The sequence below is a fragment of the Phyllostomus hastatus genome, unplaced genomic scaffold, assembly GCF_019186645.2.
Source record: "Phyllostomus hastatus isolate PE091 unplaced genomic scaffold, TTU_PhHast_1.1 phas_scaffold_39, whole genome shotgun sequence".
NCBI lineage: Eukaryota > Metazoa > Chordata > Mammalia > Chiroptera > Phyllostomidae > Phyllostomus > Phyllostomus hastatus.
Genome location: NW_025334028.1, coordinates 25,811,320 through 25,955,498, shown reverse-complemented (window position 1 = coordinate 25,955,498; position 144,179 = coordinate 25,811,320). Strand labels below are relative to the sequence as shown.

The window sequence follows — 144,179 nt, the reverse complement described above, 5'->3', positions numbered from 1 at the left end:
CTAAAGCTGCGGGGGTCCCCACTCTGGCAAAGGCACGTGGTCCTCTCTCCCCAGGCCATGGGAGTCTCCACTCTGCCAGAGCCGCGTGGTTCTCCCTCTCAGGTTCGCGGGAGTCTTCAATCTGCTAAAGCTGTGTGGTTCTCTCTCCAATGGCTGCTGCATCTCCATTTAAATCCCCACGCCAATCTTCCTCTGCAGCCCCATTTCCAACTCCTCCCACACTCGGCTTCACATGCCAGAACTCATACCCTTCCAGCTTTGCTGGACTGCCATCATGAGTCTGGGCAGGTGTGGCCCCATGTCCTGGAGCCAATCTTCTCCAAGCTCCCATGCAGGCGCTGTAGCTCGGTGACCTGCCCCCAGTCACATCTTGGTGGGGAAGTTACTTCCATTCCCTGGCTCAGAGCAGCTATTTAACATATCTAAGTGACCAGCCAAAGGCTATAGATATGTTAAATGACCACACCAGAGGTTAGCTGCAAGGCTGTTGCTATGCAAAACAGCTCTCAATGGCCCTGATCCATTTGTCCCTTCCCCCAACCCACACCTGGGGAGTGGGAGTGAGGACATCCAAAAATCCCCTGGACACCTTGAGTTCTGGATCCCATTTTAAATGCCCATTTGGGGTCCCCCCCTTGGCTGCACCCTGTAATACACCCACATCCCACCCACCTTCACCCCCACTTTAGTTCATGGCCATGGGTCATATATGTAAGTTCTTTGACTTCTACATTTCCTATATTATTCTTAACCTCCCCCTGTCTATTTTCTACCTACCATTTATGCTACTTATTCTCTGTACCTTTTCCTCCTCTCTCCCCCTCCCACTCCTGTTACTAACTCTCCCTGTGATCTCCATTTCTGTGGTTCTCTTTCTGTTCTAGCTGTTTGCTTAGTTTGTTTTTGTTTTAGGTGTGGTTGTTAATAATTGTGAGTTTGCTGTCATTTTACTGTTTATCTTTTTATCTTTTTTTCTTAGATAAATCCCTTTAACATTTCATATAATAAGGGCTTAGTAATGATGAACTCTTTTAACTTGACCTTATCTGAGAAGCACTTTCTCTGCCCTTCCATTCTAAATGAAAGCTTTGCTGGATAGAGTAATCTTGGATGTAGGTTCTTGCCTTTCCTGACTTGAAATACTTCTTTCCAGCCCCTTCTTGCCTGCAAGGTCTCTTTTGAAAAATCAGCTGACAGTCTGATGGGAACTCCTTTATAGGTTACTGTCTCCTTATCCCTTGCTGTTTTTAAGATTCTCTCCTTATCTTTAATCTTGGCTAATGTAATTATTATGTGCCTTGGTGTGTTCCTCCTTGGGTCCAACTTCTTTGGGACTCTCTGAGCTTCCTGGACTTCCTAAAAGTCTCTTTCCTTTGCCAGATTGGGAAAGTTCTCCTTCATTATTTGTTCAAATAAGTTTTCAATTTCTTGCTCTTCCTCTTCTCCTTCTGGTACCCCTATGATTTGGATATTGGAATGTTTAAAGATGTCCTAGAGGTTCCTAAGCTTCTCCTCAACTTTTTGAATTCTTTTTTCTTCATTCTTTTCTGGTTGAATGTTCCTTTCTTCCTTCTGGTCTACACTGTTGATCTGAGTTCCAGTTTCCTTCCCATCACTAATGGTTCCCTGTGCATTTTCCTTCATTTCTCTTTCTTTTTTTCATTTTTTTTCATCTAATTTGTGACCAAATTCAACCAATTCTGTGAGCATCCTGATCACCAGTGCTTTGAACTGTGCATCTGATCAGTTGGCTATCTCTTCATTGCTTAGTTGTATTTGTTCTGGGGCTTTGATCTGTTCTTTCATTTGGGCCAATTTTTTTGTTGTTGTGTTTTGGCACACCTGAGCCATGAAAGGTTAAGTGCCTGAGGCTGGTTCTGCTGAAAGGACTGATGCACCCAAACTGACTCGGAACGTGCAGGTAAAAATGCTGAAGTAACTCATCCCAGTGTAAAAAGTCTACATGCATCCACACAACTGCAGTTCCTTAGAAGAAAGTACATTCTCGGTGGAAGGGATGGATCACAGCTCTTTCCTTTCCAAGTTTCCGCCTGCCACATTCCTTCCCCAAAACTTACCAAATTTAATGAAACTATAATCCTGCAGATCCAAGAAGCTTAATGAACTCGATTCACACACACACACACACACACCCCATGATAAAAATTCCAAGGCATACAGTAGTCATTTCTCAAAATCAAGGGTAAGGAAAAAAAGATTTCAAACAGCCAGGGGAAAAAACAGACATTATGTAAGGAGGAACAAAGATGAGGCAAGAGTAGAATTCACATAAAATATGTCTTAGGATAGAATATTTTGACAACATCTTTAAAGCACTGGAAAAAAAGTGCCGTTCCATGCATGGAAAGGTTGCTGGTTTAATAACAAGTCAGGGCTCATGCCTGGTTTGCAGATTTGGCTCCCAGTTGGGGTCTGTACAGGAGGCAACCAATTGAAGTTTCTCTCTTACATCAAGGTTTCTCTCTCTCTTTCTCTCTTTCTCTCTCCAAAAATCAATGGCAACATGTCTTCAGGTGAGGATTCAAGAAAGAAAGATAATTTATCTTAAGATCTGCATATTTATATTTTGTTTTTTCTCTTATTTTTTATTTTTGCACATCATATTTTTTAATTTAAAAAACCCTATGTTTACCTGTGTTTATAGACCCTTTTCTATGTCCAGTTTTAATTGCATGTGCTTCCTTTCTCTGTTTCTTTAATAAACTGGCTAGAGATGTGGGTATGCAGTTTCTGAATCCCTTTCTTTACTGTAGTGTTCCTTTTTTTTTCTTGTTGTCCAAGCACCGTTGTCTCCATTTTCCCACCACACTTTTCCTCTGCCCAGCCCACCCCCACCTCCCAGCCTCAACCCTTCCCCACTTTGGCTTTGTCCATGGGTCCTTTATACATGTTCCTTGGCAACCCTTCCCCTTCTTTCCCCCATTACTCCCCTCCCTATCCCCTTTGGTTATATTATTTCAATGCCTCTGGTTATATTTTGCTTACTTGTTTGTTTTGTTCATCAGGTTCCACTTATAGGTGAGATCGTATAGTATTTGTCTTTCACCACATGGCTTAATTCACTTAATATAATGCTCTCCTCCATCCATGCTGTTGCAGAGGGTAAAAGCTCCTTCTTTCTTTCTGCTGTACAAAATTCCATCGTGTAAATGTACAATAGTTTTTTGATCCACTCATTTAGTAATGGGCACTTAGGTTGCTTCCATCACTCGGCTATTGTGCATTGTGCTGCTATGAACATTGGGGTGCATAGGTTCTTTTGAACTGGTGTTTCAAAATTCTTAGGGTATAATCCCAGCAGTGGAATTGCCAGGACAAAAGGCAGTTCTATTTTTAGGGTTTTTTCCCCACATTTTTTATTATTGTTCAAGTACAGTTGTCTCTATTTTTCCCCCACCACTCCTCCCTAACTCCAGTCATTTGCACCTCCCACCCTTGATCCTACCCCCCTTTGGCTTTGTCCTTTATACATGTGCCTGACAACCCTTCTCCCTTTTCTTCCGATTATCCCCTCCCACTCCCCCTCTGGCTACTGTTAGTTTGTTCATTTCAATTTCTCTGGTTATATTTTGCTTCCTTGTTTGTTTTGTTGATTAGGTTCCACTTATAGGTGGGATCATATGGTATTTGTCTAAATTCCATACTGTTTTCCACTGTGGCTGCACCAGTCTACACATTCCCACCAACAATGCACTAGGGTTACACTTTCTCCTCAACCTCACCAGTACTTATTGTTTGTTGATTTGTTTATGATGGCCATGCTGATTGGTGTGAGATGGTATCTCATTGTGGTTCTAATTTGCATCTCTGTAATGGCTAATGATGCTGGGAATCCTTTCATATGTGTAAACTCAACCAGCAACTTACACCCTACACAAAAATAAACTGAAGGTGGATAAAACACTTAAATATAAGTTGTGATACCATAAAAGTCCTAGAGAAGAACATAGGCAGGAAAATCTCAAATATCCCAGATAGCAATAGTTTCACTGATATGTCTCCTAGAGCAAGGAATATAAAGGAAATAATAAACAAGTAAGACTTCATAAAATTAAAGAGCTTCTGCATAGCTAAGGAAAATATCAGCAAAATGAAAACGGAACCAACCCTAATGGGAACATATATTTGCCAATGATACTTCGGACAATGGTTTGATCTCCAAAATATATAAAGAACTCACACGACTCCACTCCAGGAAGACAAACAATCCAATTAAAAAAATGGGCAAAGGACCTGAACAGACACTTCTCCAAGGAGGACATATTAATATTTTGTATGGAAGTAATAAATATGTTTAATAGTCTAGTTCAGAGTATTACTATTATAAAAATTATTATAATGAATATTATTACATACTTGTTTTTATGAAATTTATGATAATTTCCAACTAACAAACTCATAATACTATAATTATTGTATTAATAAAAGTGCCATTTCAGGCTTTTTATATGATGCCCACATGAGCACTACCAGAGTCACAGCAAGAGTGCCAATGCTCACTTTTTATGACAAGAGCTTTTTTCTTTTCCCTACAATTGTGTAAATAGTAAATAATTGTCATCACTGTTTTACTTTACATTTACCAGATTATTAGTGATAATATTTTAACATAGAAGAAAAATTGACATTTGTTTAAATTGATTAAAATTTTTGCTTGCTCTTTCTATATACCAGATAGTTCATCTCACATAGGGCCCTTGTTGCATCCACAATTCTGTGTTCATGCTGAAAAGAACCAGTGATGAATCCCTAACTATAAGGTTTGTAGTCTCACTGTGAATCACAAACTCCTTATCATTTAATAAACAACCATTTCTAGGTACTATAATGGAATAATTTTATATGTATTCTTTCATTGAAATCTTATAGTAATTTTATGAAGTTATTCTGTGTTCTATAAATAACAAAATCAAGATTCACAAAGCTTAAAAGACTTGCACCATTTGGCTGATATGCACAGTACTGTGTCAGAGACAGAAAACACTTTTATGGGGTAAAATAAAAATAAACTTTGGTGTAATGTGAACTTATCACTGTTTCATAGTGTAGGGAACATAATACACTTGTGTTCAAGTTTATTTGATCAATATTTGATCTTTTCCTAACTCAATTTCATTGTTTAAGTCATCTTTTCTCCTAAGTCTCATTTTTTCCTTTTTTTAATAAAAGTGGGAATTAATAATACATTACAATTTGGCCTTGATTATATATTATGCACATAAATTTTTAAAACAGAGCTACTCCTTTATTCATACTCTGAACAATAAACTATAAGAGAGCAGGTGTTATGTTTATATTGCTGGAGATTTTATTCACTCTGCCTAGGATACTGCCTGTCAAAGTAGACACCCTGAATATCTGTTCCAATTTCCCTTGTTTTGGTTATTATTCAGCATTGGAATAGTATATCCACTATTATAAATATCCACTAAAGTCTACTTATGTATGTGCTTTTTATTTCATCCTTCATATGATTCTTAGTATTCCTAATAGACAGAAATATTTCCTAGCTTCAATGGTGAATCATAACTGAGAGAAACAAACTGTGGAATTTGTGTACTAATATGTGATTCATGGTGGCCCATGTTGCTTCCACATTTAAAAAATGTTTTTATTTATCTGCAATCCTCTGGAAAATATCATAAAGCTCTCTGGGTGTACTTACTTGACCTACTAATAATACAGATACATTTAAAATAATGAAAATAAATATGATTTGTGATAATAAATCATAAGTCAGCGAACATTTATTTTAGTTCATTTCCTTTCAGGTTTATTTGGCTGGAAATGTGGAGTGGTTGAACCAAAAAATACAGGGGGTGAGGAAAAAGTAAGTTTACAGTTGTGAACACACAGAGTTTATTTTTGTATTATTATTAATTAATTCTTCTATTATTTTCCATACAAACTACTGTAAAAATGCTTTGGCCTGACCCTGAGATATAAAACTCCTTAACCCTCTTTATCCTTCCCTGTCTCTTTTACCAGGTTAACAGAGCTAAAACTCATTTCTCAGTCTTTTTTCAAACTTAAGATTGTCTTTGCACAAGGAAAGATTCCAAAGAGAAGGCTATTACTTTCATGATAAAAATATACAGGCACTGCGGGAAATGCCCCTCATTTTGTTTTCTTTTCTTTCTTTCTTTCTTTCTCTTTCTTTCTTTCTTTCTTTCTTTCTTTCTTTCTTTCTTTCTTTTTCTTCCTTCCTTCCTTCCTTCCTTCTTTCCTTCTTTCCTTCTTTCTCTTTCTTCTTTTTTTCAGTGGTGGCACTTTTACTGCTTTTGATAAGAATAAGAAGTCCATAAGCTATAGCAATCACCTTGGCACTGAATAGAGATCATCAAGAGTGGCAGAGCGTAACAATGGAGATAATCAAGGTCTCCCCTGGAATTAATAAGCAGAGCAACTAAATTAGCAAATGTCCACCTCTAAATTCCTCTCATGTGAAAATGTAACAGGAACTATTGTTCAGGGTTTTCTGTTAGTTAAAGCTATATTCTTAACTTATAAACCTGACTTTCCTGACAAGCAAAGAGTACAACACTTACTGTTTATTTTTAGAGTTAACATAGTATTTAGAATTTTTAGATGCCGAGGTAGTATTGTGAATATAGAAAATGAAGCCAGAAATAGTTAATAGTCAGACAGAAACTGTCAAATGTAGAGAAGTTTGGATAAAGTTGGCTTAGTCCTTATCTTTAAACTCTTAAAGTAATATAACCTTATATTGATCTATTTCTCCAAGTAGGTGAAGTGTTTCATACATCAATATACCACCTCGTATAATTATTAAAAACTCCTGCTAGGGTAAATATTTTCATTTCATTTTTTAATAGAAAAGAAAATAATAGGGTTTTAAATTCAAGCTAATCATGTAAAGAAGAAAGTTTTCTTTTAGCTTTTCTGATTCCACAAACCTAAAATTACAAAAATGCAAGAAATAGACTTACCAAAAATGTTAAGATCAAATAACATTCCATAAAAACAATACTATAATGTTTCTTTTTTCTTAATTTTTGTTCAAATACAGTTGTTTCCATTTTCCCGTCACCACCACCCCCCCATCCCCAGCTATCCCCGCCTCCTGCCCTTGATCCTACCCACCTTTGGCTTTGCCCATGTGTCCTTTATACATGTTCCTTGATGACCCTTCCACTTTTCTCCCCATTATGTCCCTCCCAAGACATAACAAGAGTTACAAATAAATGTAGAGATTTCTTCTGTTTTTCTATGGACAAATTTGATATTTTATATATATTATTTCCTCCAAAAACAGTCTATGAATTCAAAGTAATCCCAAACAAAACCTGAAAGGATTCCTCATGAAATTTGAAAATTAACTCTAAGGTAATTTTAGGGAAAAAAATTTCAAGAAGAGCTAATTTAAAAATTAACAATAACAAGGCAGTAAAAGAACTAAGAGGTTATTAAAAATATATACATGTGGTTTTTATATAGAACTACAAACAATATTAATGATTCAGAATGATGAACACAGGACAAATTTTTGTTAATGAGAGAATTTAATATAAGAGAAATGGGGTATTTATTTTTAACGTGGATAAAAATTGACACTATTTCACAAATGATTATGAAACAATAGCTGTTCTCTTAGGAAAATAATATTAGATTTCTACCTTAAACTATCATATTTTAGACAGGCTACAAATGTACATTAAACACACACACACACACACAAGTATAAAAACATTCAAGAAAAAAGCCTTAAAGCAGAAATAGTTTTCCAAGGATAAAATTCAACATCATTATAATAAAGATTGTCAAATTTGGCTAACATTAAAACTGCCTTTTTAACAAATGCAGCACAAAGTTAATGGACAAATGAGTACTTGGGAAAATATTTGCAACATAAACTAATATTTATATTTTAGAAACTTTCATATGTATAAATTAAGTCATAAATGCCTAAATACATAAATTTATAAACATCTATAGATAAATGCATAAAGGTTGTGAACCAGGTAATTAATATTAGAAGACATACAAATGACTAATAAAAGATAAAAAGTTCGACCCTGGCTGGCATAGCTCAGTGGATTGAGTGCAGGCTGCGAACCAAAGTGTCGCAGGTTCGATTCCCAGCCAGGGTACATGCCTGGGTTGCAGGCCAGAACCTTCAGCAACCACACATTGATGTTTCTCTCTCTCTCTCTCCCTCTCTCTCTCTCCCTCCCTTCCCTCTCTAAAAATAAATAGATAAAATCTTTAGAAAAAGATTCTCTCTTTATAAAAAAAAAGATAAAAAGTTCAACTTCACCATTTATCAAGAAGATACAAATTTAAGACCACTACAAAGACAGAAAATTATAGGGAAATATGAAAGTATTTCCTGATGAAAGTAGATGCAAAGATTCTCAACAATTACTGGCAAACTGGTTCCAGCAATAAACTAATAAGATTATACACTATGATTAACTGTAATTTATTCCTGCGATGCAAGGTTGGTACAATATATACAAATAAATTAGCATGATACAAATGTAAACAAAATGAAGGATAAAAACCACACGATCATATCAACAGATGCAGAAAACACACTTGATAAAATCCAGCAGTCATTTATGATTTAAAAAATTCTCTGCAAAGTGGAAATAGAAGAAACATATCTCAATGTAATAAGGGCCATGTGTGACAAACCCATAGCTAACATTTTGCTCAATGGGGAAAAACAGGAAGAATTCCCCTTAATATCAGGAACAAGACAAGGATGTCCACCCTCACCATTCTTATTCAACATAGTACTGAAAGTCCTAGCGACAGCTATCAAAACAAAAGGAAGAAATAAGAGGCATCCAAATTGGAAAGAAAAAAAATTAAGCCTTCATTATTTGTAAATGACATAATACTGTATATAAAGAAGCCTGAGGACTTTGCCAAAACACTACTAGAACAAATAAACAAATTCGGTAAAGTAGCAGAATACAAAATTCATTTTCAGAAATTGGTGGCATTTTTATACACCAGTAATGAACTATCAAAAAGAGAAACTAAGAAAACAATCCCATTTGCAATAGCACCAAATAAATAAATAAATAAATAAGTAAAATTCCTAGGAATAAATTTAACCAAAGATGTAAAAGGCCTATTGTAAGAAAACTGTAAGGTACTAAAGACCTTAAAGAGGAATTAAAGAAGATGTAAATAAATGGGAGCATATACTGTGTTCATGGAGAGGAAGAATTAATATCACTATCATGCCCACACTTACCAAAGCAATTGCAGATTCAATAAAATTTTTGTCAAAATACCAATGGAAAATGTTTCAGAAGTAGAACTAATAATCCAAAAATTTATATGGAACCACCAAAAAAGTCTAAATAGCTTCAGCAATATTAAGAAAGAAGAACAAAGTTGAGGTAAAATGCTATCTGATACCAAACTATTCTGACAAGGCCATAGTAATCAAACGACATGGTAGTGGCATAAAAACACACACATAGATCAATGGAACAGAATAGAGAGCCCAGAAATAAACCCATGTCTACTTGGTCAGTTAATGTTTACAAATGAGGCAAGAACATACAAAACAGTAAAAACAGTCTATTCAACAGATGGTGCTGAGAAAATTAGACAGATACATTCAAAATAATAAAGCAAGACTTCTTTATACCCTATATAAGAAAAAAACTCAAAATGGATGAGACCTAGTGTAAAACTCAAAACCATAAAAATCCTAGAAGAAAACATAGGCAGCAAAATTTCTGACAATTCCCTTGGCAGTATTTTTTCTGATCTATCTCTTCAGGAAAGGAAACAAAAAAATATTTAAAAATGGTATCACATCAAACTAAATGTTTTTGTACAACAAAAGAAGTCATCCAAAAGACAAAGAGACAACCTACTACTACATGGGACAACAAATTCACTAGTGATACATTAGATAGGGGGTTAATATCCAAAATTTACAAAGAACTTATTTGTACCACTGAGCACCAAAAATAAATAAACAAACAATAAACAAAATTTAAAAATAGGTAGAAAACCTGAGTAGACAATTCTCCAAATATACAGATAACCAATAAACATATTAAAAGATGTTCAATGTCACTAATTGTCAGAGAAATGCAAATTAAAACCATAATGAGATATCACCTCAAACTTGTCAGAATGGTTATCATCAATAAATCCACAAACAACAAGCATTGGTGAGGAAGTGGAGGAAAAAGAAACCTTTGTGCACTGCTGGGAATGTAGATTTGTGCAACCACTATTGGAAATAGTATGAAGATTCCTCAAAAATTTAAAAGTGGACCTGCCATAAGACCTAGTGATTCCACTTTGGGGTCTGGGGATTTATTCAAAGAATCTCAAAACACTACAGTATTTTGCCATGTATATTGCTCAACCACATTTTTGGTCCAAACTTTTGGGGAAAAAACTCTCATTTTAATTTTTTAATTCACTTTTTTTACTTATTTATATTTAGACACTTGTTCTTTCTATTATAAAGGAATTTTTTTTAAGATTTTATTTATTTTATTTTTAGAGAGGGAAGGGAGGGAGATAGAGAGAAAGAGAGAAACATCAATGTGCGGTTGCTGGGGGTTCTGGCCTGCAACCCAGGAATGTACCCTGGCTGGGAATCGAACCTGGGACACTTTGGTTCCCAGCCCGCGCTCAATCCACTGAGCTACACCAGCCAGGGCTATTATAAAGGAATTTTAGCATTTATTTTAACATATTATGGTACAAGAAATTTTATGTGACAAATAATTACAAAACACAAGAAACAAGGTTTTACAAGTACTACTGATGTACGACACACATCCTTATTTTACCTTCAAAATTTTGGGCAAAAAAATGTGCATTTTGCATGGCAAAATATGGTAATTCAAAAGAATATACACACACCAATGTTCATTGCAGCATTATTCATAATAGCCAAGTTATGGAATCAACCCAAATGCTCATCAAGAGACAAGGGTTTAAAAAAACTGCGGTACATATATACAAGGGAATATTATTTGGTCATAAAAAGAATGAAATCCAAATATTTGTTACAGCATGGGTGGACCTAGAGTGTATTATGTTCAGTGAAATAAGTTTCAAAGAAATACAAATATCACATGATTTCACTTTTATGTGGAATTCTAAGAACAACATAAACAAAATCAATACAGTGTCTTGGAGACAGAGAGAGAACTGGTGGTTGCCAGAAGGGAGGGAGGGTTGGGGCATTGGGTAAACAAGGAGGAGGGACAATAAGAAGCACAAATTGGTAGTTACAAAATGGCCACAGGGAAGTAAGTAAAGCATAAGAAATATAGTCAACAATCTTGTGGTAACTATTTATGGTGCCACTTGGGGCACTGGAAATATCAAGAGGAACACAGTAAAGTATGTGATTGTCTAATCACTAAGCTGTGCACCCAAAACCAATATATGATAACAAAAATTGTTTAATTGCTGGCTCAAGGATATGTTTATTTAAAATCTTAATAGATACTTGATAAGCACTGTTTTCCTAAAAATTGTTCCCACTATGTTTCACCAAGTGTATATGAAAGTGCCTGTTTCTCATACCCTCATCACCACTAGATACTGTCAACTAAATTTTTAGTCACATCAGTAGACAAAAAAATATTTAAAAAACCATAAGGAGATAATACTATTAGCCCATCAGACTGGTGAAAAAAATGTTTAATAATATCCTAATGCTTGATTGGAAAATAGTTTCCCTAATACACTATTGTTGACAGCATAAAATGATAATAGCCTTTCAAGACAGAAATTTTACTTCACAAAGTCCTAAAAATCATGTATTAAATAAGGCCGAACAAATCCATGTCATATATATCTTCCCAAAAGTATTACTAACATAGGTCTATAGTTCAACATATAAGAGTGTGTATTTGTAATCATGGATAAGTGAATACAACTTAAGTATCTAGCCAAAAAAAAGTGGTTAAATTAATCAGAGTTCATCCACATTTTTGATGGAGTCTGATTATATAAGATGTATTCATCCATAAGAAATGCACACTCACAGTATATTAGAACTGAAGTGAATACCAGAAATCTTCTAAGGGGAAAAAATTGAGACCTTAAGAAACTTTTCTTTTTTGCCTAAAATTTACCTCAAGTTTTGGCCTGAGTTGAGATGAGAATGGGCAACTGCTGAATCCAGAGAGCTAGTGTATTTTCTACTACAAAACCACAAAGAGACATTTAACAAAAGCTATATTAACTCCTTATGCTACTATATTCTGTTTATTGGTATGTTAATTTGTCATTAAACATTTTCCACATTTAACTCTTTTTGATTTATTTATTAGAAATCCTCACCAAGATTTTTACCTACTGGTAGCAGTAAAATTTAAAGTTAATAAACTGACAGTTTTGTTTTTTAAAAGACCAAATGCCAGCTTAATTCAATATATATTAGAAGTATTATAAGTTTGATTTACCAATCACATTCACAATGACCCCCAATTTATTAGGTATGGAGATGGTAAAAGTATTACTATAAACTTACATGAATTTGTACTGCTTTCTACCATGTTCCTGACATATTTGCATAGAGGTCATAAAAATATTTGATACCTATAACCTACTAACAGTCTTATGAGGTCTTAGAGATAGAGTAGTGACTTATATTTAATGAAGTCTGTAGTTGAGAATGAAATGAAATAGGCATATTCACACTGGTGGGTAGATACCAAATTCTTGTAAGTTTTCTGAAAAGCAACTTAATAATATATATCAAGATCCTTAGAGGTGCTGAGAACTTTGACTCAAAATTCAGTGAAAAATAAAACTAAGGTAAAAACAGAAAAAAAGATAAAGGTCTATGTACAAATATGTTCATTTGTGTTTATTATGATCCATAATAACTGAAAATGTTTTAAATAGTTGCAAAACAAATTATTTTAGCTACATAAATTATGAAGAGAATAAAGCAAAGTAAGAGGACAAAGCTAGATAGCAACATGTGATATCTGTACATGTGTGTTGACACGTAAGAACATTACTGTAATTTGTGATGTTAACAAATTCTTGAAATAGAACAACCAAAGCAAATATTCAATGGAGAATTATTTCAGGACAAGGATCCTGGGAACTTCTTTTTAACAAAACTTGAATTATAATACATTATAAACATATGGTAGCTATTCATTTGAAATGTATTATAATTTGTTATGCCCCCAGTAAAACTACTGATGTTAGTTTTGTTTCCCTATTTTTGTCCATCATAGAGTCAATAGATTTAAATGTATTCTCTTGTGTTAACAACTTAGCAGGAGTGTGATTTCATCATGATGAACAATTTTATTTTATTATTTTATTTTTTAATTATTTTATTGTTGTTTAATTATAGTTGTCTGAATTTTCCCCCCACCACACCTCCCCCACCTGAGCCAAACTCACCTCTCTCCCTTGCTTCCTTGCACCCTCCCCCTTGGTTTTTTATTTTACTTTTGTTGTTTTTTTAAAGATTTTATTTATTTATTTTTAGAGAGAGGAGAAGGGAAGGAGAAAGAGAGGAAAAGAAATATCAACGTGTGGTTGCCTGTCACTCATCTCCCACTGGGAACTTGGCCTGCAACCCAGGCATGTGCCCTGACCGGGAATTGAACAGGCGACCCTTTAGTTCGCAGCCCACACTCAATCCACTAAGCTACACCAGCTAGGGCACGATGAACAATTAAAAAAAAAATAGCAAACTAAAATCCTAAGTTTCATGGTCTAGTGCTTGAAAATTTTGTGTGTTTAACTTATGTGATGAAATTATATAGTATATTTTTGTCAAATGTTTTAATATTTCTATTATAATGGTGTTTAATTTTCTGAATTTTAAAATGTTTTGTTAAAGCTCTGTTATTTAATTTAACTTAAAATATGAAAAGTCTGTTAAACACTGAACAAAACATTTTATTTTATAAACTGAGGGCAGAGTTGGCAGGGAGGTCTCAGTTTTTCATAAAGTATACAAAAATGTTAAAATAATATGGGAAGGATGTGTAGAAATGAAACTACGGCAGAATGTTATGAACTCTCACATCTATTTTGTTTTGTTGGCATTATTTTTAAATATTTCTGAAATCTTACAAGGTCTTAACAACTCTACCTCTACCACTATAGTCCAAGCCACCAATAATTTTGCCTAGATGGTGGTTATAGTTAGAGTCTCCTTATTCTCATTCATCTGATTCATCTGAATAGATTCCACAGAGGAATGTTCCAGCTTAACACAAATTTTGAGGCAGATACATTGCTCTATTCAATCAGTCATTTTGAATGTGATAGCCTCACAGTACACATGCTCACTCAAAGGCATCCACCACCCCCACTGAGTAGTACAGTGAAGTGGTCATTGTTAATGTATGAACATTCCAGTCCACTCTCCTTGACTGCCAGGTTATATCCATGTCACATAAACCATTCTCATTATATTAACAATGGTTGGACTTTTGCTGGACAGACCTTGTACATATCTGAGCTTCATCCAGAAAATGTCTATATATAAAATCTTGGAAGTCTTTACTTCTATCTTTACAATAAAAAAAAATAACATTGGACAAATTGAAAATCAATGACTTGGTTTAGACTCATCTGATAATTGAGGTCATAGGAAAATTGCCACACCAAAACTTGGAAAACAAGTTGCATCCAGAGAGATGCAGAAACCAAGATTTATTTGCCTGGAGTAGAAACATATAGAACCATAAAGCTGAAGAAGTATATGGTAATTCTGATGAATTTCTGGAAACTGAGAATGGAACAGCATGAGAATAGGGATATACCCCTAGAGGAACTCACACTTTCATGGGCTTCACCTCCAAGAACCCCACCAGGTACTTACTATGAAGACCAGGGAACATCCCCTTGTGGCTCTGTCAAGGTGAGAGGAAAAGTATACATTGTAAAACATTCCTAAAGCCTTTTTCAAACAAAAGCTGACTCTCCAGGGGAATGAGCCTTGCTTGAACACAATTCTGAAAGCCTATCTCAACCAGGTGAAAGGGATTCCTGCTCATTACAGACCCTCCTACCTTCCTGTATCAGTTACAGAGGAAAACTGAAGCAGACAGGGGTTTAAAGATGTAAACTAGAAATGCTGCAGACAAGGAAGGGAGAAGGGAACACAGGTAAAAAGGAAAGAGCTATAAACTGAACGAATGTCATGCACACTTGTAAAAGCCACAGCTTGAGGCAAAGTCCCACTAAAAAACTGAACGAAGAGTTAATCAAAAGATTATAGCCCTGGCTGGTGTAGTTCAGTGGACTGAGCACCAGCCTGTGAACCAAAGGCTCACCAGTTAGATTCCCAGTCAGGGCACGTGCCTGGATTGTGGGCCAGGTCCCCAGTAGAAGGTGCGTGGAAGGCAACCATGCATTGATATTTCTCTCCCTTTCTCCCTCTCTTCCTTTCTGTCTAAAAATAAATAAATAAACTCTTTAAAAACAAAAAAAAATTATAAAAGTTTTCCCTGTCCCAGTTTACCATCATAGCAAATGGGCTCCAGTATCATAATAGTGGTTACAACCGAAAAAGTTGCAAAGCACATGTTCTCTGGAACAATATGTACAGACACCTCTAGGACAAAGAAAAAGACATAAGCAAGGACAGTACAGGAATTTGAAGCCTCTAGTACTTAGATCTACAACAAACACTAGACACAGTCCAACTTCAATGCAGGTGAATATAAACCCTCACACTAAAAGCCAATTTATTTTATTTTCTATTACCCAATACAACATTTACAGCTCCCAACAAACAGTCACAAGGTATGCAAAAAGACAAAAATAAACAGGTGGAAAAGACAACAAAACTACCTGAACTAGATTCAGTACAACACACATGTTTGAGCTATCAAAAAGGAAATACCAAGCACTTTTGATTAGTATCACATGTTAAGGGCATGTGATAAAGTCTTGACCATCTTCAGGCCCCATGATTCACTAGAAGGACTCACAGGCCTCCGAAAAGCTGTTATACTTACAACTAAGATTTATTACAATGAAAGGACACATTGAATCAGCAGAAGAAAAGGTACATGAGGCCACGTTCAGGAGAAAGTACAAGCATGCTTGCAGGTGCTACCCTGGGGAGTCACACAGAAGTGATGTGCGATAGCACATGCCTGTGTTGCCAGCCAGAGAATCTCAGCTGAGATTCTCAGAGAGCCTCAACATCTCGGGCTTTTACTGGTGATCCATCACACAAGCTTGCTGTACGCACGTAACTTAGCTACTCAGATTCCAGATCCTCCTTCCCCAAATGAACCACTGCATATATATTAGAACAGCTACAATACAAAAAGTTCACAATACAAGTTTCTGGCAAGAATGAAGAACAACCAAAGTTTTCGTTCATTGCTGGTAGGAATGTAAAATGGATAGCCATTTTGAGAGACAGTTTGGCAATTTCTTACAAAGCTAAACATAGTAATACCATGATCCACCAATGGTCTTCTTAGCTACTTATGTAACTGATTTGAAAACTCATGTTCATATAAAACCAACACATAGAGGTTTATAGCAGCTTTATTCATAATCACCAAATACTGGAAGCAACCAACATGCCCTTTTATAAGAAAATGAAGAAACATGTCATGAGACATCCACATAATGGAATAATATTCAATGATAAAAAAGGAATGAGGTATCAAGCCCCACAAAAACATGGATGAATATAAATGCATATTTCTAAATGAAATAATTCAGTCTAAAACTGTCATGGAATTCCATTTCTATGATATTCTGAGAAACGTATATTATAACAGTGGTTAAAAGATCAGTGGTTGCCAGGGTTTTGTAGAAAGGGCTTATTTTTACAGTGTTTAAACTATGATATATGAACTACAATAGTGGATGCATTTGTCTAAACCTCTGGTAATTTACGACCATAGAGTAAGTCTTAATGTATGTAAATTTAAATTTAAAAATCATTTACAAGATTGGGAGGATACCAGAATGGAATACAAACTGTGACAAGAAGAAGTCTAACTATATTGAAAATATATTAAATAGCCTCATTTATGAGTGTAGAGAGAAAGTTCTGAGCTAAGTAACTTTGAAAATGATTGGAGACTATATGTTTAAAAGCAAAAGAAACTACAGATAAGCACTGTACTCTGATTGGTGCAGGCATTTTCTCATGGAGGTACAAGTTAACATTTCTGAAATCATTATACATGTATAATGGAATCAAACAGTTGAGTAAATTGATGGCTGACAGTGAGACCCAGTTTTATCACAGTTGGAATGGAACATTATAAACAAGCAAAGAGAAGATTAGAAAGATCTATGTAGTATTCCATTAGAGTTAAAGACATTAATACATGCTAAGCCTACTAGAGAGAAAGATAGGTACATATAAAAATATTTGCAGATGTGAGTGTGTACAACAGGCTAGTACATACATTTCCTTGCTCTTTTCTTTGAGAGGACTGAAAATAAGAACACCCCTACAGCAATGAACACACATAGAGCCCAAACTTTGGTTTCTAATATCATTCTCCAATCAAAGAAAACAAGGCTCCTTAGATAAATGTCTGATTCTCAAGCTGGGGCAGGGAATACACTAGATCAAACTACAATATCTTAGAGTGCTAGGAAATTTCATTTTAAATGCTAAAAATAATAACAGAAAAATGGCAATTTGTCAAAGGGACATAGCCAAAAGAACTCCCAAGGGCTGAAGCTAGAATAATTTGAACAAAAAAATAAAAATAAAGTAGTAGTAAATTATAATTCAGAGTACAAAATAAATATACATGAGTCTACATTGGTAAAAATAAATGAGTAACTTTAAAGTGGTTAAACTTGACAAACACTCCCTCGTCAAAGGACCAAGGTCAACATCTACAGTGGTAAGTCATATTAATAGCATGTATCCTTGAGATTACATGATGAGAATAACAGTTTATTTCTGTTGTCTTCTTAATATACAACTTTAAGTCTAATTATAACTGCACATACATAACTTCAGTCTAATTACTAGAAAAGTATCCAATAAACCCATAACTTCAAAATACATAAATACATAATAACATAACATAACTCCAAATACATAAGTCCAGTCTAATTATTAGAAAAGTATCAAAAAAAAAACCCATATTAAGAGGCATTCTAGAAAATAGCTCTCAAAACTGTCAAGGTCACTCAAAAAAAAAAGTTTGAGAAATTGTTCCAGCCTAGAGAAGCCTAAAAGATATAATGATTAAATGTATTATGGTAGCCTAGATGGCATTCTGGAACAAAAAAAATGACATTAGGTAAGAACTCAGGAAACATGAATAAAGTATACAGTTTAGAATAATATAGCAATATCACTTGATTAGTTTTGACAAGTGTATCATTCTCATATAAGATTTTAACAGTAGGGAGAATGGTTATGAGGTATATGTGAAATTTATATTATCTTTGCAACTTCCAGTTAATTTAAAACTATTCTAGGCAAAAATGTTTTTAAATAATTACAATACCCTTAGGGAAAATACAGGTAAATTATGAAGTTTTAAACAAAGGTATTTTTTCTCGAGAGTGTCCTAAGAATAATCAGTATTTACATTTCACGATCAGTAAATTCTTTGCCAAATGTACATTCTTTATCTCTCCCTGTGTTTACATATAGATGTAGATGAATTTATGTGCTAGAACTCCATCTTGCTTCAGTAATTCAGTTCATATCATTGATCCCATTACTAGCTCATTTTACCTTTGTTTATGATGAGTGGTAGTACATTCATACTCTACTCAGGTTGTATTTAAAACTAAGACAACTGCTATCATACCATGTGATATTACTTAAAATTGCATATACATACAGAAATTACATGAAATTAAAACTATATAAACTTATATTGACAATACTTAATTTGGTTAGAGAATACATTTCTGATGTACAAAAATATATTAATAGTCTTTAAAATTTTGGATTTCATATAAATTGATAGTAGCATCACCATTAAGAGAATGAATCCTCTAGATCCTTCAATCTGTCTTTCATGTCTTTTGAGCTAATCACTGCATTATAACAAGACAGTGAAAGAGAAGCTATACAAATTCATGAGAGGAAAATACAATAGATAAACAGATAGCAACCAATTGTTGAAAGAGAAAATGTACTGAAATCTAAGATTCAGTCTAGAGTAGATTGTTTTTTAAATTTTTTGACACTCTTTCTCCTTTCTTAGCCCATATTAAGTCAAGAATATACTAACAGTGAGCCCTAAATATATATCCAACATGAGATCTACAACATATAGTATTGCCTCTAACTCAACAACCTAAAAAGCAGTTAATACTAATAGCTCCTTTATACAAATTAAGAAATTGAAGCAAAAAGAGATTGAGTAATTTCCCCTGAATTATACAACTAATAAATAAGAATATCAAAATACAACTAAGTACAATTATATTGAAGACTTTGCACCTCTAAACAATTGTGGGAAAATTGTTACTGCTTGTTATCCCTTCTTCTCGATAGTTTTTTTTTAAATCTATTCCCTACACACTGTCTCCAACACTATCTATCCACTGCCATTTACTGAGCTAAGGACCCAGCACCTTCCATCCAGAATTATAGTAGCTTATCATCAGCCCTGCCCCACTCATCTCAGCCTCCATAAAATAAATAATTTGAATTTATAAATGATAAAAATACTTTCATGAATTATTTAATTTTTGATCTATTGAGTACAATGTCCCTCAAAACTTCTTTCATTGCAACAATAATGATTTAAAGAATAAACTATAGCTTTCAATTTTTTAATAACTTAATGATCAGTTAGCTTGGTTACTAGCTCACATATTAAATAGTGCACATGGTGTAAAAGGAACTCAAGGTAATTGACTAATGGCCACATTATTTATGTAAACATAACCATTTGTTCTACAAAATGTCTTAACTGTCGTTCTGCTTCATAAATTAAGTTCTGTCTGAAGCTGCTTCCTTTGGAAATAAAATGCAATAGAAGAGAATGTCATTGTCACATTTCTTTTTTTATTTACTTTTAGGTTTAGTATTATTTATTATAAACTCATGTTGCTTTGAAAATTATTCAGGGTAATTTTATTTATTTATTTTTTCATTTTCTTCTTACTGTTGTCCAAGTACAGTTGTCTCCATTTTCACCCCACCACAGCCTCCATCCCACCTATCTCTGCTTCCCACCCTCAAACCTACCCCCTTTTAGCTTTGTCCACGTGTCCTTTACCCATGTTCCTGGATGGACCTTCCCCAATTTTCCCCCATTGTCCCTTTCCTTTCTTCCCTCTGGTCACTGTCAGTTTGTTCTTAATTTCAATGTCTCTGGTTATATTTTGCTTGCTCATTTGTTTTGTTGATTAGGTTCCACTTACAGGTGAGATTATATGGCATTTGTCTTTCACCATCTGCCTTATCTCTTTTAGAATCATTGTCTCATTGTCACATTGCATTAAGCAATTTGGCAATAGTCATTTCGTGGGGGGGAGGGGTGGAGGTTGAGTATACCTATTGTCCTAGTTTGCCACATCTCTCCACAAAAGCTGAATTGCCATTAAATAACACCTCTCTCAAGTCATGTAGCTCATAAGGAATCAATTTTATGATAAAGTTAAAATTCTCTGAACATAAGAAATAGTATTTTTTAAACAATGCAGTTTTGAAAGAATAAAAACGTGATAGAGGCATTAAACAATATGTACATTTTGCTCTTTGTGTGCATTTGAGTGTCATTTAATAATGGTTGCCTAAATTAAACATTACTTTGTGACTGCAAAATGCTGCTTTTTTAACTATTTTATTCCTTATAATATGTGTTGTTGCCATTTTTCTATAGAGAAAAGTCTTCTGTTTCCCCACACTTTTCTTAATATTAACATGGACTCATGATTCAATATATTATGCATTATTATCATTATTATTTTTTTTATGCTGACTTGGTCCAATTTGACCTCTTCAGGCTGGCTCTCTGCCCTTTGCTCTGATTCTATAATCTTTGAACACCTTTCTTTCACACCTTCTATTTTATCTATCCCAGTTTTGCAAGCTGTTAATTCTTTAACTTCTGGGTTTTTTTCTTTATTTTTAGTGGAGAACAGTCTTTAGAATCTAATATTTGACCTCTATTTTTACATATTGATAGAGGGATATGGTTTCTAGGCTCCTTAAGTAAGAAGAAAATTAAGTCACAACTTCACACTGATACCAGCAATTCAAACTCAACATTCTGAGTCCTCCCTAAATTTCTATCCTTTAATATTTGTACTTCTTATCTCCCATTATGAGAACCCTAGTTCTAAATATACTCAATCTTACAGTTCTCTTAAAATATAGTTTCATAACTACACAACTAATGCCACCAATAACAGCAAGACTGCTATGTAAAGTTTGAAATTTCTTTGCAGTTCTTTCAATCCTTATAGTTTATCTTACAAGAGTTTACAGAGCCCAGCACCTTGAATCTTTATTGATATCAATACGAAGTTATTGAAGTAATGTCAGGGGAAAAATTGATGGGGTGTATTTATTGTAGCAGCAAAGTGTGGAACATCTAGGGCGACTCTGATGTTTATTTCGGAGTCTTATTCTCAAGCTATTCTATTAAAGTTGTGAACCAAATAGGCTTCCAAAACAATCCAATAAAGCAAAACAAAACAAACCTTGCTTAAGTTAGCAAGAATTGGGTTTTTTGCAACCAAAGAATCTAAGTCAAGTTGATACAAACCAAACACCCATTGCAGGACCAGTTAATTTTCCCTAGTTACATGCTTTTTATCGTCTTACTCACACATGCTGTTTTCTCCATTGTAAATGTCTTTCTCCCAATATACCGAGTTAAATGTATGCTTGCTGAAGACATACTGCTCAGTTTGAACTCTTCTTCATCCACTTAAATAGCTGGGAGTCATGTCACTTAACCTTTTTAGCCTGAATTTTCTCATTTATAAAATAATGATAACAAAGGTACCCAACTCATAAGGCTATTGTGAAGATAATAAGGTAATAAAGGAAAAGCCTTGGAATAATACCTGACACACAATAAGTACTTCATGAGTGCCACACAGTGTATTGTACGCAACAAAAACGCATGCAATTTTCCATTTCCCTGGTTCCCATTGAGACCTCTCTTGGTGTATGACACATTTGGCCTTTTAATATTATATTTCCTAACATAGTGCCACACAGTGTAGATGCTCCAAAAATATATATATCATAAAAATGAATTAATTGTGTATTTGTTGGCACAGTATTTAATTTTTACTTCCCTTAAGGGTTCTGTGTAATAGGAATAATTATTTTCAAATAAATTTAAATTTAATGTAATTAAAACCAGGGACACAAAAGTGCTATATATGGCTCTGGTGCTAGACACTAAAATTTTGTAAACAGAAAAAGGTCTAATTTTGACAAAAAATATGGACATAAATTGCTCACATCATTTAGTCCATTCAAAGCCTGAAACTTTTGGCTCTAATAATCAGGTAGGTTTCATCCAATTCAATATCTGAAAGATGCTTTTTATGGAGAGGATTATAAATAACTCATACAGCCCTGGCTGGTGTGGCTCAGAGCACTGAGTGCCAAACTGAGAACCAAAGGGTCACCAGTTCAATTCCCAGTCAGGGCATATGTCTGGGTTGTGGGCCAGGTCCTCAGCTGGGACCACTTCAGAGGCAACCACACATTGATGTTTCTCTCCCTCGCTTCTTCCCTTCCTTCCCCTCTATAAAAATAAATAAATAAAATCTTTTAAAAAATAACTCACAGACACAGACAACAGTGTGGTGATGGCCAGAGGCAAGGGGTGGGCAGGGGCTAGATGAAGGCGAGCAAAGGGGAAAAATGGGGGCATCTGTAATAGTGTCAACACTAAAAATACAGAAAAAAATTAAGGATAGCAGAATATTTGTTGAAAATGACTGAGCCAAATTCCACTGTTTGAGTTACATAGTTTCTTATGTGTGCATAAAAATTAATTATGAGTGGGCTTTTACAAATCCTTTTCCTAGTCCCACAGACAACAACCCATTACCTATATGTCCCTACTATTTCTATATGTAATCAATATAAAGTTATCAATAAGATATTTTTATTTACTTTCTCATAGTGTTTGAAGTCTAGTGTGTATTTGTTTACACTCACTGCACATCTCATTTCAGAATGACCACCTTTCAGGGGCTCACCAGCCATGTGAGAGTAGACATTACTATGTTAGACAATGCAGACTTAGTGTCCTAATAGTTGCCTAACCTCTTGTTTACTTGTTCTGCCTATTTATAGCTACTTAAGTTTTGTTTTAGACTAAGAAACTCTCCAATTCAAGATGGTCCACTACTACTTCACAGTTAATGAAATCACTTTTGTTTTGCTGAAGTTCTATATCTAAGAGTGCTGTCTTATATCTGTGCTATTCTTCAGTGAATGTTGTATTCTATGTAATTTTTATCTACATGTTTTGGGAAGAAATGATTTAAGTAATTTTTAGTGGAAAAAATACTGGCCCAATCCTATAAAGATCCTAAGAAGCACTTCGAAATGACACTATTAAATATTCTCCTAGAAGAAGGAATTAATTGGTATTATCTCGTAATGATTTCCTAGGAAGAATACATTTGATTCAATTTGAGCTCATGAAACTTTGAAATGCAAATTAATAATTTATCTTCACAGTCTATTCAGACAAATTACTGTGCCCTGAAGTGGTTATCATGACCTCCCTCAACTGATACTATCAGGTCCTTCTGAGCAGTTGTTTTTTGTACTTTTTAATGATAAATGTTTTCTTTAAATATCATCTCTAAATATAAAATCAAATTTTATTGAAGAGAGAAAAATAAAACCTCAGTTCACTCTCTCCTACTTTTGCCCCTTGAGGTTTCAAAGTTCTTTATGGCATTGCTATGGGGGTTGAAAAACACAGGGAAAAACTAAATGTTTAGGGCAATCAACAATATAATTACACTGAAAATATGAGTTATGTTTCTCTCTTCATCAATTTTAGAAATTCATGTATGCAAAGAGGGAATATCCCAAACATTCTCTCTTATCCCAAATCCTCCAACAGCAGTTGTAGCGCCATAAAGTATCCAAAATCGGATCTTAGCCAATTAAATATAAGTATAATCTATAAAGCTATACTTATGCTTTATCATGTAATATAGCCACAAACATTTACACTGAAAATTCTGAGCCTTTAGAGAAATACAAGAAGTCCATATGGCATTACAAGTTTCCTTCTTCTACTTTTGTGGTATAGTCTTGTTATATGCTTTCCTGTGGTGTGCTTCTGAAAACTAATGAGAAAATACCTCTCCACTATAAGCAAGCTATATTCAGACTCTTCGGTGGGTGCTAACTGCAATGGGAACCATCACACACAAATAGTTCTTAAAATACTGTACAAAATGGGGAGATAAAGTTGGCTATGACTAATGCCAAGGATAGCATGCATTCTGAGGTCATAGACTCTAGCTTCAAGGACATTTATTACTATTTCTTTTCTCCACTATTTGACAGGTGAATTCCTTTAGTAGTGCTGTTCTAGGAGGTGAGCAGAAATATGATTTTGTTTAAAATATTGTTTAGTTCCAATTCTATGGATCAAAAATAGTGTTGTAGAAATATCAGATATTTTAAAAATCATTCAAATTAGTAAAAGATTTCTACATAATTCACTTCATTTTCCTAAGAATATATTGAGGACCATTTCTTTTTATTTACATTGTGGTGCAAATTTTAACACAAAAAATACATTTAAAATACATTTTTAATGTACTTTGTTATGCTTTGAAGTAAAAAAATCAGAATACAAATACTGTATTTGTAAATGGTTACTTATGTGTATGAGTTTCTTTAAAATTGTTAATCTCATAAAAAAGAAAAACAAAATTAAAGGGATATACATTATATTAGAACAAATTTTTTATGAGGTAGCAGAGGCTTAGTAAACAATTTCTTAAATGATAAAACAAAGAATGATGTTTTGAAATACTTTCCATTACAATCAATTGAATATTTAGCTCTTACATTCTACACTGTATATCTTCTACATTTGTTGCTGAAGAGATTTAAAATTCCACAAATTGTTGGGTGGGTGGGCTGGAATGGGAGTAAATGGGAGAAAACTGTACTTGAACAATGATTAAAATAAAATTTTTAAAAATTCCACAAATGTTATTATCTGCCTTCTGGAATATATATTATATGCATATTCTCAATTTCTATTTTACATTAAACAATAATCATACAAGTTTACAAACAGAAATAAAAAGTTTATCTACAAAAAATAACCAAAATATCAACTTTATATTAGTTTTTTATTTGTAATACTGTCAGCAAAAAAAAAACCCACAATAAAATAGTATCTACACACATTTATTCAATAGTGTGAGCCATATTTTTACTTATTACTTTTCAATATAGTAAGCAGCTGTTTTAATTGCCCACTTCAAATTTTAATTTTTCACTATTTTGTGGGTGGTAAGATACATGTTTTTCGGTGCATTGTTTTACTGCATCTGCAATAAAATAGGTTCCTTGATCAAATGCTATGTAAGCAGAAGGTCTGAATTGAACTATTTCCTGCTTTAGACATTAAACAATGTTAGAGGTGTTTGGGTCAGTTAATGGATAAGTAAATCTAAATTTGGAATAAGTGTGTAACCTGATCAAGGCTTTTTGGTATCCACCCGGTGTCATGGGTAATGAGCCAATGTAATCTATAAATTATGAGTCTTCTTAGATCTGCTCAATATTCAGCCCCTGGGTTCTTTAGCTTCTGGTATTCATTTTGACAAAAAAGCAAATGTTATAAGATTGAAGGCAGTAGGATACATAGTTTTTCTCTGCGGATCAGTGCATTGCCTGATGCTCCCATGCCTATTCATCTCATGTATCCAAAAGACCACTTTAGAGAATCTATCAAAGTATCTACTGGTTAATTCCAGTCCCCTTCTGAATTTGGAGGACATTTCTGATGGGCTTCAATATACCGCACTTTGCTTTCCCATTCTAAATCTATAGCATTTTCCATAACATAGCACCACTGAGATTCTTTTTATCTTCCAGTTATCTATGGCTCATGTATTGTCAGTTCATTGGCTATTGCCTCATAAATGTTAAAAATCTATACCATAAAAATCTATATTATCAAACAGTCAGAGCACACGTGTTTTCCAGTTTAAGTGCCAACCCTCCACTCTTGAGACATCTGTAAGCCATGTTTCTTTTTTAGCATCCTCATTTATCTGATTATTGGGAAAAGTTAGTCTAGCCAGAATATTAGGTAATTCTTCAGAAAGATTTGTGGGACCTAAAGAATGGCAGCTACATGTTGGTACCCACAGTGGTTTGTCATGTTGCATGGTCATGAATATACCTTTTCCACTTACTGAGGAAAGCTTTTGAGTGTTTCCCTCCCTGTTCAAATGATGAGCTGATATAACACATACCATAACAGGTATTTAAGGTCTCAAAATAACTGTACGCTATCAACAATAGAAGAAGTTTCAATTAATGCCTAATAACTAATTAACACCTGCTAACTAATTATGAAAGTACCTTAAGCACCAGTGTCCAGCAATACTAATAAAGTTTCTTCACAACCCCCAATCCATATTACCTATTCAACCATAAACAACTTGTCAACTCCTGGTGACTTCATTGCTCCATCTATAAGGAATTTAGATTAATGGATCTCTACAGTCCTTCCAAAATAAGAGACTCCTGAATACCTGGGGTTAGTTTTTCTCTCCCTTAATTTTATTTCTTCAGCTACCCAAGGAAATTATTTATGCAAATGAAGCAATCAGGTTTTTTGCTAAGATCAGGAAGAACATTTGGATCTACAAAATTTTGCCTGAAGAATTAGTTCTACAAATAGACTGCATTGTTTTATAAGTTTACTCTATGAGATTTTAGAAACACAGTCTTACTTGCAGCACAGCTGATAACATTTTTATTACCAAATAATAAATTATTGCAATCAGAAAACAGCAGTGGTAATTATTGCAAATGCTAGGATCAGAATTTTTCCATTTGAAAAATAATTTACTCAGGACCCCACCTTTCCCCAAAATATTACTCCTAATTTCTCCTAACACAATAAACTAGAAAAATATCAACAAGTCTATTAATCTAGTATTTCCAGAAAAATACATTTAAATCTTTAGATAAAAGATTAATATCTGCTGAATAGAATGCAAAACATCAGGGTTGGATTAAGAGTTTGCCATGTAGAGTGGAAATTATAAACATAATCTCCTCAGGTTAGAAAAAATCCATATGTAACCCCACTTTTCACATTTCTACTGGGACTCAGGAGGAAGGCAAAAACAAAAGAGTAAATGTGGTTTTCTGCTACCCCAGCATCCTTCTAGCCCTTCCAGTTTAAGCCAATGTGTGGGAGAGGGGGCATCTACCAGGAACAGAAAGCAATGCACCTTCTCTGTGACTGGGGAATATGGTAGCAGTGGGAAAAAATAACAGGTGCTAAGCTAAAAATAAAGAGGCCTTTCAACATAGAGACAGCAAGCATTTATTCAATAAAAATAGCTATTCAGGAAAGCATGGATCAGGCAGAAGCTCAAACAGTGTTCTGATTAGGAGACAAAGGCAATAAACACTCACGAGAAAGGGAAGGGCAATTACATCAATAGAAGGAAAGCATTTCTATTGATGCACATAAGCTAACACAGTGATGCTAGTTCTAAACAACATTTTTAATTTTCAGTCCAGTACTTAAACATCAGTCCAGTAGTCATAATATCTGCTTTCTCATTATCTTTGCAAACAGTTCTTTGGATCACAGGTTGCTTTAGTCTCAGGCCAAAGGTATTTTGCCGTATTTTTAATATTCCAAAGATTTGAGCATAACACGTGCAAAGGCAGTCCTTCTGACACAGCATTTAAAGTGGCTTTGTTTATTATTTTGACACATGGGAGGGAAGCATTGCATAGCACAAAGATCTCCACCAACTGAAAAAATAATGGTACACACACATATATATACTCTATATCTTTATTCTAATTAAATAATATGTAAATTTTAAAATAAGCACCAATAATATAAAACATTTAAAGAACAAGATAAAAATACAAATAATAATTTTTAACATATCTTCCCACATCCCAGTGAACCATCTCTTGCACTGTACGGAATACATGCACCTCACATGGAGACCAGTGGTGTAGGGAGAGATGCTGGAGTTAGACCCAGAATAAAAGGATGCCCTCTTTCAATTGTTTTATAAATGTTATTATTCCTAGAGATCTTAGATATTATTTTCCTCAGCCTTTTCAGATTTTCATACTGCTTTATTTTCTGTAAACTTAGTACATTTTCAAAACTCTGTAAGAGTTTTGAATCTAAAGATTCAACTACCCTGGGTATTTTTTTCTTGCCATAGAAAACACAAAAATAATGAGACTATAAGGGCTATCTCAAAATGAACATAATTCTCCCATGTCTAAGCATTAAGTTAAAATCAATGTACTCCATAGGTTAAAAGTGGATTTTTTCTTAAAATATACCTATAAAATTAAGATTGGAGTTCCTGTTAATAAAAAAGAAAGAATAAATGAAGAAATGAAGGAAAATAAAAGGAGGGAAGAGAAGGAAAGGGGATGGAAGGAGAGGGAAGGGGAAATTGGAGGAAGGGGAGAGAAAGAAATACTTCATGCCCTTGATCACATAATTATGTAAATCATACACTCCATCACCATTAGATACTGGGACATAGTTTACTAGAAATCCCTGATATTTTTCTCTCAAGTAAATTGATCCTATCAGGAATCTATGAATGTTCAGATTAATAATGAAACATCAAGTAAAATACCTTCATGGATGCTTTGTTTCTGGGGGAAATTGATAAGAACTCATTTTCATGCAAAATATCTAACTGGCATGTTAATATAAATTAAATATAAATTGAAATACAAATAATTTAAAAACACGTTCTTTTTACTCCCTCAACTTTTAAGGAATGATGGAATATTGTTTGTTTTACCCTGTTTCGTACTCTCTGTGTGATGATTGACATAGAAAAACCACATCAGCCTCTTCCAATGACTTCTCAATTAAAATGAGTCCAGAAGTGTGTGAGTAAGGCTGTGGATTTTGCTCTGGAAGCACTTGGATTTGAGTCCTGGTCCTTTGTTAGTTTTTTCACCCATAAAATATAGATATTAATAACAATCATAGCCCAGGCATGTCTGTTATAATGCCATTATATATGTTCCTGAAAGATTTCCATTCAAGGAAAAAAAGTTATTAAAAAAAAAAAAAACAGTGAACATGGCCCTGGCTGGTGTGGCTCAGTGGATTGAGTGCAGGCCTGCGAATTAAAGAGTCATTGTTTCATTCCCAGTCAGGGCACATGCCTGGGTTGTGGGCCAGGTCTCCAGTGTGAGGGGGGCATAAGAGGCAACCACACTTTGATATTGCTCTCCCTCTCTTTCTCTCTCCCTTCCCCTCTCTCTAAAAATAAATAAATAAAATCTTTTAAAACAATCAGTGAACATAGAGTAAAAGGATTAGGGACCCCTTAGAAAATGTATGCAGTTTAATTACAAAATGAACACTAAAAAAAATTATAATCAATACCAGGGAGAAATTTCAGACTACTGAGGCAGGAGGCTCCTCAGACTGGAGGCAGCCTCAGCAGATACTAAAAATGCATCACTTCTCAATCATGGAATCATCATTCTCTGATTTGCCAATCACATGCAGACTATCACCTGCAATAATTTTCCTATAAAGCATTATCCCTTTAGTAGGGATACTGAGGGACTCCAAAAGTGCACCAAAAAAAGAATAGGACTTTATGGGAAAAAATAGAAAATATCTATATTTTGATACATATGCCAATACTGTAAAAGCTAACATAGCCATTTCTATACATACCTGCGGACTCCCAGCTGTGCAGGCAGCCATGGAAGTAGCAGGCTGATAACAATTTGTAGAGGTTATGTGTGGGAAATGCCCATGAAGCATGATTAAAATAATTTTTAAAAAATTATGGAAAGAAGGAGAATTTTCATATTCATGACCAAAGCTACTTTGTGTAAATGGAGACTACATACTGAAATGTACATTCATGTATATTCTTAAAATTATTGTCAATGGTCTCATATTTTCTTTTAATTTTAGAATATTTTAAATGTACATAAGATATTAGTACAATCATGAAATATATATAATTAGTAAATAAGATGCATACATTGACAGTGCATGCTTTCTTTTCAGCTCTTGATCAATAACTTTGTAATGGAAATTATTCCTCAGAGAGTTAGCTATATTTGATTTTTTAATTTAGTTCATGTTTATATTAAACCATGTCAAATGCTGATTTGATTATAGATTATTTTCTTAAACATTTTCTTAGAAGACTAAGAACATTTGAGAATAAATGTATATCCACAAAATTTTATGCACAGTTATGAGCCAATTTACCCTAAAAATTATATTACTCTTTAATATACTTTCATCCTTGTGGAGTCTATGCAGTATTCATATTTCAAATTAAAAATTACACCAACCATAAATAAAGCATATGTAAATTAAGATATCAGCACCTCCTGTATACACTCATTTCCAGTTCCTTCTTTAAATGATAGCAAATGAATGTGTAGCACAGAAATTATATACCAATCATAGAATCCTATAAATGTACTGATTAACTATGATTCAATTAAGAGATAAGAACTCTCCTAGGAGCTCTTATTTTGAAGACTAAGAAGAGCTAACTATCCACCTACTGCTCCTCACACCCCAACACAATGCCACCGTTTTTAAACTTTCATGAGTTTTGAAAGATTAATTTTTCTCTTAATTATGTCACCTGTACCTCTTGAATCAGCCTGAGAAATCCTGGTATTTGCAGATAATCAACAGATGTCTGACCTACAACTCCATATTTAATTGAATAGGATCCTTTCTCCTCTTACACAAAATGGTAAACAAATATTATTGCTAAAATTATTCTAATGAATTTGTATAAATATGTTTTTGTTTCTTTTGAAAATTGTCTCCAAAGTACTTGAGCGTAAAACTGCAGGTGATAAAATTACCATTACTATATAATTTATGGAATTACATCATATAATTTTCTAAAATTTTAATAACTATAGTTGGGAAATGAAGGGAAGAAAAGGAACAAGAGGTGGGGAGAAAGGGGAAATTGTAGGAAGAGAAATAATTTACATTTTTTGGATAATATACTTCTCGTGGTTTTTTTTTTATGTAACGTGGCTCTGGAGGAAGAGGATGGGAGCCATTAATCTTCAATACAGTCATTTCCAGCTCTTATGAAAAGGTTTTGCACAAATAAGTATGACTCTAGCACATAAATGTTCATTTTATACACTCTGGACTCTTCATACCATCTAACACTTTATCTTGTGCTAAACTGAAGAAGCAGTAATGTATTCCATTTTAAAGACTAGCTATTTAGTGCCTTGGGAAATGCAGTGTGTGTGTTATACTTTAGATGTGATATAGAAGATTCTCAAGGGCAATCCTGATAATCTATTCTCTTGCATAAGACTGTAGTAGCTGGTCCACTTGTAATCTGTGACTTTGTTGGCATGTGTATGTTTAGAAACATCGGTAGTGAGGATACTGGTCACCTCTGAGTCATCACCGTGGTTCACACCCAACTCTAGTTCATGAGTCCAGTCTTTAAACCATAGCTATTCCAGTCAGATTTTGTTGGATGGGTTTTAATTCCAAAGAGATTATTTGTTTGTTTATTTATTGGTTTGCTTGCTTACTTGTTTGCTTGTCTGTTAGTTTGTTGAAATATTGTCTTCTACAAAACACTCATTAGTACTATAATACCCGAGTCACCATATGTTTAAAAATCTATTTCTGTTATCCTTATACTTGAAAATGAGTTTACTCAATGGGGTGAATTTATTGGAACACATTTTTTCTTCTCTAAAAATTTTTAAGAATTCCTCAACTTTCTACTAGTATATAATGTTGCTGTGTAAAATTCTAAGACAAGATTGATTTATTAATTTTAGGATGAGCTGATGTTTTATGCCTATTGCACATAATATTAATTCCATATCTAGAGATCCTAAGTGGCCTAGTAACTTCACTTGAATACATCTTAATTCATTTTTTAATTTAAACTTTATTGTATTTTTCCTTTACCACATAGCCCCCTTATAGCTCTATTCCCTAGCAATATACCTCCCCCCACCAGCAATCACCACATGTCCACGTCCATGAGTCCTTCTTCCCTTTTGCTCACACCTTCCACCATCTAACCTCCCCCCACCCACAAGGTGTCATCCTGTTCTCCATTTATGAGTCGGTCCCCATTTTCTTTGTAGTTCAGTTTGTTCATTAGATTCCTCACGAGTGAAATCATATGATATTTGTCCTTCTCTGACTGACTTATTTCACTTAGCATAACGTTTTCCAGGTCCATCCATACTGTCCCATGGGGTAAAATTTTCTTCTTTTTTATGGCCAAGAAGTATTCCATTGTGTAAATGTCCTATAGTTGTTTTATCCACGCATCTACTGATGGACACTTAGGCTGCTTCCATATCTTGGTGATTGTAAATAATGCTGCAGTGAACATAGTAGTGATTATGTTCTTTTGAATTAGTATTTTGGGTTCCTTTGGATGTATTCCCAGATGAAATCACTGGGTCAAAATGTAGATACATTTTTATTTTTTTTATTTATCCCCACACTGCTTCCCACAGTGGCTGCACCAGTCTGCATTCCCACCAAAGCTGCAAAAGTGTGCCCCTTTCTCCACATCCTCACCAGCACTTGTTGTTTGTTTATTTATACTGATGGCCATTCTGACAAGTGTGAGAGAAATCGCATTGTGGTTTTAATTTGCATTTCTCTGATGATTAGTGACATTGAGAATCTTTTTACATTGTCTATTGGCCATCTGTATGTCCTCTTTGCAGACGTGTCTATTTAGGTCATTTGCCCATGTTCAATTGGGTTGTTTATTTTTTTAGTGTTGAGTTTCATAAGTTTTTTATAAATTTTGAATATTAACCCCTTATCAGATATATTGACAAATATGTTCTCCCATTCTGTGGGTTGTCTTTATATTTTACTGATGAAGGATAAAAACCACGTGATCATATCAAAAGATGTAGAAAAAGCATTTGATAAAAAAACCAGGATGCATATATGATAAAAGCTCTCAGCAAAGTGAGATTAGAGAAAACATACCTAAACATAATAAAGGCCATAACAAACCCACTGCCAGCATCACACTCAATGGACAAAAACTATAAGCATTCCCCTTAAGATTAGGAACAAGTCAGGGATGTCTGCTTTCACCTCTTTTATTCAACATAGTACTGAAAGTTTTAGCCACAGCAACCAGACAAGAGGAAGAAATAAAAGGTATCTAAATTAGAAAGGTAGAAGTCGAACAGTCATTATTTATAGATGACATGATACTGTACATAGAGAACCCTAAAGATTCCACCGAGAAACTACTGGAACTGATAAATGAATTCAGCAAAGTAGCAGGACACAAAGTTAATATCCAGAAACCAGATGCATTTTATATGCCAATAATGAACTAACAGAAAGGGAAATTAATAAAACAATCCCATTCACAATTGCTACAAAAAGAATAAAATATTTAGGAATAAACCTAACCAAAGATGTAAAAGACCTATACTTGGAAATATAAGACATTGAAGAAAGAAATTGAGGAAGATACAAATAAGCGGAAGCACATACCATGTTCATGGAAAGAATTAACTTCATTAAAATGTCCATATTACCCAAAGTAATCTATAGATTCAATGCAATTCCTATCAAGATTCCAGTGACATATGTCACAGAACTAGAACAAACATTTCAAAAATTCATGTGGAACCACAAAAGGCCCCGCATAGCAATGCAATGCTGAGAAAGATCAAAGTTGGAAGAATCATGCTACCTAGTATGAAACTGTACTATAAGTCCATAATGATCAGAACACCAGGGTACTGACATAAAAATGGGCACATAGATGAATGGGACAGAATAGAGAGCCCAGAAATAAACCCATACCTTTATAGTTAATTAACATTCAACAGAAGAAGCAAGCATATACAATGGTTTATTCAAAAAATGATGTTGGGAAAATTGGATGGACACATGCAGAAAATTGAAACTAGACCACCTTCTCATACCATACACAAGAATAAATTCAAAATGGATTAAAGACTTAAATACTAGACCTAAACCATATAAATCCTAGAAGAAAACATAAGTAGCAAAATCTCAGACATTGCTCATAGCAATATTTTATTGCATATATCTCCCCAGGCAAGGGAAACAAAAAATAAACAAACAAATGGGGCTACATCAAACTAAAGAGCTTTTGACTTGGTTCTTTTGAATAAATTTTGATTGTGACATGATTAACATTTCTAAACACTTTTTAAGGAAGTTTTCCTGTTTTAGGTAAAATCCATATAACATAAAATTTCATGTAAAATTCAAATAACAAAAAATCCACTATTTTAATTATTTAAAATGTACAATTTGGTGGCTTTCACTACACTCACAATGTTGTGCAACCATCACCTCTAGCTAATTTGGGGACATTTAAAATATGTTTTTCAAAGGGTAAGATGAAAGCCTATTTTGAAGATAGCAGGATTCATTTTTTTTACTTCCCAAAATCATTTAATTTCATGCCTTTTACATTTTTGACTTAAAATATAGCTGCAATATACATCCTTGAACACAAATTTTTGTCTGAATTTCTGATTACTTCCTTAAATCAAATCAATAGGAGTAAAGTTGTTGGACTCAAAGAGTGAGATCACTGTTAAAATTCTGGCTATATATTGCCATGTACCATGGCTATGTCTACTTCCTTGATAATTTATACAGCAGCACTAAGGGCTATTATTTTAAGAATGTTTACTATTTCGAAGTGGGGAGAGATTCATGATATGTTTACTAATAGTCTCTTTACTCATGGCTTCCCACCCAGTGCTTGATTTGTAATACCTATATATAAAGGATTAGCTGTCATTTTCTAACTTAAAACCCTCCTTTAGTATTATTTACATTCAACATTGACATTGTCCAAACATAGCAAGTGATTTCATCACTAGACACTGTGAAGTTTCTTTTTTTACTTACTGTCTCTGTGGTCTTAGACAACTAAACTCCTTAAAGCCTCTGTTTTCTCACCTCTAGGATGGACACCTCAGGTACCTAAGTTTTGCTTAAGGATGAATTAATATCTGTGTCAGTATACTACCTAGCAGAATAAATTTTTCACAAATGGTAGTTAGTTTTTTTTGTTTTGTTTTGTTTTTAAGATTTTATTTATTTATTTTTCGAGTGGGAAGGGAGGGAGATAGAGAGAGAGAGAGAGAAACATCAATGTGTGGTTGCTGGGGGTTATAGCCTGCAACCCAGGCATGTACCCTGTGACACTTTGGTTCACAGCCTGCACTCAATCCACTGAGCTATGCCAGCCAGGGCTGTGGTAGTTAGTTTTAATTAAAATAACTGTAAAACCAATCTCTAAAAGGTAGTCAATGAAATATTTTCTTAGTATTTATTCCCAAGGAAAAGGTACAATATATTTAGAAAAAAATTTATATTAGACTGCATCAAAGCATAGGCTCTTTATAACTTCTTATCCTAGAACAGCATCTAGTATATAATAGGTGCTCAAGGAATATTTTCTGACTGAGTCAATGTTGAGTAGCTTTTCTTCATACCACTGGAGGGAGGTCTCCCATCTTTAAGAGACCCCTCCAAAATATCTCATCTTTTCAAATAAAGCCTATAAAAAAGGTCTGCTCATAAATATCCAAACTTTTGAGCATATGTTATGTTTTCTTTTTAAAAAAAGAAAAAATTACATCAAATAAATGAGTTATGTACTCAAAATACTTCTCCATTTTTTAAAGATCACAGAGTTCTTTTTCCCTAAGCTATGGGGCATCGTTTCCCACATAGATGTAGTGGGAAATACAATGTCTAGGTGGATGACAACTCACTGCATGTGATATGAACATCAGAACTGAATCACAAGACAAAATGACAAAAAATGAACCAAAAGAGAAAGATTAATTTTAGGTTCTTTTTTATTAAATTAGTGCATTTGAGGGAAAGTTAATTGTATATGAAATTAATCTATTTCTATGTATCATATATCAGAAACCCCTAAAAAACTTATTACAGTTTCCCTTCAACAAGTGATGCATTTGAAAAAGTGGGGAAACCAACTATACTTCCAAGTGATTTAATTTCTCATATTCCCAATCAATATAATAGAGTTTTATAACTTTTCTTTAGTGAGATTTTACAAAACCTTTTAAGTTAACTAAATATGGGAAGCTTTTCCTAAGTTACTGCTTGAAATGTAAACTATAAATATCTAAATAGCATTTATTTGCCTGATATTTATTAGAGAAAATATCCATAAGAATAGAGTGTTAATAGCAAAACTGGTAAATAAGCCAATAATTTTGGACACATATTATTTTTTCCAATAATATGTAATTAGAGGGTGTGAGAGAAGCATTTCAATTAAAGTTGCCCAGTAATAGAAAGAAATCACCATTTCCAATTATATACTTTATATAAAAGAGAAACTAAAGTTTTGTGGATATTCAATATGGCATTTTGTTATAAGAAATGAATGTAGTATTCAAATATTCTGTGTGTCTATGTGTGTAAATCTAATGAATACATAAAATTCTGCCATTCTATTGAGCACATAAGAATATTTAAGCATCTTTAGGCAATTACAAGCCCACCCTCAAAATAAAATCTGATATGACCTTCTGTAAATCTAGTAATAGTAGAGAGTATGAACCTGAAGTTCTCTGGGGTAAGAGAAAAAGACCACTGTATTATTTCTTCCATAAAACATACCAGTGTATTTTCCTACAAAAAAAATTAAAGGATTTCTTTCCAACATGATTTAAAATACAAATTAACTTCAAAATTACCATTTGTAATACAACATAAATTATGAATAACAAACCCAATAAAATAAATTTATTTCTTAAAGGTCATACTGTATAAATCAATGTACTATTAAATAATTCAGTGTCCAATTTAGAGTTGTTAATTTAATATTATATATCGAAAGAAAAGCTAGTCTGCTAAGCATCTAGTAATTACACTAACATGCAGTTGTTATAGTTTCCCAGCTAGTGAGCTGAATAAACCTCATAACCAGGTCTTAAATGTCTTACAGTTTAACTGGGGAGATATAGAAGTAAACCAAAAATTACCAGATGGTATAAAATGAGCTAAGCTAACAACAGAAACAGGGCACTATAATGGATTGCCCCATCATAGAAACTTCTCCAAAAAGAGAATGATTAAATTAAAATATTTAAAAAACAGATAATAAATATAAAAAGACAAGAAGGGAAAGGGTATTCCAAGAAGGGGGACCTGAAGACATGATATATAATTGGAAGAATTGCCAGTAATTTCGGATAGTTAAAGAAAAAAGCCATTCCAGGGAAGTAAAAGATAAAAAGCTCCAATATTGATGAACCTTGTTACTTTCCACTGCGGAATTTATGTTTAGAAAGATCTCTCTAGAACATTGTAAAGAACAGCATAAGTACAGTGCTGCCCGAAATCAGTCATGATCTATTCATCAGTGTGATTCATTATGAGTTTGTCACAGAACCCACCATAGAAGTAATAAGGATTTGATCTAAGGAAGTATTGGTAGGAATAGAAATAAGAAAATTGATATAAGAAATTCCAGTTTTTGATTTGGGTAACTAAATTCAACCCGATTTATTTTCTTATCAATATCAACATAAGTAAAACAGAAAGAAGGAATTTAAGACATTGAAGATTAGTTCAGTTTAGGTCCTGTTGAGTCTGAAGTGACTGTAGAACACCAGAAGGGAAATGTCTGGTTGGTAGTCGAGCATACGAGCTGGGAGAAGTAAGCCTGGTAGATCTCAAGATGACTGCTAGCAAAGACAAATTTGCATGAGGTAAATATCACAGGGAGAGTATATAGAGTAATAAAAGCAAAGAATCAAGAAAGGAATCTTTGGAAAACAATAGATGCAGGTGGTATTCAGAAGAAGGGGGTCTCAAAATACATTGTATATCAGGAGAAAGGAGGAAGCAGCTGAGAGTTGCTCTATAGCCTCACAGACAGATAGAAAGTTAATAATGAGGAAATAAATAATAATGTTGTAGGTTAAATTGTGGGGTAGTGGAGTGCTCCAATAACAATATTTGAAATGTGGATTTGGCTTTGGAGTTGGGTAATGTACAGAGGCTGGAAATATTTTGAGGGACATAATAGAAAAACATAGACCACCTTGAAGAGACTATTAGAAATTTGATTGTTAAATGAGATTCTTGTGAGACCTCAAAAGAAATAGGTTACTGCACACTGGAAGAAAGGTTATCCTTCTTATAAACTTGGCTAACTAATATTTTGCTTTTGGGTGGAAAGTAAAATTTGTAACTGATGAACCTGGATATTTTTAGTTGAGGATATTTCTAGGCTAAGTATGGAAAGTGAGGCTTAGTTTCTCCTTGCTGCTTGTAGTAGAATGCAAGAGGACAGAGATAACTTGAGAAAAGAACCATTAAGCAAATAGAAGCCCAAAAGTTTCAAAAGGTTTGTAAAATTCTCAAACAGTTCAAATTTCAAAAGATGTTTTGGAGAGAATGCCAAGAGTCTGGCTAACAAAGTACTGTGGAAGAGATTAAGCATGTGATGCCTTCATCCAATCAACCTTTTCAGCAGAAACACTGCCATTCTGTACTGAGGGCAAGAGAGGGAGTATAAAATGAAGACAGGCAGTTGGACTTCTGGAATCCTAAAGGTAGGAAAAAGAAAACAAGATGCAGGGATGTAAATGTGTGTTCTTTCAAGAAAAGAAAAGAACAACCCTAAGGATGGCTGAGAGGTTAGCAGGATGCCACCTCTTGGTTCTGGAGGACGGGACTCCTTGGGCTAGCAGGGTAAAACTGCCTGGGACTAAAGCAGAGAGACCACTGCCCATTGGCAGGGACCCATGGGCTCTTCCCAGACCCAGAGGGCAGACCATCAAGCCATAGAGGGTAATTCTTAGGCACTAAAGAATTTTGTCCTGCTTGGCTGTGAACCTTCTTTAAACCAGTGACCCCTTTGTTCCTTTCATTACCTCCCTTTTTGAATAGGAATTTCTACTCTCTGTCAGGCCTACCCTTTATTCTGGAACCATAAATCACTTTCTAGTTTCAAAAGTCCATTGATGGAAAGGAATTTTGTGGTGGTTTGGGATATGCCCAGAGTTATATACATAGTTGATTTAGATAATGAAATTTGGGGCTTTTTGAGTTGATATTTAAATAAGATTTTGGATTTAGAGTTGATGCTGGAATGGTTAAAACTTTTGGGCATATTGTAATGAAGTGAATATTTTGCGTGTGGAAAGGACATGAATTTGGGGGTACCAGAGGGCAGGCAGATTGTTGTGAGTGGAATTGTCCCCCTCCTCAAAATGTGTTCAAGCCTAACCCTCAGGACCTTATTTGGAAATAAGATCATTACGGATGTAGCAAATCAAGACAAGTATACTGGTTTGGAGTTGGCCCTATTTTAAATGAAAAGAATGCCAAAGATTGCCAGCAACCAATGGAAACTGTAAGAGAGACATGAAACAGATTCTTCTTCGGAGCCTCCAGAAAGATCTAAGTTGCCTACACTCTGATTTCAGACTTCTAGCCTCACAAACTATGAGGAAATAAATATCTGTTGTTTTAAGCCACTTACTTTATGATTGTTTTTTATGACAGCCCTAGGAAACTAACACAAATGACGAAATTAATGCTGCAGAGAGATCAAGCAAGTTAAGCATGGAAAGTGACTATTTGGCTTAATATGAAGGTAATTGATAGGACAGTGCATTGACAGAAGAGTATTAACTATTTAATACTTAAGGGTAATATTGTGAGTAAAGAAATATACATATTGAATTTATATGTTTTATTGAAGAAGCTCATCTAGGAATAGAAGAAGAAAGATAAAAGTGGTAACTAAAGGGAATGTAGTCAGAAAGGGCTATTTTAATTTAGATTTTAATATTTCAACTGTAAAGAAAGAAGAATGAGATGTTGAAGAGAGATAAAAGAGGACTGTCTGAAAAACAAGTAGTACAGGTGAAAGAATGGCTTTTAGGAAAAGATAAATTTTAGCTGATGCTCTTTTTGTCAGATAATTGACAGGGAAGATAGAAAAGGAGGAATATTGAGGAATAGTTGAAATTCTTGGAAATCGTAACTGATCACAGACCCACATGACTAAGGCGTCTGGCAGAGAACAAGAATTTTTAAGGAGGGCCTATTTACACAATTCAGTGAAAATGTACTGATCGTGGAATGACTGACTAACTGATGGCCAGCAATGCTCAATAGCTGGATTGTAGACCACACAGAACTTCAAGGGTGGAACCAATCCCATATAATTGTAAAGCAAGTATGATGAGGTAATAAAAGGAAATAAAGCCTAAATAAGAGTCACAATGTAGACCAGGGTGTCAAACTAATTTTCACCTGGGGCCACATCAGCCTCACAGTTGCCTTCAAAGGGCTAAATGTAATTTCAACTCCTTAACAATTAAGGAGTAGTTACATGTATATTCTCCTAAAATTATTTGAGCCCTTTGAAGGCAACCAGGAGGCTGATGTGGCCCCTGGTGAAAATGAGTTTGATGCCCTGGTAGACTATCAGGATATGAAATTAATAAAAAAGAAAAAACTCTCAGCATAGTGGGAAATAACAAACATACTAAAACTAAAACTGTGGGAGAACTGTGAAATTAAAGGTAGTTTCAGGGAAAGAAATCTGGAATTTTGACAAGCCCTTCTTTCCAAAACTAACTCTGCAACTAACCAGCACCAATACCTGAAATTCTGCCTTATTATGCTTATTTTGAGGAAGCTATTAAAATAAAATGAGTATAAAACATGCTATACCATTTCTTTGAGTTGTCAGAGAAGAAAATAATAATTAAGACATGACCAGTCTCCACTTTATTATTATAAGTTGTTACCACATTACGGAGGCAAATTACTAGTATGTATTCTAAGCAAAAATATGGAGAACAAATAACATTTTGAAGAAATGTAATCTATTATGCATAATAAAATAACACTTCTTGATAATTAGGAATAAAGAACAAGCATTTACATAAATGATTGTAATTTGTATTACACCTATGCAGTCAAACCAAGATTTAGTCATTATTATCTAAAACCCATTACTGTCTCCTAGGGCACCATGCTTGGATTACTTCCCAGTATCCTTAGACACTTGCATAAGTGTATGCTCTCACACATTCACAGTTTTTATTTTTTTATTGTTGTTCAAGTACAGTTGTCTCCATTTTTCCTGCCACCACTTTCCGGCACCCCACTCACCCCTACCTCCCGCCCTCAATTTGATCTCCAAAATACATAAAAAACTCATACAACTTCACTCCAGGAAGACAAACAATCCAATTAAAAAATGGGCAAAGGACCTGAACAGACACCTCTCTGAGAAGGACATACAGAGAGCCCAGAAACCTATGAAAGGATACTCAGCATCACCAGCCTTCAGAGAGATGCAAATTAAAGCCACATGAGATACCACTTCACAAGATTTCAATGCAAGACTATAGGATCCTTTGCTAAGAGACACCTGATCTGTTACCATTTCCTCTGCCCCTCTCTTCTTCCCTCAGTGATCCATGGTTAAGGCTTTGGAGTTCTCATGAGAAGAGAGAGGTGATGAGAAAGGATAATTAAACCAGCAGAGTGGTCTTAGGCAAGAGCAGGGGTCAGATTCTGGAGGCAGAACGGGCAGATTATTTCCTAAATTCTCTTAGTCAGGATCCCTTCTTCTTAGCCTCCCCTTATCTCCTAAAGCTTCCGATTTTTAAGGTGTAAGCATCTGGTAAGTCTGCCTGTATTTTCAGCACTTGATTTCATTCTCACAAAGACATGTGTAAGAGAATTTGGCAGAATCCAGAGAGTACAGTGAGCACAGCATCCTTCCACTCAGTCACACACTCCATTTTTCTCTGTACCTTTCTATTCTACCATTGCTTTGATGTCAAAGATACCACTAGACTGCAGCCTCCAGGAGGACAGGGTTTGTATCTAATTGTTTTATCGCCACATCTCTACTACATGGCACAGTCCCTGGAAAGAAGTGTGCTCAATTCACACCCGAGGGAGGACTGAAGCAATGAAGGAATATTGGTGAGTGGCTCACCAATGAAGCAATGACTGAAGCAATGGCTCACCCTCACTATTACTCTGGGGTACAAGGAGAGTATCTCTTTGTAAGGCAGATCTAGAAGAAAAGGCATGACTTAGATTCCTTTCTTCCTCTGAGGGGGAAGACCTCTGTAAACTGCTTGCATTGTAACTACTTCTAATTTCATCATCATCACTTACTTTTTGTCATATCATCTCCACTCATGTGTGAATCCAAGGAAAACAGAATCACAGAAAAACAGAATCACAGACTTAGATACTCTGTGCAGATAAGTAAAGCAACAGTGTAAGCTGAATAAATTTTACACAACTAAGTAATTCTAAAACTTAAAAATATTTGATCAAAATATGCATAATTACCAAGGCTCCACAATGACCCATTTCATAATCTTGATAAATGGTCTGTAACCTACAAAGGAATTTTTAAAAATTCTCCCATGATTTCACTAAGAAAGAAAGAGATTTTCATTTGTAACTCATCATTTATAGATGATGAATTGGCAGAAAGAAGTAATTTGCTTTTAAAAGAAAATAGTTTATTTAGAATTAGTGAGAAGAAAATGTGAAACTTTACTTAAGACTTATATATTTTCACAGGCTTCTCTGGGAAATAATAACCCTTTATAAATTATCACTTTCAGTATGCATTTACTTTGAAGCATACTGAAGGGTTGTGCCAATGTAATTATCATATTGCCTCAAACTTATTTCTATACAATATTGTTTTCATCATAAAAACTATAAAAAAGGGAATACCACTCATTACCAGTCATCCTACGTCCATTTGCACAATAATCATTGCAGGAATTTTTAAGAATCTATTTTGAACTGGAAAACTAAACAATACAGAATATTCACCAATCAGAAGGTACCTTCTTTTGAAGTAAAGAAAATTTGCTGCGATTCGTTTTACCTGAAAACATTTCAATGAAATGCACAACAGGGAAGTAGCTAACATTTATGGAGGTCTCCATCTTGCTAGTGTTGTTGAAGGAATTCTGTTGAAACTGCTCATCCTCCTAATTACCCTGTAAATTAGATTTTTTTAATATTCACTTTCAAATGAGGAAACTGAAGTTCAAAGATTTCAAGTTTTTTCAGGAGATTGCTAAATTATGTTTGACACTAAATCCCTGTACACCTACCCCCTGGAAATTCATAAAGGAGAGCTCCGCTTCTGGAACGTACTGGTAAATTACCTATAAAATCTGTCTAAGCACAGACTACTTTCTGCAGCTTGCATTCCACCGTGCACTCCTGCTCCCTTGCTCCAGCCGAAGCTCGGAAGTCAGGCCTGCACGCCTGCCCAGGAAACTAAGGATATTGCTGCTCATCTTCATCAGTATGTCCTCATGATCAGACCCTAAAAACCAATGAGCCAAATGTGTGCAATTATATAACCAAGTGTATTATTTAGATTGCTTACAGGGTATGTTTATCCCAGAGAAATAATAAACCCAAGTCTTGTTGTTTTTCAAAAAATGCAACTGGATTTCTTGATTTGCCCTCTGTCCTTGTGGCATTCCAACCAGGGCAGAATCCTCCAGGAGAAACAGAGCGAGAGGAAAAGAGATCTGAGAAGTGATAACAGAAACACACACGTAGAAAGTTGAGTGAGATTCCCAAAGCCAGTAACACCTAACACCGGACGCGAGGCTAGTTATGCCCACAGCCCGAAGCCGGCTACATCCACACAGGCTCAAAATAATCCCCTGGGATGTTTTCGATTTACCTTTGAGTGTTTTAATTGGTTCAGAAAAGAACAGCTCACCGTAAACGTCTGAGAGCAGGGACCTCAACAAAATATCTCGAAGTGTAAAGAGGAGAAACAATATTGGAGAGATTTTAATTACATATGAGAGTGCAACCCCTCCTTCAGCACGGCCATCTGCCAAGCTCCAGTGGCCTGGCGACAGGTAGTGAATGAATGAACTCCACAAGGGGAGCGGGTGGTGGAGGAAAGGAGCGCAATCCTAGTCTGCAAAGAGATTGGTCGACTCCGCGGCCCCCACGACGTCACTAAAGCTGGGCGCTTTAAAGCGCGCTGAAGTGCGGGAGCCAGGATGCTCTAGCGGGTTTGGGGAGCTCCCGCGGGGCGAACCCCGAGATCCCCGCTGGTGACAGCTCCTAGTATCTCTCTTTACAACGATCTCACCCCGCCAGCCTGCCAAAGTAGAAAACTCCTCGGGCGAAAGTGGTGTCCCTGCTCCCCATCACTTGCTGATTCAAAGCTTTCCTGCACCAGCTAGGAGAGTACTACTTTCCCGGGGGCGCTTCCACGGGGTGCTGAGGTCCGCCCGCCCAGCAGCAAAGAGCCCAGGAGGCAAAGAACTTCAGGGGACTCGGCTCTCGCCGACAGCGGGTGAGTGGGCACCTCTGCGGCTGCAGACCTGGGGCGATGGCCTCTCTCCCTGCAGCCTCGAACTGGACCGCCGGCGCGGGAGGAGCGGGCGCTGACGCCGGGCACCTGAGTGAGGCGCTCACGGCTGGGGCAACAGCGGGGGCGGCTGAGGCTGACTGGCTGCAACTGCTGGCCCAAGCCGGCAATCTCTCCGCCTCGTCCTCCACGATGGGACTGCCCACGACCTCCCCCGCGCCTTCGCAGCCCCGGGCCAACCTCACCAACCAGTTCGTGCAGCCGTCCTGGCGCATCGCGCTCTGGTCCCTCGCATACGGCGTGGTGGTGGCTGTGGCTGTCTTCGGGAACCTCGTGGTCATCTGGATCATCCTGGCCCACAAGCGCATGAGGACCGTCACCAACTACTTCCTCGTGAACCTGGCTTTCTCCGACGCCTCCATGGCCGCTTTCAACACCTTGGTCAACTTCATCTATGCTCTTCACAGCGAGTGGTACTTCGGCGCCAACTACTGTCGCTTCCAGAATTTCTTCCCTATCACAGCGGTGTTCGCCAGCATCTACTCTATGACGGCCATTGCGGTGGACAGGTGAGGAGAAAGCCGGGAAGGAGGAGGGAGAAGGGACAGAAAAGAGCCGGGCAGGAGGATAAGGTTACAAAGGAAATGGTGACAAGACGGGTTTGATAAAAGGAAAGGGACTAGGAAGGCGTTCTTGGAGAAAGGAGGTCAGGGACCCTCTGTAGTCCTGCAAGGCCTGAACCAGTTTCTGTTTCCATGGTCCCTCCACCCCCACCCTAGCCCCGTGACCCCCTTAAGAGCTTTCGAGGGACTGAAGGAGGAATATGGGAAAATCTGTAATTCCAAGTAGAACAAAATCAGCTAGAAATACCTAATACTAGCAAATTTCTCAAATGGCTTCAAACGACCGAATCAAAATTTATGTCTCTGTAAAATGTGCTTTTTTACATTTCTCTATTCACTCAGAGAAATGAATGAAGTCACCCTCCACCCTTCCTTCCGCTCTCTGGTTTGCTGGTCCTCATCCCCACCCAGCACATCCCCTATCCTTATCCCAGGCTCAACACTGGTTTCGCTGCCTAGTCACGGAACATCCATCCAGCGGAGCAACAAACTCCCTCCCAAAGATTGCCACCAGCTAGCAGCTTCCACACCATCTCAGGTTAGAGTTCACTTCCAGTAATCTGCAGGGGCTATGTACAAGCTGGGTAAATCCTGTGCCTCAAATATTGCATCCAAATCTTTCAGATAATGAACCCTCAAAAACCCACAGAATAAGCGGTTAGAGAACAGACATGACAGCTGTCAAAGGGGAAGGGAGTTGAGAGGTTGGGTGAGAAAGGTGACGGGATTAAGTAAAGAAAAATTAAAACCTCATAGACACAGACAACATTATGATGATTACCAAAGGGGAAAAGGGGTGAGGGGAGCTAGAAGAAGGTAAAGAGGGTGGTGTAAGGAGATAGGCAGGGGGATAAGGTGACCTGGGTTGGTGGACACACAATACAATATGTAGATGATGTACTGTAGAATTGTACACCTGAAACCTGTATAATTTTATTAACCAATATCACCTGAGGAATCCAATACATTTTTTTAAGGAAAAGAAATTAGACACACTGATTTGTAGCTGTTTAACTTTTAGATTGTTTCCTCATCTACAGTGGAGATTCTCAGATGCTCAAATAAAAAGCTGGATAGACCTCCAATGTTTGTTCTCATATTTAAGTTTTAAAATGTTCTATGTGCTGCTAAATGTTGGTTTCTCATATTGAACATTATGAAATATGCATGCTTGAATGATGACAGTGGTAAATCCCCACATATTATTGAAACTGGTTTCACTTTAATTCAACACTATGCTAAAAAAAATAACCACATCAGTTAATTCCAGCCTCACTTTTGTGATTGGCAGCCATGTGGGAGATACAGGGGGTGATTTTACTGTAACTGCAAATCTCAATATTCTCACGCATGGGAAAACTACATTTTTTGACATTAGCATGCCTATTTCAAAATAAAATGAGGCTTAATATTAATTCTTACTATATTAAGCCACTATTATAAGGAAAATAATAAGGAAAAAAGTTATTTCCATAAGTCTATCCTTTGTGTTTACTATTTTAAAATAGTGAGCATTGAGGTATTGATGACATCTGTAGACACTGTTTTGAATGCCAGACTCAGAGCGTTAAACTGAAGGAGCTGTGGTGAGTTGCCACTTAGTAGAAGAAGTAAGCACAAAATCACACCTTTTTTGCCATCTCTCTGAAACTTTCAATCATCTTTTTCCCCTTTATATCTGATTTTCCACATGTCTCAACCCTTCATTTTTGTAAGGGTAGAAATAAAAAGAAGCAATTTAATCAGCTCCAAATTGGGCAACAGGTAAAATGGCTTCTAACCTTGCTCTAACAAAATTAATATAAATGAATGTTGCTTTGGTTTGCATACCTTCCTTGTTTTGTCTTTGTTTCTTTTTTATTTTTATATTTGTCTTTTTTATTTATTGTAAGCATATGGCTTTTAATGTTGTGATCAGGAGAACAGGCACTAGCATATCATGTTATGAAACTGTCCCAATATCCTTTACATTTTAACGATGCATTATGAAATTTGATGAAAATTTAATGTGTGTGAAATTGGTGGTATTTCAATTAAGAAATACTGTCTGCCAGCATTTATACAAAATCTGAAATGGCTTGGGATTATTTTAATGGTTAATGTAATGCTATCTACACTCACTGGTTTGAAATTACACTCACTGGTTAATGTAATGCTATTTACACTCACTGGTTTGAAATTAATAAATACGACTTATTCTTTATTCAAAAACATTCAATTACTAAAACTGTAAAAAGTTTATGGAGCATACAATTTGCAACAAAATCTGAAGCATACTCAGTTTGGATACCAAAAATCTTTTTTTAAAAAACTGTTATTTAAAGAAGTGTCTTTTGAGCACACAATTAATAAAAAAGAAATACAGAAATAAAGACTTTAAGATAATTTTTAAAATCAAATATTATACAGATATAACAGTTCTCAGAACTCCCAATAGTTTACCAGTGCAAAAAATCTCTCTATAACAAGGATGAACTAGAAAAAAAAAAACCTTAAATAAACACTTGTATTTGCAGTTATCTTATAGATTTAAGTTTACAACATTGACCCTTCTGGGGAAATCCAGGTGAGTTGTGGTCTTTTGTTTATGGTTGCCTGGACTCCTTGGCACATATAGTACATAGTTAACAGTGTACACTCACAGAAATTATATTTTTATGCTATTAATGGCTTGTTGAAATAATCTTAAAGGGTGTTTAATCCCTAGTTAGTTTTTATTGATAAAGGAATACATCATGCCTCAAAAATCTAAGGATGGAACTGTCTTTTGATCTAGTGATCCCACTGCTGGGATTATACCCTAAGAATCCTGAAACACCAGTTCAAAGGAACCTGTGCACCCCAATGCTCATAGCAGCATTATTTACAATAGCCACATTCCGGAAGCAACCTAAGTGCTCATCAGTAAATGAGTGGATCAAAAAACTGTGGTACATTTACACAATGGAATACTATGCAGCAGAAAGAAAGAAGGAACTCCTACCCTTCACAATAGCATGGATGTAACTGGGGAACATTATGTTAAGTGAAATAAACCAGGTAGCAAAAGACAAATACCATATGATCCCACCTGTAAGTGGAACCTAATCAATAAAACAAATAAATGAGCAAAATAGAACCAGAGACATGGAAATAAGGAATAAAATGACAGTGACCAGAGGGGAGGGAGAGAGGGAAGACAGGGGAAAGAAGGGGAAGGGTCTCATCAAGGAACATGTATAAAGGACCCAAGGACATGGACAACAGGGTAGAGGCTGACTGAGGGACTGGGGGGTGGGGAGCAGGGCAGGGGAGAGCAATGGGGGTGGGGGGAGGGATTGGGATAACTGTAATTAAACAAAAAGAAAAAAGAAAAGGGTCTTATACAATAAAAAACCTGATAGCAAGATAAATTGATTACCAGAGATAAACAAGAATTTCATGTGAGTGTTTATACTCTTTTATTAAATTGTGATCTCTGCTAGACTACAACCCACTGATACAAGGCTGAAATTTTCCTGTTAATTAAAAGAGAAATTTATGGCAAAAAAAAAGGAATACATCATTTAGACTGTAAGGTGAACACTTGACTTATTTAATTGTGACTGTTTTCTGTCCCATTTAATATAAACTGAATTGTATCCCACTAGAAAACACTCAATTCACCCTATACCTCAGCCTAAAGGTAAAAGGCCCTCTGAGCTTGAAAACTACTTTCTCTTTGTTTCTGGCACATCTGACTTCTCTTCAGCTGCAACAAAATGCTTGCAAGTGCCTATGACCTTAGAAATTTTAGGCCTGAGAAGGACTGGAGATACTGCCTTCATGAACACCTGTATTTTGCCAGTGGAGGTCCTCAAGCCAGTGGCTACACATTTTGTCAAGAAAAAGGCAGTGAGTCTTCTTTGAAGTGCTTGACCCTTCATTCTGTACTGGAAGAATTGCTCACTTTCTACCTCTACTTTTAAAAATAAGTATAATATTGGTAACTCTACTAAAGATTTCAATGTGAGGATACAGGTTCTGGTCTTACCCTGAAGTGTGTTCCCTTCTGCTGTTTTGGAAATTCCTGAAAAACTGTCTTTATTGGCCAAGAAACTATCTTTCAGTTCCTCACAGTTCCTTCTTGCCAGGGAGGCTACTTCACCAGCCCTACACATACACACACACACACTGGAATTATTTGCCAATAAAGAGTCACTTTCTCTTTCTAGTATCTTACCCAAATTTGCCATTTTGTGATGCAAATTTAAATGTAACATCTAAAACACACTAAGCTTCCCCAGGATCATGCAGTAGAGCCAAGATTCAAACAACTGCAGTCAACTCCCAGGCCCATACTCTCCTGAACTTTTACGCTGTTACAGCTTCTGAGAAGTTGTGATGGCTGCGGGGTTTAGCAAGACAAAGTTCTTCCTTCAATTAAATTAGAATTTGGGGCTTGTTTATACTATACATCATATAGCAAATATGTATATGTATGTATGTATATGCATATATATCTCACATCTTTATACTACCTATATCTTGAGAATGTATATGTTAGAAAATTATTAATATAACAGATAATATTAAAATATTGTTATTTTTATTCATTTATGATGTACCACTCTATTATGGGGATATTGGAAAACAGAAAATATTTTCTAAGCACATTTTTAAGATATAGTTAGAAATGCTAAGAAGGTTTATTCACATAGAGTAAAGGAAAATTTTAGAGCACATGGTCCAGTATTGACTGGAACATTTCATTAAAGAATTTTTAAGATGATAATTCACTATTTCTTACCTGAAAACCTTAGGTAATTTAATATTAATATGTTTTATTCATTAGTTCAAAAATATTAAGAAAGAAAAAATACTTTACATTCTTTAAACACAAAAACACACCTGACGTGAATAATTACTAAAAGAAATATTCCATCTAACAGAACTGTTAAATTTTTTATTCACACAGATAAAAATCGATCTTATATACTACTATTTGTTTTTAAATTTCTTTAAGGAGTTTCTTTTTCATAAAGCTAACTGTTATGCAAAATATTCATAGAACCTCTAATTCTTTTGAAGTTAATTAAGGGCAAATAAAAAATACAGTCATAAATCAAATTGTGAAGGCTCACTCTCTCCATGTAATCTCATCCAAATTCATGGCTTCATTTTCCATTTTTGAATGAAGAGCTCCAATATTTTCTCTTATCTAATTGGTTTTCTTCTGGATTATAGACACATAATTTATACAATAAAGTAGATAAATATAAATGAATAAAATTACTTTAAATGTATTGTGGTAAATGTTACAGCATTGCTATAAATGTCATCGGATGTAAACACTTTAGTCAGTTTTTTAAACTACTTTATCAGTCTTTACCTCTAGCTCCCTGAGCTAATCTCTGTATTTTTTTCTACTTCCGAGAAAGCCATTGCCCATGCAGTTGACAGTCTAAGTGTTACAGTGAGACTTAACTCATTTTTTTTTCTTAGCCCAGATGATGAACTTGGTGAATTTAACCTAAGATCAATTACTTTGCCTTTGGGTTCTTTGCAAAATAGTAACTAAAACTATGTTTTAGAAAAGATTACTTTTAGGAAATTCATTATGAGTCATCAGAACTTTCTATAATTTGTAGTTCTTATTCAAGAATCTAAAAATCACATATTTGAATATAACATCAATTCTCCCACATCTCCTGACACATGCATATAAATGTGATAACATTAATTCAGATATCCATTATTTTTAGTTTATAACTATTACTTATAAACTATATCTTGCTATTTTCCCAATTATTTCAAAGAGTTTCTAGGGAGGTCTGATAAGAGCTTATCAGTAGTCATCTTTAGGACTTTCATTTCTCTCCACCACACCCTGGCCAGAGAGAGAGAAAGAGGAGAAAAAGAAGTAAGATGAGGAGGAGGAGGGATAAAGGGAGAGAGGTGGGGAGGGAGGGGGAAAGAGGGAGGAAGGAAGGAAGGAAGGAAGGAAGGAAGGAAGGAAGGAAGGAAGGAAGGAAGGAAGGAAGGAGAAAGGAAGGAAGGAAGGAAGGAAGGAAGGAAGGAGAAAGGAAGGAAGAAAGGAAGGAAGGAAGGGAGGAAGGGAGGAAGGGAGGGAGGGAGAGGGGAGGGAAGGAAGGAGGGAAGAAGGAGGGAAGAAAGGAAGAAAGAAAGACAATGTCAACACTTTGATACAGAGCTTAACAGTTTCTCCAGAGGAAGAAGCCATGTTCTTCTCCAGGTTGTTGTTTTAGGCACATTGCATCCACATTTGAAAAACTTACAAGCTGCAAAACTTGCTCTTTGCCTGAAATATTTTTGATGTCTATTTTTGTTTCAAAAAGAATTTGAAAAAATGATCTGTCCCTTACTTTTTTTTTCCCCCATTAACAATTTCTTAATGGCCAGTGTCCTTTCATCTTCTGCTTTCAACTCCGGCTCCCTGGGGCTCAGCTCTAAAGTGTCTGTCCAGGATGATGAACTGTCTATACATCTTCTTCCCTGTGCCTCACCCCTCTGAGCACAAATCATTTTTATTAATGCGTGTTCAATGGTACATTAAATAAATGCTGCAAACGGGTAACAGCTCCACCATTTCATTAGACGCAGTCAGAGACTGAATGCCATTTGAGACTCAGAAGGACCTCAAACACATGAGGAATTTTTAGACCATGAACTTAACAGTCTGATATAATTCTACATGTGCAATAAGATTGATGTAGATTTGATTTGCTCAATGATGAGACTTTGGTTAATTTTACTTTCTTTTATATATTTTTATGATTTTATATTTTATATTGATATATACATATTTATATATGATATGTATACATGTTTATAATCATATTTTTATTATTATAAACAACAAAATGCACATTTTTACATGGAACAAAATAAATTTTTAAAGTTCTGACAATGGATGGTGATGATGTTTGCACAATGTAAATGTACTTTATAGCACCAAACTCTACACTTAAAAATAGTTAAATGGTAAATCTTACATTATATCTGTTTTACCACAGTAACAATTGTTAATATTAATTAATTAATTAATTAGATGCCTTTTAAAAACTCAATAATAGCCCCAACCAGTGTTGTTCAGTTGGTTGGGTATTGATCCACAAAGTGAAAGGCCACTGGTTCAATTCCCGGTCAGGGCACATGCCTAGGTTTCAGGTTTGGTCCCTGGTTGGGGCACATACCAGAGGCAACCTATCAGTGTTTCTCTCTCATATTGATGAATCTTTCCCTCTCATTCTCCATTCCTCCCCCTCTCTCTAAAAATAAAGAAATAAAATCTTTTAAAAAAACCTCAGTAATGACTCCCAAATACATGCCAGTTTGGACACCAAAAGAGAACAACTTGATTAAAATTTATGTAGATATTTTTGTGGTAGATGTTTTGTAGCAGCATCTTAAATGTAATTTGTAGGCTGAGTTAGAAATCATGAAGACAACTCTGACAACAGAGTACTGTTAACATTATAATAAACTATTTTATAAGCTGTGAAATCTTTTTCCCAGGAATTATGTAAAGATAAATCATTTATGTGGAGTAATTTAGAAGCCTGCCTAATAGCACAGGGATAAATAGCTCAGGGTTTCTCTTAGTTTTGTATGTGACATGGGTTTTTAAATATTCACTTAAGTCTCCTATTTTGAGCTTGTATTATTATCCATAAGATTTTTTTTTAAATTTCACATCAGTCCACATATCAAGGTTATTTAAAACCCTCTTTCATGTATACCTGTAAGTAAGGGAAATGTGCATTGATCATATTACTAAACAATAGGGAACTCAATTGTGCTTTGGAGCTGTTTTTTACTGGCTAGAAGGAATCAACTTTGCACCCAGTGATGTTACTTTGGGAGCCTGAAATTATAGTAATATTTATACCACAGAAATTTGCAAACACTAAAAATCAGGAATTTTGTTTTGTTTTTGTTTTATTGTTTTTTCCCCCTCAGACTGTTTGTGGTTAAAACATTTACCAGCGCATGGCTCACTGTATTTGTTTTCACTTACTCAACAGATATTTATTACCCTTTAAGTACAAAACATTATATAGCTATGAAGGACACTGGGATAAACAAAATAGATACAGTCCATACCCTGGTGATTCTGTAAGAATATCTCTAGCTTGAACCCCTCAGCTGTATTTCAGAGTCCTGAATACAACCACCTCCATGACTTCACCCTTTGGAAATCTATTAGAAATCTCAGACTTTACATGTCCCAAACTGAGTTCCTGATATTCCTGCAAAACTCAGTCCTCCTGCAGTCTTCTGGGGTCAAAATCTCAGCCTCAGGTCAAAATCCTTGGAAGTATTCTTGACTCATCTCTTCTTTAATATTCCATACCCAATCCATCAGCAAATCTAAGCATCTCTACTTTCAAAGTATATGTAGTGTCTAATTATTTTTTAAGATGCTTACTGCTGCTTCTCTAGTTCAAGTCAACATCATTTCTCACCTAACTGGTTACCCTACTCCTACCATTGTTCCTCTTTAGTATGTTCTCAGTCAACAACCAGAGCAATCCTGTTACTGAATCAGATCCTATATTCTCTCCACAAATCTTCTAATATCTCCTCAGCTCTGTCCAGGTAAAAATCAAAGTCCTTACAATAGTCTATAAGAATGTATAGTAATGGGTCATTTGTTATTTTCTGACCTTATCTCCTACTCACCACTCCATCACTCTGCTCCGCCATCACTGATCCACTCGATTCCACCAATACACTAGCATGTTTCCACCTCAGGATCTTCCACTCAGTAAAACTCTCGTCCTCCAGATGGCCACGTTACTCATTCTCTGAGCTGGTTCCAGACCCTGACTCCTTTATTTTAAATCACTTTATTTTTGTCTTTATCACATGCATTGCTTTCTAAAATACTAAATAATTACTTCAGCTGTAATATTTATTGTTTTTTGTCTGCCCTACTCAGTTGTAAAGTCCATAAGAATAAAAAAGAAAGACTATAGAAATAAAATTATTTTACATTTGCAGGTTATGAGATGACAGAGAAACTATTTTTACAAGGAATAACTTTTCGTTACTCAGTGTGTCTTATGTATGAACTGATTACTGTCTGAAACAGTAGCTTCATGTCATTTTCCATATACTTATGCTGTTTTATTTTTCTTCACTCTATTTATTAATATCTATTTTGCTTACTATAGTATTCATAGCTTTTAGGATAATGACTGCAAATATTTGGCATTCAATACAAATTCTTTTCCTATCACTTTTTATCATTGAATAATTTGTGCTCAAATTACCTTATTAAGATATCATAAAATATGTTAAAATTAAAACTTAGATATGAAAATAGCCTTTATTTTCCATCTTTATTTTCCAAGTTTAGAAGTTATCTTTCAGAACAATTAAATAAAGTTATCTTTCAGAACAATTAAATAAGCATTTACACCATCACAACTTAAATACACACTGATTTGGCCCTGGCCAGTGTGGCTCAGTTGGCTGGAGCATCATCTCATATGTCAAAAGCTTGGGGGTATACAAAAGCTCTGTATACACTGTGTTATGTAATGTCATTTTAACCTTATAATCACACTATATGTTTTGTTTATTATTTCCTTTTAGCAAAGTTAAGAAAACTATTCTTTTAAAAAATTGCATATGTGCTGATGTTCTCATTTGTAAACAATTATTCACTCTCCATCTGTACAAATTCTTCCACAACCACTTGCAGTCACTATTCAAAAATCATGTTGACTATTACAGATACTTTTTAGGTGCCACAGAACATGGAGAAGAATAAAATCAGTATCTATGATAAGTAAGAGCATAATGCTGCTGGAGCTCTGAGGAGGTTAAAACTAAGAGAAGGGAAAGAATCTACAGTGAACATTCTATAATCTGAATGGAACCCAGCTGTAGAACTTTAGAATAAGGTATGAACAAGAGGGAAATCCTTTCAGCAAGGAAACCAGCATGTGAAAAATATGAAACTGTTAAAGGATATTTGATCTGGTCCACGTCCGTCTCTCAGTTCACATCTGCTCTCTATCTATTCCACACTTCTGCCCCCTTTCCAACTGGACGACTACTGCTGTGGACTAGATGGTGTCCATTGCTGTCTGGCCTCTACTTGGCTTTGCCTAATGGGACAGATATACCTGCAGGTAATATAAGAAAAAAGAGGAGAAAAACTTTAGGTTATATCTACCACACTTTCCTTTCAGAATTGCTGCAAATTTGTTAAGCCCAGATGTATCCACATCTCTTATTACCAGCTTCTCTCCTAAGAATTCACTCCACTTTTTTTAATTTTAAGTATTTTACTTTATTTTTTATTATTGTTCAATTATAGTTGTCCCCATTTCCCCCCATAGTTCTCCCCAGCCCTAACCACTTCCACCTCCCATATTTAATCCCCCCACTCCCATTGTCATTGTCCATGGGTCCTTTATACATGTTCCTTGATGATCCTTCACTGTCTTTCCCCATTATTTTCCTCCCCCCACCCCTCTGGTCACTGTCAGTTTGTTCCTTATTTCCATGTCTCTGGTTCTATTTTGCTCACTTCTATGTTTTATTGATTAGGTTCCACTTATAAGTGAGATCATACGGTATTTGTCTTTCACCACCAGCTTATTCCACTTCACATAATACTCTCCAGTTCCATCCATGCTGTTGTGAAGGATAGGAGCGCCTTCTTTCTTTCTGCTGCATGATATTCCATTGTGTAAAGGTACCATAGTATTTTGATCTACTCATTTCCTGATGGGCATTTAGGTTGCTTCCAGCACTTGGCTATTGCAAATTGTGCTGCTATAAACATTGGGGTGCATAGATTCTTTTGAATTGGTGTTTCAGACTCTTAGGGTATTATTCCAGCAGTAGGCTTGCCAGGTCAAAAGGCAGTTACTTTTTTAGATTTTTAAGGAAATTTCATACTGTTTTCCACAGTGGCTGCACCAGCCTGCATTCCATCAAACAGTGCTCTAGGGTTCCCTTTTCTCCACAACCTCAGCAGTACTTGTTGTTTGTTGATTTGTTTATGATGGCCATTCTGACTGGTGTGAAGTGGTATCTCATTGTGATTTAATTTGCATCTCTCTGATGGCTAGTGATGCTGAGTGTCCTTTCATGTGTCTCTGGATCCTCTTTAGATCCTCCTTGGAGAAGTGTCTGTTCAGGTCCTTTGCCCATTTTTTAATTGGATTGTTTGTCTTCCTGGTTTGGGATCATGTGAGTTCTTTATATATTCTGGAGATTAAACCCTTATCCGAGGTATCATTGACAAATATATTTTCAATATAGCTGTCCATATCTTCCAATGTCATTTGTTGAAGAGGCTATTTTTACTCCATTTTGTGCTCCTGCATATTAATTGACAAGTGTCAATTGACCATAGAGACTTGGGTTTATTTCTGGGCTCTATGTTCTGTTCCATTGGTCTATGTATCTGTTCTTATGCCAGTACCAAACTGTTTTGATTAATGTAGACTTGTATTGTTATTTGATATCAGGTATTGTGATCCCTCCTACTTTGTTCTTCTTTCTTGAAATTGCTGTGGCTATTCAGGGTCATTTATGGTTCTGTATAAATATTTGAAATTTTTGTTCTATATCTGTGAATTATGCCATTGGTACTTTAATAGGGATTACATCTACAAATTGCTTTGGGTAGTATGGACATTTTGATGATGTTCACTTTTCCTATACATGAACACAGCTTATGCTTCCAGTTGTTTGTGTCTTCCTTAATTTCTTTCTTCAGTGTTGTGTACTTTACTGAGTACAGGTCTTTTACCTCTTTGGTTACGTTTATTTCTAGGTACTTTATTTTTCTTGTTGCTATAGCAAATGGGATTTTTTCCTCATTTCTGTTTCTGATATTTCATTGTTGGTGTACAAAAATGCCTTTAATTTCTGAATATTGACTTTGTGTCCCCCTATTTTGCCAAATTCACTTATTAGGTCAAGTAGTTTTTTGGTGGAGTCTATAGGGTTTTCTATACACACTATCATGTCATCTGCAAACAATGAGTTGTTTCCTCCTTTCCTAATTGGATGTCTTTTTTTTTCTTTCTTATCTGATTGCTATGGCTAGAACTTCCAACACTATGCCAAGTTGAGTAGAAATGGTAAAAGTGGACACCCTTGTCTTGTTCCTGATCTTAGTGGGAAAACTTAGTTTTTGCCCATTGAGTATGATGTTGGCTATAGTTCTCTCATATATGGCTTTTATTATGTCAAGGTATGCTCCCTGTACTCCCACTTTAGTCAGTGTTTTTATCATAAATGGGTGCTGTACCTTAACAAATGCTTTTTCCGCATCTATTGATATGATCATATGATTTTTGTCTTTCCTTTTGTTTATGGGCTTTACCCCACTTTTGATTATAGAATCCTTTCATCTTTCAAGTCTGAGATAGGGGACACCCACCCTTTGCTATTGCTAGTCATAGGAACATTCATTTCTAGTAGGTTTCCTTTAATCATTTGTGAAATGAGGCTTGTAAATGGCTTCTTTATTATATTTTGTAAATGACGTATTTATTAAACTCTCTTCAGTTTTCTCATTTAAGTGTGCCTTGTTATTTCCTGGAGCTCTGACTGATACAGTACAGTAAATTTCAAGAAAAGGTAAGATATTTAGTGTCATTGTAGTAAAGGGTGTGCAGAGCCACAGCTAATCCTGTTGGAAGTGAAAAAAAAAAACAGTGAAATGTTTTAGAAAGAGAACTTTGAAGACATTGTGAAGAAAGTTGGAAAGGAGAAGAACCTAAGAAACCCATTATGATAATGTACCAATAGTCAAGGCAATGATGTTGGATGGGAAAAAGAGAACATATTTTGTGATGCTGGAAAGTGGGCTGACAAGATTTATGATTGTGCAAAGGAATTGATAAAGAAGAAGAGATTCAGAATAACTAATATGTACATATGAATGATATTTACAATGAGCACACTCAAAGTAGTTCTAGTTTTCCAAAAGTAAAAGAATTTATGAAACATAAATATATTTTCATATGTATTAGTAATATTAATGTTTCTTCCAGAATATTCATACTGTAGCAGAGTAGACATAAAATTGTTTCCACTCAATCCCATAGGAATCTTAATGTTCCTGTTGGTTAAGAAAAATGTCTGCCAGAACTATTGACTTGTAGTGTGTAATATATAGCTTCATTTAATCACATACATGGAAGACACATAAAAACGGAACCCCTAAAACTATAGAGGAATAATTTTTAAATGGAAGGGAATTTTGGCTCCATAATATTTGATAAGAGCCACACTTGTAGTACTTTGCAAATTACACAGTTAGAGCAATTATTTTAAACATGTACAATTTTCAACAGTCCAGCTTGTCCCCATCAATCAGCTTCCTCTCATAATTCTGATTAAAGCCCTGGCTGGCGTAGCTCAGTGGATTGAGTGCGGGCTGGGAACCAAAGTGTCCCAGGTTCGATTCCCAGCTAGGGTACATTCCTGGGTTGCAGGCCATAACCCCCAGCAACAGCACATTGATGTTTCTCTCTCTCTCTCTCTCTCTCTCTCTCTCTCTCTCTCTCTCTCTCTCTCTCCCTCCCTCCCTCCCTCCCTTCCCTCCCTAAAAATAAATAAATAAAATCTTTAAAAAAAAAATCTGATTAAAGTGACATTTCAGGCAACCTCCCTTTGATTAAATTTGGAATCTCAAAGTTTTGAAGGAGTCTATTTTCATCTATTTCAACAATTCATTTGGAAGTTTATAGTTTTTTAATTTAGCCAATAGATTGCCACCCATTCTCTTTCTGAGTACCTTCAGCAGCAACAACAACAAAAAAAAGCTTTAATACCACTGAAGACAATCCATGTACCCCTGGGCAACTGTGACTCATCTTTCTCCAGAAACTGAGCTCTACGCTCCATGGTGATCTAAAACTGCTCTCATATCCATTGTACTCCATAGCGCTCCATACATTTGACTAAAGCTAGCAAGTATCCTGAGGCTTTTCTATTTAAAATTTCCAATTCCTTTACCCATTTATTATTACACAGCATAATTATTGATACTACTTGGGTTTCTTCAGTTGTTATTCTCTCTAAATCCACTTTGGACAGCCTCTTGAATTCTCTCTTCATCTAAAAATTCTTCCCCTTATAAACATGAAATGCAATTGTATTAAATTTATCTTCCATTGCCATGAAAAAGGACATCATATACATATTACCTTATGTACAAATAGAATATCATGTATAGTTATGTATCCTACTCACTATAATATATAGTAATTTATTTTATCTCTATAAAGAATTGAATACTAGAAATATTTATGGGTGAATTTGAACTTTAAGTAGATTTTAATAAAGTCATTGTTTCTACAAAGATAATCTGCTAAGAGTTCAAAAATATTTTCATAGGTAATTAAAATTTAACAGAATTGTTTAATATATAATTGATAACATAAAAGTGACTTTGTGAAAGAAATGCTGTTGAAGTGATATATGCAAGGTTATATAATATGTCTTCCCATTAGTTTCCTGAGAAAATATAGAAATGACACAGTAGTAAACTGAATTTCAAAATACAATTTTATAATATCTTATGAATTAAATCTATTATGTTCTGATTTTTAAATAATTACCATCAGAGATAGTATAAGTAGCAGAAAATAATCTTTAGCAGTAAGTTTTATATTGTCAGTATAGAAAACCACTTTTAAACTTATGTCTGAAATTTTGAGGAGAAATTGTTTAATCTATTGTTCACCAATAAGGTGAAATTTTTATATGAATCATTTTATAGTTACTATAAATAATTAGAATTTAAAGATTTAATGATTTCTATATAAAGGTCTTAGAGGTGTCTGGTACATAGGAACATTTAATGTGTTAACAATTATTGCTTTTATTGTTAAAAAATAAAATCTAAATTTATATTGAATATATTATATTGGTGAAGTCATGCTTAATACCTACATCTCCAGCTCATTTGTTATTTCTTTTTCTCTCTCACCTCTGTGCTGTATAAGCTCTGTGCCTTCTTTAGCTCTTCAAATACCTCACACTTTCTCCAACCCAGGACTTGCTCTTCCTCTTTCCCTTCTGGTCCCACCTTCATTCTAATTAATTCTGGGAGGCTATGATTGATGTGTCCCCCATTACTTCAGTGCATACCCCACATTAGGTCAAATTCTCTATTTTATGCTTTATAATTAATAGTATCTTTCTCTTCATAACATCACAATGCACACAATGAGGACAATTTTATTCAGGAGAATTCCCAATAGGGCTAGACAGACTAGCCTAATGAGGAAACAGGAGACTCAGCTAAACCTCTCAAAGGATTGTAAGTGACAGGATCACTCATGGTGTGTGTAGGGTTTTGGAAAATGATGAATATAAGGCGAGTATAACAAAGGGAAGAAAGCCAAGTTTGGGGTCATCATGATGACAACTAATGGTGTATTCTTTCCTTCCTTAAATGCATAAGTCCAATAAAATTTTGAAATTTGAAATGTTTTCTATAATTGACTTTCTTATGGAAATTAAGTGACAGTACAAATTTGCATCAAGGTTCACAATGAGTGAGCTAAATGTATTTTATACAGATTTAAGAATGAAAATGGAAGGCACCAAGTAGTTCAAGTAGAAATATTTAGCAATCATGGGGAAATGTGCTTAACTCACAAAGACCATTACACTAAAGCTCCAAGGAAAGTTTAACCTAATATTCAAGGGGCAATGTTGCTCCAAGTGACACTTGGATAATAATTTCTTATGTATTTTCTGACAATTCTAATAAAGTATTTTTTCTGCATTAGACTCTGACTCCACAAGATTAGGAACAACATCTATTGTGTTTATCAATATAGCCAAAGAATGTCACAAAGTCCTGGAAAATAGTTGACATTTAAGAAATATTTGAAAATAAGTACTTGATATTTAATAAATAAGTAAATGAATAGATAACCCTAATTGCTAAGTTTAAATTGAAAGCATATACGGAGTTCCAGCCAAGATGGAGGCTTAGGTAGAAATGCTTCACTTCCTTGCACAACCAAAAGAAGGCTAACAACCAATTTAAAAACAACGAACAACCAGAACTGCCAGAAAATCAAAGTGCATGGAACTCTGAGAAGCAAGAAGTTAAAGAAATATCCAGAGCAGTAGGAAGGGCAGAGATGGGCAGCCAGGCAGAGAGGGCCTGCAGCAAGGCAGAAGACCATGGGGGCAAAGTGGTAGACCATGACGGCAAGGCAGGAGCTGGCTGACCAGGAAATTAAAGACACAAAACCTCTAAATGTAAAATCCTATGGGGGTTGTGACAGCAGAAGGAACTCCCAGTCTGACAGAAGAGTTCATTGGAGAAGCCCACAGCATCCTAGAATATACACAAACCCACTGACCTGGGAATCTGCACCTGAAAGGGCACAATCCACTTGTGGGAAGAGAAGGAAGTAATGGAAAATGGGGCTAGAGCAGAGCAAGCCAGTGGCATTGTTCCCTCTCTGACCCCTCCCCCACAGACAGAACCACAAGGCAGCAAAGACGGTTGCCCTGACCTGGCAAATACCTAAGGCTCTGTCCCTTACTACATAACAAGTGCACTGAGACAAAAAAAAAGGGGGGGCCCAAATGAAAGAACAGATCAAAATTCTATGAACAGAGCTGAGAAACAAGGAGGTAGACAACTTATCTGATGCAGAGTTCAAAAAAAACTGGTAATCAGGATGCTCACAGAATTGGTTGAGCTCAGTCACAGAATGAAGACTACATGAAGTAAAATAAACGAAAATATACAGGGAACCAACAGTGAAGGGAAAAAAACCAGGACTCAAATCAACAATTTGGAATAAAAGAACGAAATAAACATCCAACCAGAACAGAAGGAAGAAATAAGAATTCAAAAAAATGAGGAGAAGCTTAGGAACCTCTAGGACAACTTTAAGTACTCTGACATCTGAATCATAGGAGTGCCAGAAGGAGAAGAAGAGCAAGAACACTTATTTGAAAACATAATAAAGGAAAACTTCCCCACTCTGGCAATGGAAGTAGACTTCCAGGAAGTCCAGGAAGCCTAGAGAGTCCCAAAGAATTGGACCCAAGGAGGAACACACAAAGGCACATCATAATTAAGTTATCCAAGATTAAAAATAAAGAGAGAATCCTAAAAGCAGCAAGAAGAAAGGAGAGAGTTACCTACAAAAGGAGTTCCCATAAGACTATCAGCTGATTTCTCAAAAGAAACCTTAGAGGCAAGGTGCTAGAAAGAAGTATCTGAAGTCATGAAAGGTAAGGATCTACATCCAAGATTACTATATTCAGAAAAGCTATCCATTTAGAATGGAAGGGCAGATAAAGTGTTTCCCAGATAAGGTCAAGTTAAAGGAGTTCTTCATTACCAAGCCCTTCTTATATGAAATGTTAAAAGCACTTATCTAAGAAATAGAAGATCAAAATTATGAACAGTAAAATAACAACAAACTCACAACTATCAACAACTGAACCTAAAAAAACAAAAACAAAAACTAAGCAAACAACTAGGACAGAAACAAAATTACAGAAATGAAGATCACATGGAGGGTTACCAGTGAGGAGGGGAAGAGGGAAAATGGGTGGGGGGGAATGTACAGGGAATAAGAAACATAATTGGTAGGCATAAAATAGACTAGGGGAGGTTAGAAATAGTATAGGAATAGAGAAGTCAAAGAACTTATACGTAAAATCCATAGATATGAACTAAGGGCGGGGGAATGCTGGAGGGTAGGGGGATGCAGGGGAGATAAATAGGGAGAAAAAGACAACTGTAATAGCATAATCAATAAAATGTACTTAAGAAAATATCAAATTGTACACCTTAAATATATACAATTTATCAATTTTTCTTCAGTAAAGTTGGGAAAATAAAATAAAATATAAAGATAAAAAAGGAAGCATATAAAGTCAAATACTTTCACTATTCTGATACTTTATTCTTTAAATATAATTTTCCTCAAATGTCAGTATATACATTTTATTTATATCAAAAATTTGAGTAAATCAACAAGTGATCTGTTTTTTCTGGATAATATTTTGAAGTTCCTATTATATGTGTACATATATATGAATATTTATATATAGGTTTACTTTCATACTCATTAACTTCAAATTTCAATAAGGCAATACTTGTAATTAGTTAATAGAGTCATTCTTAAGTTCATTTAAAACAGTTATGAAAAAGTACACAATGAAATTTGTCTAAAAATTGAAGTTTCACAAAATGTTGTATTTCTAGTAAACTGACAAAGCAAAAAATGCCCTAGTACCATAGCCAGAGTTGAAATTTTATGGATCAAGAGCACCTACAACAACTAATATTTATTTTACACAGACAATAGCTAGACAGCATTCTATATTTGTGATTTACAGACTAAAATGCTGTCTGTTGTGGCCAGAATCAAACTAGAAAACAGTAAAACTCATATAATTTCAGACAAATATTCCTTGCATGGTTAATATAATCAAGTCAACATTGGAATACTGCACTGTGTCTTCATTTTGAAAGAAGCAAGATTGACAGAGTTTAATAAAAATGTTATCAAAAAAGAAACTAAACCAGATACCAAGAGCAATTGCAAAATGGAAAAGGCTCACTTATTGAAAGTGAGTGACGTTATATCAAAAGTAGTAGTGTGCAAAAGGAATCACAGTAAAGAGAAAAGACCCCCTTCAACTGTATCAGAAAAATAATCAGTAGTAAAGCAAAGTGGCCTGGTATTAAAGTGAAAAGGAAAACTGATTTTAAAATTGTCATTAAAAATATGAGCTTCTAATGGATGCTTCTGAGAATTCCAGCTTCTATAAAAAGAAAATAAAAAGTGACTTTAAAACTTTTTCTGTTGCGCGTGAGTGACCGGCCAGCAGTGACCACGGAACGCTGTGGATGGCTCGACGATAAACACGCGAGAAAGAACAACACATGCACAGAGACAAACTAGTTTCTGTGGGGAAGTAGGGACAGAATGGCCACCCCCCCTAGTGGGGAGCGCGCTGATTTACCGTCCGTACCTGCTTTTATTAGGCTCATTTTGCATAATAATTCAGGTAAAGTACAGTACTCATTAGGGGGAAGTGAGGAACTATAGAAAACAAAGAACTCTGCCAGTCTATTGAGTTGGGGTCAAAGAGCTGTAAGACTGAGGAACAAACTAACTTCCTCCTAAGACCCTTCTCATTCAACTGAGAGCATTCTAAACAAAGAAGGTTTCACAGTAATTTACATGTTCTTTCTTAGGCCCGATCACCCCGGGAAATCCGCACTTCTCAGTACCGAGCTGCACCACCCTGTCATTGTTTTAGGCTTAGGTGGAGCAAGGGAACTAGGTAACCAAGAGATAAGGAGATTTTCTCCCAGACGCTGAGAACTCAGGCTATGTCAAAGCCGAGGAGTGAGGGTCCATCACCCCCTTTTGCTGCAGCCCCCCAAGTCCTTCTTTTGGGGGGGGCCTCCCAAAGTGATCATGCCTGGCTTAGGTCGTTCCCCCCGTGGGGAATCTTACCCGTCTTTGGCTAACCGACCAAGCTTTTGGGGGTTCAGTTATGAATAAAGCAGCAGAAGCAGCATTCCTGCCAGGAAGATAAGCTTTTGTCTCCTTGCTGGCTTACAGTTCCAAGGGTGTTCCCTTAGCCTTAGCTAGGCGGGGGTTTCAGCCTCTGATACCAGTCAGGGCGGTTCCCAACATTTTTCAGGTGATGCCCTAATTGGTACACCAAGAAGCCATAAAATCTTAGCTGCCATTCATGAAATAATCATATTCAAGAGACTCTAACATATTTGAGAATCTGTTTAGTGAGGGGAGAATGGTAGTGAGAAGCTCAGACAAGCTAATGTGACACATCAAAGATATACATTTCTTTAAAGGAAGAATAAAGTACCGACATTTGAATGAGTTTATATCTGAGATTCAATCACTTCTCAAGGTCCTGAGGATGTTTGTCTGGATAAGCTTAATTGGCCATTTTCTTCATGCCTACTGTTGAGCAAGCTACTGTTGCTGAAGAGAGTCACAGAATAGGAAATATTAATGCTACAATGAATTTCTAATCACCAATTTCAAACTGGTCTTCAGCAATGCCTGGCAATTCTACCCACTTCTTTGGCCAACTGGCTTGCCCTTTTTGCAATACTTCAACATTCCTACTTTCCTCAAACTATTACCATAATTCAATCACCTGTAACAACACTCTATCGCAAGTACCAATCATCTCCTACCAGAACCAGAACAATAGCCAGGTAACTTATTTCCCTACTACCATTCTTTCCATCCGTCAGTCCATTCCTCAGACTAAAATCAGATTGAATCACCTCAATTACCTTCCATAAGACAAAAATCTTTAAACTGCATTACAACTTTGTCTCAAATCATTTCCCCCCTTCACTTTCTGTGTTTCAATTACATTGGCCCTTAATTACTCAAGTTTATAATGCTTCTTTCGTCCTGACTCATACTGGTTTCCTAGGGCTACTATAACAAAGTACCACAAATTGAGTGACTTAGAACAGAAATATATGTCTCACAGTTCTGGAAGCTAGAAATCTGAAATGAAGGTACTGGTAAGGGCCAAGCTCCCTCTGAAAGCTGAAGGAAAATCCTTCCTTTCCTCTTCCTATCTTCTGGGGATTTACTGGCAGTTTGGCATTCCTTAGTTTGTAATGCATCACTCAATCCTTCATCTTCACATGGTGTCCCCCATGTATATTTCTCTGTTTCCAAATTCCTCCTTTGTACCAACTCATTGGATTAGGATTCACCCGAATGACCTCACTTTAACTTGATTACCTTATAAAGATTCTATTGCCAAATAAAGTCACATTCTCTGATATTGAGCTATGGCTTCAACATTTCTTTTTTTATTAAATATTTTATTGTTGTTCTATTACAGTTGTCTCAATTTTTCCCCTTTGCTCTCCTCTGCCCAGCCCACATCCCACAGTCAACCCCCAGCCTGTTGTCTATGTCCATGGGTCATTCACAGATGTTCCTTGGCTAATCCACATATCTTTTTTAAGGAGACACAATTCAACCTGTGAAAAGGCACCATTAACACAGGAGTTTTTCATGAGCTTGTTCTCTGAGAAATCTTTGCAACCCTCCCTGTTCTGCCACCTTGCCTTGTCATCCTTCCAATTTTCAACCCAGACTGACTTTTCTAGAAAAGACTGACTCACAATATAAATATGTTTTCCCAGTAAATGCATTCAGATGACCACATTTATCTTCATTTATAATATTACCATATCTATAATTTTACATTTATTGGTGAGATTACTTGATTAATATCTATCTACTTCACTAGACTATGAGCTCTGTGAAATCTTTCCTCACTGTTGTTCAGCTACAGTGTCTGGAATACCATGGCAGGCATCCAATAAATGTTTAGCTGAATGAATATCTGAGAGGTCAGACCAGAAATGACAAAACTGTCAGCTTGACATTTCAAAATTTCTACTTTTATGAAAGTGTTAGTGAGTATATACTGGTAAATTATTTCCATATAATATCCTACTTGTCAGTGAAAAATTTCTCTCCAGTCAGGGCACTTGCCTGGGTTGCAGGCCATGACCCCCAGCAACCGCACATTGATGTTTCTCTCTCCCTCTCTATCTCCCTTCCTTCCCTCTCTAAAAATAAATTAATTAATTTAAAAAAAAGATTCTATTCTCTTTGGAAGGTGACAGTGACAAAGATTCTTCTTTAAAAGAAATTCTCTATCATTAGACTAATTGACTAAGAAACATCTACAAGAGATTTGCAGATTATTTTGAATTATCCATGCTAGCATGGCTGTACAGGATTCCAACCCTGCTCATGTCACTCAATTTCTGTTTTTAGTCTAAAAAAAACCAACTGTCTAAACATCCAAATGTGTTCATAAATGCCAGAGCAAGCAAAAGACCAAAATATTATAATAGAGTTTGAGAAATAGTTCAGGAAAAGAAAATGGATTAGTAAGTGCTGTGGTTGACTCTGGAAACACCAGAAAAACAACAGTTCATACAATGAGAAACACTATGGTGACTTATAATCAGCTGCAATAGAAACAGATATGCCCAACTACAATTATTATCTTTATATGTTAGACTTTTAGTTTTTTTATGTTGTACATAAATGCTTTTCAATTCACAAGGCAAAATGCAACTTCTGATTCTTTGCAAGGCATCTACCTTAAATATTTTTCCTATCACAATTCCTTACATAAATGGTTATATTCAAAGCCATAATCTGTATATCTATATGAACTTGGAAGACTGGCAGAATTGGTTTAGAATACTAGCTCTTACCATCTGAGTCATTTTTTAACAATTTACTTAATTTCTTTTCTTTTTTTTTTTTTTATATTCACCCAAGGACATTTCTTTCATTGCTTTTAGAGAAAGAGGAAGGGGTGGTCAATGAGAGAGAGAAACACCAATCACTTGCCTTTCCGTAGATGTGCCCAACAAAGGATAGGACTAAAACCTGGGTATGTGCCTGAAAAGTTGCAGGAATCAAACCTGCAACCTTTCAATTTATGGATGATGTTCCAACCAACTGAGCCACATTAGCCAGGGCTTACTTAATTTCTTTAAGTCTCAGTTTTCTTTCTGCAAAACAAAGCTATTACTGGATTGATTGGATTATTCTGGATATCAAATGAATATAATGTATGTAATAAATTGCTTGGTAATGGTTAAGAAACAATAAATATTGCTATTATTTTCATCAACATAAGCATGAGAGGTGAATTTTAAACAGTTTTCATTTTATATTCTTTCTATGATTCACCTTATTTTCTTAAACCAATGTACTGGGTTTTTTTGTTTGTTTCTTTGTACTACTAAAAGTCTTCAAGGTTTTTCACTTTTTAATTAAGGTACTGTTTTTATAATTGTTTTTATATCCAACATTCACTTTTGTCTATTAACTGTCATACATTATAAATTAAGAATATTCTCTTTAAGTAAATTACAACTAAAGTTATTATTATTAACAGTATATACATAAGTTCCAATATACTTACTGAAGATCTAATTCTACCTAATAATTATAAAAACACAAAGCAATAAACAAATTAATGAATTATCCTTATTATGAAATGTTTATTCTTAAGATTAAAATGTTTTTGGTTTAAGTAATCTTCATTCTTTGATAAAAGTGTTGCCATTGGAAATTTTGCATAAATCAATATATACTTGAGAACACAAAATGGCCAATAGTAAAAATAAAGCATAATGTAATTTATTAAGAGAAATGCAAAAAATAATTAATTTTTTACATTATTTTCTGCTCTATTATTCAGAGATTAACAATTTCCCAAAATAACTGCACTCTAAAAAATCATAGGTGTGTTTTTTAGAGCCTCAAATATAGTTTTATAAAAATTATATATATTTATATAGATAGATACTATGCAGATTTTCATGTTATAGTATATATTCAATTTGGGGGTTAACAGAAAGGCATAGCCTCAGTTACACTTGAGTTATTCATCTTTATCTAAACTCTGAACTGAAAATATGGAGGTCTTGAAAGTACTAAGTTTATATTTTAAGCACTTATTTCTCATCTTTCCAATTTCATTCAGCGTACATTTTGTGAATTCTGATAAATTCATAAATATGCAAGGCACAACATCAAATAATACCTTTCACTTAATTATTTTTATTGATCTTGGCTTCATCTCTAAGTGGTGGATGTTCTTATTTCTATTATTAAAATAATGAAGCTGAAGTTTAAAGAGATTTTAAAAGGTGGCAGAATAGGATTTGAACCTCAATTTATCTGATTCCAAAGACTATATCATAATTATCACTTTGGGCTGCCTCCACACAAGCAAAGTCCCTACCAACTTGTTTACCAGAAGAAAGAGAATCCTGACCACTAAAACACCTTTGAAACTAACTTTTTAAACTTTGCTAACAAGAGACTGACAAAATGTTGTGTTTTTTTTATTATATAGGTATATGGCCATTATTGATCCCTTGAAACCCAGACTGTCTGCCACAGCAACCAAGATTGTCATTGGCAGTATTTGGATTCTAGCATTTCTTCTTGCATTCCCTCAGTGTCTGTACTCCAAAATCAAAGTCATGCCAGGGCGTACTCTCTGCTATGTGCAATGGCCAGAAGGTCCCAAACAACATTTCACGTAAGTTAATTCTCTATTATGATTTTCAGTTTAATTTATTGAATACTTAAGGAGCTGTAGGTTGGGAGCACCAATTATACAAATAAGAGGTAGGCATTTCCCTTAATATGTCACACATTAGTGAGAAAAAAGACATGTTAAAATATTATAATATAGTATGATATAGTCAATAAATTGGTGTAAATTACAAAGATTAATAATTGGAAAAATGTAATGATTTATATATGAGACAGCTCTGGAGAGTTTCCTAGAGGAGGTAATGATAAACGCATTGGAGATGAAAGCAATGCCCAAAAAGGGTAGGGTTGTTATTGACTGAGAAATGAGTGAGAAGGGAGGAACTAAAGCCCAAACGTATGGATTGCTCTTTTCAGACGGCTGGCTGAAAAAAAGGGGAGTCCTGGTAGTTTCTTGGTTGTGTTATTTTAACATTAAAGAAACTTCTACACTGGGTTGAAAAGAAAATAGGAGTGTTACAATAATCTGGCATTCATATTTTGGGGCCACCTTAAAAAAATAAAATGCTGCCATTTGCAACAACTAGATGGATTTTGAGAATATCATGCTAAGTGAAATAACTCATACAGGAAAAAATCAAGAACAATATGATTTAACTCATTTGTGAGATATAAAACTGAAAGCAACAAATGAAAAAACAAGACAAAGAAACAAACAAAAATTCAGACGCAGACAACAGTATGGTGGTTACCAGAGGGAAAGGAGGTGGGATAAGGTGGTAAAGGGTAAAGGGAGTCAAACATATAATCATGGAAGGAGATTTAACTTTGGGTGGTAAGCAACAATGCGGTATACAGATGATGTATTATGGAATTGTACACTTGAAACCTGTATAATTTTGTTCCTGAATATAACCTCAATAAATTTCATTTAAAAAGTTCTCAGAAAGAAAAGCAAATAGAAAAATGCAATTTATTTGTATTTTTAGTTATAATCATGTATATTTTATTTCAACATATTTTTATGTAACAACCCATTGTTCTCTTAAAAATAACAAATAATACAAATATAATGGTCATCTTTTAAAACAGTCATTTTATCAAACTTTGCTCTACCAAGAGTCCAGTTTTTAAGGAATTTTAAAAGTTTTTAGTAGAAGAAGAGAAAGCAGCAGTTTTAAACTGTTTTCTATTTATTATTATTAATAAATCTGAGTTGTATGATAAAATGAAATTTATAATAAAATTTATAATAAAATTTCATTTTTTGTTGGCTGAATCACTTCCCCATTGAAATTATGTTGATACTTAATAAGATATCAGGAAATGAAGAAGCTAGAAGGTTTGATTCCCTTTACAAAAAAAAAAAGAAAACAGGCATTGAAATTAGCATACCAGACCCTTGAATTATTTTAAAGTCTTACTAAGACAATGGAAGCCACACAGAAGTTTATACCAGCTCTAACTGTGCTGTTGTATTATGCATTACCTTCTATTCCTTCCTAACTGCCTCTTTGTAATTTTGGTTGAAAGCTATGAAATCCTAGAATTTACTTTGATAATTTATAGTGTCATGACTTTGTAGTGACTGACATATCTGTATATTATTTACCAAATTAGTAATCGTATCTGCCATGACTTTTGAAAAATACATATTAATGTCTTTGTCTGATTTTTAAAATCACAGTCACATAGCTTGTGAATTCAATGTGGCTCACGGTATCTGGTAACATTTATTTCATTTGGGTGAAAAATAATTTATTTCAAATACAAATAATGTTGCAGAGATATATAGAATAGCTATGCATAAGAGAAAATATCTATCAGTTGATTAGTTTATTCTGCCCCTCTCTTTTCCTCTAGTGATATATTTAATTAGGTTAGTTCAACAATTACCAGAGAAAAGGCATTTATTCTGAACCTCTGGGCAAGGTGGAAGCAGGTGTGGTTTAAATGAACACTACAGCTCACCTGTGGTTTTCAGGTATAATGCAAAGATTGACAAAGATCAGCTGGTAGCATTTGGACAACTACAGGTGACCAAAGGATGGTGTGTTGATGGATTTGTGAAATGAATACTTAAAAAAAAACTGGAAATATTCTTTGGCATTTTCAATCATGATTTAAAATGGAATGACTTCAAAGCCCCAGTATTTATCCCAATATAATCTTCAGCATGTTGTGTGGTTGTTTTTTCTTTTTTGTATTTCTTTCAGTTACCATATCATTGTCATCATACTGGTGTACTGCTTCCCACTGCTCGTCATGGGCATCACATACACCATCGTTGGGATCACTCTCTGGGGAGGAGAGATCCCAGGAGATACCTGTGACAAGTATCATGAGCAGCTAAAGGCTAAAAGAAAGGTACTGTTCCATATAATTTATCTAGCATTTATGTAAATTGTGGCACATTAGAGAAGGAGAAAACCTACTTGTGGCCTTTTAACTCTGTATAATATAACCTAAGAATCCTTAAACTAGGAGAACTGCAATAACTTGGTTGTCTTAAGTGAACAGTTTCTTTTTCTCTTCTGTAATTTCAGCACTCATTTGGTAACATCTTGCTTATATTGAAAGATGCTCTTTGTGGGGATATTTTCTTATAGCTATGGTTTAGGAATCACCATTAAATAACTGATGTGATGTTCTATGTATTTCAGAATAATTTCTATTACCAACTTAGTTTCTTGTCTTTTGTTTCTTATTGGTTTAGGCATCTTTTTTCCTTAAACAGTTTTCCCCTGTTCACTCCTAGACAAATTAAAATAAGTTCAGTAATTATAGATTATAGTTCTTTTCTTTCATATAGTGTACTATAGTTCTAGCAAGGAATAAAAATTTAATAATTTTTTAAACTTTTTCATTGATTCCAGGGGGAACAAAAGCAACAGGGAATATTTCTGTTTTTGCCTCTGTACAACTGATGAACGTAAGGCATAAATATTCCCTCCTGATTTCATTACTCTACAATTTTAAAGTATAAATATCAATATAAATTAAGAGTGTGACCCTCCTAGAATATTTCAAAAAAGTAAGACATTTAAATTTTTTAGTCCATATGTCTTTCTCTCAGAGTGTGTTCCAGACTGAAATAATATAACGTGACATTCATGCCACAGACTTACAATAAGTTACCTTCTCCTTGCAGTTCTCTCTCCATCACTTACTGATACAAACATCAGTATCTTGAAAGTAGCACTCATTTTTTTCCAAAAATTTAATTTTTTAAAATATAATTAGATTTTCTCTTAATTTCTTCTTTTATTTGAAATTAATATATTTTTGGTGTGGTTTGGAACAGATTTATTTCCAGTAATTATGCTACATTTATATTTTAACAGGTCCACTTAGGCCAAAGATACAAATCCTACCCTGGATGGGCCATTTAATTATATCCTGCTTCCTAGAAAATACATCTTTGAGATTACAGATTCGACTTCAGAGATAAAAATAAGAGAGTATTGATTACAATAGCACAAACTTATTCTGACTGTTGGGAAAAACAACAACTAGTAATAACATAGCAAATGTTGACTGAGCTCCCAAATGCACGTGAACTAGAATAAATAAAAATGTAAGTCAAATCACTGAAAAGAGCTTTGCAACTATTGAGAAGCATTGTTTTCACTCCTTTCTCTCACAATCTTTAGACATTGTGCTTAATTTCAAAACTTGTAGATTAAATTCTTTGAAGGACAGCCAGTAGAAATAAATTACATGTCTAAGTTATACAGAACCTAGCATCTAAAAAGTAAACTAATATGAAACTTTCAGATCATTAACCATCCCCACTTAATTTTTATATATGCCCTACATAAGCATACACTCAGTTTGAAAATAACACTACTCATTCTAGCCAGTACTAAATATTAAATACTAAATATTAGCCTGAAGAAATAAGTTAATACCTCTAGAAATATTTTTATTATAAATATTAGACTTTTGAACCTGAAAATCAGTATTAAAATTCTGTGGTTCCACTCTGACTGGTGTGGCTTGATTGGGCGTTGTCCCACAAAGTGAAAGGTCATCTGCTCTGTTCCCAGGCAGGGTGTATACCTAGGTTGCAGGGATGGAACTTTCTCCTTGGCTGGTGCATGTGAGAAAGGCAACCAATCGATGCTTCTCTTTCATATAGATGGTTCCCTCTCTCTCTTTCACCTTCCCTTCCCCTTTCTTTAAAAATAAATAAGAAAAATGGAGATAACTGCACATGAACAACAATAAAAATGCAAAAAAATGAAAAAGAAAAATGCTTCTTGGAGTTTGAAGTGGAATGTGACTGACCATTTGTGCAATAAAAAAACTTAGTTGAAAAAAATTGCAAGATATTTTTAAAAATAAATAAGATCTTTTAAAATAAAATTTAATCTAATATTTAAAAATTTTATAGTTCCAAATAGCTTACTAAGCTCTAGGAGGCAATCTGTAGGATCAACTAACATTTGATTCACATGTATAGAACTAGACATTTAAAAATACGTTAGCAAGTGCATTAATAAACTCTTATGTCATGTGTTTCACAATTTTAAAAACACTTTGAATACCTCACAACACAACCAAACTTATCTTCAATTTACAGCAAATATTCTAGGTCTTAAATTCCCGTAAGTTAAGCACCCATTAGCTTTAAATATCTATTTAAAAATGTATATTGAGCCCTCAATATGTCTTCCTTGGAGAAGTATCTGTTCAGGTCCTTTGCCCATTTTTTAATTGGATTATTTTCCTGGAGTGGAGTCGTGTGAGTTCTTTATATATTTTGGAGATTAAACCCTTGTCCAAGGTATCATTTGCAATTATATTTTCCCATATGGTTGGTTCCCTTTTCATTTTGCTAATGTTTTCTTTAGCCATGCAGAAGCTTTATATTTCGATGAAGTTCCATTTATTTATTCTTTCCTTTATGTCTCTTGCTCTAGGGGTCATATCAATGAAAATATTGCTGTGTGGAATATCTGAGGTTTTCCTGCCTATGTTCTCCTCTAGGATTTTTATAGCATCATGACTTATATTTAGGTGTTTTATCCATCTTGAGTTTATTTTTGTGTAGGGTGTAAGTTGGTGGTTGAGTATCATTTTCTTTTTTTGCATGTGGCTGTTCAGATATCCCAGCACCATTTGTTGAAGAGGTTATTTTTACTCCATTTTATTTTTCTGCTCCTTTTGTTGAATATTAATTGACCATAGAGACTTGGTTTTGTTTCTGGACTCTCTATTCTGTTCCATTGGTCTATATGTCTGTTCTTATGCCAGTACCAGGCTGTTTTGATTACTGTGGCCTTGTAATACAGTTTGATATCAGGTATTGTGATCCCTCCTATTTTGTTGTTGTTTTTCAAAATTGCTGCGACTACTCAGGGTCATTTATGGTTTCATATAAATTTTTGAAATGTTTGTTCTATATCTGTGAAATATGTCATTGGTACTTTAATAGGGATTGCATTGAATCTACAAGTTGCTCTGGGTAGTATAGACATTTTGATGATGTTAGCTCTTCTAATCCATGAACACGGTACACGCTTCCATTTATTTGTGTCTTCCTTAATTTCTTTCTCCAGTGTTGTATAGATTTCTGAGTACAGTTCTTTTACCTCCTTGGTTAGGTTTGTTCCTTGGTACTTTGTTTTTCTTGTTACTATATCAAATGGGATTTTTTCCTGATTTTTGGTTCTGATATTTCATTGTTGATGTACAAAAATACCTTCAATTTCTGAATATTGACTTTATGTTCTGCTGTTTTGCTAAATTCACTTATTAGGCCAAGCAGGTTTTTGGTGGTGTCTAGAGGATTTTCTATGTGCACTATCACATCATCTGCAAACAATGACAGAGACATATGAAAGCATGCTCAGCATCACTAGCCATCAAAGAGATGCAAATTGAAACCACAATAAGATACCACCTCACTCGTGTCAGAATGGCCATCATTAACAAATCAACAAACAACAGGTGCTGGCAAAGTTATGGAGAAAAGGGAACCCTAGTGCACTGTTGGTGGAAATGCAGACTGGTGCAGTCATTGTGGAAAACAGTATTGAATTTCCTCAGAAATCTAATAATGGAACTGCCTTTTATCAGGCAATTCCACTGCTGGGACTATATCCTAAGAACCCTGAAACACCAGTCCAAAAGAACCTATGCACCCAATGTCCATAATAGCACAATTTACAATAGCCAAGTGCTGGGAGCAACCTAAGTGCCCATCAGTAAATGAGTAGATCAAAAAACTGTGGTACATTTACATGATGGAATACTATGCAGCAGAAAGAAAGAAGGAACTCCTACCTTTTACAACAGCATGGATGGAACTGGAGAGCATTATGCTAAGTGAAATAAGCCAGGCAGTGAAGGACAAATACCATATGATCTCACCTATAAGTGGAACCTAATCAACAAAATAAACAAGCAAGCAAAATATAACCAGAGACATTAAAATAAGGAACAAACTGACAGTAATCAGAGGGAAAGTGGGAGAGGATAATCAGGGTAAAAGGGGGAAAGGTTGTCAGGAACATGTATAAAGGACCCATGGACAAAGCAAAAGGGGGGTAGAATTGAGGGTGGGAGGTGGTGGTAGCTGGGGTGCTGGGGAGGGTTGGGGGGAAATGGACACAACTGTACTTGAACAACAACAACAAAAAAGTAAATATGTATGTTGAATTAATAATGTCCCTTTAATATAACAAAGTGGTTAACTTAAGAATCCCTGTACTTTAAATAGAAATACCTTCAGACAGTAGCAAAATGTACAATATCAATTAATATCACACAATCTCCAAGACCTTGACTAAACACCCTCCTTCAGGAAATGTGTACAGAATACTACAGACTGATTTAGGATCCATCTGCCATTCAAAAACAAATTTTAATAACAAAATAAAATAAAGATTAAATTAAAAAATGCATCTGCAGTTCAAATACTCTAGTCTAGAGTGACAGATCTTATCTGAACCTAAAATTTTATGAATCCCTTGCCTTACTGGATTAAAATCAAATGCAGTGTAAGGAAGAAATAAGTAAAGGGTGCTAAAAAATCTCATATTTAGGATGTTTTGGTAAAATAAATCAAATATGCTGTTTATTTTTTTTCAGTCTTTTTTTTAAGATTTTTTTATTTATTTATTTTTAGGGAGGGAAGGGAGGGAGAGAGAGAGAGAGAAACATCAATGTGTGGTTGCTGGGGTTTATGGCCTGCAGCCCAGGAATGTACCCTGGCTGGGAGTCGAACCTGGTACACTTTGGTTCCCAGCCCGCACTCAATCCACTGAGCTACCCCAGCCAGGGCTTATTTTTTTCAGTCTTAATAATACCATCCTGTTTTCTTAAGCATCTAGAAGTAGTAAACCTAAGATATTGACTCATAAGCCACTGAATGTTTATCTGAGTTAGAATCTTATCTATAACTAAATCCATATGATGTAATTTGAATTCATACACTTTGAACACAAAAATGATTTGCCATCTCTCTCTCCTGGTATTCTCCTAAATTGTGACTATTTTTTTGGCAACTTGGTTGAAAAAAAGTACTGACATTCTCCTACAAATGATATTAACTTTTTTGGCAATGACAAAATATATCTGTGAGTATGCTGGCATCTTGGAATAACTATCTAGAGCATAAATACTAGAAGTCCAGTGATTAGCAAAATGGGAAGAAACTAAATTAATACATGAGTTGGGCAGAAAACATAGCAAATAGGTAAATTATTAAATTATTATTTTTTTCCTTTTTTAACTTTATTTTTATTGGTGACACAATTATGTCCCCATTCTTCCTCCTTTGCCCACTTTCTCCCAGCTCCTGCCGCCCCTTCCCTTTGGCCATCACCACACTGTTGTCTGTGTATATGGCTTATGCATATATGTCCTGGCTAATTCCTTCCCCCTCTTTCATTCGGTCTCCCCCTCCACTCTGACAGCTGTCAGTCTGTTCCATGTATCCATGCTTTTGTTTCTATTTTGTTCACAGTTTATTTTGTTTATTAGATTCCATATACAAGTGAGATCATAGGGTATTTGTCCTTCTCTCTCTGGCTTACTTCACTTAGCATAATAATCTATATAAAAATAAACTGTGGCTAGACAGAGAATGAAAAAAATCAAAATAGTTGTATCAGATCAATTTCAAGTCATTCATCAAAGGTTATTCATTTATTAAGAGTTTCTATTGTGAGACTTCCTGCAAGATGGAGGAATAGATGGACACACCGTACCTCCTCACACAACCAAGATTAGAACAACAATAATTTACAACAATAATGTACAGATAGAATAACACCCAGAACCGATAGAGGATTTATCTGAATGGAAGTGGGACAGCCAAGAAGTTGAAGTAGACCTGTATATCCAGACTGGTAGGAGAAGACGAGCCGGGCGGGCGCGGGGCTGGCGCGGGTCGATGGCACCTGGAAGTCAGGGAAAATTTGGTGCAAAATCAGCGCGACAGCCATCCGGGGCGCAAGAACGCAGCGGTGATCCCTGAGTACACAAGCTGCGGCTGGCGGACCCAGAGGGGCAGCGATTGTGGACCAGGGCAGAGCTCAAAGCCCAGGATCCCAGAGAAGGGTCTGAGCCCAGAAGAACAAAACTACCACCATTGCTCCCTCCGGTCCCTGCTCCCACCCCCGCCCCCACATATAATGTCACAATCTAGCGACTGGGGTGCCCAGCCCCAGTGAACACCTAAGGCTCCACCCCCCACTGTAACAAGAGTGACCAGACTGGGAAAAAAAAAGGAGAGACAGGGAAAGACATGTATCCAACAGAGCTGATCAGTCCCCCAGGACTCATCCTTTTGAGGGACCAAGAAATAGCCAATCTATCAGATGCACAGTTCAAAACACTGGTGATCAGAAAGTTCATGGAATTGGTTGATTTTGGGCGCAATTTAGATGAAAGGATACAGGTTACCATAAAAGAGATGCAGGAAGATGCGCGGAAGAGAGCCAATAGTGAAAGGAAGGAATCTGAGTCTCAAAACAATACAGTGGACCAGAAGGAAGATAGAATCAACCAAGCAGGAAAGCATGATGAAATAAGAATTCAAAAAATCAAGGAAAAGCTTAAGAGCATCCAGAACACCTTTAAACGTTCCAACATCCGAATTATAGGGGTACCAGAATGGGAAGGGGAAAAGCAACAAATTGAGCATATATTTGAACAAATAATAAAGGAGAACTTCCCCAATCTGGCAAAGGGAACAGTCTTCCAAGAAATCCAAGAAGCTCAGAGAGCCCCAAAGAAGTTGGACCCAAGAAGAAACACACCAAGGCACATCATAATTACATTAGCCAAGGTAAAAACGAAGGAGAGAATCCTAGAAGCAGCAAGAGATAAGGGGACAGTAACCTACAAAGGAGTTCCCATCAGACTGTCAGCTGATTTCTCCAAAGAGATCTTACAGGCAAGAAGGGGCTGGAAAGAAATATTCCAAGTCATGAAAGACAAGGACCTACATCCCAGATTGCTCTATCCAGCAAAGCTTTCATTTAGAATGGAAGGGCAGATAAAGTGCTTTTCAGATAAGGTCAAGTTAAAGGAGTTCATCATCACTAAGCCCTTATTTTATGAAATGCTAAAGGGACTTATCTAAGAAAAGAAGACAAAGAAAAGACATGTATAGTAAAAGGACAGCAAACTCACAATTATTAACAACCACACCTAAAGCAAAACCAAAAGAAACTAAGTAAACAACTAGAACAGGAACAGAACCACAGAAATGGAGGGCACATGGAAGGTTAGCAGCAGGGGGGTGGGAGGAGGAGAGAGGGGGAAAGGTTATAGAGAATAAGTAGCATAGAATGTAGGTTGAAAATAGATAGGGGGAGGGCAAGAATAGTACGGGAAATTTAGAAGCTAAAGAACTCATAAGTATGACACATGGACATGAACTAAAGGGGGGAAACGTGGGTGGGAGAGGGGTACAGGGTGGAGGGGAGAGAAGGGAGGAAATGGGACAACTGTAATAGCATAATCAATAAAATATATTTAAAAAGAAAAAAAGAGTTTCTATTGTGAAAGTACCATAGACAAAATTTGTCTGATATCAGGAAAAAATTCGTAGTCTTAAGATATAGATTAAGTAAAGGACTAGTTGTAAATTGCATTAATATTGATTGAATGTGGACACTTGATGTGTGCTGATAAAGAAAATGATGTCAATCTAGATGGAGTGTTTGAAGGACATGCTACAGAGATTTTACCTCTACGTTAACTTGTTCAAATTGATCAACAAGAATATCAATTATGTGGTCATGATAAATAAATCTATAGAGATAAAATACAAGATGTCTGAATTAGGAACCGGGAAGGCCCAGAGCACAGTGCCCCGTGCGTGATGGGCTTCATGTGCCATGGGATCTAGACCTCATGGCTGACTGGAGAGAACGGGGTCTTCGATGTCAAGGATCTGTGTTCTAGCTTTGCCCTATCTAGGTGTGATCTTAGACACATCTCTTGAACTTTCTTAAGCCCGTTTACTGAAAATTGTGGAGATTTAAAGACGGACCTTTTGGAATTAAAATTCTGTATTCCTAATGCCCAATACAATGAATGTCTTTTACATTTAATCTGTGTCGTTATTCCCTTTTTCTCCTGCCATTTTCTACCTTTTTCAATATGGAGAACCTAAAATTAAATGCAAAACTCATGTCCATATATTTATATGTGAAGTTAACCAAGAATTTGTATTTAAGAAGGTTGTAGATTATATCATCATTTATAGTCAAGATAAATTACATTAAGGATAAAATCAATTACAAGGGGCCTAAAGTTGCTTGTTTCTTTCTATGTATTAGTCTAACAAGAAATATAAATGATAAATTTATATTTCTGCATTTAACCAAAGTAGCAACAACAGCTCAACGAAAAAAAGGGAAAAAAAGTTGTTTTCAATTTTTCAGATTTAGCCTACAAATATTCATTAAAACAAGGTGTGTCAAGAATTTGACTACACCATATTTTATGTTATTTATCTGAACTTTTTGCTTCATAGTTATCTTTTTAGCTACCCAGCTATATAAAATACATTAATAAAATATGTAAACATTTTTCTAAAAGAAATCTCACTGTGCAACATCAGCAGTGGTGAATGTTCAGAGTAATTGAGAATCTGCTGAAATGCTGGCTTTGTGAAGGAACTAGAATTTTTCTGTCTGACATATTCCCATAACCAATTTCCTTTATCTTTATGCACTTCACTTACTTTGTTGTAATAAAAAAACCTTGATATTATCCATATGACTTAGATTTTAAATATTAATACATTATGTTGCTATACAAGCTTGTATATGATGCAGTGTGATTTACTCATCTCTGTGCCCCTCTGCATTTCCTTGTCTTTATGGCAATTTCCACTTATTTTCATACATCTTTCCCCAATAGTTTGTCATAATGTCATTATTATTTATATCATTAATCATAAAAACACATATCCCTTAAAATATCTTATTTAAAAAATATATATCTCATATATTCTACTTTCTTTTAAAAAATGTGTATTATTATCCAGATATAAAACCAATGTTTTAGTAGTAGATTTCCTAGGGAAATTAAAATCAAGAACCATAAAATATGTTTGTAAGTTTCTGTCGTGTATCACAACCTATCTCTTTAAAAAAGAAAAAATATTGTGGGCACTTTTATATAGAAGTTTATGATTATTTACCAACTATTTTTATGCAGATATTTTTAGAAAAGTGTATTTTTGCAGATAAATCAGTAAACACCATTAGAACACACCTGCTTATTATTAAATATTTTTACCCATTGGGATATGATAAAAATTCACCTAGCTGGGTCTTTGAAAGCCTCCTTTTTTTAAAGAAAATGAACTAAACAAAGCCAAACAACACCTGAAATTTATAAGTAGAACAGTATTACCTTGAAATACTTCTAATAACAACATTGAAGCTTAAAGAAAACTAACAGTCATTTGGTCCCTCTCACTAACTTCTGCCCTACTTGGAGCTTTATCTGCGATCCGGAGTGTCTGCTATACCTGAGCTTTTCGTTGATTGCAAATGCCATTTGCTTTCAACCTCTTGATTAAATCTTCTCCAAGCATCGTGTATTTCTGGCAAGAATATGAAGCTTAGCATATAAAACCTGTAACACGTACCACAGTTCTCAGTACTTCAGGACACATGTACACACATATGCACAAAAAAAGTATCAATTATTGTAGATTTTATAAAATTTCTAAATATATTAATAATTTCTAAATTAGATAAAATAATCTCAGTTATTTTTCTATTTGTTTAATTACCATTAGTACAATTGAATTATATTATTTGTTAACATTCTGAGTTTAAAGCCTTCTCTATATTGAACTAATGAAAATAGACAACATTTTAAGGGAAAATTATTTTCCAGTACTAGCAATCCACTTAAAATTCATTTCCAGTACCAAAAATGAACTTAAAAATTAATTCTTTAAAAATTTTCATCAGACCCTGTCTGGTGTGGCTCTGTGGATTGATTGCTGGCCTGCAAATTAAAGGGTCACCAGTCACAGCACATGCCCTGGTTGCAGGCCAGGTCCCCAGTGGGGGGTGTGTGAGAGGCAACCACACATTGCTGTTTCTCTCTCTCTTTTTCTCCTTCCCTTCCCCTCTAAAAATAAATAAATAAAATCTTTAAAAACAGTTTTTTTCATCAGGAAACTGGTACTATATGTAATTACCAAAATGAGAAAATATTCAGATATGTAAAAGTGAGCAGTAATATAAAAATATGTTTTTGATTATTAAAAAGTATAAATAAGCTTAATAACTTGTTTTGTTTTAGTTCAAATGAGTTTTTTAACATAATAAAGCTCCATTTAATACATACTAAATGAAAACAATATAATACATACTGGATAAAAACTACACACAAAACCTTTTAACAAATTCTCTTTTAATGTAATACCTGACACTTTAAAGCTTATGGATATTAATTAATAGTTTTACCATGACTAAAATAATTCTACAATAAATACATTGTCATTATAAAATATCAGTAGATAAATATAAATATAATTAATTTTGTATTTAGAGAAAATCTAGACTTGTTAAGCCCAGTGAGCATAACATTTTGTATGTGCCTGAGAGAGAGCATTGTTTTGTTTGAATAACCATGTTCCTCTGGATTCAGTCTTATTTGTAAAGTGAGAAGATCAAATGAGATTACCTCTAAATTCCATTCAGTATACATAGCCATTATACAGATCAAATACTTATTCAATATCCAATGAGTACCAGGCATTGTACACAAGTGACTTTATTTAAATCTTCTATAATCTTATAAAAAAGACATATTTCAGGTCAGAAATATTAGTGAACCAAGCTCATAGGAAATTTTCTAATGGGTTCTATGCAGCTGATTTTGTTCAGAGCCAAGCTTTCCCTCACACCTTTGATCCCACACAAGTAACCAGTCACCCATATCATACTGCTGTCTACAAGTGATGGATTGTGCAGAGGGGTAGGAATGGGAAGACCCATACTTAAGCTCAGTTCCGCATGGAACTACCTCCACTCCAAAGTAAAATTTATTCTTTTTCTAATGTATGACTTCAAATCTTATACTTCTCTCTGTCCAGTCTATGACCACACCCCCCACCTCCTTCTCCTACCCCTAGTCCTATCTAGTTGGGGTGTCAGGAGGAGGAATTTGTCCCCTTATCCTTTTTGAGTTCTTATAGCTAGACTAATAATAAACTTGACAAAACACAGATTAACAGGGGAAAAAACAATTAATTCATGTATATGGAAAATAATAAACTTGGTATTCAGAGAGTGATCAAAAAGAAGACATGTTATATTTTTTACATAAAGAATCAATAATTTGTGACAAAAAAAACTTAGCTCTGGGTGATCATTAGTGAGGAATCTAAGGAGTTTGGGCTTGAGCAGTAAATTAGTGCCAAAGTGACACGGTTTATTGACACAGCCGTCTTGGAGTTCAAAACTAGTTCAGAATTTGTGGTGAAGGAGTGTCTCAACTTTATTATCTTTTATAGCACAAAGTTGACATATTATTTTATACTCACAATAATGCTCTCAGGAAAGGTATTATTATACTTGAGAGATGTGTAAGCAACAAAGTTGAAGTTAGAGAAGGTAAAGGTGAAAACAAGGGATCAATGTGAAAAATTTTTTTAAAATAATCATCAGTGTGTGGTGGCCGATGAGATACAAACACTGAGGAGAAGAAATGAACAATTCTATTTAAAGACTCAATTGCTAAGACAATTAGGACACTATGGACAGGAAATAAGGAGCCTGTGAGAAAATAAAGCAATTTTGATGAAGAAGATAAATTCACTCTAGGAGAATACAGACAGGTGGAAATGGCTTGTAGGCAGCGGGAGGTGTGTTCCAGCAGAGGGAACGCCTGCGTGTGCTGATGAAGATGACAGCTGATGTTATTACCACAGGAAACATTTCCCACTTCTGTAATCTGTGAACACGGCTTTATGTCAACCATTCTGTACGCTGATTAGAAATTTTCATAAGAACATTCTGTCACTCCTTCAGAATGAGATAACAGTGAATGTAGGCACACCACCTACTGGGTATCGTTAGCTCAAATTCCTCTGCTCCCCTCTCAGTATTCCTTCCTGGGAATCTCCACACCCCCACCTCCAGGAACCCAAGTCAGAAAGCAGAGAAAAACCCTTTTGCCAGAACTGCCAGGTTTTATTTCTATTTATTTCACTATTTCTATTTTTATTTTTTCTAATTCTGTAATAAAATTTCAACCAACTTCTGGCCAAGATGGAGGTGTAGGTAGACTCACTGTGCCTCCTCGCACAACCAAAATAAGCACAACAACAACTTAAAAACAAAAAGCAACCAGTACTTTCAGAAAGTTGAACTGTATGGAAGTTTGACAACCAAGAAGTTAGAGTAGACACATTCATCCAGACTGGTAGGAGGGGCAGAGTCGGGCGGCTGGGTAGAGAGGGGTCACAGCAAAATAAGCGGTGGCTGGAGGACCCCTGGCACACAAAGCAGCAGCTGGCAGACCCAGTGAGGCTGAGGATTGTGGAGGGGCATGGAGTGCAAAGCAGCAGGCAGACTGGGCGTTCCCACATTTGCACACAGATAAACCAGGCAAAACTGGGGAGCAAGACCATGCAATCCAGGGTCAGATCTCGGAGAAATAAAGCCTCAAAACACCAATTGAAAACACCTGTGGGAGTTGAGGTGCCGGGATAAACTCCCAGCCTCACAAGAGAGTTCGTTGGAGAGACCCACAGGGTCCTAGAATGTACACAAGCCCACCCACCCAGGAATCAGCACCAGAAGGGCCCAGTTTGCTTGGGGGAAGCAGGGGAAGTGACTGCAGAGAGCAGAGCAAACGCCATTGTTCGCTCTCACACCCCTGCCCCACATACAGCATCACGACCCAGCAACTGGGCTGCCGCACCGTGAACACCTAAGGTTCCACTGCTGATATGTAACAAGCATGCCAAGACAAAAAAAAAAAAAAATGGCCCAAACGAAAGAACAAATCAAAGCTTCAGAAAAAATACAACTAAGCGACGAAGAGATAGCCAACCTATCAGATGCACAGTTCAAAGCACTGGTGATCAGGCTGCTCACAGAACTGGTTGAATTTGGTCACAAATTAGATGAGCAAATGAACACTATGCTAAGTGAAATGAGGAAAATGCACAGGGAACCAATAGTGATGGGAAGGAAATTGGAACTCAAATTGATGGAGTGGATCAGAAGGAAGAAAGAAACATCCAATCAGAAAAAGATGAAGAAACAAGAATTCAAAAAAATGAGGAGAGGCTTAGGAACCTCCAGGACATCTTTAAACATTCCAACATCTGAATTATAGGGGTATCAGAAGGAGAAGAGGAAGAGCAACAAGTGGAAAAGTTATTTGAACAAATAATAAAGGAGAACTTCCCCAATCTGGCAAAGGAAATAGACTTCCAGGAAGTCCAGGAAGCTCAGAGAGTCCCAAAGAAGTTGGACCCAAAGAGGAACACACCAAGGCACATCATAATGACCTTAACCAAGATTAAAGATAAGAAGAGAATCTTAAAAGCAGCAAGATAAAAGGAGAGAATTACCTACAAAGGAGTTCCCATCAGACTGTCAGCTGATTTTTCAAAAGAGACCTTACAGGCAAGAAGGGTCTAGAAAGAAGTATTCCAAGTCATAAAAGGCAAGGGCCTACATCCAAGATTGCTCTATCCAGCAAAGCTTTCATTTAGAATGGAAGGGCAGAGAAAGTGCTTCTCAGGTAAGGTCAAGTTAAAGGAGTTCATCATTACCAAGCCCTTGTTATATGGAATGTTAAAGGAACTTATCTAAGAAAATGAAGATAAAAAAACAAGTACAGTAAAGTGACAGCAAACTCACAATTATTAACAACCACACCTAAAACAAAAACAAAAACAAAAACAAAAACAAACTAAGCAAAACAATGAGAACAGGAACAGAACCACAGAAATGGAGATTACATGGAGGGTTAGCAACATGGGTGTGGGAGGAGGAGAGAGGGGGAAAAGGTACAGAGAATAAGTAGCATAGATGGTAGATAGAAAATAGGAGGAGGGTAAGAATAGTATGGGAAATGTAGAAGCTAAAGAACTTATAAGTATGACACATAGACATGAACTAAAGGGGGGATGTGCGTGGGAGGGGGTGTGCAGGGTGGAGGGGAGTGAAGGGGGGAAATGGGACAACTGTAATAGCATAATCAATAAAATATATTAATAATAAAAAGATTGAAAAAAATCAACCAGTGCAGAAAAGCACACCAATAGCATTGTTCCTCTCTGATATGATAGGGGATCCCAGCAAATAACAGGTTAATAAAGTATCCTTTAAAAAGACGACTTGCTAACAGACAACTCACGCAGCTATTTTTGTGCTCTCAAAAGAGAGTGGATACCACCTGTCTTCTATTTCTACTTCATTTTGTGCTTATTTATATGGCCTGTGTTTATAATAGTGTGTGGTCTTTTAGCTTCTAACCATTTATCAGCAGGAGAGTCATTTGTAGCTGTTTATTCAGCATCGTGATTTATTGGTGCTGACTCAATATTTTCTCCAGCTCCTATTTTGAAAGGCACCATTTCTTCAAAAGGAGTTAACTTGAGGAAATCTGTGGTCAAAAAATAAAGCAAACAAAATTAACCTAAACCCTAAGACAGTGAGATTTAAAAAAACACAATTTTTCAATAATTCAATGGAACACAGAAATTATCTCATTTAAATTCATAGTAAATAAGCTGCCATGGATTTCTGTTACTTTATTCACTTAGAAACAAGTGGCTAGTTAGACTATAAAATCTGCATGTATTTTCCTTCAGATGCTCAATGTTTCTTTATTAATTGATTAATTATAATAAGGCCATATGCCTAAGCATTGTTAGTCACATCTGTTATCACATTTAGTAGCCTTGTTAACACTCTGTGGCATTATTGTACTTATCTAACTAATGATGTGACCAAGGCTTAGAGAGTTTAACTTGCTTGACATTATGTTTCAAGTGAGTAGAGGAATCTGGTTTGGATCCCAAGCTAACAATGAAGTCAAAGAAATAATCTACTGTCTTTTTATATCCCTTTATGGAGTTAAAGTACATTATAGATAATGTCAGTAAAAGGTGAAAAAAAGAGGGGGACTAGCTCATAATATCAGCATCCTAATGCTTTTTTGCTTTTTCTACAACATATACTTAAGACATACATTTTAAGAAAATAAGTTCTTTTTATAAACTAAATCCTAATTCTAATGTTCATGTAATGCACAGTAAACCTCACCCCTTTCTCTTATCTATAAATGATCCATTTATAGTGGGATAATCCATCTTTATATTTTTATGTAATGTTAAAAAGATTCTATACAGAATCTCTTATCTGGACATAGACCAGTCTTTGTTCTTAAATGTATTGTCTTCTTTGTTCATGAACTTTTAGTGAAGCTTCTAGAAAAAATATTTTGTTAGAATTTATTTCAATGTTTCCTACTTCTTAGCTGGTAAATTGCCACAAATATTTTGTCTCCTCCTTGTCCTAAGACTCACACCCAGTTCTACATGTTTTCATATTCTCCTATTTACTTTGCTTGAGTAGTTTTTATTTTTTTATTTTTGTTATTGTTGTTTAAGTACAATTGTCTTCATTTTCCCCCCACCACGGCCCCCTGCCCCACCCATTCCTGCCTCCCGCCCTCAAAACTACCACCTTTGGTTTTGCCCATGTGTCCTTTATATGTAAACTTAAATAATTTTAATTAAGCTATGTGTGAATACATGAAGTATTTCTTTATGTGCACAATGATATATTGTCTAATAACCATTTACAATTCTTCAGTTTAAAATTAAGTTTTATTTAATAATAAGTTCAAATTCTGTTAGAGTACGCAAACAAAGAAAATGAAAAAAGCAAGGTAGTGTAAATTAAATTAAAGTAAATGTCTATAGGAAATGTGGGGCATTTTATCACAGGTAAATTATTGACTCTATTGTAGAATACTGAGCAAGAAATGTGCTTTACTCATCATTGTGTCCTCAGTGCCTAGCCTAATGCCTTCTGGGTGGATAGATGGATGGATGGATGGATGGACAAACAAATTGATAAATGAATGAAAGAATAAGATTTTATGAATCAGCCACCTTGTCATTAAAATGAGAAGGTGGTATAAATACATGGGAAATGTGAAATTATGTGATATGTCTTGCTAAAAGTAAAAAATGGTTGAAAGAGAGAACCAATTCTAGAATTTAAGCTTCCTGAGTTCTGACTGGTACTCCGCCCCCATCCCAGTATACAAAGGTAAGACTATAGTCTGAATCTTCAGGTCAAAGTGAATGCCTTCAAGAGTATATTAATAGTCTCAGGACTAAAAACAAGGTTTGCTTATGTATTTCTGAATTAATTAAACTGTTCTTGAAAGTTTTCTTTATTCTATTAAATAAAAATATTTCTTTACCTGCCATAAGAAAAAATATGTAAGATTATCCTTATTATATAGATTCTTGATACAGCATTCTGTAAACAAAAAAAAATTCTGGTAAGAGTTTATCTTATACATATATTATGCATACTCATAAAATTCCAAATTTCCTTAACATTAAATTATATTGGGAAAAGATGCCTCCTTTCTTTCATAAAAGAGAAAACTACTTCTGTGTTGTGCAGGACAAACTGTTTCGCATCAAATATAAACTGCCTGGCCAAGTATGACAGACAACCAGATGACAGAGAGCACCCAGTATGCTCCATTGTATCCGCAGTATACACCCAGGCTTAAGCGTTGCAAATCTCCACAGCATATTTCCTAGCCTAACAAACACATATTTCCACAAGCCTCCCATTCTGCCCAGCGAGGCCCTTATCTGGTAACATCTGCTATAAATGATTTTCCTAAAAACAAAAATCCTTTCCAAAACCCCAAAGAATACACAAGGGACAGGCTTTTCTTTCTCAGTGTCCCTTTGGTTGATAGCTAGGGCGCAGGGATTGGTAGTCAAGGGCTCTCCCTGCTGGAAGTGACCAGTAACATGTAGCAGATTATGTTACCATTTCAGCCACAGGAGCCACTATGTGAATTGTAGTGTGTAAGTATATGGTTTTCCATGGTTAAGTAACAGTACATAAATGTCAGTATATGTCATGATATCTGCCAAATGTGATTTAGAAGTGGAGGAGGTGATGAGGTGGGGGAAGGTGCAAAGAATAGACTGTTAGTTTGTTAGGATGCTACAACAAAGTACCACAGACTAAGTGACCCCAAAACAGAAATTTATCTTTCTGCCATTATGGAGGACAGAAGATCAAGGTGTCAGCAGGGTTGGTTCTTCAAGGTTTCTTCTAGATTGCTGACTTCTTCCAGTGTCTTCCTGTGGTCTTCTTTCTGTGTTTCTCTGCATCTGAATCTCATCTCATTAGGACACCAAGTCATTAAATTAAGGTTCACCCATAGGACCTCATTGTAACTTAATTAGCTCTTTAAACACCTATCTCTAGATACAGTTACATTCTAAAATACTTGAGGGCTAGAGCTTTAACATATGAATTTCAGGGAGACACAATTTAGCTTATAATAAAGTCATTATTTAAGATTTTAAAAATAGATCCTTTTGATTAAGTCATTTCATGGATTCTGGGAGCTTCCTGGCACCAAGGAGGATTTCTGCTCTGTTTTGAAGATACGAGTTCCTTGAAAGTGTGAGTGCTACTAATCAAGGGACTAGGGTAGTGCTTCTCTCCACTGCATTCTAACAGCTCATCTTTTAGCCGAAAGAAAATTGAGAAAACTATTTCTCAGTTTGTCCGATTTGAACATTTTCCTTCTTTTTCTTGTCCCTAGTTGGCAGTTATTATTGAGCCCTTCTCACTTGACTTTCTTCATTCCTGTCTTAGAGGAAACAGTTTCTGTTAAAATTATTACATCTTTCCACTTTTGCATAAGCTTTGCAACAACAGACAATTTGTTTTAAAGTGCCTAGCCTGACACCTGCCTCCCTCAACATAACGTCTATAAGTAACTCTTATCCTTCAGTATTTTTATGATAGCCATTTCCCAGTAATCTAGTGTTTTGATTTACCATTATTTATGTGACCAAGATTTTATTTTATCTTATTTTTTAAACACTTTATTTATGTATTTTTAGAGAGGGGGAAGGGAGGCAGAAAGAGAGCAAGAGAAATATCGAAGTGAGAGAGGAGTATCAATGGGTTGCCTGTCTTAACACACCCCCCTAGCGATCCTACCCACAACCCAGGCATGAGCCCTGACCTGGAATTGAACTGGTGACCTTTCTCTTTGTAGGACAAAGTTGAACCAAGTGGGCTACACCAGTCAGGATTATGTGACCAAGATTTTAGTTAACTTCATGTCTATCGCTGTTTTTTATTTTTGTATGTCTTGAATGAAAAATGTGAATTTTACTGAGGATTTTGTAGATTAGTTCAAAGGGAGAATTTGCCTTTAAGAGGATAAAACCTCGTCAGCATTTCCAATCAAGTCAGCTCCCAGGGAGTGGCGCGTGTGTCTCTCCCTCCTCTTCTCCTTCCCCGCCTTTCCAGCTTGCAGCCCTCTCCTTGATGCATTTCTCTGCTTCAGAAAGACCATTCACCTACAACTTCTTTTTTTTTTAGTCTTTAAAGCATTTATTCAGTATCCACAGATAACACTTTTAAGCAGTTCTATTTTTTAAATTTTAATTGTTGTTTCAGTAGTTTTCTGTCTTTTATTCTGATCCCCCGCCCCCATCCTCCCCACCTTCCTCCCATTTCCACGCCTCCCCTAGTTTTTGTCCATGTGTCCTTATACTTGTTCCTGTAAAGCCTTCCCCTTTTCCCCTGAAATTCCTGCCCTTCTCCCCTCTGATAGTCACCTACAACTTCGAAAGACAAATTTAGCACTCTTCCTACAATTCAAACTGGAGCACTCTTCTTATCATTCAAATAGTTCCAAACTTGCAAATCCCCATCTACATCCATTATCTTTCTCAGCAAACAAAGCATCTTTCATATACTCAGTTCCACTTTCCTTCAAGTCAGGAGAACTTAGAAATACAAAAGTAGGGCTGGTGTCTTCTGTCACACTATGTTGCACAAGCCTTTTGTGGATGTGATTCTAATTACTTGCTCTAAGCTTTTTCAGATGTCTTTCTGCTACTGTTTTCATATTTATTTCATTTCTGAAAAAATTTCAGAGACTTCTCTCTCCTACTTTGCTGAGGGAGTAGATCCCAAAAGGATGGTGAGTCTTTGTATTTCCATATGCTTTACTCTCTATATTTACAAATTTATGGATTTTTTAAATCATTTGCCATTCTCACAAACCTGTCCTTCATCTTTTTATTTGGAAATATTCAGAACTGATGAAATAATACATTGTGAATACTTCCTACCTTTTTATTCTTAGGTATTATCCTCAGATTATTTCTGCTTCATTATTTCATTATTCTCCAACATGATCTGGCAGCATTTCACAAATCTCTGAAATAGGAGTTTCTAAATCCTTTTGCCACAGCCAACTAAGCCCAGATAAGAATGATTTGACACTGACACTTTAAGGAAACAGTGACATGCTTCATATATTAAATCTGTAAAGGGAAAGAGCACCTGAAAGGACTGAAAATGATGAACAGAATAGTAGTTGCATACCAAAGGGGATAGGAACTTCAATGTTAATGGGGAAAAAAAGCAGGTCCTTCAACTGCTACCATACTGACTAAAAGAGAAAATCAAGCAGGAAATAATAATTCCCTTCATGTACAATGCTTCACTGAAAATTGAAAACTGATTATTAATGGCCATCAGCTTATATGACACAGTTAAGATAGAGTATTTTATTTTATTTTATGATTTTATTTATTTATTCTTAGAGAGGAGGTAAGGGAGGAGAGAGGGAGAGAAACATCAATGTGTGGTTTCCTCTCATACATGCCCACAACCCAGGCATGTGCCCTGACTGGTAATCGAGCCAGCAACCTTTCACATCGCAGGATGATGCCCAACTGACTAAGCTATACTGGTCAGGGCTAGAGTGTTTTACTTTAAAGCATAGTTTCATGGAGAACTAGAAGGTTCTGTTTCATTCACTTGACTGAGAATACAAGCCAGGTCTCTACCATCACAACACCAGTCTACCTTCAAGCCATAAAATGTCACAAGGCATCTCCTGAAACACTTCATTGCCAGGCTGTGCAGTGAGCTCCAACCACAGTGATTTGAGCAAATAAATGTCAACCCACTTTATTTAGGGATCATCTGTAATATATTGAATAAGAATACCCTATACCTTACAACTAAGTTTCCATTGCTCTCCCATCTTCCTATAAGACATCTTAGAATTTAGGCAGCTTTGAGCAAATGATTTAAACATGAAGGTTTTTATCTTCCTCAAGTCCCATAGCCTAAGAGGGAAAGCGGAGTTCAGGAATAAGTTTTGGGGTAAGTCACAGAGTTCCTATCTTTACGTGATTTAATAGCACATGTCAGATTCTCTTCTCTGAAATGTGTTGCTTTGTACACAATTATTCTTTTTCTGATTAACTAAAGTACCAGGTTATATCAGCTGAATAGAAAAAAAGTGGACAATAAAGAATTATTCATATATTTTTTGTATAAGGAGAAAATATTAATCTTTATGTTGAACCTTTTTGTAAGAGAGTTATAGGTATACTCTAATTTGCCATTATCTTCAGGTACAAAATGCTGTTAAATTACTAATGGATCATTCAAATTTGCAGAAGTTTCATTTTGTACTTTTGTGCTTTGTCCTATTTTAGTTTTCCTATTGTCTTGGAGGTAATCTCTTAATATTAGGCATAATATTTACCCATAAGGCCCAGGCCTTCTAGAAAAACCCAAGTTGTTTACTGAATGAGACTCTCTAGTTTGGTGAGACTCGAACCCTGAACTGTGTCCCCAGTGAGGAATGGTCACTAAGATCTCTCCACTCTTAGAGCCTTTCAGCAGTGGTTCACCTGAGCTGCTCATAGCCTTGTCCTGCACGTGTGTACTGGGGCAGCCGCAAAGAGTTTAGAAGTTTGTGTATTTATGAAACTTACCCAGGCTATGTAGCCTCCATTTTTAACTTACTTTTAGTTACTCTCCACTGCCATGAAACATTTCAGTTGTTGTTTATGTTTTTTCCATAGCTTAAAGTTGCTCTTGAGGAAAATGTATGTGTGTATATATGTGTATATACTTATGTAAAGTACTCTGCATATACTACATACAACACAAAATACTCAGTATATGTACTTGTATTGTTATATACAAACCCTATAATATATTGATGTTTCTGAGATAAGAAAGATCTTTATAATATAGCCTGTCCTTTTCCTTTACTTGTATTTTTTGTGCTGTATAGTGTCACACAAACTCATACTAATGTTTCACTTATAATTTAGTATTTTCCAATATCCTGTCTAGGAGTTTCCTGTAGCACAAGTCACTAATTACTCTGAAGTCACTAATTACTGAAATTACTGATTGAACTAAATCCCTAAAATTTAATTTTCTGGAACACTTTCAATTTTCTTATCATATTATGGAGACCACTTAGATATGATGCTTTAAAATATATTTCTGGAGTTATTAGAGCAGAGAATAGTTTTCTTTCCAGAAATTATTCATGCATCTAAGGAAATAAACATATAAACAAGTTATTTTCTTTTTTTCTCAGAAGAACTTCCAATTGAGATTTTTAAATACTGATAGAAAGAGATGCAGTGATTGCCAGCAGGAAGGGGAGACGGATGCAGGTGAAAGACTGTAAAAGGGGGATAAATGGTGATAGAAGGCAGCTTGACTTGGGGTGGTGAACACACAATGTGCAGAAGGTGTATTGTAGAATTATATACCTGAAACCTGTATAATTTTATTAACTAATGTCACCCCCAATAAATTCAATTTTAAAAGATACTGAGATTATATGTCTTGGATTAATTTTATCCTCTACCTCTTACAGTTCACAATTAAAAGACTATTAGAATGTAAGTACAGATTTTTTTTAACTTTTAAAAATATTTATGGTCTTTCTATTGTTCAATTATTTTTTTATCCTCATCCAAGGACATTTTTTCATTGCTTTTGGATAAGGAGTGGGTGAGAAAGAAATGGAGAGAAACATCCATGTGAGAGAGAAACATCGATCAGCTGACTCTCGTACATGCTCCACCTGGGACCAAACTTACAACCCAAGCATGTGCCCTGACTGGGAATTGAGTCCTTGACATTTCAATCTATGGGATGATGCTCCAACTAATTGATCCACACTAGCCTGGGCTGCTAAATTAATGTTTTAGTAAATAAGTTTCAGCCCTAGCTGCTGTGGCTCAGTGGACTGAGCATAGGCCTGTGAACCAAAAGGGTGCTAGTTCAATTCCCAGTCAGGATATATGTCTGGGTTGCAGACCAGGTCCCTAGTAGGGGGTGCATGAGAGGCAACCACACATTAATGTTTCTCTCCCTCTTTTTCTCCCTCCCTCTCCTTTCTCTAAAAATAAATAATTTTAAAAAATAAAATAAAAGTTTCACACTGCTAATTTTCTAGTTATAACACTAAAATAAAAATCAAAAACAGATCATCGATTATTCTTTTTCTTCCTGTAGTAATCATCTTAATAGTTTTTTCTATAGTAAAGCTTTTCAAGGAATACCTATTATCCTTTTTGTTTATAGAAATATGCTATGTTGGGGAAGTGATAGAGCTATTGCAACTGTTAAGTAATTAACCTTGTTATTTTTTTTAAAGATTTTATTTATTTACTTTTAGGGAGAAGGGTGGGGGCAGAAAGAGAGAGAGAGAAACAGTGATGTGTGAGAGAAACACCTACTGGTTGCCTCTTGCACACCCCCAACTGGGGACCCTGCCCATAACCCAGGCATGTGACTTAATGAGAGATCAAAACAGTGACCTTTCAGTTCATAGGCTGACATGCAGTCCATTGAGCCACAACATCCAAAGCTAACTTTGTTATTTTGTTAAGCTGTAATAGAAACCTGTAATAGGTTTCTATTAAGCTGTAATAGATCTGATGCTGCCGCCACCCCTTCTCTCCAATTTCTATCACATACACACACACACACACACACATTCACACAGAGTGCAGGGACTCTGATAAGAAAAAAAAGCTGATTTTAAAACTCTCATTATTTGCACACCTTCTGCCACAAAACTTGACTTATTTATTTGGCTTTCAAGTACCCAATCTTTATTTTACTCATTGTCCTCAGCCTACCACCATAGTCTCCCTTTGCCTCTATGAAGGTACATTTACAATCACTTTGGGTCATGGTGCCAATAACTTAAAATATGCTTCTAAGTTAATCAGATCTTGGGAATGAAGTAAAAGAGAATATATCAGCATGTTGTGAGCCTGGCATTCACATTCCTATTTAATCCTCACGATCCTCTACATGATGAGAATTCTTGTCAATTCTTTATTAATAAGATGATTGATGTAAAGAAAGATTAAGTAATTTTCTCAAGGTTACATAGCTATTTACAAACAGGGCCTAGATTTAAATCAAAGTCTTTGAGTCTAGTGCTCCTAACAGTGCAGTGCACTACTGTGCAATACAGACCTCGAGGCTGGTTTGTAACTATTCCTTGAAGTCATGTGCCTACATGACTTCAGGGATCAGTCATGTGATAAGCCATTTAAATTATTTGCTTCAACACTGAACAGACCCAAGTTAGTAAAACCTATACTTTAAAATATCAGAGAAAGAATTCTTCCAGCAACTCTCTAAATAAGTTGTGTGTTTTATGTTTCTCTAAATTTGGGAATCATTTTTCCACAGTCAAACAATGAATTATGGTATATTAATGTGGTATACTATAGTATATTAGTACATATTTAAAATCAATATCAAAAGAAATACATTTACTTTCTGGAAAATATCAATTGATAATAACTCAAATAGAAAGTCCAGAAAATAATAGAACTAAACTTATTCATAAATGAGAATTTGATACTGTATCTTACATTTATTATTGTGGAGAACTGATTTATGTCACCCCAAAATTCATGTGTTGAAGCTCTAACCTCTCATATGACTATATTTGAAGATAAGGCCTATACAGAAATAATTAAGGTTAAGTTTTGTCATAAGAATGGAGCCCTGATCCAATAGGAAAAAAGAGACACCAGAGAGCCCATTCACTCCCCTCCAGGAGCTTACAAAGAAGAGGTCATGTGGGCACACAGCAAGGTAGTGGCCACCTGCAAATCAGGAGGTGACACCTCACCAGAAACCAACCTTATTGACACCCTGGTCTAGGACTTCCAGCCTCCAGAACTGTGAGAAAATAAATGTTCATTATTTAAGCCACCACTCTATATGTTGTTATAGCAGCCTGAGCTAAGACATTTATTATTATATTTTAGCTATTAAAACACTATTGTAATTTTGATAGTCTTTCTCAGGTGTTTAAAAGCATTATTTTAAATAATCTTTATGATAATGCTATGAGATTAGTCTCATTTTACATATGAGAAAGCTGAGGCTTAAAGAGATTAAATAATTATACAAGATCTCACAGACAATTTGCTAGCAAAGTTGTAACTAGAATCCATAGCTCCTGGCTCTTCATTCATTCACCTATCACCACACCACACTTTACCTATGTGAAGACTATTATGATTATTACTACCTATGACTGTTAAAAATATGACTGACATTATAAACCATATCACTCAGTAGAAAATTATCCATTTATCATTAACTAGTTCTTCAATATAGAAAGAATATGAAGAGAAACTCGATAATGTTATTTCAGTAGCCTGTATGAGGTTGAAGGTATGTTTTTTCCAAGATATCATAGCCCCATGCCATGTAGGGGAATGTCAATCATTCCATTTCTAATTACCCATTACTATACCATTCAGGTATTTATCTATTTATTTATTCAAAGGAAGACCATCGGGGGCTGTGTGTATTCTTCTGAACTCTAGAGATACAAGGTAAACAAAACTGAAATGTCCAAGGCCCTCATAGTATTTACATTGAAACAGGGCACAGAGACCCTCTGGATGAACAAAATAAGGACCAATTGTGCTAGGAATGCTGAAGGAAATAGAGTATGAAAAAGAGTAAGTGCAATGAAGGTCACCTTTAAACCGAGTAGTATAAAGTACCTGTTGTAGAGCATGCCATTCTAGCTGAGCTATTTTTTTCAAGATTTTATTTATTTACTTTTAGAGAGAAGGAGAAAGAGAGGGAGAGAAATAGCAATGTGTGGTTGCCTCCCATGCACCCCCTACTGGGGACCTGGCCCACAACCCAAGCATGTGCCCCAACTGGGAATTGAACCCATGATCCTCTGGTTCACAGGCCCACACTCAATCAACTGAGCTATACCAGCCAGGGCTCTAGCTGAGCTTTAACCAGTGAGAACAAGTAAGGAAACAAAGAGCTGGAAAAAGAGTACCGAGGCTGAAAAGACCATATGAGCAATGCCTGGAACAGAAAAGTGATTGATGTGTTGAAGGATCAGAAACAAATATGCTAGAGAAGAAAGAACCAAATGGAGTATGTAATGGATGAAGCTGTAGAATAGGGGCAGGAGAAGCAAAATACAGCAGAAGTTTTGAGCAACAGAAAGATCTGGTTTTATTCCAAAAAGTCACTCTAACTACTGTTTAGAAGCAAGGTCCAATTAGGTGGTTATTGCAGTGGTCCAGGAGAAAGATAATGATGTTTTTTAGAGGTTATAACTTAAAGATGACAAGCCATGAAAAGACTTAAGACATATTTTGTTGACCTGGCCAACAGGATTTCCCTACGTATTGCAGAAGGCAATGAAAATGGGGAAATGCAGAAAACAAGCATGACTTCTAAGGGTCTAGCTTCAGGTACCAGATGGGTGGTGCCACTCTGAGATGTTTTTTCACAGAAAGAACAGCTTTGGGTTGGGAAAATGAACAAGGTAAGGAGCTTGTTTTAAACATGACATTTCAAGATGTCTTTGAGACATTCACAGTAATCACCTATCTAGGGGACAACAATGGCCTAAAGGGGTTCTTTTGAAGTTTTGTCTTCTCATCTGCCACTTGGCTAATTCTCTGGAGTAATGCAGCAGCTGTAATAGGACAGTGGACAGAGCTCAGAGGGGTTTGTGAAGCCCTGAAGGTGCTACAATCCAGGAGAGAAAGACACAGTATTTTATTCATCTCATTATTCCTAAGACTATGAGCATTCTTATGCTCTGCCCTCCTCCAAGGACAAAAAACTGGCCAGTGGTAGAAACTGCTCTTCCTTTAAGATTTGTAGATTTGTAGGACTGAAAAGAACACTTTCAGTTTATCTATAATTGCAAGGATGAACAGAGTCTGGAATTAGAAAAAAAATTAAAACAAATCTAAGGGAAATCAGCTGCTAGGAATGAGACAAAGAAGCAAAGAACCTAGAATAAGTAATACTTTGTACACTAAACACAAAAGCCCAGATCACTTAATTATGGCATGAATATCATGGGACTAAATAAATGATTTTTAAAATTTAAAATTCCAATAATTGAAAAAGAAGATGTCACTGTGGAAAGTGAAGAAATATATCAAAACACAAATAAATATATAAAACATCTAAAGATAATTAGGCCTCGAGGAGAGGTCTAGATTAGAGATATAAATTCATTCACTTGAATAACCAAGACTTTACTATACAGGAAAATGTTTTATTTACATTTACTTCCAGAATCAGTATCTTCTACATGTAAATGAAATCACGTATTTGTCTTTCTCTATCTGACTAATTTCACATAGCATAATATCCTCTAGACCCATCCATATTGTTACAAACAATAAGTTTTTTTTACAGCTGAATAATATTCCATTGCATATATGTGCCACCTCTTTTTTATCCAATCATCTATTAGACACTTAGGTTGCTTCCATATCTTGCCTATTGTAAATAATACTGTGATGAGCATAGAAAGGCAGATATATTTTCAAATTAGTGTTTTGAATTTCTTCAGATAAGTATTGGGTTAGCCAAAAAATCCATTTATTTTTTCGTAAAATAAAAGACACATTTTTCATTTTCACCAATAACTATTAATTTGGATATTTTGAGTATATCAGTTATCTCCCATGTGATATAACATTGATTGTTCTCAATTAATGTCTCAATTTGATTACTATCAACTTCAACTGATCTGCCCGACCATGAAGCATCTTCCAGAGAGAAATCTCCAGCATGAAGCTTCGCAAACCACTTTTGACACATTACGTCAGTCACAGCACCTTCTGCATACACTGCACAAATCTTTTTTTGCATTTCAATTGCATTTTTTACCTTTCTTGAAGTAATAAAGCATAATATGCTGAAAATTTTTCTTATTTTCTTCCTTCTTCAACATTAAAATTGCCACACAAAAATTCACCAACTTTGATATGTTTTTTAATAAATGCATGCTGATATGACAGGTGTCACAAAACAATCTAACCAAATTGTTTTGAATGAAGTTAAAGACAATGAAGTGCTACTACAGCCATTTTATGGAAAAAAAACACAAATGAACTTTATGGCCAACCCATACCGAGACACTGAATTGCTCAATCATATGGTAGTTCCATTTTTAGTTTTTTGAGGACTCTGCATACTGTTTTCAATAGTGGCTGCACTAATTTGCAATCCCACCAAAGGTGCAGTATTCCCTTTTCTCCATATCCTCACCAATGCTTATTGTTTGTTGATTTATTAATGATAGCTATTCAGACAAGTGTGATTTCATATTTTATTGTGGTTTTAACTTGCACTTCTCTCATGACTAGTAACATTGAGCACCTTTTTACACATCTATTGGCCACTTTGGAGAAATGTCTATTTAGGTCCTCTGCCCATTTCTTAATTAAATTGTTTGATTTTTTGGTGATAAGTTGTATGAGTTCTTTATAATTATTGGATATTAACCACTTATGAAACGTATCATTGGCAAACACCTTCTCTCATTTGGTAGGTTGTGTTTTCATTTTGCTGGTAGTCTTTGTTGTGCAAAAACATTTTGTTGGATGCAGTCCTTTTTTTTCCCCCTTTGCCCAAGGAGGTATTATTTTAAAAATAATACTAATGGCAAGGTCAAAGAGTTTACTGTCCATGTTTTCATCTAGAAGTTTTAAGATTTTGAGTTTTTCATTTGAGTCTTTAATCCATTTTGAGATTATTTTTGTGGAAGAAGGTGGGCTTGTTTCCTTTTTTTACATGTATTTGTCCTATTTTTTAACATCAGATATTGAAGAAATTGCCTTTACCCCATTCTATAGTCTTGGATCCATTGTCATAGATTCATTGACCATATAGGTGTTGGTTTATTTCTGGACTCTGTATTCTGTTCCATTGATCTATGTGTCTGTTTTTATGTCAGTACCCTCCTGTTTTATTAGTATGGCCGGCACTGTAATTTGATTCCAGGCAGTGTGATACCTCCAACTTTGTTTTTATTTCTGAAGATTGCTGTAGCCATTTGGGGTCTTTTGTGATTCCATACAAATTTTGGGATTATTTATTCTGGTTCTATGAAACATGCCTTTGGTATTTTGATGGGGACTTCATTGATTCTGTAGATTTTTTAGATGCTATGAATATTTTAACAATGTTAATTCTTTCTATCCATAAGCCCAGTATATGCTTCCATTTATTTATATCTTCTTCAATTTCTTTTTTCAATGTATTATAGTTTTCCAAACTATAAGCCTCTTACCTCCTTGGTTCAATTTATTACTAGGTATGTTTTTTAATAAAATTATAAATGGGATTCTCTATTTAATTTCTCTTTCTGACATTTCATTATTGACAGATAAAAGTACAACTGATTTCTAATATTAATTTAATGTCCTGCTACTTTACTGAATTTACTTATCAGTTCTAATACTTTTTGGTGGACTCTTTAGTGTTATTTATATATAGTGTCATGTCATTTGCAAATAATAATAGTTTTACTTCTTCCTTTCCATTTTGGATGCCTTTTTTTTTTCCTGTCTGATTGCTGTGGTTAGGATTTATACTGTTATGTTGAATAAAAACAATAAACATCATTGCCTTCCTAATCCTAAGAAAAATGCTTTTCCCCATGAGTATAATGGTAACAGTGGTTTTGTCATATATGGCCTTCATCATATTAAGATATGTTTCCTCTATTTCCACTCTGCTGATAGTTTTTATCATAAATGGGTGCTGGATTTTGTCAAATGCTTTTTGTATTAAGTATTAAGTATACTTAATCATATGATTTTTCCTTTACTTTATTTATGCGGTATATCATATTAATTGATTTGTGGATATTACACTAAACTTGCATCCCAAGAATAAATTCTACCTGATTATTTTATATGATATTTTTAATGTATTGCTGAATTTCATTTGCTACTATTTTGTTGAGCCTATGTTTCAGGGATATTGACCTATACTTTTTTATAATGTCTATGTCTAGTTTTGCCATCTGGGTAATGGCTGACCTTGTAAAATGAGCTTGAGAACCTTTCCTCCTCTTGAATTTTTTGGAATAGTTTGAAAGAATAGGTGTTAATTCTTTGAATGTTTAGTAAAAATCACCTGTGAAGCCACCTGGCCCAAAAACTTTGTTTGTCAGGAGTATTTTTTAAATTACTGATTCAGTTCTGTTAGTAGTTAGTCTGTTCAGATTTTCTGTTCCCTTTTGACTCTGTCTTGGAAGATTGTACGTTTCTAGAAATTTATTCATTTCTTCCAGATTGTCCAATTTGTTGGCATATAATTGTTTGCAGTACTTTCTTATTATTCCTTGTATTTCTTTGGTGTCAGTTGTTACTTCTCTTTTATGACTAATTTTATTTAGTTAGACTCATCTTTTTATTTAATCAGACTCATCTTTTTTTGGATGAGTCTGATTAAAGTTTGGTCAATTTTGTTTATCTTTTTAAAGAACTTGCTCTTGGTTTCATTGATCATTTGTATTCTTTCTTTAAACTTTTATTTCCACTCTGATTTTTTTATTTCCTTCCTTTTCATTTTGGGCTTTGTTTGTTGTTCTTTTTCAAGTCTCTTTGTGTGTTAAGTTATATTTTTTTTATTTGAGATTTTTTTCTGTTTCTTCAGATAGGCCTGCATTACTATGAATTTCCCTCTTAAAACTGCTTTTGCTGTGTTCCAGCAAAAGCAGCTAAAAACTAAAAGATTTTAGTTTGTTGTGATTTCATTTTTATTTGTCTTACTGTATGTTTTAATTTCCTCCTTAGTCTCTTTGATAACCCATTCTTTGTTTATTAGCATGTAATTTAGCCTCCGTGTGTGGGTGTGTTTTCAGTTTTTTTCTATAGTTGATTTCTAGTCTCATACTATTTCAATCAGAAATGTTTTATATTATTTCAATCTTCTTAAATTCATTGAGACATGTTTTGTGACCTAACATGTGGTCTATCCTAGAAAATTTTCCATGTGTACTTCAAAAGAATGCATATTTTGTTACTTTGAGGTGAAATGCTCTAAAAATATCAATTAAATATATTTGATATAATATGTCATTTAAGGCCACTATTTCTGCATTGATTTTCTATAGGGATGATCAATCCCTTGATGTCAATATGATGTTAAACTACCCTGCAATTACTGTATTACTGTCAATCTTTCCCTTTATGTCCACCAATATTTGCTTTATATATTTAGGTGCTCCTATGTTTGGTTTTTAAATGTTTACAAGGGTTACATCCCCTTGGGGGATGTATCTCTTTACTATAAAATATACTTTGTCTCTTGTTATAGCAAAGTGTATTTTGTCTAAAATAAGTATTGCTACCCCATCTTTTTTCATTGTTCTTATTTACATGAAAAATCATTTTTCATCCTTTACTTTCAGTTTGTGTTGGTCTTTCAATCTGAAGTGGGTCTCTTGTAGACAGCATATGTATGGGTCTTATTTTCTTATCCTTTTAACCACCCTATATCTTTTGGTTGGAGCATTAATTCATTTACATTTAAGGTGATTTTTGTCATTTTATTATTCATATTTATGATATTTTTTCCCCCTCTTAAAGAAGTCCCTTTAAAATCTCTTGTAATACTGGTTTAGTGGTGATGAACTCTTATAGCTTTTTTCTTGTCTGGGATGGCTTATCTTCTTTCTACTAAATTTTGTATAGAAAACAGTAATCTTAAATATTTTATATTTATGTTGTTTCAAAAAGTAATTAAAATATGAACACCAACAAGATGAAAAGCCAACTGCAGGCTCTGGCTGGTTCAACAGTTTGGCCCACAATATATGAATAACACTGTGTTTTAAAAAGGACATGTTATATCAACACATAGCAAGAGATGAACTCTGTTGGTCTGGCAAATGATGACAGCCTCGCCCTTTTCATCTGGCCAGGCACAGTCTCAAGATAGCACATCTCTTCTTGCAACTCCTGTGACAGAGGATTAGATGGTGCTCTGCCAAGCTGTTAATTAGGCTGGCAGTTGAATGCATCTGCTTCCTCGGTTACTCTTTCTTACCAAAATAGGTAATTGATGCAAAAACCCTCCTGACTCTCTCTACTCTGTGACTGTCAAAAGATCTTAAATCCTAACCTGTAACTATTTAGTTGGGACTAAAACACAGTAATCCTTAAAGCAGACCTGCTTTGTGGCTTCAAGGTATAATGAAATTTGAGATTGTCAAGGATTTATACTTCTTTTCCATTTGTTTGAAAATGTGCTCTACATAAATGAAGAATGTGACAGTAGGTGACATACAAAATATTTGAAGTACTGAGTCCCTATTTTACAATTTTAGTGCAGATTAATCTGTCCATATTCACACAGCATTAGATAAGCCACATTCTGACTTCAAGTTTCCTGACCCACTTCCACATTCTAACTTCTTCCCTCACTCAACTTCTCATTTAAGGAAAATACCTTATCTCACATAAAGGTCAAAGAGGCTATTCCTTGGTGGAATAAAATTATTTTACTACCCTTTGCTTAAGTATCCCCCTATCATGCTAAATGAGAAAAGAAGCAAGGGCTTATTCTAAGGATCTTGAGAAACAAAATGTATATAAAATGAACACTGGCTAACTGAGAATTAAAATATTCAGTAATTCTAGCTCTGAACTTGCCTTTGGTATTTTGAGAAATCACTGTACCTTTTTGATTTTAAGTCTCTCATCCATAAAAATGGAGAAATGTTGTGATCAAAGTTTTGTCATGAAGATTAAATAAATTCATATATATTTATAAGGTTTTGTAATGAATATAAGCAGCAATAAACCTTTTACTAAAACTGAAAGTGAACACAGCTACACTGACTCATTAATCAATGTTGCCTTCAAAAGTTTCCTCTGGCTTTGCCTTTCTCCAAGGAATCTGTAACCGTCAGTGTCACGCTGATGATTCTCTGAGTGAGTGCTGAGACACCCCACTGAGGCACGGAGTGCAGCACTCCACTGAGCACCATGGCCACTTGCACAAGGCCTGTATAGGCGGAAACTAGCTGCAGAAAGATAGTGGAGAAAAGATAAGGTAATAGAAGTGTGAAAGGCAGGATTAGAAAATCCTTAAGTAGAACACAGAGTGAGAATTTTTAAAGGATTGCTGTACCTTTCCGAATTTGTGAAAGAATTTTGAAATGCCATGTTAGGAATGGGCTCCCTACCATTCAGTTCCAATGTAACAACCCAGCCTATCTCCATAGTAAGAGCAGGACATTGTCAAAAAATTTCAAACTCCATTTGCATTGCCACATTACCTTCCTGTTGTCCTTTACGAGAGGTCTGTTACATATTTTATCCATATGTTGTGAATAGTATGCTTCCATTACATTTTTGTGTTAATTATTAAAATGAATACCTTTAAAGTAGATGGAATTTTTAAAACCATATTTTGACATTCCTTCTTATTCTAATATAATGGAAGGCTCAAAAACCTGATTTAGTCCCACTATTTATATGTGGCAGTTTCTTTCAAAATATTTTTGTTAAAATTGGTCTTGATTATTTGAATACCTAAAATGCTGGTAAATAAATCTACTTCTATTGCTTTTGTAAACCACAAAAGTTGTTCTCTGGTTGTTTCCTATTTTAATTCTCCTCCTCTAAAAACTAACAAGCCAGCTCTGGTCCTTCAAAGGTGAACACCTAAGTATGATAACAAAGAAGACTTCTGTCCTAATCGAAGGGACCGTTCTTCAGTCTAAGCTCAAGTGACAGAGTAAATTGGATTTTTGAGTTTTATAACAACCATGAAGCATCTATCACCTCACTCAAGCAAGCTTTCTGTGTGTATGTCATTATTTCTATTACAAAGGAGTTATAAGGGAAAACAGTGTTTATGAAGAAGACGGTATGCAACCTAAGAGAGGCTAGACGGATGAAAATAGAGATCCTGGTCTATTCCTTACATACCTGAAAGCAGTCCTACAGGCAATCTATACCTCTCCAGAAATTTCCATTTTCACTAGGACTTTGTATTGTATTTTGTCCCCTACCTTGCTGGAATGCAGCCATATACTATATCATCATCAGTATTTCAAACACTGTATTAGCCTTCTCTGACTGTCATAACACAATACCATCGACTGGTGGTTTAAACAACAGAGATGTATTTTTTCACAATACTAGAGGACAGATGTCTGAGCTCAAGGTGTTGTCAGAGTTAATTTCTTCTAAGTTTTCTCTGCTGGATGTTCAAGTGTTTGCAACCCTCTGTCTTCACATGTCTGTCTCCTGATGAGCTCTTCTTCTAAGAATACCAGTCATACTGGTTTTGGCTCTAACCTAATGACCCAGTTTCAACTTAATTACTACCTCATTAAAGACCCTATCTCTAAATACAGCCACATGCTGAGGTACTGAGGATTAAGACTTCAATTTATGAATTTGGAGTGTGACATCAGCAAGATGATGAATAAGATGTTTCCCTGCACCTCTCCACTCAACAGCAGCAATTTGGCATCCATCCACAGACAGAAGTACCTTTGTGGGGGCTAAGGAATCCAGGTAAGGAGATTGTGAAACCATGGCTCAGGCCAAGAATGAGGAGAGTCATTTTGAGAAGACAGACCCACACCAGGAGGCCGACTCTCCCAAGGTCATCTTGGTTATAGACTGAGAAACAGTCCCACACACCTAAGGACTTGGCTACAGCCCCCTTTGTTTTTGATTCTATCACCTGCACCATGTCAGGGAATATGGGAGGAGTCTGCCCTACTGGGGGTGAAGTCATAAATATACAGACCTCAGGCCATTGTGGACCCTGGAGTGGCCTGTGAATGAGCCGTAGCCTCTCCAGGCCATGACCCGGGAGCCCCTGGAAAACACGGGTTTAGACAATCATCCACATATCAGAGAGCTTGTGTGGAAGTCTGAGAGTCCAACAAAGAAGTCCCAGAACACGACTGGAACAAAAACATTGAAACTGGGTACACTGAAGACAGTAAAAGGAATAGCTTGGCTTTACCTACGCAACCTCTCCCCAAGGGCAACACAGCTCAGTGCCAGTAAGAGCAAATGAGCAGGTGCCTGCCTGGCTTTCCCAACTATGTGGGGCACTGCCACAGAGGGCCATTTCTCTCCCTCTCCATCCAAAGCACTGAGACCTGGGCTGCCCAGTTAAGGGTTGGTGAACAACTGGGAGAACACCAGGCAGAGCTCTGAACAACACATATCAAAGGAACTCAACTCCTACTAACCAGTCATGGACTCCTTCTGGAAGCCAGCCAATGAGCCACTGGGGACCTTGTCTGCAGACCCTCCAATGGTCTAGTTACAAGATGAATACATTCTGGAGATCTAATGTACAGCATGATGGCTATAATTAACAATATTTATTATATCCTTGAAAGTCACTAAGGGGGTAACTTACCTGTAGTCACCATAAAAAAATGTATTGTGTTAGCCAAAAAGTAGTTTCTTTGTTTTCCATAAAATGGCTCCAGCAGCACTTAGTTGTCTTTAACTTCATTCAAAACAATTTTGCTAGATTGTATTGTGACACCTGTCATATCAGTGTGCACTTAAAAAATATCAAAACTGGTGAATTTTGTGTGGCTATTTTAATAAAGAAGGTAGAATAAAATACACAACATTTTGGCATATTATACTTTATTATTTCAAGAAAAGTAAAAACGCAACTGAAATGCAAAACACAATTGTGCGGTGTGTGGAGAAGGTGCTATGACTGATCGAACATGTAAAAAGTTGTTTGCCAAGTTTCATGATGGAGATTTCTCACTGCACAATGCCTCACGATCAGGTAGACCAGTCATATTGAGATATTAATTGAGAACAATCAACATAATACCACACGGGAGGTAGATGACATAATCAAAATATCTAAATCAATAAAATTATCAGTGAAAATGAAAATGTGCCTTTTATTTTACAGAAAAAACTAAACAAACTTTTTGGCCAACCCAGTAATTAGGTGAGGTGATTGAACTGTTAACTAACCCTACTGTGATAATCAGTTCACAAAATGTACATGTAACAAATCATCCTACTGTACACTTTAAGTGTACATAATGTTACATGCCAATTATATCTCAATAAAGCAAGAAAATAAATAAATAAGCTTTGAGAACTTTAAAAAAAGAATTTTGAGGGGACACAATTCAGTCCATAATAAGCCAGAAGTCTCTCTAAGTTTTTATCTCTAACCATAATCCTAGTTTTTATTCTGTTTGCCTTTTTAAAGTACTTTTAAAGTACTTCTTTTCTATTTCATCTTGTATTGCTTTTAATGGCTGTCTTCCTTTCTTTGGCTTTGGTTATCATAAATCTAAAATTTTACAATGCTCTCAAAATGGAAGTTTGCAATGGAAAAATGAAATTACTTAAAAATGATGCATAGTTAATGTAGAGCCCAAACAATACCACATGCACACCTGCACACACAGAAACACTTGTTGTCTGGCTTGACATAATTACTTACAGGTATTGCTCTACGCTGATATTAATTAGATGCACATCCTGGATTTGGCAACAAATTTCTTGGATAACACTAACACAATGTGCTTTTATGCTCACCAATTCTGAAGTTACTGGCAAAATTCAACTCATCTTCTGGAACATTGTGCACTTTTTTTTACAAGTGTTACTACTTAGTTCTTATTTTCTCTCTGGAAATGAAATTTTTAAGCACAGTCTTTGAAATGAAGGAGCAAAATCCCAACCTAAATAGCCCAGGAAGTAAGTGATACTTTAGATTTTGGTGCTTTTCATTAAAGTTTTGTTAATATCTTATTCTTGGAAATATTTTAATTTGCTAATATGTAGTTAAAATAAGTAGGCCTATTTTTTAAATTTTATATTAATCATTGTTCAAGTACAGTCTTCTGTTCTTTACTCCCATCTCAGCCCACCCACCCATCCCTCCCCACCTCCCTCCCATTTCCACCCCCCCCCACCAGTTTTTGTCAGCAGACCTATTATTTTGACTTAAAAAAATACAATGGTCCATGAGAATGTTTTGGCTGACAAAGAACATAGCGAAGTAATGGGGCATATGTGGTGGGTGTGATGCTTCTTCCAAACCCACACTGTGAGGACGTTCTCGTCAACACAAGAAGTTTCTTGTCAGACAGAGTGACTATCTCCAATTCAGACATTTAAAAAGAATAAATTCTACCCTAAAGACTATAACTCCTAGATATTTTTTCTGTTTGGCAATATTTCATTTTGTTTCCTAGACTGATTTTTCTTCTTTTAGAACACAAATCTCAAAACCATCTGTTCTGCACTAATTTGATGTGGCAAAGAGGAACAGCTGCAGGCATTCCAGGCTAACCTGTACGGCATACAAAAATCAAAGGGTGTGCTTTTCCTTTTGATACATGAACAAAAGTGCCTGAAGCTTCTTCTCACTAACTGATGACATGCGTTTTAATCCTGCCTATTTGATTAAAGTGGATTCTTAACTTCGAAAAGTAAGCTGTATTGCTGTAAGTGCTGCATCACTTGTCCCACCTCCCTTATTGCTCCTTCTAGTAAGTTCCTGTGCCAAGTACAATGGATAGCCACAATGTCCATGTTACCATGGAAAATAAAGTCCATTGCCTCCGAACCTGTATAAGTCATTCAGTTTCATGAACACCCAATCAATCTTTAAAAAAGCATTTGGAACACTTGTTATTTAAAAGTCAAGTGGCAATAGAGAGGAGGGAATGAGGAGTTGTTATTTCATGGGTAGAGTTATACAGATGGATGGTAGTAGTGATAGTCACACAATACAAATTATTTAATATCACAAAACTGAATGGTTAACATGATTAAGATGATAAATTTTATATTATATGTTTTTATCACAATAAAAATTTTGGAAAAAAGTCAGGGCTGTTTTATTATATATCTTTGATAAAATAATTTGTACCTAATTAGAAAAGGAAAAGGAAAGTCCCAAAAGTTTACTTTATTTTACTGTATCTGATACTATGAAAGACACCGAAAGTATACTGGATATGAACTCTAAAAAGAGAAATCTGAAGTTACAAAAAGGGATTTTTGCAGGTAATTCACCCATGTGGCAACAGCACTATTTATCATTTCCTCTGTTTGCATCTGTTCGCTCAAAATGAAAGCACAACCTTCTGGACTCCCTGATTAGCCCCCAGAAAAGTAAGTTTCTATATCTACCACTTACTCTGCATCTTAATTAAACCATTAGCTACTATCTCAGTGCAGAGAGAAGTTTTCTCTTAGTTTTGTCTTCTCTAGCTCCTTTCATTCAAAGGTTTCTATCTGAATTTTTTTTTAATTCTCCTTTCCAAGAAAAGTCTAGTAAGTGAATAATAAATGCCAGAATCTGGGGTTTATAGATTAAATTTTTTCCTAAAATATTCCTTTTTTTCACTTGGTTTATAAAGATTTTTTATTTAAGTATAGTTAGTATTCAATATTATATTAGTTATATTAACTTCAGGTGTACAACATAGTTAATCAACATTTTTATATCTTACAATGTGACCACTCATTAATTCTAGTAATTATCTGTAACTGTCAATCAATCTTTATATCAAGTTACAATAAAATGTGTCAAGACATAGTGACAAATTTGAATCATCTCTGTCACAGTTTCTTGTCTTGCATAAACATCTCAGGAGTTTCAGGAAGTCTACCAAATTTCCTGCTTAGTATTCACAGCCCTGTGCTGGGGCCATTGCCCAGCCGTGACCCACCGGGGGAACTGCTCACAGCATTTGCACACCTACCATTGCTCAAGGCTGTGTTTCAACGTGCTCTGTTCAGTAACATTTTATGAGGGACAGGATTACAATTTCAATGTAATGATTTCAGCACTTCACAAAGCAAGGCAATTTGATTCCCCAAAAGCTTGCCCACAAACCTGGAGTCCTGAGTTTGATATCTAAAAACACTCCACAAGATTTTATGAGCAGAGGCCTAAAGTTTAAATACCTTCTATAGAAATAAATAAATAAAATGTATCAATTGTTTCACTATAAAAGACCCTTTTGCTTAGGGTGTTTTAGATTTTTTAAAGAAAATATTCTAATAAGTTAATAAATGTTTTGCAAAAGGTCCTTAAGACCATATGTATGTGTGACCAGTAAGTTATCTGATACCTCTGTTCCAGTTGCATCTTAACTTGAGGAAATTCTACACATGAATTTTAATTTCTCCATGTTCTGGACTTCCACATTGATTGTTGGAAGTTACTTTAAAAGACTCCAATAGCCTTTGTAGCTCTCCAGCTATTGTTGGAAAACAAGTTCATGCATAGGAAGTTTGTGGTCAGTCTGTACAAAAACATGCAAATAACCTTTCATATTAATTTGCTGATACTGTATTTAAGATAGTAGCCTGCACCATTCGAGTTGTCATAGGTATATTTTTTCTTGCCCTTAACAAGGGCAATTTCAGAATGAGCTTATGTTTTCATGAACCTGAAATTAAATATCAGTTATATTGTTCATGCACTCATACTCTTTTTTTTTAAATTGTTCAAGTACTCATACTCTTTAACTGAATTTGCTTGTCTAAAAAAGGGAAATAGCAATAAACCTCAGACTCATTTTATATATGCATCCCTATTTTAAATTTGGAGGACAAATGAGGCCAGTGATTAACATGATGGAATAAAATCTTGGACATCACTTAACCAGCTATATGACTTTTCCTATCTTTCTTTTTGCATTCCCTTTATTTATTTAAAGAAATCTTGAGCACCCTTATACATGAAGTCCAGTCTATAGGCCTAAAGCACATCAGTAAAAAAAAAAAAAAAACAGCAGAAAATTCTTGTCCTTTTATATTCTCTCATAGGGGGCACCAGGTAAAAGGTAAACATGACAAATAAACTAAAGATCAAGCTAAGCATTTGGGGGAGTGCTGGAAGGACACAGACTGCAATCTCAGTGGAGTTGGTCATAATGGGATCCACACAGAAACTGAGAACTGTGCAAAGGTTTGAAGGAGGTGAGGGTGTTGGCCAGTGGGCATATTGGGGTAAGACTATTCTAGAGGGAGGAGCCAGGGGAAATAATTGTGGACAGTAGTTTGCCTACTGTGTTCAAGGAATAGAATGCTGTTTACCTAGTAAGGGAAATGTCAATAAAAATTATTTCACTCAGTCTATTATCTGCTGAGCCTACAGTTATGCATTGAGTCATTCTTGATGATAATAAACTAATAAGTTCTCATAAATATTATTTTCTATTTGATTTACATGTTTACATTTAGCACACTTTAATGCATTTTAGTTTTCTCCCTTTTTTATTGTATTATTTTCATTGCCATTTAGCTCCCTTCTGTCCCACTCCCCTCTGAAGTCACTACACTGCTGTCCATGTTGATGAATCCTTTTAACTTTTTGCTTGATCCCTCTACCCACTAAACTCCCCCTCACAGCTGTCACCCTGCTCTCTATCTATTAGTCTGTCCCTATTTTGCTTGTTAGTTGAGTTTGTTCATTAGATTCCACATATGACTGAAATCATGTGGTATTTGTGTTTCTCTGACTGGCTTATTTCACTTAGTACAGTGTTCTCCAGGTCCATCCATACTGTAGCAAAGGGTAAAATCTTATTCTTTTTTATGGCCAAGTAGTACTCCATTGTGTAAATGTCCCATAGTTGTTTTATTCACTCATCTACTGATGGACACTTAGGCTGCTTCCATATCTTGGTGATTGTAAATAACAATGCAATAAACATAGGGGTGCTTATGTTTCTTCAAATTAGTGTTTTGGGTATCTTTGGATAAATTCCCAGAAGTTGAATCATTGGATCAGAAGGCAGATCCATTTTTAATTTTTTGAGTTATCTCCATAGTGCTTTCCACAGTGGCTACACCAGTCTGCATTCCCACCAACAGTGCAAAAGGGTTCCCCTTTCTCCACATCCTGGCCAGCACTTGTTGTTTGTTGATTTCATTGATGATGGCCATTCTGACAGGTGTGAGGTAATACCTCATTGTGGTTTTAATTTACATTTCTATATTAGTACACTGAGCATCTTTTTATACATCTGTTGGCCATCTGTATGTTTTCTTTGGAGAAGTATCTATTCAGGTCCTTTGCCCATTTTTAATTTGATTGTTTGGATTTTTGGTGTTGAGTTTTATAAGTTCTTCATAAATTTTGGATATTAAATTCATGTATGTATTGGGAAATATGTTCTCCCATTCTGTGGGTTGTCTTTTTATTTTGTTGATGTTTTCCTTTGCCATAAAAAAAAATTTTTTTCATTTGATATAGTCCCAATTGTTTATTTTTTGTCTCCCTTGCCTTAGGAAATATATCAGTAAAAATACTACTGCAAGCAATGTTTGAGATTTTTGTGCCAAGTTTTTTTCTAGGATTTTTATGGTTTCAGGTCTAATATTTAAGTCTTCAATCCATTTTTAATTTATTCTAGTGTGTGGTATAAGAAGATGGTCTAGTTTCATTTTTTATTATATTGTAAACTTATTCAAGATAAAGAATTGGTCCTATACTCACTGTTGTTCTTTGTATTGTTTTCTAGATATTTAGAGTCTGAGGCTTAAAGTCTCTAACTTTGTTTCATGAATCAAATCTTTTGTGAATCAAATCTTTGTTTCAGTGGTCAGAACTTTTGGTCTTTGCCTTAGTTTCCTAAAGTGCAATTAAAAACTAATTAATATGATATATGTGAAGCATTGTATAAATGTAAATGATAGCAAAATATGCTTCTTACTTGTATTACACAAACATATGCATAGGAAATAAGAGTTAAAATGCAGGGATCTGAACACAGTTCTTTAGGGGAAAAAATGCAGTTTAAAGAGTCCAGAGAAAATCAAAAGCCTTTACATGGTTTATCCAATGATGACATTCTGAGAGCTATTGACAAGGGTTTCCAGCTCTAGCAGCCAGTTTCTATCAGCTCAGCACTGGTCACCTGGATGGCACAGTTATGAGGCCCTTGGGAGAGTTTCACCTTCCACATGGTGCCATTTCATGCTTTTCTATTTCTAGAGTCATGTCTCTTATGACCCTTAACCTTGTCAACTTCCATTTGACTCTCCAGCCTGCAGTCCAATGACAAGCCCAGTCCATTAATAACGCACTTTCATAGTTCTAAGGTGCTGCATGGGCCCTTTACGTCAAGGCTCTCTGGTTTGTGTTCTGATCTCACTGTGAATAAACCTCAAAATTATTTTGTTTGGGATTTTCTAAACATTTTACTAATTCTAAAATGCCCAAAGAAATGTGAACAATTTTAGTAGACAGACATATTAAAATAAGTTTGTTGCAGTTTGATTCAGCGCCACCCATTCAATCAGGGTAAGTGGAGACGATATGGTGACACAAGTACGTTTTCTTGAGACTTACCACAGGCATCTGACCCTTCATTACCTCCCACTTTTAAAAGTATATTGACTATTCCTCAGGCACGCTATGTATTTAACTCTACTGTCAGGAAAATATGATTTGCTGCTATTGCAATAATATATTTAACACTTCTTGTTTTTTTCTTCAAGGTTGTAAAAATGATGATTATTGTCGTGGTGACATTTGCCATCTGCTGGCTGCCCTATCACATTTACTTCATCCTCACTGCAATCTATCAACAGCTAAACAGGTGGAAGTACATCCAGCAGGTCTACCTGGCCAGCTTTTGGCTGGCAATGAGTTCGACCATGTACAATCCCATCATCTACTGCTGTCTGAATAAGAGGTAAAAAAAATTACCAAATGCAAATTTCTTGTCACTCTTGGCTTCACTGGAAGCATATAATGTTGCTCCAGCTTCCTGGTACAAATTTGAGGTGCAAAAGGAAAGGAAAATTGAGAGATTCCCTAAGGAGCACAGAGCTGTGTATTTTTCTAGACTCTCCCCTACTTTATAAAATATCCCACTTTAACAATTACATCCTCAAAACAATGTTCTTAGAGGTTCTCACTGGGCAGTTTTTTTATGGGCCTTATTCTCCTTCCAAACCTTTCATAATTTTATCTGCCAAAGAAAAAGGAATGCCCTCAGGACTGCAGAAGATAAGTTGACAACATGCACAGGTCCTCAAAGAAATAAAAATACTTCACAGAAATGCACAGATGATGGCATTTGTGAGCGAGCTCTACTGAAAAGGATGATTTGTAAATAAGTTTCTAAATAGTTGTTGCTGTAAGTGTGATGGAAATAACAATAAAGGCAAGGGGAATTCCAGTTAGCCTTCCTTCATAATGAGATCAGTGAATAAAAGAGAACAGGCTGACAGTAACCAGAGAGGAGAGGGGAGGGAATTTCAGGCGGAAAGGGGAAGGGTTTGCAGGAACAAGTATAAAGGACACATAGACAAAAACAAGGGGGGAGTGGAAACAGGAGGGAGGTGGGGAAGGCCAGGATGGGAGTAAAAGGTAGAAAACTATACTTGAACAACAATTAAAATTAAAAACAAAAACAAACAAAAAAAACAAATAAAACTGTAGGCACACACACACACACACACAAAAGAGTATGAAGCCCCATGGAAATGGGGTGTGAAGAAGATGAGGTGGTCAGGGAAAATCTATTTTTAAAGTGAAGTTTCAAAAAAATAGGAATATTTACAGTTAAATTTGAGATTGGGAGAAAAGGTAAAAGGTGGTTTCCAGGTCAAAACCACCTTAGTTGTAAGGTCAGCTCATGGATGGGTAGGGTTAGTTTCACAGGGTTGCTCATTTCCTGACTGTGTTTCCAGCTACTCTGAGCACAAGCACAAACTTCATGTAACTGCATGAGCTTCCTTTCCAATTGGGCCTCTCCTGCACTGTGCCTTAAACTTATTAAGTACTTAATTCTTACTTTTTTAATTAATTGCATAAGCCATATATCAGTTCAAGCCACCTTCACAAACAGTACATTTGTTTTTAATCAACTTCATTTAATGGTCTACAAAGCCAAGGATTTTCTACTTTCTTACATGATTAAATAAAAACCATCAGGATTAGGGAGCATTTGTGATCTTGTTCCCTGACCTATATCATCAGTTTGGCTCAAATAAACTGCTATAAAAATTAAAAAAAAATCAAGTTTAGCAATTAATTCTAACATTAAGTAAAAATTTAATTTATAAATGTGTAATTATGCCTGGAAAAAAAACTGTTTTGAAATGTGTAATTTTTAAGTGCCTTACCTGGCAAGACTAATTCAATTACCCTTATGCAAATGTATAAAATTATTGAAGAAATGTACACTGTTCCTTTGGCATATTGACTACCTGATGCTATGTTTTTACTCTTTGATGACCCTTTCACTGACAGGAAATTAAGATTCAAAGCAAACAAGAAAAACTTTAAAGACTATTACAAATACTATGGCATACTAAACGTTTGACTAGAAAGTCAGTTTCAAAAACTAAGTTGGGTGAAATTCCTTAAGAAGGGCTTTCTGTGGAGGTTGAAAGAAATTTCCTCATGAAAACACAACTCTTTCTTCCTGTGGCCTACTTCTCCTCAGATTTCGAGCTGGCTTCAAGAGAGCATTTCGCTGGTGTCCTTTTATCAAAGTTTCTAGCTATGACGAGCTGGAGCTGAAGACCACCCGGTTTCACCCAACGCGGCAAAGCAGCCTGTACACTGTGACCAGAATGGAGTCCATGACAGTGGTGTTCGACCCCACTGACTCGGACAGCGCCCAGCCCGGTGGGAAGAAGAGAGCGAAGTCAAGAGACGCGAGCTTCCACAGCTGCTCCGGCAGGAATTCCAAGTCTGCCTCCACCACTTCAAGTTTCATCAGCTCCCCCTACACCTCCGTGGACGAGTATTCCTAAATCCGTTTCTGGAGGTGGGAGTGTAGAGGGAGGCCACCGTGGAGCCCGCCTGGGCCCTCCTTCTCCTCACCACGCGTCGGTCCTGTCCTGCACACTCTCCGGAAAGAGGAGGGCAATTTTTAGGCAGCTTTGCTGCGCTCGAGAAAGGTAGCACATAAACATAACAAAGACACTCTTAGGATATTTGCCTCCCTCAAAAATAAAATGGGCTTTAAACTTATCCCTTGAAAATTCTAGATTATCATACATAACAAACTTAAAAATACATCTGAAAAATACTTATAAAGTGTTTTGTTGTCCTCTTTTAAAAATTGCAATATAATTTGTGAAACTAAAGTCACATATGATTTTCCAAAATATTAAAGAAGCTTTAAAATACAATGTTGTGAATAAAAACAAAGTCTATAAAAAAATGAAACAATTTCATCTACATCTATAAACAAAAAAAATTAAGTCACTAATTTTCCCACTAGAATGATGGAAAAATAATCTCAAAGAGTAAAAATTAATGAAAATTTTTGCTTGAGAACTCATTTTGTAGAATCATTTAAAATTTTTTATTTAAAATTTTAGTATTTATAAGTCATCTCCTTGAAATGTAACTGAAAAGGAAATCTAGTCAAATTATTAAGCTGCTACATGTGGTTCTCTTTATTTATTTTTTCTGAGAAGTGACTTCAAAACAAAAAATAATAATAATTTACTCTTTGACTATTATATAAAGTGCCATGCTAAGAAATAGTCAAAGTTGGACCTTACGAAGATAAAGCAATTCCTATGACCTTCTTTATTTTATTTTTCATAAATATTTTTTAATTTTTTTAAATAGGTAGATTTTAAAAACACTAAACATGCCTTCTAATAAAGAAGAGAAAAATCCCATTTCTCTCTGAAACTGGCTACCAATTTTTAGGCAAGAATTAAAAATGCTAATGCACAGTTATGATGGCAAACATCTACCAGCTCCAAAGAAAGATATGTTTCTCCTCCATAACCCAAGGGAAATGTTGAAGGTGGACACCAGCCTCAAAAACATTATACAGACCTTTTCTTCTCCTCTCTCTCAACTGAAGAAAAGAGTAAGCACTAGGGGAAAATATCAGAAAATATATTTAAAACCAAGTCCTTAGGAACAAAAACTCTAGGTACTGCCTATATGTCATAATATGCATATAAGTAAATCAAGCAAGATGTAGGAAGGTGAATCAAGTACAGTGGTACCTCGGTACTAGTTGTTAATTCGTTCTGGAATTTGTGACGAGTGCCGAAACTGGCAGGTATTGAACAAATGTTCAAGCGAGGAGTGATGAAGCATCTTCTCTTGAGGGGTGGTGTAGTGACTCATTCAACTTCTAGCAAGGGCCAAGAGTCCTGAGCAGACCCCAAGTACCAAAACATTTTTTTTCTCATCAAAGTGGGATGAGTACAGGGTTTGATGAGTTCTGAATCCAAGTGAGTACTGAGGTATGACTGTATTACAATAGAAAGCTGGACAGTATTTTGGATACATGTTAACTAATACACACCTGCCCACAGAGAGAGCCTTCTTCTTGTTTGGTTAGGTATTTCAGAAGTCCTCCCCCAACCCTCCCCCCAAAATGAGCTAATGGCCCTAAAGAAACATCTGTTTCAAAATAAACTGACACACTTCTGGGAGCCATAACAAAACGAGGTATGCTATTAAGTGTAGAATTTATCTTTCAGACATCAGTGCATATGAATCATCTTTCTCTGAATTAGAGATACTGCCAATTCTGCTCGGAAAAGCAGAAACTTTCTGAGAATGCAGATATGTAGCACAGGCTTCTTTAAAATATTCAGTTGGACTTTGAAAGCTATCCAGCTGAACTAATTACCTGTAACACTTTACAGGATTGTTATCCCTCTACCAATATAGAACCGACTATTTGTTTTTGAAGAACAAGATAAAAGCAATTATTCAAGAGCAAATCATGGTCTTTTGCTGTCAAGACCTCAAAGTTTCCAATCCTCTTTATTTTGGACCCAAAGCCAGAAATATCTAATTTTAACAAAGTGTTAAAAGTCTAAACAACCCCACCATATGTATTTAAGCTGAATTTCTTCTGATTACACGAATAAGCACATATTCAAAGAAGTAAATTCAAAACTGAATGCTGAAATAGTAAACAGTCATTACAGAGTTGCCATAATAGCTCAGTAAACTCTACAACACATGTGTGCATGCTTTATTTAGATAAACAAATGTATTATTTTTGGCATCTAATTGTTGAATATAATGTTGTTAAATGTTCACTCAAAAAATGTAAATGCTTGTCATACAATGTGAAAGTGTCAATAAAAAGCCTAATATTTTAAAGTAAACATTATCTTCTCAAATTTACAAACAACACTAATGAGTCTTCTGCATGCATGGGGCCATATTCAGCTGTAGAACACAAACGTGAAGTTGGCCCTCACATTCAGTGCAGTCAGCCGCCAATAAAATACGTCCAAACAGCAACTCTCGGCCTTCACACAGGTTAAGGAAATTCCGTATAATTTTAGTATAATTTGCTAAAACATCTAAGGAAAAATTTCTCCAATCCACTGTTTTGTTTGCTTTCTTCTCTTTCTTTTTCTTTTAAAGTAGATTCATTGTTTTACTTACTAAGTATCATCTTTCTTGCATGACAAAAATACCTGAGGCCAGACAGTACCTTTTTAATATATTTGAGGGAAGGCAGACATCACTCACTCAACACTCGTGACTCTTAAACTAAGACTAATAAAACAGAATGTAAGCTCAATATTTGAAAAATAATCACAATAAAATAAATGAATACAATATGAAAGAGATAAGATTTTACCCCTTTTGTACAAATTTTGTCACCGAGAATTATAGAATACTACACACGAAAACTCAGCTTCAGTAGCTCTCAGTTTAAGTAAAGCTATGCCAGAGTTTTCCTATTTGTCAGGGTTTGGAAAAATTACCATCCAAAATTCATCCTACCTTCTGACGTTAATGTCACTGTGAATCTTTTTTATTGTTCACAGGCAAACAGTGACCAGAAATACTATACAGATAGTTAAAATCTTCCAGGATTTTTTGGATTTAGATCAGCAGAAGAAAAATATACACAATTTTGAGAGAAATCTAAAAGAATCAAAAAAGACTTGCATCATTTTAAATATTCTCTTTTTGAAAGACAAAAATGAACAAATAGTAAACATTGTTATTTTTAGTATTCTGTGTCTGGACAAAGTGTTTTCAAAATTACCTGCATGGGAAAAATTAGAGCAGACATAAGTATTATAACATCCTATCTAACATCACCTGGTTTTTAGCTAACTCACTGTGGTGCTGCATTATTCATCCCTCAACTTCATGACCACAGTGACCAGCAGCCACTTTCACACTGTTTTCCAGATCCTGCCAATCTCTTAGAAACAGAGACTCTCCCAACTTCAAAGTGAACTTGACCCTTACAAAGCACACAGGAGAATGCTAAGAAGCTTAGTATCATACCTCAGACGCACAAAATAAATATGAAAAAGCAATGCTGGCCATCTCATGATTTGAATTTGATTTTTCTTACTTCAAGATTTCATCAGAACTTCTGATTAGTGTCTGATGTTCTTCCATCAACTACAAAGGCAAGAGAGTTACAACAATTGCTCGCACTTTTAACAGTAACATTTTGAGCTCCCACTCTTTGATAACGTGCCAGAAGTTAGGGAAATCAAGCATGAAACTAGCTATGTAGAATAATAAGGTTATGATAATGTCCCTTAGGGCTGCACAGGAATGTAGAATAACACCCAGTAGTTCTGTACAACGTCAGGAATTATGTGTTGTAAAATATCTTGGTGAAAGTTCTTTGTATATAAGAAATAAATGTACATAAAGTTCGTAGCTAGTGAATAAAATATTTTCAAGTTGTGGTAATTCTGAACAGGTTTAATACATTCATACCCTTTGTTTATGTGATACATGTGCCAGATTCCTTTCTTTTTTCTTTAATAAAAGCATTAAAAATAATATTAAAAGTAAAAGGATTTCTAGTATTTTCCTACTGGCTAGCAAGACATATGTCATGGAGAGTCTATCGCGTCTAGATGCACTCACTCAACCATCCTTCAAGATGATTGTGCTTTCTTCTTTATTTTTTTCTCATAAAAATGTCTAATTTTTTAAATTACTTTGATTTGAAAAAAGCATCTATGTAGAGCAAAGCTATCAAAATGTAGGAAAATGTTTTGTGCAGAGAGCAGGAGCAGGTGAGTTGGAAAGCAGACCAAGGGTGCTTGGAGTCGCGCACAGAGCGCAGCACTTTGGAGCTGTGGCATCGGGGCCACGTCCACCCGCAGACTTGAGTTTACATCCAAGCCCCACCACCCGCCAGCTGGGAGTCCTGGGGCAGGTGACTCTCTGATCTGAGCCTCTTTTAACTTACCAATAAAGAAGAGAAAATAATAGTTTCTTCAAAGTGCTGATGTAAGGAATGAATGCTCTAATGCATAAATGTTAACCAAACATTAAATAAATGTCCAAAAACATCATTAGTATCACTGTGTGCATGGGGAGAACATTAGAGAAACCCTTCCCATTCTGCCCACATCCAGAGCTCTTTGAGGTGCACATGTAGCATGACAGCGTGTGATCACTGAGCTCTGGGCTATTTTCAGAGGCCCCGCGAGATCTCATGGATTGTGTGTCAGTATTATGGGAATTTGCCCTCTGGCCCTGGGCCCTGAGTTAAGAAAGCTGTACAGGTGAAGCATTAGAAATAGCCAATTCATAGAAGGAATGGCTTTGGACATGTGAAACTAAGCATACTTCTTAAGAAAGGTACAGCCATTTTAGGTTAAAAATAAGGAAATAACACATGAGATCGGGAAAGCAGATTTTTTTTTCTTTTCCAGTTCTCTTGGCAGCATCACTGACTGCTTTCTCAGTGCCTCCTCCCTGAGCTCTGAGGAAGAGTGCACAGGGACAATCCATGTAAGCTGGCAGCAGAGATCCACACTGTCTATCTATTTCCAGCAAGGACATCTTTCTTTCTTTTTCTTTCTTTCTTTCTTTCTTTCTTTCTTTCTTTCTTTCTTTCTTTCTTTCCTTTCTTTCCTTTCTTTCCTTTCTTTCCTTTCTTTCTTTCTTTCTTTCTTTTTATTGATTTTAGAGAGAGAGAAGTGAAGGGAGAGAGACAGAGAGAAAAAGGGAGAGAGACACTAATTTGTTGTTCCTCCTATCCATGCATTCATTGGTTGATTCTTGTATGTGTCCTGACTGGGGATCGGACCCACAACCTTGATGCATCCAGACAACACTCCAAACAATTGAGCTACCCAGCCAGGACCAAGGACATCTATCTTGATCCAATCCCACAACCCCACTCAGAGACAAGGCAAACAGCCCCTACCTTGCCACACAAATCCATCGTAAAAGTGGAAGAAGAGAAAGAAGCAGGATATCTTTACCAGCCCACCAAACATCTAAAACATCAGGAAATCCTTTAGGCTTTGAAAAGATATCCAATGTTCTACTGATTCGCACCATGTGTACTGCCACAATCCTAGTCCAAGGTACCATCATCTCCTGCCTGGATTGTTGCAATAGCTTTCACCCCAGGCCCTCCCTAAAGTTGATTCTCACTAAAGCAACCAGAGTGATTCTTTTAAAACAGCATCACATCATCTCACTCATCTGCTCCAAACCCTCTTATGGCTCCATGATGTGGTGCTTCTTACTGTTTGTGCTGTTCATTCCCATGCTCACTGGGATCCAGGGAGCCATCAACTTTGCCTTTTTTCTTGGCATGCTACAGCCTCAGGACTTGGGTACTATCTGTTTCTTTTGTTGTCCACCACAATAGTTGCATCATAGACTCCATTTTCTTCAGATCTTTACCAAATGAGCCTAATCCTGATTACTTTATTTCATATCACCAATCCTCACCCTTACCCCAAACTATTCCTCCTAATCCATTCTGCTCTTTCTTTTTCCATAGCATTTCCCATTTTCTAGAATACCATATAATTAACTCATTCATTATATTTATTGCTTACTCCCTTGAATTAATATAAAACTATATTAAAGAATGGGGTTATTAAATAATTATTAAACTACTTAGTGAATGAATAAATGAGTTTTTACATAAGGTATAGTAGAGATTGAATCTTTCTATATTCATTATTTTTGATGTCAGAGTATGTCAGATATTTTCAACTGTATCACCACCAAACCCCCTTGTAAGCTATTCTTGTCTACCATATCAGGTCTTGGACTTCATGAAATATATGCTCCAGAATTCCTTGTTGCCTGGCTTTATTTTTTCACATTTTTTAATTGTCTTTCAGGTACAGTTGTCTGCATTTTTCCCCTACCACTCCCCCCCACCCCAGCCATCCCCACTTCCCACCCTTGATCCTACCCTCCTTTGATTTTGTCCATGTGTCCTTTACAGTTGTTCCTGAAAACCCTTCCCCCAATTTTCCCTCCATTATCCCCTCCCACTTCCCCTCTGGCTACTGTCAGTTTGTTCTTAATTTCAGTGTCTTTGGTTATATTTGCTTGCTTGTTTGTTTTGTTGATTAGGTTCCACTTATAGGTGAGATCATATGGTATTTGTTGCCTGACTTTTTGTTGGGTTTTATAATAGAGGTCACTAGAGAGAATTCAGATTTTAGATACAGAAGGAGAGAATCTCTGGTAAGTGAACATCCAGCAGCAGCAAACCATTGACACCTACCACTAGCTTCTTTCAACAACCCCAGCACTAGCTTTCCATGCATCCTCCAAGATAATGGTAATAGATGTTTTGTGCCCCTTTCGAAATCAGATTACCAACCACACCACATTTCCACCCTGGAAAGCCTATGACACCTTCATGGAGATGTAAGCACCAGCCCAGCGGGGTACCTTGTCTGAATTCTCAGTCTAACAAAATTTTCTCTTCCTTTTTTTAATCCCATAGCTCCATAAAATGACTGTTTTCTGCAAGTATGAATCTTTGGGTTATCTCAATGTGATTTTTTTTTTTTGCTCTTTCAGACTTCTTACATTTCAATAGAACCAAAATTGCTGCTTGCAATACCTAACATGATTTACCTGTTTCTAACTAGAACTCTGACTGATATAGTACTTAATACTAGGAGTGGTCACAGGGGATTCTGGTTTAGTTTAATTATTCCTTTGGTCTTGAACACTGTCTGAACTCCTAATCAATGGAAAATTGGGCATTAATAATCAATAGCATGCTGTGTCATCATGATTAGTTAAATTGTCCCTGTGGTAATTTAGGATGAAAGTGCTATATGAGCAAGACTTGGGGAAATTAAATTGCAGTTGCATATATCCATTTTTAATTACTACAAGAACTGGAAATGAAGGGTAGTGGTATTTCTATTAATATCTACACTCAAAAACTTGCAAAATGCAAATTTAAACTAAATTTAAACCTAAAGAACACAGACACAAAAACATTAAGAATTAGCTTTCAGAAAAAAATCAGATACCATGAAGCACACTGACATAAACATGAGACTACCATTGAGAGGGAGGAGAGAAAAATAAGCACAAAAAATATTTTTGAAAAATGATTAAAAACTTCCCAAATTTACTGAAAAACAAATTACTTACAAGTTGGTGAAGTCTAAGTAATATAAACAAAAGGAAATCCACATCCAGACATCTCAGGTGAAAATATTGAAAGCCAAGAATAGAGAAAAACCCTAATACAGTGAAAAATAACTCAATAAGGAAAATATACTTTATACATACAGTAACCAAAATAGATTTTAAATAAAAAACTATTACAAGAGACAAAAATTGACTTCGTATACTAATAAGAGTTCAACTTATCAAAAAGATATACCAATTATAAACCTATAAGCCCCTAAAAACTGAGCCATAAAGCACATGAATTAAAAAACAGAATATGACTGAAAATGAAGGGAAAAACAAACAATTCTGCAATGATAATTGGAAACTTTAATGCCCTATTTTCAATAATGGTCAGAATATCTAAAGAGATAATTGAAAAGAAATAGCAAACTTGAATAACACTATAAACCAAAGAGACTTATCATACATATGTGAAATCCCCCACACATCAACAACAGAGTACATATTCCCCAGAGTAGGTTATATATTATAACATAAAATAAGTCTCTAAATTAAAAGAAATTGAAATTATACAAAATGAAGCTAGAAATTAATAACAGAAGAAAAACTGGAAAATCTACATATGTGTGGAAGTTAAACAATCAAAAGATCAAAGAAGAAATCACAAGGAGATTAGAAAATAATTGAGATAAATAAAAGAAAAGTGTTTTCCAAAATTTATAGGATGCAGGAAAGACAGTGCTCAGAGGGAAATATATACCAGTAAATGGCTATATTAAAAAAATTTTTTTAAACATTTTAAATCAATTACCCAAACTTACTGAAGAACTAGGAAAAGAAAAGCAAACTAAACCCAAAACTACCAAGAGGAAGAAAATAATAAATATTAGAGCAAATGACTGAAATTGGAAGTGAAAGTGGGAACATTAACACTGAGCTAACAAAAGTTGAATGTTTACCTCACACTACATTCAAAAATTAACTCAAAATGCATCAATAACCTAAATATAAGCAATAAAAGTACAAAACTCTTAGAAGAAAACATAGAGCTAAATTTTATGACACTGGAATTAAGAATGGTTTCTTAGATATGACACAAAAAACATGAGCAAGAAAGAAAATAATAGATAAAATGGACTTCAACAGAATTAAAAACTTTTCTACATCAAAGGACATTATAAAGAAAATGAAAAGACAACCTACAAAATGGGAAAAAAATTTGCAAATCATGTCTGATAAGGGTTTAATATGAAGCGTATATGAAAAAATCCTACAACTTAACAACAAAAAGATGAACAACCCTGTTTAAAAAATGGACAGAGGATTTGAAAATACATTGATCCAAAAACGGTATAAAAATGTCCAATAAACATATAAGATAGTGTTCAACATAATTAGTCATTAGGGAAATGTACATCAAACCATGATGAGATACTACTTAACATCCACTAGATGGAATTTAATGGACTGAATGTGAGCAAATTGGAATTGAATTGATGATAAAATGATACAGCTGCTGTGGAAAATAGTTTGCCAATTCCTCAAAATGCTGAACATAGCGTTATCATAGGACCCAGCCATTCTATTTGTAGGCCTTTATCAAAGAGAATTGAAAACACATGCCCACACAAAACCTGTGCACAAATACTCACAGCAGCATTATTTATAATAGCCCAAAAGAGGAAACAACCCAACCCAAATGGCTATTGACTGATAAATTAGTAAATAAATTATGATATTTCAACAAAATGAAATATTGCTTGGCAATCTATAAAATGAAAGGAAGTACCAATGTGTGCTACAAACATGGATGGACACCAAAGTCATTCCGCTAAGTGGAAGAAGCCAGTCACAAAACACCACACATTATGGTTCAATTATATGAAAATAAACAGAATAAGTGAGTCTGTAAAGAAAGAAAATATATTTGTTGCTGCCTGGTTGCCTAGTGCTGAAGGGGTGAGGGAGTGGGAAGAGACAGTCACTGCTAATGGGTACAAGGTTTCTTTCCAGAGTGATGAGAATTAGATTATTGTCTTCGTTACACAATTCTGTAAATATACTGAAAACCATTGAATTGTACATTTTAAACAGATATAAATTATACATCAATAGAACTAAAAATCAAAAATTAGGGATTTTATGGAGCAAAAATGTAATGGGAATATCAATAACCAATAGTATTAAAAGAAACTTTAGAAAATAAACATTAAATCAGCAAATAAAACAATTGGGGGAAAGACCCCAGTAAGGAATTTTTAAATGGTGGAAGAATTTGGTTTCTCTTCTACAAATGCAACTGAATTTCTTTACAATGTTTGCCTTTACTATTAACATAACCCTGTGTAATATTGTGATTATGGGCAAAGGCGGGGAAATAGGGATGGAACAAGAGTTTGCTTGGGGCAATTGCTCAGGATTCAGTGTACAGATGGTGTTTTATTGAGTTGTACACTGGAAACCTGTATGGTTTTGTGAACCAACGTCACCCCAGTAAATTTTATATATATATTTGATCTTTGTTACTACTTCTGGCACAGAGCTCCTACAACCCTCAGTGTCTTTTGTTATGTTAATGATGTGGCTTCTGGACCCCATCTGAAGATGGGGACTAGTCACTAACATGTGATTAGAAGGTTAGAACTATCGGTCTCAACCCCTGACCTCAGGGGAGAGGAGAGGGGCTGGAGGTGGAATCAACTGCCAATGACCAATGGTCTAATCAGTTATGACTATGTAACGAAGCCTCCATAAAACCCAAAAGAACTGGGTTTGGAGCTTCTGGGTCGGTGAACACACGCAGATGCTGAGAGAGTGGCATAGCTGGAGAGAGCATGGAAGCTCCATGCCTCCCCCCATACCTTGTCCTTTGTATCTCTTCTATCTGGCTGTTCCTCAGTTCCTTATATCCTTTCATAAAAAACCAGTGATCTAGTAAGTTCATTGCTTCTTTGCCCATTGTGACCAACTCTATCAAATTAATTGAACTCAAAGAGGAAGGCATGGAAACCTCTGCTTTACAGCCAGTCAATCGAGAGTATGGGCAACAACCTGGACTTGCCCTGGGCTGAGTGGTCAGAGTCTCCAACATATAGCTGTTGGGTCAGAAGCACAGGTTATAAACTGGCCTTTTAACTGGTGTCTGAATTGTGAGTGGGGATAGAATGGCAGTCTTATAAGACTGAGTTCTTTATCTATCAAATCAGATGCTATCTCTGGGTAGATGATGTCGGTTTGAGTTGAAACAGTTGTGTGCGAAGCTCTCCTCCTCACTCTCCTAGACATACAACTGTTCCATACACCAGGAACACAAAGGACCCTGAAACTGGACATAAGAATTTCCTTCAGAAAATCCTAGCCCATTGGTAGAATTTACCCCAGATTTAAAAGCATGTTGAAATATGATTCCAATCACATAATTTAAAAAATCCGCTGATTTAGTGTTTATAGCTGCAAGCTATAGAAACTAACTCAGGTAATCTTAGTAAAAAGGACCTTTACATAACATTTTAGGTAACACACAAAATCTCTTTGAGAGCTGGAAGAACAGGCCTGGGGCCACATAGTCACTGGCAATATACAAAATAACATCGCAGAGCCTTGAAAGCTGCCACACTGCCACCAGACTGCGGGGCACAATCACTGTTACTTGCAAACCATTTATCATCAGAACTGGGCCACCTTGTGCTGCTGCTAGAACTGCTGCTGCTACAACCTGTGGAAATCGGAAGGGGTTCTCCAGCATCTCTGCTGCTTTGCTTCACTAGATTGCAATCTAAAGCACAGTTTATTTCAGCTGCATCAAAATGGTGTGGTCTAGGCTGCATGCTTGTGCTTAGCTGCAAGGTCAGCTGAAAGTAAGTACTGGGTTTTGTGCTTCGGAAATAGGAGGCAGGATCTGCCTCATAAAATGGAAAGTCCCCAAACGTGTGCTGGGTGTTCAGTAAGAAAAGCAGGTGTCTGTTCAGGTGCTTTGAGTAAAGAAAATATGTCTAATGTTATGGCAATATCTTTGGTTGGTAGAAGCACAGTTTACAATTTTCTTTTGTGTGTATGTATTAACCCTATTTTTCATAATAAGCGTGTACCATGTAATACAAATTTTAAAGGGCTTTATTCTGAGGAAAAGAGGGAATCTTACCTGAATTCACAGGAAATATTTCCATTTTTTGAAGGTTATTATTGCCATGCCTTGCAAACATGAAAAACAATAACTGCAGGTTTTTATAGGTGAAAATGTTTGTCTACTGTTAGACAGGTGATATAATAATTAGGAGAAATTAACATAATTGCTGTCTAGGTATAATGTCATATTTATAAAGGCCCTGTTTAAATTAGACAGAAACTTCTGTGTCTGACAAACAAACAAGCAATGATGAATGGCCTAATCTCCTAAAGAATTGGAACCTCTGCCTTGTTTGTGCCTTCAGGAACAGGTAAAGACCTCTTTTAGTTAACTTTATATTTTATTACAAATGACATTTTTTTTCAGTGTATAACAAGATACTCACTTCTAAAATGGACTAAAAAGGCTTTAAAAGGGGGTTTTAGTATATCAGTGAAAAAGCATCAGAATATTGTTCTATGTTCTAAACCAGAATTTTCATCTGTACCAGAGGTCTCAATTGTTGGATTCCCTCTTCTTCCAACCTCCAAGTATCCTAATAGTGGATCCATGTGGGCATCCTAGGTGGTCCGAGAGGACAAGTGCATTTTAATGAATTTAAATCCTGAATATGTGTTTATGCACCAGGCTAAGGAAAACAATAAAAACATGCAAACCTTCAACTTCGTGTTCCTAAAAGGCAGACCCAGAAAGTATATGAGCCTTTATTTAGTAGAGCAACATTAAGTCTGAAATACGCAAGTATAATGAGCAAAGACATTTCACAGGATGCTTGGTTAAATGAAGTGATTTCAACATATGCAGTCATGCCCTGACTACTGTGACTTGGTTGGGCGCCATCCTGCAAAGCAAATGGTCATCGGTTCAATTCCCTGTCAGGACACATGTCTAAGTTGTGGGATTGTCCCTGGTCTGGATGCATAGGAGAGGCAACCAATTGGTGTTTCTCTCTCACAGTGATGTTTCTCTTCCTCTCTTTTTCCCTCCTTTTCTCTCTCTCTAAAAAATACATGTAGTCATAATAGCAAACAATTCTGAGCACCCCAAAGCCACTGAAAACATGAACCAGACAAGGAGAAGCTAAGTGGAAGACACCTAGTGTGAGTCCAGTGGGGACCTAGAATCAGTGAGGAGTAGTATGAGGGTTTTAAGTGAGATGAACTGACTCAAAAATGGTGGGTACTGGGGAAACAACCCTAAAAAGGACTTGGCATTAAGAAGTATCGGTGTGATGTCTATCTTATATGTGCATTAGGTATGGATGGTTGCCCAAGATTAGGAGCAAACAGTTATCAGCAGTATGATTTTTTAAAAAGTCATGTGAACAGACAACAGTATGGTGATTACCAGAGGGAAGGGGAGTGGGGAAGGTAGAAGAGGGTAAAAGGGGAATAAATAGTGATGGAAGGAGGCTTGATTTTGGGTGGTGAACACAGAACACCATATACAGATGATGTGTTATAGATTTGTACTCCTGTAACCTATATAATTGTATTAACCAGAGAGCTATCCAATCATCTATTAAAGGACACTTTGGCTGTTTCCAAGTCTTAGCTACTGTGAAGAATGCTACAATGAACATAGGGGTGCATGTATCTTTGCAAATAAATGTTTTCAAATTTTTCAAGTAGATACCCCAAAGGGAGTTGCTGGGTCTCATGGTAACTCTTAAAACTGAAACTCATAGACACAGACACAGTATAGTGGTTACCGGAGGGAAGGGGGGGTAGTAAAAGGTAAAGGGAGTCAAATATGTGGTGACAGAAGATGACTTGACTCTGGGTGATGGGCACACAATGCAATATATAGATTGTGTATTATAGAAATGTACACTTGAAACCTATATAATCTTATAAACCAATGTCACCCCAATAAATTGAATAAAAAAGAGTGAAAGCTAAAAAAAGAAATTTTAAAAAGCTACAGCCTCTTTATCAGTGCTTCAAATGTGATATTCTATGAAAGCATTTAGATATAATTGATAATGATTAACCAATCATGGTTTATTAAACCTCCTGATCATCAGTCCCTGACTCAAAGCCTAACAAGACCAAGTGCATGTGGCTAGAGAGCTTTGTAAGTGGAGCTTTGGAGGAACATGACTAGAAAACACTGTCTTTCAAGAGTATGGAAAGAAAGAGCAATTTTATTTTTAAAAAACAAATATTTTTTTCAGTAAATGTTGGATATTAAGTGGACTGACTAAAGAAAAAAAAACACTAGAATAACCAGTTTTCCCTTTCTTCATTTGAAGTGTTATTTCAGGAAGAAATGTCTGAAAAGATAGGCAGCATTAGAAAGAAGGCAGTGTGAAGATCATGTGCACCCCAGAAACTGGTTATTCAGGGCCATGGAGAACTATCAAGCAGAAACTACTGCTTTGCAATGATTTACATTAATTACACATTTCAATGGCCTCGTGGGATGGGTCAATATCCCTGTATTCCATTCTTCAACAACTGAAGGACCAATGAGTTTGATGGCTCAAGACCATTCAGAGTAAGGCGGCCGCAGCTCTGAGGCCATTTCTCCATGCTGTTTGCCAGTCCTCTGGCTGTCTGGTGAGGACTCCTCCTCTCTCAGCAGCAATAAACACCACACAGAACAACCACTCAGCATTCCAGAATCCAAATGAAAGTACGGTGAAAAAGAATTTCTGCTTTCCAAACACTTTCCTAAACCAATCCTTTACACCTAATTTCTTATAATTATTTTATTCTGTTGTTTCAAGATAATTGCATTGGTCTCCTGCCACTAGTAGAAAAAAAAAAGAGATAAACAGTATTAAATCTTTTTAATTAGACATCTCTGCCAACAAATATATCTTTGTAAAGATACAGTTTTAAATATTGTTCTTCATAATATAAAACTACCAATATTATTTGTGTCCAATGCAACACACACATATATATATATAACCAAAATGATAATAACATATGAACACCAATAATTGTAAATTATGGGCTAAAGAGTCATTTTCACGCTTGAGTTTTTGTTTTAATAAGGTCAAGTGCCTGTTTTGCATGTTAGGAACTGTGAAATCTATGTGGCAACAACAGAATGTGCTAATTTAGGACCACATAATGCTTTTAAATTCCATTTTGTATAAAACAGATTTAATTATGCCAAATGAGGCAACCAAAACTTCAGCATTCAAATCTCATTATTGCTTAACCACTGCTATTTATCCTAACAAGTTCACTAACTTTCAGGAATTTAAACTCCACTGAGTCATGTGAGAAGTGTATAAGCTACTGCAGTAATCACAAATTTAGAAGCCCTCCAAGCTCCCAGAACATGTGTTTCAAAGATACAAGATGACCTTCTATTCTAGTTCCCCACTCAGCGTACTACTAGGAGCACCACTTTCATTTTGGATAGGCTCTGTTTAGATGACAGATTAAATGGTTTCCCTGCATGCTGATGACAAGATTCTATGGCATTACCAAATTTTGATAATAAATGTTTATCAAAATGTACATGGGTATATTGGTACAAACAAATAGTAAAGATGTATAAAGTGGCTTTGACTTTGTCTCTCCAGTATTTTAATGAAGACTAAGATGCTTTTTACTTTGCTGTAAGTTCCACTACTAAAACAGCTGAGGATCTGAGCCTTTAGTTCTACTTTCCTATATTCCTCCTTCAGTCCAACCTTTCAGTGCCTGGTCACAGCTTAATAGAACAGCTTTCAACATGTAACAGTAGGTATATAACTATTTTTATAATAAACTAAAAGGCAACTTGCCATTTTTACTCCCATTCTTTCAGGAGTATATGGTAAAGTTTTCCAGAGGTCGTACGCTATGTGATGACATCATCACTCTGATAGTATGTTTGTGCATTCTGTTATGTTTTAGAATTTTCTAAAGAGAAGTTTAGGGTATGAAAGTGTGCATATTGACAGATCAACTCACTTTTTTCCTCAGCATCTCACTGTGTGCTTACTAGGTTCTTTGGTTGTATATGCTATAATATCTATGTAGTAATTCTCCCTTATCCATGGTTTCACTTTCTATGGCTTCGGTTACCTATAGTCCAAGCTACAGTCCAAGAGTATTATGATAAATGGAAATTCCAGAAATTAACAATTCATAAGTTTTAAGTTGCACACTGTTCTGAGGTAATGAAATCTCATGCCACCCTGCTCCTTGCTGTGCATCACCCCTCAGTCCAGCGCATCCATGCTGTTTGTTCTCCCTGCCAGTCACTTAGTAGCCATCTTCGTTATCAGATCGCCTGTGAGGTATTGTTACAGGGTGCAGCCAAGAGGGGGGCCCAAAATAGGGATTTGGAATGGGGTCCAGAACTCAAGGTGTCCAGTAAATATTACAATGTCCTCACCTCTTCCCCCCACAAGTATGAGTTGGGGAAGGGACACATGGAGCAGGAACATGCAGGGCTGTTTTATACAGCAACAGCTTTGCAGCTAACCTCTGGCATGGTCATTTAATGTATCAATAGCCTTTAACTGGTTGCATAGATATGTTAAATAGCTGTGGCCATGCTTTGAGCCAGGAAGAAGGGAGTGACTTCCACCCAAGATGTAACTGGGGGCAGGTCCCCTGAGTTACAGCGCCTGCGTGAGAGGCCTCACGCCATGGGGCCATGCCTGCCCAGACTCACGATGGCAGCCCTGTAAACTTGGAATACTACAGGAATACTGGCAGGTGTAACTCATTGTAGGAGGAGTCGGAAATGGGGGTACAGAGGAAGATTGGTGTGGGAATTTAAACCCAGACACGGCAGCCATTGAGGAGAGAGCCACATGGTTTCGCCAGAGTGGAGACCCCTGCAGCTTTAGTAAAGGGAACCACCATGTGGCTTTAGCAGAGAATTGCCACTCAGCTTTGGCAGAGTGGTGACCCCCTCAACAGCTTTGTGGGGAGATCCATATGGCTTTGCCAGAGTGGGGATGCCTGAAGCTTTGGTAGAAGAGGACCACGCAGCTTTGGGGTGCTCTCTTTGGCCACATGGCTTGGGAAGCAGGAGAGACTTTGCCTGGAAGAAGGGTGAAAGAACTCTTGCCAGTAGGCCATGAGAAAGTGCCACATGACTTTGGATTAATCAGAGATCCTGCCAAGATGGTGACACAGCTGATGGTGTCAGGAGCCTGAATCATGGACTTTTGGTTCTTTTCCTGAGATATGGTACACCGAATTAGGGCAGGGGGAGAAGGAAGCACTGTGGGTGTCTGTGGGTATCCAAAAAGGACTTGGATATTTTAATGAAGACATTGGGTCACTACTTTAAGTCTGTATAGCTTTAAATAAACATTTCCTTTTCACAAATCTCTGGCATTGAGAGACTCTTTCCTATAAGACAGCAGACATAACGAACCTAGTGGGGTGTCCTTTCGGTAATAGTAATACTGTTCTCACCCTCCTTGGCCCCTTTGTTCTGTAACAGTTTTGGGCATCCCTGGGTGGGCCAGTAATTGTCCCCCCATCTGTTCTGTAACAGTATCACAGCGCTGGTGTTCACATCACCCTTTTTAAACTAACAATAGCCCCAAAGTTTGTGGGTTGTGCTGCAGGTGATTCAGATATGCCAAAGAGAAGTCATAACGTGCTTCCTTTAAGTAAAAAGCTGATTGCAGTACAATACAATACTTAGACACCACATACACATAACTTTTATTACAATACATTGTTATAATTGTTCTGTTTGATTATTAGCTCTTGTTTGAACTCCTGTTGTACTTAATTTAGAAATTGAACTTTATCATATGTATGCACAGGAAAAAAGAGTATATATATGGTTCAGTACTATCTAGAGTTGCAGGCATCTCCTGGGGGCCTTAGAACACATCCCCAAGAGAATAAATCATTATTTTAAAATACCAAAATTTTTCTTATTTCTTATTTGGAGATAAGTAACAAGAAAATTGACTGCATAATCTTGTCTTGCAAAAATAGTTTTTAAATTTTTTTGAAATTTTTCTAAATTTTAAATTTTTTGTAGAGCTGTTATTATTTGAGGATTCAAACATATTTATAAAATTAGGAAAAGACATTTTTCTTATAGATCATTAGTTTAAAGAGAAGCCCACTCCTAAGAAACTGGGGAAAACTGTAAATAGTACACAGAAGTATGATTAAAGTTACCTTTTCCTTAGCTTTGTTGATTAATAATTTATCTTGCTATTATCATATCATGCAATAAAATATCATGGAATAATATTGCATCAACTAAATTGCAATATAATTTTGAGACTATGCACAGTTTAAAATAGAAGAAAATTTGACCTGTTTAAAAGTCAATATATCAAATGCTGAAATGAAGCACCAGGAACTCTTTTTCATTATCTGTAGACATGCAAATGACACAGCCACTTTGAAAATCTGTTTGACAGTTTCTTATAGAGGTAAACAAGCCTCTGTTATACAACCTGAAATTTCACTCCTCAGCATTTACTCAAGTGAATTGAATTTATGTCCACACAAAAACCTGTACCCAAATGTTTATAGCTTCTTTATTTATTATAGCCCCAAAGTGAAAATAACCAAGATCTCCTTTAGTGGGTGAAAAAGTAAAAAAAGAAACAAAAAACAAATAAAACTGTAGTACACCAGTCACCCATACAGTGGAATTTTCTACTCAAAATGGAAGCCAGACCCAAACCCTACATATTACGTATTCCATTTATAAGACATCCTGGAAAAGGCAAAACTATAGGAATGGAAAATATATCAGTGATTGCCAAGGATTAGGGATATATTTCCACTACAACAACAGCAGGAGGGAAAGTTTAGAGTGACAGAACTGTCCTGTGTGGTACTGTGGCAGTGGACACATTTCTTTACTCATTTGTCAAAAGCCAAAAAACTGTACACCATGAAGAATAAACTAGTATAGACAAACATTTAAAAACTATCTAGGTTGTTGTGGAATCTCAGGATTGACTGCAGATGGTGAAAACTTAATTTCACTGCATCACAAATGTACGAAGGAAAATGAAGCCAATCTAAATAACTTTGATAACAGTATATTGACCAGATACTGTAAGACCAAAGGCCCCCTAAAACTATACATTAATATTGTACTCTTGATGACAAATTTGATTCTCACAGGAGTAATTCTAAAACTATTATACATATATATATATATATATATATATATATATATAAAATATGTGTATAAATAAATGATATTTAAACAAATTTCCAATAACAGGAGTCAGGGTTCCAAGCAGAAGCCCCCATGACCATCTCCAGTCTCACTGAGCACACTTTTGATAAGCTTTCTGACGTATCTTCCTCCGACATTTGCTCTGATAAACAAGGCAAAGGCTGTCATAGTCCAGCATTGGCTAAATGCCTGAGCTGTCATTTACAGCAAACTGTAAAGGTGAGAGTCACTTGCTGAGGACATAGTGCACCCTCAGTGGTGCCCTCCAGCAAACACTGCAGAGCTTCTGCAAGACACACTGGGGGGAGGTTTAATTATCCCATTGGATGATTCATTGAAAGGTGAGAGGTCAATGCTGGTGCTCCAAAGGCAAACTTCTATTTCTTTAGACTTTGCAAATATTCTGTGGTATTCTAATATGCCCAGGAAAAAAGGGAATATTTGAATACATACTTCCCCTGTTTTTCTGTGAAAATAGCATCCAGAAATTTTAGCAGGTTTGGAAACTATTATCTGAATGATCAAATTTCCTAAGATATTTCAAGTCATTTTTCCCTTGCCCTCAATTAGAAAACAGGCTGCTATTGAAAAGTTAGTCTCAGTGGACATGGCAGAAAAGACATATAAGGTACTGTGGAAGCAAAAATTGCAGCCAACAAAGCTAAGTGGGTAGGGAAGACTTCCAGTCTACTGCAGTAGGGAAGAGAAACTAGAAGTCTGAAACTAAGGGTGAGACCAGTTTTAGCATTTGGGTGGGACAGATGGGGAACACTGACCATCTGCATGTTAACTGGCCAATCCAGAGAAATAGCAAACTGTCTCTTCGTTCCAGGAGATAGAGCAGAGATCCCACTGAAATTAAGCTTCTATCCTCTCACCGAGGCTGATAGATAGGGCCAGTATTTTCTGTGATGATTATATTTCAAAAAGATGGCTTCCATGTCCTTGAAAAATGTAGTTCCAGACACTGTTAAAACTGGAAAGAGACATTTTGGAATATTTACATCTCAAACAATCAAAGAAAGCATTTACAATTACAAGCATTCTAAATTAAATGCTGTAAGACAAGGGAAGGGAAGGACCTCTAGAGTTAGGCCATGTATGTTCTGTAAGGGGCAGGGTTGAGGAGGAGGGGTGTGTTGCCACCCTTCAAGGCCGGGCAGGTTCATGGTATTCGTGCAGAAGGAAAAATATTTACGGAGCCATTGGGATGTCTAGCGTGCCTTCACTCATGGCGGGGGGGGGGGGGTGTTGGTGGGGGGGTGAACCATACACACTGCAAGGTGCCTGTCTATCTGCATGTCTCATGTCATGGCCCCTGCTCCCCAACATGGCACCCATCGTGGCACCTGTTCGCTTGAGTGTCTCTCATCATCACAGCCCCCAGCAGGGAGTCCCTACCTGTTTAAGTACTAAAGGGGAACAAAGCCAGCGAGATGCCAGAAATTATATAATGTAGCATAATTCTGTGCATGTGAGCTCACTTCATGTTATGGGAACAGTTTATTGGACCCAGTCTCAAGGCTATGAGAACACTGGTTATCAGGCCCCTCCAAGGCTATGGGAACACTGCTTCCCTCAGCTACCCAGACACCTGGGTGAGGAAGCCATACTGCCTCCACTTACCCTACAAGGGTCCTGGGCACAAGAAGAATCCTGTCTGAAGTTTGGTCAACCTGAGGAGAATATTAAGGCCATCCTAGTCACTAGAAAGTCAGTAAGTAACACAAAGTGCACATTTATAAAATAAAGAGGTTCTATTATTTTTCTCATTTTCCACTCAAAATTATCATGTCCTTTTAAAGTGTATTCCACTTAAACTTTAATCAATATCATTATCCAAGTTTCTTCCACCCCCCGTAGCCCTTCATATTATTTTGCTTGGATCTGAATTTGCAGTAGCAACAAAACAACTTGCCATCAAAGCCCCAGCTGGAACTCTGAGCCCGTTAGTTACTTTCAAGTACACACCATCTCCCTCTGTACTGCTTGCCTTTCTAGTGCCCTTGATCTATAATCTACATTGCAAATCTTCCATCAGATTCATATCTCCTTCCCAAAGCTAGTAGTCTCTTATTAATTCTACTTCTACCTCTTTTTACTGGAACTATGTAGAATCCCATCCTATTTCAAAGAAACTTTTGTATGATACACAACATCTGGACTCTTCCCTCCACCTCTTGGACCTAACAAGACCTGCCTCTCCTCTAATGATATCACTTTGCTCAAAAAGTTCTCAAAACAAACTGTTATTGCTCCCTGTATTTTATAGTGAGGAGATGTGTTTATACTTTTTCCTCACTATTTACTCTCATTTAATTTGATACTCATCCAAAAATCGATTCTCATTTGAGCCCCTAACAATGCGACTCTACCCTGTGCTCCTCATTTTCATCACTGTCATCAGCTGACCTCCACTCCCTTATGCCACATTTATAGAGGATGTTGGTATCTGGATCATAGCCATCATTTTCACTGATTCCTGTCGTCATTCTGAAAGACAGTGTGCCTATGAATAGTCATCTAACAAACTTCACTGCAATTCTGTGACAAAACACTCTTAAGGTCTATATTCTGGACCTAGTCATCTTCCCAAATTCATTTTCTGATATGAGATTTGAAAATATAATTCACAAACCTATGCTTATACCTCTAACCCTATCTCTTCCCACTAAACACCCATGAGACCTTAAACCTCCCTTATCCAATAAACCCTAGGCTCTGGCACTCCAAGGACACTTTCACTGCACTGTTAACTTCTTGTCGCATTGACCCATCTGCCAGCCTGCTTTGTCAATCTCTATCCTGGAAGTATGACACTTGGGTCCAAATCAAAGCTCTTCTGATTGATAATTGTATGTTCTTAGGCCATTTACTTACATTTTCTGATCTTTAGTTTCCTCATCTATAAAATAAGAAATGGGTTGAAAATGTTATACAAAAAATTACACAGAGAGTGCTATGCTCACCCTAAATCAATGCATTGTAGCCATTATTAACCATTATCATCTTGAAAATGCATTTTCTCTGAAACTAAATAGTGCTGGAGAAACTCACAGTGGTTAGTCACCTCTACAGTGCTGCGGTGTTCAACAATTAAAAATGCAAAATTGTTAGATACTATTTTCCTTTTCTCATTAATCTCTTTTCATCATTTTCATTTGTAGTTACTCAAAATTGTATAAATCTTCTCAATTTTTTCTGCAACCCCCTACCTACTTTTGCAAATATTATGCATAGAGAAAACTGAAGGCATTACACTGTGGCTACATCAGCTTATTTCCTGTTTATCTCTAAATCTACCTATACTTGCATTCTTTCCATGTATTTAGACATCCATGCATGCATTTAAGAAATATTTACTAGGCATCTGTCACAACCAGATACTGGGGATTTAGTGGAGAACAAGGCTGAGAATTCCTTTGCTCCTGAATCTTACATTCGTGGTCATCATTGAACAAGCTATTATAAATTTTCCTAGTATTACAAAGGAGATAACAACTTTCCCAGAAACAAAGTATTCTTAGTTCTGAACAGTTTTTCCCTAGTGAAAATATGGATGAAAGGCATGTGAAACAGAGTGTTGTCCAAAGCCCTCAGGAAAGGAAACAACTGTCAAGAAACTAAACTCAGTGTCTCTAGACCACAGACAACAAAGGAGGAAAGAACAACAAATGGGCTGAAACTGCTAGTAATTCTCCAAAGCTCTCTCCATTTCTTCCATAGTCATTAGATATGTGAGTGCCAAACTATATTACATTTCCCAGCTTCCCTTGCAATTCAGTGTGGTACAATAGGCCCCATTATCTGCAGGAGATATATTCCAAGACCCCAATGATGCCTAAACTTGTGGATAATACCAAACCCTATATATACTATGTTTTTTTCCTATACATGAATACCTATAGTAAACTTGAATTTATAAATATGGCACAAAATAAATAATAATAAAATAGAAAAATTGTAACAATATTCTGTGACAGTTATATGAATGTGGTCTCTCAACATATCTTATTGTCCTGTATTCAGCCTTCTTCTCATGATGTGAGATGGTATGATGCCTATGTGATGAGATGAGGTGAGGTAAGGTGAGGTGAGGTGAGGTGAGGTGAGGTGAGGTGAGGTGAGGTGAGGTGAGTGATGCAGGTATTGAGCTGTAGCACTAGACTCCTGTAAGGGTTACTTGGACATAAGCACTGCAATACACATCAGTTGATCTGACAACCTAGATGGCTACTAAGTGACTAATGGGAGGGGAGTGTGTACATTGTGGATATGCTGGAGAAAAGGATGATTCATGTCCAGGGCATGATGGAGAAGGATGGCATGAGATTTCTTTATGCTACTCACAATGACATGTAATTTGAAACTTGTAAATTGTTAATTCTGGAATTTTTCATGAGATATTTTGGACTGTGATTTGACTACCAACCACTGAAATTGTGGAAAGCAAAACCTCAGATAAGGGAAGACTGTTGTATGTGGCTAAGTTCTTTCCATTGGAGTGAGAATGAAAATATGTTCCACTTCCATGCCTTACCCATGAAATACCCCATACACCCTTCCTCGAGCTCTCCATTCCTCTTTCAGGATGATTATCAGGCAAAATCCAGATCTACCTTAAAGTCAAGAATTAGAAATTGCTGAGTTCATCAGCATGGGTCCCAACATAGACCAGAACATCTGTTCACCTGGAACATCAACCATGGAGTAGGAGATACAGGGCAATTAACCAGTTAATAGCTATGTGCCAACTAATAAAAGAATGCTCACATTCCTTCATGCTTGTTGAAACTGAATCAACTTCCAGGTGGCTATCCAAAAAGAAATAAGTGACCACAGGACACCACCACATCCTGTTTATGAAGGAACCTCCTGGACTCGTGCCTACACCCAATCAAAAGTGTAAATATTTCTTCCTTGTGGACTGTGCACCCATCCTAGAACTTCCCCAATTCACAACTTTTTCTGCCCCCGCCTTATCTATAGCCAATGTAAATTCTCTTAAAACAACTTACATTTTTAAAAGAGCCCCTGTCAGTTCTGGAATGGTACACATGTTCGTTGTTTAAGCCCAGTTGCTGGTATTTTAGACTGTATGTCCTAAACCTCGTCCTTCTACTGGCTAACATATGGCTCAATAAACCATTTCAGAAAAGCTCTTGGTCACAAACATTTTTGATTAACAAAGGCAAAGTCGTAAGCAATTTTCAACTTTTCTTTTTATATGTCTTCCCTTACAGAGACCCTTCCCTTATAAATTCATACTATTCTTTTTCACTGAAAGAAGTCAGCGATCTGCTAAAATTCAGGTAAAGATATTGGTGTTCTCCCTGCATTTTAAAATTTATTTTAAAAGAATCCCAGGAGAGAGTAAGCCTTCATTCCAAAAAAAAAAATAGTGAAACTTTAGGATCTGGGTGGTGGAGCTATTTTGGAAAGGTCTTTTGCACCTTCCAGTTGCTTTCCAAAGAGTGTAAAGCCAGCCAAAAGCACATATCCCTAAAGACTCAGCAGAGAATTAAGCCTGCCATATAATTAGAGAAAGATGTAGCTCAGTTAATTCTCTTCTTTATCATTAATTACTCCTGTGTATGATAAATTGGGACTGCCACTTATCTACCTATTTGTTGGTTTGATCATTTATACATATGGCACATTATACTCTCCTATAGGTCAAGAAATTGTCTTCTATTTTGAACCAAATTGAGGTTTTTGCTAAGTGCATTGGCAGAAAATGTTTTCCTACTCTGTCCTTCATATCCTCTGCTCTGCAATTTAGTACATATTGGAATTTAGTTTTAATAAGTATAGAAAACTTTCACATCTTTTCCTAAATTGCATTCTCTTCTCCAGTGTGTGGGGAGGATGGACATTGTTCCTTGATATTGCCCTCATTTGCAGTTGTTTTCTGTAGTGGATGCTTTTAGTTGGATAATTGTATGTCTCAGGAACTGAGAGAAAATGTTCCTGGAATCCTAACTTTTATGTATTGTATATTTTAAGTCCTGGGCCTAATGATGTGCTCTCCAAGTATTCTTTTATATAAATGGGTAAAATAAAATGAAATGTTCAGACAATAAAATTGGCCACTGTCAGAATGTTTCATGAACTATAAATTGATAACCTATGTAACAAAACATTCAACTGCACATTTCCCATAATCTAGAATTTTCTCTATGGTAGGTAGAAAAATGGCTCCCCACATATATCCACACCCTAGTCCCTAAAACCTGTGAACACATTACTTTACATGGCAAAAGATACTTTGAGATGTAATTAGGTTAAGTATCCTGGAATGGAGAAATTGCCCTGGGTTATCTCGTTGGGCTCTATCCAATTATACGTTTCCTTAAAAATAGTGGACCTTTCTATAGTTAGGGAAAAAGCTATGACTATGAGTTATGGACTGATTGTGCCTCCCCAAAATTCACATTTTGAAGACTTAATGCCCAGTGTGACTATACGTACAGACAGGGCCATGAGAGAGGTAAAGATTAATGAGGACTTAAGGGTAGGGCCCTAATCTGATAGGACTGGTGTCCTTTTAAGAAAAGGAGACACCAGGAATGTCTATTTCTTCTCTCTCTCTGTCCCCTTCTTTGTGTGGATAGAGAAGAAACTATGTGAGAACACACAAAGAAGGTGGCTGTCTACAAGCTGTCTACAAGGCCCTAAACCTGAGGTCACCTTGATCTTAAATTCCTAGACTCCAAAACTGTGGAAAAATAAATTTGTAGTGTTTAAGCCATCCTGTCTGTGGTGTTGGTTATGCCAGCCTGAACAGAACAATGCATTGCAGAAAAATGGTCAGAAAGATACAACACTGTTGGTTTTGACCATGGAGGAAGGGATATAAGCCAAGGAATGCTGGCACCTCTAGAAGCAGTGAAATGCAACAAAGTGGATTCTCCCTTCCAACCTCCAGAAAAGGACACATTCTATCCACACCTTAATCCTAGCCCTGTAAGATATGTGTCAGACTTCTGACTGAAAGAACCATGAAGCAATAAATTTGTGTTGTTTAAAGCCACTAAGTTTATGACAATTAGTTACAGTCATAGTAGAAAATGAATATATCTTCTAAGATGAAAAGATAGGTTATTAACTCTGGAATCACTAAAAAAAAATGGGCCACACTAGGTTTGTGACCTTCCTCATCACCCCCTCCAGCTTCTACTTATGTATGAGAGCTATCATTTAGAGGGATTTTTGGAAGAGGGTTGTAGGCCCAGTAGAAATAAAGTGCTAAGGTGGTGGTTCCTCTTCCCTCGTATCTTCCAAGCTGGAGGGGTGGGAATGAGAGATCTCAAAGAGAGTGAGGTGTTTGCCAGAGAGAGACCTCCACAGGCTGGATGTTTGCTGAATGCAGAAGCCAGTGGGCTTGTGTTCTGCTGCTACTGGGGAAAGAGAGTTCAGAGATGAGCTACAAAGTTTACAGCTTGACGTTTTCCTGGAAGACTCATAAGGCAAGAAGTTGGCAGGAATTGTTCCTGATTGCTGAACCAGAAAGAGGTAAGGCTCTTTCTAGAAGAGGCATAAATTTCCAGAGTCTGGTAGAGAAGCATGAATATGCAAAATTTCCATAAAGCAAAATGGAGACTCTGAAAGTTAGCCAGACTTGATCCATTTTAAAAGGAACCCCTCCCAGGATAGTAACCTGCTGTGATTACAAGACAAAAACAAAAAGAAGCACCATGGCAGATTCCACTGCAACAGCTGTCAAGCAAAAGCCGTGAGAAACCAGAGGTCAATGCATCAAGAACCAGAATATCAAAGGTCCCTGCCGGTGTGGGTAGTGTTCACCAAGAATGTGCTAAAAGGTCCCACAAAAGAAAGCTAACATTTATACATCTACCAGACACAGAATCCAAAAGCAAATAAAAAGAGTAGTATTTCCTCTTAGGCCTCTTCCTGCCTTGATGTTGAAGGTGAAGGAATGCTTTGAGGTGAGGAGGGAATAGAATAGGAAAAGAGGGAAAGGACAGTCACACCCTCTTTCCCTGCTGGACTGCAAGGTGTATGGCCTGTGCCTAGAGGGGACACCATGAGGTTTTGCAATGGAAGAGAGATTCAAGTCTCAATGTAGTTAGGATTTGTCTTTTTAATATATTAAAATATGGGCTATTAATTAATACCTGAAGAACAACTAGCAAAAAGTATACCCTACCTTACATAGTCTAATCTCAACGAGCAAGCCCAAGCATGTTAATAAAACTGCTTATAGGATATCACCTTTTAAAACTAGACAATAAACTACCCTTGAATTTCAATATGCCTTCTGCATATGTCTCTTGGTTTTATTTTTTCCTTCTGTATGTATAGATCCTGTGTGGGTTCTTTTCTGTTTATTTTCCACCTCTTTTTCTTCTAATAGGGTTTGCTGTATCAGAACATCTGGCTATTTCTACAAATGCAGGATGGGCGCAGAAACAGTGAGCTGCTGGGAAAGGTTCACAACTACGATGCCAGTTGTGTAGTCGGGAATGTCCTACTACCAAACCTCTGCTGTCCTTTGCCTAGGGACACAGCTCACCTTGCTTTTCAGAATTTAGGAAATCAAACTCAGATAAACTCCTTAATTTGCATTCTCCTCATATTTAATCTAGTGATGCTGTTTATTCTCTCTCCTTCGCCACTGGCCTTGCTCCCCACAGCCTCCTCAAGCAATGACAGCAGTGCCATGTAGGTGACATGGCCCATCCCCTTCCTCTCCCCAGCCATGTTGGGGTCTCTGTGGTAGGGGGCTGAGTCTCTTTACAGAGGCATTATTGTTTCCAGAGCCCTTTGATGCCTCAGATCTTGCTCGAAGCCAAGAAGAGGGGTGTTGAAGAAATCTTTCAGAAATGTTGTACTTAGTTTTAGAGAAACTTAGCATCTTCTCTCACATAGGTCCATATTTCACTAACACCAAAAATAATAGTGCATATTTAATGAATGTTGACATATTCTGTGATGTCTTAATTCTTTTTACAGATGCTCAATGGTTTGGAATTGAGACTATCTTGGTCATTATTATTAATTCTTTAAATGATAAGGATTAATACTACTTCATTAAATAATAAGAATTATTTTTGTTGCTGTTTATTGGGAACGCCAAAAGAGTATACAGCCTCATCTTCTGACCCTAAGCCATATGAACATTTTGTTCTTGTCATACTTAGCATTTTCTAATTACCTGAGCACACATAGTTCACAACTCGGGCCTTTAGCCATGCTGCTGCTTCCCCCTCCTGACCTTTATCCCCTGATGACATTTAAAGAGTTACCTCCTTGTGACAGCTCCTCTGACTTCCCCAGAAAGAGTTAGTCGGCCAGCCCCTCCTCTCTCTTCTCACAGTACTTCCTTCCTGCACTGCTCTAATATCTGACC

General features: G+C 35.8%; 1 protein-coding gene across 1 annotated transcript; it reads left to right on the top strand.

Moving 5' to 3' along the window:
- Window positions 1-44,625: 44,625 nt before the first annotated feature.
- Window positions 44,626-116,219, top strand: TACR3 (tachykinin receptor 3). The gene is made up of 5 exons (XM_045820340.1): window positions 44,626-45,173; window positions 69,147-69,335; window positions 71,509-71,659; window positions 113,691-113,887; window positions 115,649-116,219. Exons 1-5 carry the CDS (start codon window positions 44,626-44,628, stop codon window positions 115,959-115,961), a joined length of 1,398 nt encoding a protein of 465 aa, XP_045676296.1. The 3' UTR covers window positions 115,962-116,219.
- The last annotated feature ends 27,960 nt before the right edge of the window (window positions 116,220-144,179 follow it).

Bases quoted from the DNA above. Each gene is read 5' to 3' on its own strand.
- TACR3 (XM_045820340.1), top strand. From the start codon at position 44,626: ATGGCCTCTCTCCCTGCAGCCTCGAACTGGACCGCCGGCGCGGGAGGA. The intron at 45,174-69,146 runs GTGAGGAGAAAG...TTTATTATATAG, and splicing joins ACGGCCATTGCGGTGGACAG to GTATATGGCCATTATTGATC. The intron at 113,888-115,648 runs GTAAAAAAAATT...ACTTCTCCTCAG, and splicing joins TACTGCTGTCTGAATAAGAG to ATTTCGAGCTGGCTTCAAGA.